General features: G+C 43.1%; 2 protein-coding genes across 2 annotated transcripts in view; one reads left to right on the plus strand and one right to left on the minus strand.

The window, feature by feature from the left end:
• Positions 1-6,989: 6,989 nt before the first annotated feature.
• LOC144765530 (very-long-chain enoyl-CoA reductase-like) lies at positions 6,990-94,850 on the plus strand. Its single transcript, XM_078650329.1, has 11 exons — positions 6,990-7,014; positions 23,324-23,622; positions 36,946-37,107; positions 38,221-38,336; positions 38,417-38,522; positions 46,814-46,886; positions 46,987-47,030; positions 53,596-53,653; positions 56,437-56,525; positions 94,063-94,108; positions 94,194-94,850. The coding sequence occupies exons 1-11, from the start codon at positions 6,990-6,992 to the stop codon at positions 94,319-94,321; spliced, it is 1,146 nt and encodes a 381-aa protein (XP_078506455.1). The 3' UTR covers positions 94,322-94,850.
• Positions 94,851-119,211: 24,361 nt separating this feature from the next.
• ABCA4 (ATP binding cassette subfamily A member 4) overlaps positions 119,212-144,179 on the minus strand; it is a 1,114,059-nt gene continuing 1,089,091 nt past the window's right edge. Inside the window, exons 50-51 of the mRNA XM_078650330.1 lie at positions 124,166-124,415; positions 119,212-120,529 (exon numbers count right to left, since the gene is read on the minus strand). Of these exons, the coding sequence (XP_078506456.1) occupies positions 120,419-120,529; positions 124,166-124,415 (361 nt within the window). The 3' untranslated portion in view covers positions 119,212-120,418. The remainder of the gene's footprint in view (positions 120,530-124,165; positions 124,416-144,179) is intronic.

Raw genomic sequence — 144,179 nt, forward strand, 5'->3', positions numbered from 1 at the left:
AGGATGAAGCCTAGGTTACGTGCGTGGTCTGTAGGTATGGGTGCTGTGCCCAGGGCAGGTGGCCACCATGAGTCGTCCCAGGCAGAGGGGGATGATCCTAGGATGAGGACTTCCGTTGTGTCTGAGTTTAGTTTTAGGCGGCTGTTTTTCATCCATTCGGCTACTTCTTTCATGCCTTTGTGAAGATTGGTTTTGGCGGTGTTAGGGTCTTTGGTGAGGGAAAGGATCAGCTGTGTGTCGTCAGCGTAGGAGATGATGTTGAGGTTGTGTTGTCGCGCGATGGATGCGAGGGGACTCATGTAAACGTTGAAGAGGGTGGGACTGAGTGATGAACCTTGTGGTACTCCGCAGATGACTTCGGTGGCCTCTGATTTAAATGGGGGGAGGCGGACTCTCTGGGTTCTCCCGGCGAGGAACGAGATGATCCAGTTCAGAGCTTTTCCTTGTATGCCGATGTTGCTGAGGCGTTGTATGAGGGTGTTATGACAGACTGTGTCGAAGGCGGCGGAGAGGTCAAGTAGGATGAGGGCAACTGTTTCTCTGTTGTCTAGTAGCTTTCGGATGTCGTCTGTCGCTGCAATGAGGGCTGTTTCGGTGCTGTGTTTGGCTCGGAAGCCGGACTGTGAGGTGTCGAGGGAATTGTTGGATTCAAGGAAGGCGGCGAGCTGGCAATTGACGGCTTTCTCAATGACTTTGGCAGGGAATGGGAGGAGGGAAATGGGGCGGTAGTTCTTAAGTTCAGAAGGGTCTGCTGTGGGTTTCTTCAGGAGGGCGCTGAGTTCGGCGTGTTTCCAGCTTTCTGGGAAGGTAGCGGAGTTGAAGGAGCAGTTGATGACATCACGGAGATGGGGTGCGATGATGGAGTTTCCTTTGTTGAAGATGTGGAGGGGACAAGGGTCAGTTGGCGAACCTGAATGGATGGAGTTCATTAGGCGGATGGTGTCTTCCGTGGTGATTGGGTACCAGGTGTTAAGGTTGTTAGAGATCGGTTTAGGTTCTGAGGTGGGTGGAGTGGACTGTTCTTTGGATATGTTCTCAAAGCTGTTATGTATGTCGGCGATTTTGTTGTAGAAGAAGGAGGATAACGAATCGCAGAAGTCTTGGGAGGGGGTAATGTCGTTTGAGCCTGCGGTGGGGTTGGTAAATTCTTTGACGATGTTGAATAGTTCCTTGCTGTTTTGGGTGTTGTTGTCGAGTCGATCCTTGAATGCTGATTTCTTGGTGGATCGGATCAATTGGTGGTGTTTGCGGAAGGCTGTCTTGAAGGTGGTCAGGTTGTCAGTGGTTGGGTTTTTTCTCCATGTTTTCTCGAGAGTCCGGCATAGCTTCTTGGATTTCTTAAGGTCATCGTTGAACCATGGGGCCTTTTTGCTACCCTGTTTGGTTTGGTGGTTTTTCAAGGGTGCTAATTCGTCAGCGCTGTGAGTGATCCATTGTTTGAGCTTGGTGGCAGCTTGGTTAGGGTCCGATGAGAGGGCGGGAGGGTTTAGGTTGAGCGATGTGAGGAGTTGGTCGGTGGTGATTTTGTTCCAGTTTCTTCGAGGGATAGGTTGTGGGGGGTTGTGGGTCGTGGAAGTTTTGAAGCTGAAGTGAACACAGCTGTGGTCCGTCCAATGGAGAGCTGTGGTGTGAACGAAGGAGATGTGTTTGCTGGAGGTGAAGATTGAGTCGAGTGTATGTCCGGCTACGTGGGTGGGGGTGTCAACAAGTTGTTTGAGTCCGAGATTGGCTAGGTTGTCTAGGAGGGTGGTGGTGTTGCTGTCATTTTTCTTTTCCAGGTGGAAGTTGATGTCTCCCAGTAGGATGTAGTTCTCGGAGTTGAGGGCAAGTGGGCTGATGAAGTCAGTGATGTCTTCGCTGAATTGTATGCAGGTTCCTGGTGGTCTATAGATGAGGGTGCCTCTAAGTGTGGTCCTGGGATCGGTGTGGATCTGGAAGTGGAGGTGTTCGGCGGTTGCAAGGTTGTCATCGGAGCTGGTCGTGATTCTGATGGTGTTCTTATGGACGATGGCGATGCCTCCTCCTGTTTGGTTGGTGCGGTCTTTTCGGGTGATCTTGTAAGCGTCCGGGATGGCTAAGGCGATGTGTGGTGCTGATGATGCGTTCATCCAGGTTTCTGTAAGGATGGCGATGTCCGGTGAAGCAGTGTCGAGTAGGTCCAAGAGTTCAGTGGCGTGTCTGTGGATCGAGCGGGTGTTCAGCAGGATGCACTTCAGGTGGTTAGAGTCGGGCGGTGTTTAGAGGAGGAGGATTTGGTGTGGGCCTTGATGCAGGTGAATTTGCAGGAGTGGCAGGCGAAGGGACCGTGGGTGCGTCCTGGGGCAGATTCGCAGCATTGTGGAGCGCGTCCGGTGTTAAGGGCAAGGAGGGTGGCGGCGTCGTACGTTAAGCGGGAGGAGTGAGTTTTGCGGGGGCCAGGGGGTCTGGCGCTGGGCGCGGTCCGGGCGTGGACGGGCGTAGACGGGCTTACCTTTGGCGCGCCTTCGGCGCGCATGGGGCGCGACCGCTGCGCGTGAACGCTGCACGCATAGGTATCTGTCATATGTGGATAGTGGGAGGGGAGGGGCGAGGTCGGGTCAGCTGGGAGGCGGGAGCGGGCGGAGACCCGGGCAGGGAAGCACACAACAACAACAATAAAAACAAAATGGCAGGCAGCCTAAAACGAGATAGAAGCCAATGTGAAGCAAATGGCAGTGGCACCGTGCAGGCAGATGAATTTGTACTAGCAGCGCACTTTCCCAATCTAGCCACACGATGTCTGAATAGATAAAAAATTACAGAGATTCTATCAAAAAAGTGAATATGTGATATTTTTTGTATACATACTTTTTACCGTTTACACCAGGGTGCTAGGCTCTCTCTTACACATGGAAAGATGGGAGCACAATGTGCTTGTTAAAATACCCCTCACACTCTAAAAAACCAAGTAGAGTCATGCTTCATCATAGGGGTCTTCCCGCCCCTATAACGGGACGGGGCGTGCTACGACCAGACGGAATACGCGGGAGCACTAAGATGTGACAGAGGCTATGTGTAGGTGTATAGGAGTCAGTGAAAGTGTAGGGACCTAACACTAGTGAGTGTGCAAAAAGTGAAAAAATGGAAAAGATTTAAAAATTCCCTGGCTAGTAGAAAAAGACATTTATTAACTTCTCCAGCTGGGAACATTAAGAAGGGGTTGTGTGGTAGAGCATTAGCTACTACCTTGTCGACATGTTTCGTAAGCAGTCCCCTACTGCTTACTCATCAGGACCAAAAGAACAGTCCCTACTGTTATTTACTCAGTTTCTAACAGGTAATGCCTACTGTCCTATAAACAACCAACAAAAATAAGTTGGATGTTTAGGCCTCAGGGCATGAGTTGGCCCACGGGAGGCAGAAAAAATCGACCTATTATGGTCTCTGTAAGAAAAAGGAAGAGAAAAACCAACATAAATTTATGCACGGACATTGTTTTCTAAGTGGGAGAGAAAACAAACAAACAGGTTTTTTCTTGTAGGGGACCACAATTTCAAATGTTTAAAAGCGGTTCTACTTTCATACATGAAAATCAGCATGTATTCATGTGTCTCTTAGTATCACTGCCCTATGTGGGAGACACCAATGGTACCGTTTTGTCGGGACCTTTGTCATAATTTCACACACACACACTACCAATCGTGACTCAATGCACTAACAACACACTAACAAAAGAGGGGAGGGGGACCTCCTTGTAAAATGTTTCAGAGTTCGGAATGGTGACATACTTATCTCAGCAGTTATCATGCCCCATGAGGTTTTGCAGGCGAGGGGTAATCTGCGCAGTTTTACTGAGAAAGACAAAGGTTCATTTCAGGTGTTTGTTTCTAAAAAAGCGCAGCGAGATATTAGTGCGTTTGTCTACCCCCGCGACCTGTTTATTAAAGACTCAAGGTCGGAGTCTATTACTTACGTCTCTGCTAGCAAAAGGAAAGCATTGTTCCTACCCCCGTGCACCTCCGAGGATTGCCGGGCTCAAGTGGCTTGATGTTTTTGAAAGCCGTTATGCTTCCGCGTTATCAAAACAGCAAGTAGATTGGCGAGTGAGCTAAAAGTAGAGATACAGACTATAGAAGTACGTATCAAAAGCTATGAATCTCCAGCTGATATCAAGAAATATTTAGACGAAATGAACAAAACCCTGAATGAGTTTGAAACTACTCTAAAAGACAGTAAATATGACAAATTAAAGAAAGACAACAGCCGATGGTCAAAGGAGAGGATCTATCCCTACATTAGGGATGATTACAAAACAACAAATGATAACGTAACAGATGACGAAGCATCGGACGAAGCATCGGACTCAGGCTCAAACAGCTCAAGCTCGAGTAGAAATAGAAGCCCGAGGGCACGGGGAAATAGGAGGAATTTCCGCAGACCTAACTTCAGGGGTGCAAGAGGATGGAATACCTTCAACCCTCCCATGATGTACTCTCAGCAACAACCATATGGACCACCACCCTTCCAGCATCCGCAAGGACCATACCCCAACTGGGGCTATCAACAACAAGACTACGGATACTTTGATCCATCGGCTCCTTTTTTAGGGGCGCGCCAAGGACGACCGAAAGGAAGGAATCGGAGAGGGTCCACAGTCCATTGGAATACCGAGGAAGAAGAAACTCCTCGAGTCGCAACGAGGAGCATGACGGGTGCCACAACGAGCAAGAAGTGAGCCTGATTGTCAACCTTTCAGACACTGAACTCACCCCTCCGCAAAGAAGGGTTTTGGAAAAAGGCCTGGGATATGTGCCTACAGCCAACATGGACAAATTCCATCTCTGCCAAGAAGTCCAAGAATTCATGCGACGCTTAAAACTGCAAGTCTTCTTTAAAGACAAAGAGGACACCTCAGACCATGGGGATACAAATCTGAAACCCAAATCCAATTTTACACCTTTGGACAGCACCCTTCCAGTCGAACTCCTTGCTTTTGAAAAGGCAGTAATGAAGGATTTAGAGAACATAAATCCGAATGAAAAGCGCGTTTTTCAAAACACCACTAGTGAAGAGAGACAGGCTCTACGCGACTTGAGTAACAACAGAAGACTGATAATAAAACCTGCCGATAAGGGTGGTGCAACGGTGATACAGAACGTGGAAGACTACGACAAGGAGTGTAGACGGCTACTGCAGGATGAAAGAAACTACAGAGTCATCAACAATGATCCTACGGTCAGCATACAAACCAAGATAGGCACAATGGTCGAGGAGGCACTATCGCACGATTGGATCACAAAGAAGGAGGGGGATTTTCTAATTCAAAAGAATCCAAGAACCCCCTACCTGTATACCCTACCAAAGATCCATAAAAACCTCCAAAACCCCCCCGGGAGACCAATTGTCTCGGGTATTGGGTCGGTTCTGGAACCAGTCTCTAGGTTCGCAGACGCATTTCTAAGACCAATGGTCCAAAAAACATCTACGTATCTGAAGGATACAAAAGAAGTGCTAAACCTTCTGGAAGGGATACGTTTTGATCCTGAAACCCAGCTGTTAATCAGCTGTGATGTTGAGAGTCTATACACAAGTCTGCCCCACCAAGCCACCCTAGACATCATTGAGGATGTTCTGTTCGAGGACTTTTGGGAATACCAAACACCGCGTAATGTGGTAATGAACTGTTGTGCATTGGCTTTAAAAGAGAACTTTTTTGAGTATGAGGGCACCCTGTATGTACAAAAGCATGGGACCAGCATGGGAAGTACATTTGCCCCTAGTATAGCTGGTCTATATGTACATCATCTAGAGGTCACGAAAATATTGAACCCCAACAACCCATTCAGACCCAAGATCAGATTATGGAAACGTTACATCAATGATATCCTTATCATCTGGGATGGAGATGAAAAGGATTCGGGACAGTTCCTAACATGGCTAAATCTGCAGGACGAATTCTTAAGGTTCACCAGCACGGTATCCAGGAGCAACTTGGTCTTTCTGGACCTAAATATTTTTCCTAAAAATGGGAAATTGATGACCACGACTCATTTCAAGAGTACTTCCAAGAACTGTCTCCTCATGTACAATAGCTTCCACCCCAAACATCTGCGGGATAATTTACCATATGGACAGTTCTTGCGTTTACGCAGAAACTGCACTGAGATTGAGACTTTTAAAACCCAGTCAAGCGACCTCAAAAAGAAATTAAAAGCACGGATGTATCCTGACCATGTTATAAATCAGGCCTATACACGAGCAAGAAACAACTGCCGGGAAAGCCTGTTGGAAGAGAAAACAGCAAAAGAGGAAGAAAAACGTCCGATCTGCGTGACCACTTATAACACCAGCTCAAACTTAGTGACCAAGATCATAAACAAGAATTGGAAAATCCTGAACAGCGGGGGGTTGGACATATCAAAACCCATGTTCGCACATAAGAAAGCAAAGAGCTTGAGGGATGTCCTGGTCCACACAAGACCAAAATCTGACATCAACATACAAAAAAAACCCAACTTTGTCCAAGGTCACTACCCATGTGGCGGATGCAAGGTATGTGGACTGACCAAGAAAAGTAAGAAAATAACTTTCAGGAATGGCACGGTGTGGGAGCAAAGGGCATTCAGCAACTGCAACAGTGCGAATGTTGTATACCTGATTACCTGCCCATGCCAACTAGAATATGTAGGCATGACAAGTAGGGCAATCAAGGTTAGGATTGGCGAACATAAGAGCACAATCAAATGCAAAAAAACAAGTACAAAACTTACCAACCATTTCCTCGAAATGAACCACAAACCCGAGGAAATTAAATGGACAGTAATAGAACTAGTAAGTAACGAAAGATTCCTGCTGGAAAAAGAACAGCGATGGGTTTTCCGCGTCCAGTCACATAAACATGGGCTGAATGATGACATACCCTGGAGCCAACTGTAGGCTAGCCCCAGCATATCTCCCTTCAGCAGTCATTCCCACCGTGAGAGCGTATCAGCAAAAAGTCTCTACATATATCTTATAAGTACTCTGCGCAAATGTCGTGCACACAGATCCACTGCGGTAAGAAATATCAACCCCCAAGAAATCCCTCCTTTTTCATATCGCTACTACTAACCATCACGAGGCTGTAGTTATAAAATAAGAAACCTTTTAAATCATTCTAATTGACTTGCCCAATTTGAATTTATATTTAATCAGGTCTCGAAAAATTTTATAATATCATTGCTTTACTAGGATCCTATTTAATAGACAAGAAAAAAGACTTCCGCATCTTTTGCGCCTTCGCTGTGCCAAAAATGGGCCGCCATCTTAACGGGTTGACGCTCTAGCACAAAACAGAGGGGGCGGTACCCAGCGCGGACTGAACGCGGAAGTATAACGGCTTTCAAAAACATCAAGCCACTTGAGCCCGGCAATCCTCGGAGGTGCACGGGGGTAGGAACAATGCTTTCCTTTTGCTAGCAGAGACGTAAGTAATAGACTCCGACCTTGAGTCTTTAATAAACAGGTCGCGGGGGTAGACAAACGCACTAATATCTCGCTGCGCTTTTTTAGAAACAAACACCTGAAATGAACCTTTGTCTTTCTCAGTAAAACTGCGCAGATTACCCCTCGCCTGCAAAACCTCATGGGGCATGATAACTGCTGAGATAAGTATGTCACCATTCCGAACTCTGAAACATTTTACAAGGAGGTCCCCCTCCCCTCTTTTGTTAGTGTGTTGTTAGTGCATTGAGTCACGATTGGTAGTGTGTGTGTGTGAAATTATGACAAAGGTCCCGACAAAACGGTACCATTGGTGTCTCCCACATAGGGCAGTGATACTAAGAGACACATGAATACATGCTGATTTTCATGTATGAAAGTAGAACCGCTTTTAAACATTTGAAATTGTGGTCCCCTACAAGAAAAAACCTGTTTGTTTGTTTTCTCTCCCACTTAGAAAACAATGTCCGTGCATAAATTTATGTTGGTTTTCCTCTTCCTTTTTCTTACAGAGACCATAATAGGTCGATCTTTTCTGCCTCCCGTGGGCCAACTCATGCCCTGAGGCCTAAACATCCAACTTATTTTTGTTGGTTGTTTATAGGACAGTAGGCATTACCTGTTAGAAACTGAGTAAATAACAGTAGGGACTGTTCTTTTGGTCCTGATGAGTAAGCAGTAGGGGACTGCTTACGAAACATGTCGACAAGGTAGTAGCTAATGCTCTACCACACAACCCCTTCTTAATGTTCCCAGCTGGAGAAGTTAATAAATGTTTTTTTCTACCAGCCAGGGAATTTTTAAATCTTTTCCATTTTTTCACTTTTTGCACACTCACTAGTGTTAGGTCCCTACACTTTCACTGACTCCTATACACCTACACATAGCCTCTGTCACATCTTAGTGCTCCCGCGTATTCCGTCTGGTCGTAGCACGCCCCGTCCCGTTATAGGGGCGGGAAGACCCCTATGATGAAGCATGACTCTACTTGGTTTTTTAGAGTGTGAGGGGTATTTTAACAAGCACATTGTGCTCCCATCTTTCCATGTGTAAGAGAGAGCCTAGCACCCTGGTGTAAACGGTAAAAAGTATATATACAAAAAATATCACATATTCACTTTTTTGATAGAATCTCTGTGGTTATAAAAGCTTACTTTGGAGGGTGATTCTATCAGTACCTCTACGCTTCTCCCTTTTGGTTTAGATAAAAAATTAAGCAAGCAGTCAAGGCAGTCTAGCGCTACAATGTTACCGTGAATGAAATGAAAGGCAGGCAATTAAGGCACTCTGGCGCTACGATATCCCTATGAGTGAGAGACAAGGCAATTAAAGCGCTACGATATCACTATGTATGAGAAACAAGGTAATTAAGGCAGTCTAGCAATTCTAGTGAGCAGATTGATTCAGTAAGCGCCGCAGCGATGTGCTACGATACCAGGCACCACTTGCAAGCCTGTCTGTGCGCGTAGAAAAGCTCAAGCCAGGTAGAGTCAGAATACAGGATGACATGAGGTCAGGTCAAAGCCATTAGTAAGAACATCATAATACTTGCCAAAGTACAACACAATGCACATTTGTGCACCAATGCTTATAGCATCACATACTTCATATCTCAATGTACAACACAGTGCATATTTGTGCACCACTGCTCATAACACTGCACTTCGAGACCAAAAAGTACATTCCACACCTCCTGCTCATGCTTTCAAATGCACATCCCACACATTCTGTTCTTGGCAAGGCTGTCATACATTTAGGCTAGGATCAAATAACACACCAAAGTCAATTAAAATGATGGTAGTTAAAGGTCATCCCGTGGTGTCAGACCACAAGAGTGCCTCTAGCACTACACCCTGACAATCCTGTCGCCGAGTGAACAATAATAAACAACAATGGAAGAGGCCAAGAGGCAATGGAATGACGTCAAGCGCACAACCAAGCTGAAACTCGCCAACAACCGGAAGGCAGCAATGCAGACTGGAGGTGGAAGTCCTGCGCCACAGGAGGAGCTGGACGACATGGAGGATATGGTGTCCACAGTCATCAGTGGGGAGACGGTGACTGGAGTTGGGGGACCTGACACTGCTCAACATGACCAGGCATAACAGCAACAGGGTGATTACCAACCAGGGACTGGGGGGATGGGTGAAGATGGGCACAGCGGCACACATGCACAAGTGAGCTGAGCATATCTGTGATCTGTGGCTAAACCATGCCCCAAACCCCAACTCCCACCAAGAGACCAATGTACACAAGTATGCAACATCTCAGCACTGTATAAGCACAGAAGTCAAAGGCACACCGCAGAAAAGAGATAAGGGGCAGCAAAACAGAGCAGCAGGGGCCACACCCCCGAAATGCAGCACACACACATGACATGCAGAGCACAGCAACACTGACAACAAAGTGGCACAAACCGCAACACATCCACAACAGAACACAGGACATATCTGGTGCCGACTGGGTGTAGACACTGGCCAATCACAAGTAGCATTGCAGGGAAGTGTGAGATGACTATGTACAAGTACAAGCACACACGTCTGTTGTCAAAATGTCCACTATCCCCCATGAAATAGGCAGCTCCTCACAAACTGCCATGATGTACACAGTCATGCAGTCTGTATGTAAACATGTATAATGCGATAACACACATGAGATCACATTGTTAAACTGCATCTCCCCTTCACATTTCAGTGGGACAATCAACACCTCCTGCAGAGCAGCCCGGCTCTCTCTTCTCCAATGACGAAGAGGACCACCACAGCTTCGACTCAGATGCCCTCCAAGAGTTCATTGACAGCCTCAGCAGCCCCCCTCCATGAGCAGAGCAGGCCCGCTGCAACGAGGACACACCAACCCCTGAACAGACCACACAGCAGGCCTCACCCACCACCACGGCTGCCTTCCAGGACCCCCAGGAAGAACACATGGCCTTCCAACGCCATGTGTTGGGATGCCAGGAGCAGTTGGCTGAACAGGTGCGGGTGGGCTTCGACCGCATGGCACACAAACTAGATGCCATATGTGGGTGTCTAAGTCACATCAGGGACCACTCACAGTCCCTAAGGGACACCCACAGTCCGCTCCATGCTCTCCAACAAACCATGGCTGACATCACCAGAGTCCTGACTCAGAGACAAGAATGATTGACTAGTCAGAGTGGCTCTATCGAGCTCGCCGGGGAGGTGGGAAACATGCAGAGGCTCATGGAGACCATGGAGCGGGCCAATGCGGAAAGAGCGTCTGCCATGGCTGCACACCAGCGAGTGGTAGCTGGGTTCCTCAATGACCTCAAAACCATCCTCATGGCATTGCTGCCACAAAGTGTGGCGCTGATGCATGTTGCTGCTACCACTACATCCACATCTCCACCCCCTGAAGCGTAGGTGCCACACAGTGCAGCTGACATTCCACCTCCGGCCCCTGAGGTGTCACTGCCACACAATGCTGGAGACAGAACACCACCACCCACACCACGGCGTTGAAAGGCCATGTGTTCTTCGTGGAGGCCCTGGAGGCAGCCGTGGTGGTGGGTGCTGCCTGCTGCGTGGTCTGTGCAGGGGATGGGGTCTCTTCATGGCAGCTCAGTTGCCCTGCTCCTGGAGGTGGGATGCGGAGGCTCTCCATGAGCTGTTGGAGGGCGTCTGAGTCAAAGCTGCGGTGGCCCTCTTCGTCATCAGAGAAGAGAGGTTCGGGCTGCTCTCTGTAGGAGGTGTTGATTCTCCCTCTGTAATGTAAAGGTGAGATGCAGTTTAACAATGTGTTCACATGTATGTTGTCGTATTGTACATGTTTTCATACAGACTGCATGACTGTGTACATTGTGGCTGTTTGGGAGGAGCTGCCTATTTGATGGGGGACAGTGAACAGTGCGTGTTTGTACTTGTACATTATCAACTCACATTTCCCTGCATTGCCAAACGTGATTGGCCAGTTTCTACACACAAGCGGGACCAGTTGTGTCCTGTGGTCTGTTGTGAACGTGTTGTGGTTAGTGCCACATTGTTGTCAATGTTGATATGCTCTGCATGTTATGTGTGTGTGTGCTGCATTTCGGGAGAGTCGCCCCTGCAGCTCTGATTTTGGTGCCCCTTATCCCTTTCATGTGGTGTGCCTTTGCCTTCTGTGCTTATGCATTGCTGAGCTGTTGCATACTTGGGTACATTGGTTTCTTGGTGGGAGTTGGGGGCTGGGGCATGGTTTGTCCGCAGATGTGCTCTACTTAATTGTGCATGTGTGCCATTGTGCCCATCTCCCCCGTACCCCCAGTCTCTGGTTGTTACTCACCCTGGTGCTGTTGTGCCCAGACATGTTGAGCAGTGTCAGGTCCCCCAACTCCTGCCACCATCTCCCCACTGATGACTGTGGACAACATGTCCTCCTGTGGCGCAGGAATCCCACCTCCAGCCTGCATTACAGCCTTCCGGTTGTTGGCGAGTTTCAGCTTGGTTTGCGCCTGACATCATTCCAGTGCCTCTTGACTGCCTCCATTGTCCTCTTCAGCACTCCGACTGCATACACGCTACCCACGATGGACTGCCATAGTCCATTTTTTGTTGCCAATGACACAGTGGAGGTGACAAACAGTTGTTAATGGTGTTCTACCACCTCCGTTATCAGGATCCTGTTTTCCTGCGGACTGAACCACTTCTTCCTACACTTCTTCTCCTTGCCCTTCCCTGAACCCTTGGTCCCTGGCTGGTCCTCCGGGGGGCTTGTGGGGTTCTGGTTGTCCTCTGTACTTGCTAAGGCAACATCCATTGTGCTTCTATGTTGTTTGGCATTTGTTTGTCAGTTTTTTCCTTCTTTCATGGGGATTTTTCCCGCCTGGCCTTGCAGGCCTGTTGCTGGTTTTTGCAGATTTTTGTATCACGATTGGCCTCATCACAACTTTTTTGTGTTCGTATTTTTGCAGCATCGCGTTGACTTTATCACAGACATCTAAGTTGTTATCCTGCGCCTATCGCATGGTACTGCCGTGGTCTGAATACTTGGTTAACACAGCGTTATTTTCCCATGATAGACTGCGATATGAAGAGTTGCGTTAAGCTCAATTTGCGGTACTTACCACCCATTCTTAAGAATATCCCCCTAAGTGTCACTGCAGACAAACATTTAGGGCCAGATGTAGGTAGCCCAATACCGGTCGGTAACGGCCCAAATTACCGAATTTTGGCCGTTACCGACCGGTATTAGGCTATTGAGATGTAGGTGGCTACATTTCGGATTCCCGAATCGGTAATTTAAGGAATCGGTAAATTACCAATTCCTTAAAATAAAGAATCGGTAAATTACTGATTCTGAAATGTAGGGAGCACTCAAATGAGTGCATTGCATGGTTAAGGATTCGGTATTTACCACCAAATAAAAATTGGTGGTAAATATTAAAAACCTTTGAAAAAGCAAATTTGTGCTTCTTCAAAAGTGCCATGTGGCAGACATACATGCCCTTAGGGCATGTATGTGTGCCACATGTGCACCCATGCACTATTCAGGGGTGCAACAGAGTGTCGATGTGACACCCTGCCACCCTTGAATGTGTTCCCCCATTACCGAATCGGTATTTACCTATTCGGTAATTCCCATTCATTCCTATGGGCCTCTAGGCCAATAGGAATGAATAGGAATTACCGATTCGGTATTTACCGAATAGGTAATTACCGAATATTACCGATTTGGTAAACTTTACCGAATACTTACCTACATACCATTTACCGATTCTGAAATACCGAATCGGTAAAATTCAGTATTTTAGAATTGGTAAATGGAACTTACTTACATCTGGCCCTAAATGTTACTAACTTTACAAATGAGTGTCCACTACTATTATAAGTCCTACCCCTGGCCAATATCTATCCCTGCAGAGTCCCCTCTGTGATTTCCTCTGCTCTGGGCACCTGTGCTTAGTTACAATCAATCAATCAACCAATCAATACATTTGTAGAGCGCACTACTCACCCGTGAGGGTATCAAGGCGCTGGGGGGGTGGGGTGCTGCTACTGCTTGAAATAGACAGGTCTTGAGAAGCCTCGTGAAGGTTAGTAGGTCCTGGGTCTGCCGTAGGAGGATGGGGAGGGTGTTCCAGGTCTTGGTGGCGAGGTGGGAGAACGGTCTGCCGCCGGTGGTCGCTCTTCGGATGTGGGGGATGGTGGCGAGGGCAAGGTCAGCGGAGCGGAGCTGTCCGTTCGGGGTGTAGAAGGTGGGCCATCTGTTGAGGAATGCCGGTCCGATGTTGTGGAGCGCTTTGTGTGCGTGGGTGAGGAGCTTGAAGGTGATCCTCTTATTGACAGGAAGCTAGTGCAGGTCTCTCAGGTGTGGTGTGATGTGGCTGTGGTGCGGGAAGACGAGGATCAGGCATGCAGAGGCATTCTGTATGAGTTGTAGTTGTTTCAGGAGTTAGGCCGAGGCTCCTGCGTAGAGGGAATTTCTGTAGTCCAGGCTGCTGCTGACGAGGGCCTGGGTGACCGTTCTTCTTGTTTCAGTGGGGATCCACCTGTAGATCTTGCGGAGGATGTTGAAGCAGGAGGATGAGACGGCGTTGACTTGCTTGGTCATGGAGAGTGTTGAGTCGAGGATAAACCCCAGGTTGCGTGCATGGTAGGTGGGTGTCTGCGCTGCTCCCAGTGCGGATGGCCACCAGGAGTTGTCCCAGGCTGAGCGGGTGCGGCCGAGGATGAGGACCTCTGTCTTGTCCGAGTTCAGCTTCAGACGGCTGTTCTTCATCCACTCAGCGACGGCTTTCATTCCTTCGTGGAGGTTGGTTTTGGCGGTTAAGGGGTCCTTGGTGAGGGAGAGGTTCAGCTGACTGTCGTTGGCGTAGAAGATAATATTGAGGTCGTGCAGTCGGGTGAGGTGGGCGAGTGGTGCCATGTAGATGTTGAACAATGTCGGGCTGAGGGATGATCCTTGGGGTACGCCGCAGGTGATCTCGGAGGCTTCAGAACAGACAGGGGGAGGCGGACGCTCTGGGTTCTGCTGGAGAGGAAGGAGGTGGTCCATTCGAGAGCCTTGTCTCGGATCCCTGTGTTGTGGAGGCGTGTGCGTAGGGTGCGGTGGCAGACAGTGTTGAATGCAGCTGCTAGGTCCAGAAGGATGAGGGCTGCGGTTTTGCCGTTGTCCGGCAGGGTCCTGATGTCATCTGTGGCGGCGATGAGGGCAGTCTCGGTATTGTGGTTGCTGCGGACCTGGACTGGGACGGGTCCAGGATGTTGTTCTCCTCGAGGTAGTGGGTCAGCTGTCTGTTGACGGTCTTCTCGATGATCTTCGCCGGGAACAGGAGCAGGGAGATGGGCCAGAAGTTCTTGAGGTCCCTCGGATCTGCCTTGGGTTTCTTCAGTAAGGTGTTGATCTCGGCGTGCTTCCAGCTCTCCTGGAAGGTTGCGGTCTCGAAGGATATATTGATGGTCTTGCTGAGATGGAGTGTAATGGTGGCGCTAGCTTTGTTGAAGTTGTGATGCGGGCATGGGTCTGATGGGGAGCCAGAGTGGATGGTGCTCATGATTTTGATGGTGTCGTCATTTATGTTGGTCAAGGGGTCATAATGGGTCATAATGCTCCTCCTCTCCCTAAACAATGACAATAAATAGATTGTGCTCCACCTGTTTTGCATGTATGATTCACGCATTAGTTAAAACCATAAGCCATCAAGCATTCTGCAGCACACATAGACGGAGGGAAAAGCCTCTTGTGATTGTTTTTGTGCACAAAGGTTTCCTTTCTTGAGCAAAATAATCATCGGACAGAAATCCACCATATCTGATAGATACGGCACATTCCTGCCCTTTTCTTTTGCCATAGGGCAGTGCAGCAGGAAGGCCTGTGGAGCTGCCCTACAACAAAAACTCATAAATGAGGCCATCAACCAATACATAGGTTAAGGTAAAATGTAAACAATGGTATTGACCTACCCCTTTATTTTCCAACCCACAGATGAATGTCCACAAAACTTGTCATGCTGAAGCTAAACCAGAAAACCTCTATTTGGACAGATTCATGCACTTGCAATGATGCAAAATGTGTTTGCAAAACTAAAAAATGACACAGACACCACCACTATCGACTGGAAGTCTCTTCACTGGAGAATGACTGTACTTATTATGGGGTTGTAACACACAACCCACAGAGTGGTATATTTACTAACATTTAGCACAATGATTGCATCACAAAAGTGACGCAAATCGGCACACTATGTTAATTTCAAATTTACTTTCCAGCGCAAGACATGTTTTGCATTGGAATGTCAGCGGTAAGTAACGCAAAGCAGCACGTAGCATTGCTTTTTATTACTTTGCGTGAATGGGGTGTTCAATGGGTGGTACGTGGTGTTCCTATTTGTTTCTGATGCAAAACCCACCCTTTTGACCTGGGCACTATCGAGGATAAATCATTTTTATTTGTCCTTTCTTTCCCAACTTTGCCTGTGCAATACATGGTACAGCACACATACAAAGTAGGAACAGTTTTATAGTTAGTCTAAACATAGTATTTGGTCTGGAAGGGTACTCTTCCAGTACAAAACCTATGCTGGACTCATACAGACACCCTTATACTATGGGGCAAAGGTGTGTGCGTGGCTTTCAGCAGTCTGATTATGCACCAGCGCTGGGAAGAGAGCAGGAAAGTGCAAGCAATGCAGCATTTTTGGTTATTTCCCTGTGCTGTTTGAGATGTTAGTAAATATGCTCCCTCATAGGAAATTACTCCCCATTTATGTTCCTGTTGAAGCTTTTTCATATATTTCACTACTAACTGAAGTGTAACATATTTCTCCTATTAAACGATCCATAGTGAACCAGCCATTTTCCACCAGGTACAAAAGTGACACAAACCTGCGCAAAATGTTTTTGCCGGACTTACCTTACAGCGTAAAACTTGTTTTGCACTGGAAGATTGCCTGAAAGCAATGCAAAGCAGCACTAATTGCTGTTTTGTGTTACTTTGTGTCATGGGTTTTTTTTTGGGAGAGGGAACTCCGTTGCAATGGTGATGTAGTTCCCTCCCTGTCAATACAGTGATTTCCAAGTTTAATTTGAATGGGGCAGACTCTAGGTTTCGCTCCAGTGGTGACCTCTCTGTCACCACTGTAGCCAAACTTCTCTGATGGCCCAATAGAGTAAGGGCCATCAGAGAACTGGCTATATGTCCATCTGCCCAATTACGATGGTCAGACATTATTGCTATTTCCTACTGTCCATCACCGCCAGGCAGGTCCTGGTAGTAGAGGAAAATAAACAACAAAAAATGCCCTCCTCACCATGGGAGATAACTCCCACTGCATTGGGGCATTATCTTTTTTATCTTTAAAAAGAGAATTGAGCTTTGGGATTTTCTTTTTGAACATAAAAAATAAACCAGTTTGCTGCAAGGCACCATTATGTTGTCGAAGCCCGGTACCAAATGGAAAAAAGCACTGACAGAAATCACTGTTCAATCATCGGAATCTAGTAATTTACTCCATTGCCCTGATGCAGAAACTGGCCTTTCATTGAAATTAAAGTCAACTCCAATGTCATTATGGAGATCCCTCAAGTAGTTAACAGTTACATGGCTAGGATTGCCCTTTCCATTCAATGCCACACTCTGATGTTAAGCCATAAGAATATGTGTTTGATATTACTAGCTTTGGAGGTTAGCCAATGTACATGAAATGTCTGCACACCCTAGGGCAGATTTTCAACAACTAACGCATCTCTGCATATGAGCAGAGATGCGTCAGTTAATTTGCATCATGTAAAAAAAACTTCCGCCACGCACAAGGATTGGCAGATGAGTGACACATCGATTGGCGTAAAGGCAATGCATTGCTGGAGTCGTGTCGCAAGCACAACGCAACACCAGCAATGTTTCAGAATGCCTATTTCTATTTTGCTGTGTCACTTCTTATGCCTGCCTCAAGCATGCGTAAGGTTTTGACACAGTGGCGTCGTAAAAGTGACTCAGTGAAATCTTGTAGATTTTACTGTGTCACTTTTACGAGGCTTTCTTGCATTGGAACGCCACCCTACATACATTATACCTGACGCATGTAAACTGTGATGCAGGGCTTTACACGGGACGCATCTCCATAGATGCGCCATGTTGTAAATGTGTCGCAATGTGGCGCATTTTTTACGACGCAGCTGGGTCACAAAAGTGATGCAACAGCGGCGTACAAGTGTTGCAAGGGGCTTGTAAATCTGCCCCCTTGTGTTTAACATTATGGAAAGATAGTAAGGTAGGGAGCCAGATGTGTGTAACAATTTCAGCTTTGCCAATGTCATGGACAACAGGTAGAGGTTGAATAGCTATCCACTTACTAATCATGGTTGCAAACGAGTGGTAATGTAACGTCTCAAAATGGTTAGGAATATGAGGAAAAGGAAGATGACTACTATCAGCTGGATAGTTATATCAGAGGTAAAACAACACCCAACTACATTAAACAGGTAGCAAACTAGTCTCCAACATTTATGGCCCATGTTTATACAGTTCAGTTAGTCAAGGGGCGAGGCTACCAGCTACCACCAAACTCCGGATCTCTCTGAGTTATGTGGTCAACGGCAGGGACCACTTTGAGAAGCAGAACATGTTGACACTATCAAGGGCTTTGTGAATTGATGAGCAAGTGCAACATGGCTAACACAATGGATATCATTAAGCTATACTCTTTCCCCACCCCCAACACTGGATGAAAAGAACATAGCAAGGATATAGCAATGAGTCAGACCCTTGGGTTGAGGAAAGGAACCACAACATATACAGTCATTGTCTATATAACCAGGCCATACTCCTGAGGTATGGTACCAGACTATCGGGAACTAAATAATATCTGATAAAAATATTATGTCTTAAATATAATGTACAAAAATATCACCCTGTTTGAGTTAATAATATAATATCTACACCCAATGGGACAGTATTTTTGTAAATAATGTTCAGAACATGATATTTATGTTAGGCGATATTATGACAAGGATTTTCAGACATCCTACCTGTGCGGATCACAAGTTCCCCTGCTTCCTCCTCCTCAATTTTGTTGACAGGGTGCTGCTGAATTTGGACATCCTCAATGGCGCTTCTTGTGCTGCAGGGCTGAGATCATGACAACATTTTGGAACTGAATAGTCAGCTCTGGATAATCTTGAGAACATAGGGGCATATTATCAAGAAAGGCGTTAAAATAATCGCCGCTTTAGCGGCAGAAAACTGCCGCTAAAGCGGCAATAATGGGTTTGATAATAGGCCCTTGTGAATTCCCATAGAAGCCCAGGTTCTGGAGTATGTTTCTGGATGCTGCTGTCTGAATTGTTAACCTTATTGCTGCTGCCGTCGGCCGCTAAACAATCCGAGCACTACCTGGCTGGTGCTGCGAACGTTCAACGGCCGACGCAGCCCGCCCACTCTTTGGAACGCCCAGCACTGGGCCGAAATAACAGCCGCAGCTAAGGCGTTAAACACAACTCTGTAACTAAAATATGCCATGACTCCTCGCAAAACACTAATCTTTGATGGCTACACAAAAAGAATCACCTACCAAGAGCTAAAGTACATTCAACTAAAATCATCATCTTTTTCAGTCCAATAAATCCGGCAATCTAGAGTGGGTTGTTTGGATTTTTTAGTGGTGGCTCCAGGCCTCTGGAATATATCTCCTTGACTGCTGCTGTGTTTGGATGACTGTCTCAAATTCGTCCAATAGCTGAAGTCTTAGCTCTTTAAAAAATGCGATGATTGCATTAATCTGTCCTGTCAAATGGTGGGTCAGCTGTGGTTTGCATCCAGAGGCCTGTTACGCATACAGAGCATCCTCTTTGTCACAATACAGTGGAGATATTACAGTACTTTTTACTCATATGGGCCACTTTTTTGCCATGGCAAGAGAGGCGGACAGTACCAGTGACCCAAAGAGTAGACTTTGGAGTACGCTTTGAGGACTTTATCGATGGGATATAGAAATGGTCAAATGAAGCAAGTTTGAAAAGCTTGTTTTTTATGTTGGAGGGTACATTTGCTAAGAGATAAACGATCAAATGGTTGCTGAATGGCCTCTTTAATCAGTTACATTTATGGGCCTTAAGGAGTGTGTCCCGTGTTCTTGTAGTTGTGCGAAGTCTAGCTAGGGAGAAGGAGGATGTTACCTGCATCCAAATATCCATGACTGTCTTAACACAAAAATTTTAGGAACGTTATGATAGTATGAACACTTATTTAATGGGAAATTCATTAAGAGAAGACAAATAAGATTCAATAGCTAGAAAATGTGCTGTATGTACTAATGAACTGGAAATGTGAATTGTTAACATTTTTGTTCAATCATGTTCCTCTCTGTAAAAGATCAAAAAGTACTTTGATTTTATTAATGGAACTGCCAATAATTATGCAATGAATGCCCTTTGTCCATTATGCAACGCATGTCCTTTGTCCACTTAGGTAGAACCACATGTGACCATTCACGATATCCGATTGAAGTTCCATAACTATTGTAAGTATACAATTTCTAATGGAATCTGGACTACCCCATATGTGATAATGAGAAGTGTGGATTTCCCAGGGGATAATAGTGGGATGTGGTTCAAGAAGGATTTCTTCAATAATGCCACCTCATTCCATTATCTTCTTGAATTTTCATTTGGAACATTCTTTTTCTTATCGACTAACTCCATGCAAAATCCCATGCTCCTGGTTTTTAGAGCTAGTAGGAATTTACAAATAGGATCTCGCTGTAGGCTGCTTTCGTTTGCGTTTTGCCTCTGACAATTGCACTGGAATTAAGGATTATTTAAGCCAGTCTTCTAAATGCAAAGTAAGTGGTATGGCCTCCAATGAAGGATTCTCTGCCCAAAGATAATGACCTCATCGTTATGGGTAGCATAGAAGATTTAATTCTGCCAATGGATTTTTTTGAATCTTCAAACAGGAAACTGTGTTGAGAATCCTATATCAAGATGATAAATATAATATTCCTAAAATGTTACTGATTTATTTGTTGCATTTGGGCAATTGTTCCCATTATCTTTAAATAAATATGTAGAAACAAAATCAGCCTTGTTCATTTTCCTGGAAATGGGTGGCATGGATTCCTGCAAACATTTCAGGGGGTTCTTTTCTGTGCTTGCATAAGCAAACTTTGCCTGATCATTCTTAAAATGTCTTCAAATGTTTTAAATTACTTTGCTCCATAAGCTGCCAATCTTGGGAATTCAATGGTATGGTTAATGTTGTTAAATTTGGTGGGATTTCTCTCTGAAGCTTTGGTAAATTTATTTTATCTGGTTATTTGTATCTATTATTTACTGACTGTGTATCAATGGTGTAATTGGTAATAGAATAATACCAATTTTGTCATTATTTTCACTTATTTTCACTGATCGCTCTTCTTTAATCTCTTTAGTATGATGTTATGTTTATATATTCTTTCCTAGCCATGATAACAGCATTCCACTTGTATTGTAATTCTTCCATTAGTTAACTGTGTACTTTTACAGTTGTTAGCAGTGATTGTGCTATGCTCTAATTTTGTACCTAGCGTCACATGGTAACCCCTAATTGCTTGGGGGCAGATTTACAAGGACTGGGGCATCCCTGCATATTAGCAGGGATGTGCCAGTACCTATGCGACACGCAATTCTATCCTTGTGCCACCACGGATGCATCGCATTTACAATGCAGTGCATCGTGGTGCAGGGACAGACAGATGCATGTCGCATATGATGGCGTAAAGGCTACGCACTGCAGGAGTAGTGTCGCGAGTGTGCCGCAACTCCAACAATGTTCATGGACCACCATACCTAACGTGATGTGCCACTCCTTACGCCTGCTTCAAGCAGGTGCAAGGTTTCGTCGCAGCGGCCTCTGAAAAGTGACTCCGTGAAATCTTGTAGATTTCACTGCATCACTTTCACAAGGCTTTTTCTGATGGATCGCCTACCCTGCATACATTAAACCTGTGATGTATCTCCCTAGATGCGTCACGTTGTAAATAAGTCGCAATGTGGTGCATGGTTTATGCCCCCGCTACATCGCAAAAGTGATGCAACAGCGGTGTAAATGTGTTGCAAGGGATTTGGAAATCTGCCCCTTAATATTTAATGAAACTATTTCTTGAATTATGCAGCATATTCTAGCAGGAGTCTCCAGCACATCGATCGAAAGCTACCAGTAGCTAGTCTCCAGTCTTGGAGTAGCTCACTGCCTCTACATTGTGTCTGAGAGAATGCAGCTGCATCCCTGCAGTTTCTGTGATTTAAACTCTGTGCACTTGTACTGTGATACAGGGAAAGGTGACAGGAGCAAAAGGCACCCCACCCTCTCCTTAAATAAATAATTCTGCAGCCTCAGAAAGAAGTCAGACCATATATAAATGTCTGAGATCAAAGCACACTGCTTGCAAATGTGAACCCTGCTAAATATTGCCTTTATGAAATTTAATTAAACTCAGTGTAAAATATTTGGAGGGTTATTACACTACATCCAAAACACTCATTTTTTAGAGTTGCACTATGACTATTTTTCTTTTTCTTCATCTCAATTTCTCTCTTCTTTTGTTCTCTCCTTTTTCATTTAACTCTCTTTGTTTCTATCCTTTCTTTATTTCTTTCTGTCTTCTCATCTTTCTTTCTCTTTCTTCTCATCTTTCTCTCCCCTTTTCTCTCTTTCCATCTTTGTTTTTCTCTCTCTTTATTTCCTGTCCTCTCTCTTTCATTCCTTTCATCTTTCTCTTTCTCATCTTACTCTTCATCTTCCTTTCTCTAATTTTACCTTTTTGCTTTCTGGCTGCTGTGTCTTTATTTCTGTCCTTTCTTGCAGTTCCTCCTTTCGTCCTCGCCTTCTTGCTATCCTGTTTCCAATCTGTTTCTTTGTTTCCTTCATTTGTGCCTTTCTTGCTTTCACACTTTCTTTCCCTACTGCCTTCAGTCTTCCCTTTCATTTTCTCCTCTCCCTTTATCTTTAATTATCTGTATCTCAAGCTTGTTCCTTATCTTTCGTTCTTATTCCCTTTCCTATCCTTCTGCTCGGTTCCTCATTTCCTTCCTTCAATTTTTTCATTTTTCATTTCTTATTTCCTTTTCATCTCACCTTTAGACCTTCTTTTTCTATCTCTTCTTTGTTCCTTCTCTACTTCCTTTTCTTTTTCTACTTCCTTCCTTCTTTCTTTTCTTTCTTTCTGGCCTTATGTTGTCTGTGCCTTGATTTTCTCACCTTTATTCCTTCCTTCCTTCCTTTCCTCTTTCCCTTCTTTCCCATCCTTCCCTTCTTCCTTGATCTCCTGCCTTCCTTATTTCTTGTTTGTCCCCTTCCTTCCTCCCTCCCTACCCTTTCTTCTTTCCTCTCCTTTGTTCCCCTCTCCTCTTTTCCTTCTTTTACTTTCCCTTCTCACATTCTCATTTTTTTCAATATCTCATTTCTTTCTTTCGTTCTCTTTTCTTGCATTCTTCCTTCATCTTTGTTCTTTCTTTCTCCCCCTCCTTTGTTCAAATGTGCTTTAATCTCTAAAGCAATCTTTGTTGATAAAATTCTGTTTCATTTTTGCCTCAAATATATACACATGGACATGGGTATAAATACAGAAATATGTTTACTGGTAGATCCCTATGAATCCTACAAGTAAATATTTTTCCTAATGGTCTTAGTTATGGATAAAAGGTATATGATAAAAAATAACTTACTTATTTCAGTTTGTGTGTGTGTCTGTATGTGCCTAGGAGTTGTTGGGAAAATTTTGTCCTGTAGCAGTGAAATCTCAAGGGCCGGCCTTGCCAATTATTTTTCTACCATTGCAACCAGTAAATATGATCTCTGGATTGCAACAAATTAGCTTTAGAACAATAGGCATAGCGCATAATCAGCATACAGTCATTTCATCTATTTCAATTTCATGACAAAATGTGACACTTGCCTCTTGCAGGGCAAGTAAAAGGATTAAACAGCTCCTTGGGGACCCTACAGAATAAGGCAGCTATGCCATTGATAATTTTGCTTCCTGCAACAAGACGGAGTGTTCAAGGGACAGCGTTTAAGTTGCTTGGCCTTTATGTCATCAGATCCCATGGACTCAACATAATCTCATATGAAGAAGACACTCAACTGATCTTCTCGCTCACCGAGGACCCCTCCAATGCTGAAACCAACTTCTGCAATGCCATGGGCAAAGTAACTAAATGGATGAGAGACAACTGCCTCCAACTCAGCTCCAACAAATCTGAAGTACTGAACTTCGGAAAGAACACCTCCACAGGGGACCACAGCTGGTGGCCGGCAGAACTCGGGCCCACACCGACCAATCATGCACGCAATGTCTGCATCATCCTTGACAGTCAACTGACCATGAAACGACAAGTCAAAGCAGTCACCTCCTCCTGCTTCCAAACACTTTGCATGCTCCACAGAATCTTCAGATGGATTCCAATTAACACCAGAAAAAATATCACTGAGACCCACGTCAACAGCTGCCTCAACTACGGCAATGCCCTCTATGCCAGCATCCCTACCCAGCGCCTCAGCAGACTCCAGACCATACAGTACGCCGCAGCCAAGCTCATTCTGGACCTCCCAAAATGAACCCGCATCACCGCCCACCTGAGAGATCTCCACTGGCTCCCCATCAAGAAGAGATGCCAGGCCAAGATCCTCACACACTCCTACAAAGCCCACCATGACCTAGGACCTGCCTACATCAACAATCAACTGAACTTCCACCAAACCTACGCTCCTGCTCACACGCCCTCACATACACACCCCGCATCTGTCGCAGCCACATCGATGGCCACTCCTTCTCCTACATCACTGCCAAGACTTGAAACATCATTCCCCTCCATCTCCATACAGCCCCCTCACTGGCAGACTTCAGACAGAGTCTCAAGACCTGGCTCTTCAATGGAGACACAGTACCCAGATACCCCTGAGGGTGACAGTGTACACGCTACAAATGATGTTTGATTGATTGATTGATATGTACCTTTATATAATCACTAGGGAATGGCTCTGCATAGGTCTATTTAATCAGACGTAGCTCTCACTATTGAAAAGGTTGGAGACCACGTTCTATAGTTTGTATTCTTTACTGTGTAAATTAACTTCATCGAAATAGGGGTTGCAGATGTGACATTGCATATTATTTGGTTCCAGACAATAGTAGAGGAAGATCATATGACTATTGATCGAAATGATTCATTATATGTAGGGGCACAGTTTATGTTAAAAAGACAGTGCAACAAATTCATAAATGGAGATTTCAAAGCACCACAAAGAATCACCTAATACAACGAGTAAAAGCTACATGTAAAATTTATATGATCAGTATCCAGATTGGTTAAATGATATGTGTTTTAAAGTAGTTTTGACAGATTGTTAACAGCAACATAAGGGAAGGACCTATTAATAATACCCCTCTTTCTACATTGCCTTTTCCAGATCCCCAGTGGTATCCCGCAAGGCAGTCAATTCGACTGGAACCCAGTAAGTATCAGACAATTGTAGATGAAGTGGGACTGGGGCTGTCAGTGCTTTAAGTGCGTGGGGAAAGGTGGGATGCTGTAAAAGAGGTTTGGCCTAAGATGCATGTCTAAGAACTTTTGCCTGGTCTAGAGAGCTAATTGTACAGCCTGATGCATATTAAATAAAAGCTTGTGCTTACCTAATTAATACATTGAGTCTAATTGGACAAAGCTGGCCCAAAATCAGATATGTATAATATTTATATATATATTTCCCTGGGTAATAAGCAATAAAACACTTGACAAGGTACATTTAAACGTAAGCGGCACCCTGACTGCTTGCCAAAGCTACTCTTAGAGAGTCAAATGACAAAAGGGATATTCAATTGAAATTAAAATGTTTCCTACTCCCTGGCACATCAAAGGTAAACAGCAGTGTCCAACATGTAGCTTTGCTTTTTTGCCACAGAGGACACATCCAATAACGTTGTAACTTTTGAGTGCGACAGGCAGGCAGTTACAGTTTTATTTTCTTAAGGTGATCAAGAGCAGAAATAGAGGCCCTGATAGGGCCAGTGTTCAATGTTTTTTGGGGGTCTTGGCCAGACAGATCTTGCGTTGTCGCTTTGAGACATGTTGTATATACTTTGTGGGCATGCTGAGTCTCAGAAGGCAGCATCTGATGAAGACACGCTAGGAGAAGCACTCATAGTGCACTACCCTTCCTCCCCTAGCCCCGAAGGAGCAAGAAATGACTCCTTAGTAAGTTGTAGGCACAATCTATATCTATAACAGCGCCGCACCTTGAGCCATTGAACTCATGTGCTAAGTAAGGGTAAGTGAATCTACCTACCTAGTACGTGCAATACAATTAGACAATCGCTCCCACCTCGGTCCTGAAGAAAGCCCACCGACCCATCAGGGCAACAAAGGGCTGAAACATGTTGAGCTCTCACGATCAGACACCCGGTGCAGTGGACCACTAATACAGCCACCCAGCACCGACACTTTATTTTAATGTTACACCTTCCTGACTAATAAACAATAACACATAGGATTGGAGGTAATTTTAACATACACTTTTTTCGTCATCTTTTCATGTATTCATCACGACTATCACGAACCAGATGGTCTCCCTCCAGGTGGAGGACTGTAGGCCAATTGTAGAACTGGAAACGTGGGCAGAAATAAGACGATGCAACTCACCTAATGTTCTAAGCAGAGAATCAAGATATGCTGCCTCTGAAGTTAGAATGAATGTGGGTTTTTGAATACAACCTTAGACCGTGGAGCTCAAAGATGCATGATTCATTCTTCTCTGATTCATATCATTACCACAGGAAGCCAAATTAATCTCTGCTTCTCTCTCCCTCTACATGACAAAAGTATACTTTGTGGGCTTCCACCCACCCTTTGGCTTCCCATTTGCTGGCTCTCATATTTTTTCTCCCCTTTTTAAGTGGCCATTAGCAAGTCAATTAAATTTAGCGTATTTGGCTTCAGCAGACCCATTAAACCATTCTTCACTAGCCTTTGATCAGATATGCGGATGGAGCTCCTTGGAGGAAGATTAATGGGCAAATCCAAACTCTTCGGGTGGGGGGTTAAAAGATATTGACATTGACAAAGCCAATAGCTCTTGCATTGCTGAGACCGATTGGCTTGCCAATGCTTGTTCCCTTTTGCCAAGCCTTAGCCATGGCAGGGTATGGCCAACTTAGAGCAATGGCGGACTGTCAAGCACCATTCACTTACATCAGTGCCCCTTTAGCATATTTTACAAGCACATTACTGTGTGTCATCGCCCAATCTTAGTGCAGTCAGCGCACTACAATTACCACAAGATAGGGAAAAGTCTTGGCTGTGAACTGACGAATGTTTGCAAGTTTAACGATGAAGGGTTGCCCTACTGAATATGTTTTCTGGATCAAATTAATTGTGTCAGTGTCGGTTACTGTGAGGTTCACAGAGTGAACGTGTGTGGATCAGTGAAATGTTTTGTTTCTCACATGTGAACTTAGCCAGTGGGAACAAAGAAAAGTTCAAAGCTACTGCATGGATTACTGTTCACTTCTGGTCTGCTGGTTTACTATGTTTTATGGCAGTCTAAAATTTTAAAATGGTCTACTTGCGTTGGGGATGACTTTCTCCACCTACTGAAGGGAAAACACGCTACACGAAAGGGTTCAAAGAAGTGTATGGGACTGCAGACAGAACAGACCAGAGGGTTATTTCTTCCTGAGTGAAAGGAATAATGGTGGGGAAATGTAGGCCACTGGAGTAAGACAACCCTGAAGCGCAGGGCAGGCATATGATACTGGCCAAAAACGAAAACGAGGAAGAAGAGGGAATTGTCTCCATATGGTTGAAGAAAGAGGGGTTGAATGATGGCACTCAGTGAAGACTGAGAAGAGGGAGCAGAAACAGTGTATGACACGAGGAGAAGGATAAGAAAATGACTGAGCAGAAGTATATGTGACTCTAGGTGACGAATAAGAATGACGTGAGTGGAAGATTTATGACACTTGGGGGCAGATTTACTAATTTCTCACACAGCGCAGCAGTCAAAAATTCTGTGCTGCTTTGAGTGAGAAGGACAGAGCAGAAGAGTGCCATATTTACAGAAATATGGTACTCTCCTCCCCTATCCCTAGTAAAGGTGCTGACATTTGCTGCCGTGCACACACCGCTGCACCATAGTACATGGGCGTCTGCGTGAGTCTAGCACAGGGTTTGCACTGGAAGGATGCTCATCCTGTACAAAATATTACGCTTATTCTAACTTTAAAACTTTTCCCACTGTGTATGTGTGCTCTACGGTGCAGCTCACATGCAAAGTCAGAAAAGAAAGGCGAAATAAAAGCATTTCTACGTGATTGCGCCTTTTTGAAATAGGTGCTGTTTTTTACTGCAAAATGCTGTAACACCCATGCACCACCCAGGGAAAAGCCGTCATGGCACTAAGTAATGCAAAAGCGCTGCTTTATTTCATTTCAGCAGTTACCGACCGGTATTAGGCATTTTGGATGTAGGTGGCTACATTTCAGATTCGGTAATTTACCGAATCGGTATTTAAGAATTCGGTAAACTACTGAATTCTTAAATACCGATTCAGTAAATTACCGAATCTGAAATGTAGGAAGCACTCAAGTGAGTGCTTTTCACCTGTAAGGATTCGTTATTTACCACCAACTACAAGTTGGTGGTAAATTTGGAAAACCCTAAAAAAAGCAATTTTTTGTATTTAATAACAGTGCCATGTGGCAGACATACATGCCCCTAGGGCATGTATGTGTGCCACATGTGCACCCATGCACAATTCAGGGGTGCAACAGGGTGTCAAAGTGACACCCTGCCACTCTTGAATGTTTCCCCCCTTTTACCGAATCGGTAAATACCGATTCGGTAATTCCCATTCATTCCTATGGGCCTACAGGCCCATAGGAATGAATGGGAATTACCGAATCGGTATTTACCGATTCGGTAAATACCGAATCGCACCGATTCGGTAATACTTACCGAGTAATTACCTACATAGCATTTACCGATTCTTAAATACCGAATCGGTAAAATTTGGTATTTTAGAATCGGTAAATGTAGTTTACCTACATCTAGCCCTAAGTTGGCAAACAAAGATGTTGTGTCGAAATGCATAACTTTTGTGACACAAACATGGCGCACAATCTTAGCAAACATACCCCTAAAGTGACAAACATACCACTAGGTGACGGATAGGAAAGAGAAGAAGATGAGCTAAACGGCAATACCTAAAGGATGAAAATGAGAAATAGGATACTGCTATGCAAAGAATAGGAACAAGGAGGTGGGATCTATGCTACAAGAGGAAGGATAGGAATGAGGAGCTCTAGTATGTGAGTCATTAGGTGAAGCAGCTGGAGACATTGCTCATTGGCAGACTGGGCATTGTTTTAGTTCTCAGGTTAAAATTGATATACAGAAAGGCATCTCTAGCTGAAGTTTTAAAAATGTAATCTGTCATGCTTTGCCAAATTATTTTAAGATTTGTTTAGACTAGAGAGGTCAAATTTGAATTCTTCCTGCAACGTCTTGCAAGGATTACAAAATAAATGTTAACAAACGTTTTTACAGTAGAATTTTCGCACATAATCTTTTTATGAGAAAATTCTCCCTCTTAAAAGTGTTTTCTTTTATAGATTGTTTTCTGCAGAACCTACTTTTCCAGGACATTTTCTAGAATTTTGAAATTCGCACTTTTTGCATGGCTTATGAAGCTTTGAAAAAAAAGTCATGATGAGGAATAACTTTTCTTTTTTCATACCCAAGAAGTAGACCCTCTGCAAATTTAGAAATGTGTGGAAACTCAGATTTTAAATGTTACAATTTGTATGAATAGTCACATCACCCTATGTAAAAAAAAAAACACATGCTGCCGTTGTTATTAGCAAAATGCTGATAATAATTGCACAGGAGAAATTGTGCAAAACAGAGAGGTAACAGTTTTAGAGTGTGGTATTACTAATTTTTCCATCACTCATTCCTTTTTAGGTCGAGCGACCTATCTCAATGCGCATGCGCATTGAGCGGGAGCGAGATATATAGGGGCTTATCGACAGTTTACCTAACTGGCGATTCCACTGGCGATTTGATGCTGTGCCCATGCGCTTTTAGGTCAATGCGCAAGCGCATTGACCTAAAATGCGCGTGCACATCATCAAATCGCCAGTCAATCACCAGCAGCACTCCTCCCACACCTTTGAAGTGAAGCTTAGCTTCACTTCAAAGGCCCCTGCTGCTTCACACCCTAATGCCGCTCTCCCCGCTCCGCCCCCTCCCCTGCCCGCCGTGTCGCATTTCTCCTCCCCCCTCCCCACAGCAAGGCCCTCCGCCGGCCGTACTTTCACTTTGACGGCCGCAGGCCGTCTCTCGTGTTTCTCCTTGTTTTAATGGCTGGCCTTTTGTTGTTGTTTGTTTAACTATAATATACAAAGAATGTCTTCCAGCAAGCTCTCCTCATCCATTGGTGTGTTCCTATTTATGCCCAATAGCATATAGCACGGGACAGTGGGAACAGCCAACTTCAGTCAATAGCTCCCCCCGACTGAGTGACTTTATTTTGCCCCTGCACAATCTGTTTATTGGCCATAAATGTAGTTTCTTTCACGTGAGTCTTCAGCACTGTTATGCAATTGCTCATGTCATAGCTCTACCAACCCGACAGCAGAGCCCTTGCAGAAAGACTAACACCACAACACTGTGTACAGGAAAGACAGCGGGTCAGCGCAGAGGCACTTTCGACTGTTGTTTACCATTAAGCACTATAGTGTAGTTTTGCACTTCCTTTCTCCCCCGGTAGCTTTAGGTGTGATGACAGCATTTCTTTATAAGATTACTGCTCTCTTGGGAATATATGAGGGCAGGAAGCCTTCTGAATTTGGCTGATCATTATCAGAGAGTGTTTTGGTGAAAATACGGGACTTTTCTTATGCATGCTGTTACAAAAAGAGCTCCATGTGGTGGTGGATGTGGCGGTGGATGTCATGGTGGATGTGGAGGTGATTGTGGATGTGGTGGTGGATGTGGTGGTGGAGGTGATGGTGGATGTGGTGGTGGATGCGGTGGATGTGGTGGTGGTGGATGCGGTGGATGTGGTGATGGTGGATGCGGTGGTGGTGGTGGATGCGGTGGTGGTGGTGGATGGGGTGGTGGATGTGGTGGTGGATGTGGTGGTGGATGTAGTGGTGGTGGATCTGGGGGATATGCTGGTGGTGGATGTGGTGGTGGATGTGGTGGTGGTGGTGAATGTGGTGGTGGTGGTGGATGTGGTGGATGTGGTGGTGGAAGTGATGGTGGTGGGTGTGGTGGATGTGGTGGTGGATGCGGTGGTGGATGACCGGGACTATGGGGCGCATGCATCAAGCATTTTACCAGTCGCAAACGGGCTGATTCGCAGAATCACCCCGTTTGCAACTAGAAAAATGCCTTTTCCGATGCATCATGTAGGGCGGTGGTTCCCAAAGTGTGTGCAGCGGCACCCCGGTGCGCCGTGATGAGAAGCCAGGGGCGCCGCGGCGCCACCCAGGATGTGGCCCCTTTGTGCTGAACGTGATCCCAGCCCTCACCCTCTGCATTTAAATAGCTCAATTAAGAGCTCGGTGCGGTTACGGAGAGTGCCTTGGACATTGTGTATGGTTTGTTTCAGAGTTTAAGCACTTGTCTTTGTTCCTGAATGAACGTCTTACCCTGTGCATTGTGTTTTTTTGTTGATGGTAAATACAAGTTATACAAATCTCTGGTGCTTTCCATTTTACTTTCCCTTTCGTGGAGTGTGGCGGCGTCTCTATATGGTTTGCTTCGGAGTTCCAGCCGGGTGCGTCTTGTGTTATAAATCGGAATTACATTGTAGGCAGAAATAGCTTTGAACACGTTCTTACGGCTGACAGCACGGCAGAAATAGGGTGGGAGACAGCTGTCAAAACAGCAAAGGTTGTGTTAATAATTAATGTTGCAGAGGCGGATTTCTACAGTGGGGCCAGTACACTTACTTCCGGTTTGGATGTATCGAATAGAGGTGGACAGCCTCGAATAAGTGTGACAGCAAGTGTTCAAAGAAACGGATATTTGAAAATATAGCTTACAAATATTTATTTGTGGCAAATACTTTTTGAGGGAAGGGTACTCAATTGTTTTTATTCGCAAGGAAGCAGCATTACCGTGAGGTGTCAGAGCGCTTTACATAATAACCAGTTGTGATACATAAGGATTTAGGATTACATGCGTTACATAAAAGATACAAGCAGAAAAAAATGCAAATGTACAAGTTATAAAGTCACACAGGGAAGAGATATAAACAGAAATAAATTGCAAATGTACAAGAGGTAAAGTCACACAGGGAAGAGACAAATATAAAAAATTGTAAATGTACAGGTTGTAAAGTCACTCAAGGAAGAGATACAAATGGATAAACTCTAAAAGTCTCATAGGAATGGTAGAGAGTGCAAAGGTCTACTGCGGTGGTTCCCCAAGTGTGCGCCTCGGCACCCCGGTGCGCCGTTAAAAAAATAGTGTGGAGCCACGGCCTGCTGCCAATTAGGTCAAGGGAGCCACGGGTCAAAAAAGTTTGGGAACCACTGATGTAGGGTGACCAACCGTCCGTAAATTTCACGGACAGTCCGTAAATTGGACCTCACGTCCGTTGTCCGTGAGGATCCTTTTAACGGACGCCGTTTGTCCGTAATTTTGGCCATCACAAGGAGCAGCACTGCTCCCTGCGAGAAGCCTCGAGCCCCTTGATGCTGGCGCCTCGCACTCCTCCTCGGAGCACTAGAGCAGCCCTACCCGCCCATTGTCATTCTGTATGGGGCTGATGATTGCCACATACAGAATGACAATGGCGAGTCTGAAGTGTTTTCAAAATTGCAATTGCAATGTTATTTTTCTTCACATATTCCTCTTTTCCGTTTTACAAGTCTTTATTTTTCTCCATTAATAATCCACACTTTCACTTGAATTAATAGTACTCCTCATGCAAGGAACAGGCCATTTCCCAAATTTCCAATGCTCCTGCTGGGCCATCCGAACCTCTCTTCAAGAACACGACTAAAGCCAATTCATCCATAGCAGTTTTATTAAAATCCAATGCATTTCGGGCCTCTAGGGGCCTTCGTCAGAGAAAACTGCAAATAACAAATGCAAATGCTTTAATATTACATCAGCCAATATATGCAAACAAATGTAAAAAATCTCGCGTTTAAAGTTGCCACTCTCTTCTTAGTCTCAATAATTAGTGAAACTTAGAATGCATGCTTTCACTCCCCCTAGTGTTTCTGACATACTCAAGCCCCACTTTATAATGGAACCTAACTTGCTTCCTCTCACTCAGTAACTCATTACCAGACTTTAACCATGACTGCCTGCAGCCTCGATCTGCTCTTTCCTACTTTCCCAATCATATAAACGTGACCCTCCCGAGTCTCTTCTCTCCTTTCTCATTTCATGCTTCCCAACCTTTCACCCCTTCGCCCCAGCCTTCCAATGTAAACATCCTTTCCCTTTCATCTTAAAAAAAAAACATCTCTAATTTTCCTCCTCGTGTTAATTTCATACCTGCTAAGAAGCAATCATCCTCCTCGCTCCATCCCAAATGAAGTTTCCCCTCTCCCTTTCACCCTCCAAACTATAAGCTGCACTTTAGCTCCTCCCTGCAGGCAGCCCTCCCCCTCTTCTCCACGTAATTAGCACCTGTGTCACTGAAACCTCCCGCGCTTCCCTGAAAACACTACTACAGGGAAGCGCGGGAGGTTTCAGTGACACAGATGCTAATTACGTGGAGAAGAGGGGGAGGGCTGCCTGGATTATTAATGGAGAAAAATAAAGACTTGTAAAACGGAAAAGAGGAATATGTGAAGAAAAATAACATTGCAATTGCAATTTTGAAAATAGCTGTGCCAATGGTTAGGGGCAAAAAGGTGTCCCAATATATGTTGTTGTTTAGTTTCACACGTGCTGTTTGGGCTGGGCACGACAACATTGAGCACGCAACAGTAAAAAGTGGAAGATGAAAAATCCTGAGAAACTTGTGGTCAAAACAGGGTGTGCAACTCGTTCTTACATGATGAGTCTGAAGTGTTACGCATGCGGTGGCCTCCTCCTGCCTCGGTCTAGGGCAGCGCATTTTGTTAGATGGAAGGAATGTGCAAACACGCACAAGCTGCTGCAGAATCCAGTTCATTCAAAGAAGCTGGTGAAAAAAGTTGAAAAGAAGGGGCCGGGCTAGAGTTCTTTCAGTCTCATCATTTTAGCAATGGGCAGTTTCAATATTATATTGAACAAAGCCATGATTGCTGCATTTTTATTTTATGCATCTAACAACCACTGACAAAGCCAATACTTCTGGCTTGTTGTAGGTGTAACGTTACTTGTGTTATATATCTGTATACAATGACAGAAGAGGCAAAATACCAGTCCGGTGGCACACTATGCTAAACACAGATTTTTAGCTAAATTGTTTTAAGCCACCCGCCCTTAATTACATCAAACATCCCCTTTTGAGAGACACCCCCCTCCCCCTTTTTTCATCCCGCTTAAAGCCCTGGAAGCAACACCATATCACAGTCGCTTCAAGTCCTAGCACTGCTTCATGCATGACTCATGCCTTCCACTTTTTAAGATTGCCTATGTGCAGGGGCATAGTGAACCCTCCGCCACCCCACTCCTTGCTTTAGGAACTACAGCAAGGGTGACATTTTTGATGGGCCTCTTCTGTCTGGAACTCTGCAGATGAAGGCTCAGCTCATAATTAATATGAAAAGGTTGACTAATGAGTAAGTGAAGGGATGGATGGATGGATGGATTGGTGAATGGATGATTGAAAAGGTGAATAGATGGATAATCGGCCAAAGGATGGATGGATGAGTGAAAGGGTGGATGATCGGTGAGTGAATGGGTGGATGGATGAGTGAAATGATGGATGAGTGATAGGGTCAATGGATGGATTCACGAGTGGATGAGTAGATGGATAAGTGGGTGGATGGATGGAAGGAAGGAAGTGAAAGGGTCGATGGAGAGAGAAAGGGAGGATGATTGATGACTGAAAAGGTGAATGGGTGAATGAATGAGTGACTGGATGGGTGAGTAAGTGAAAGGATAGCTGGATGGGTGAAAGGGTAAATGGCTGGATAGAAGAGTGAATGGATTAGTGTACGGATGGATAGGGTGAAAAGGTGGAAGGATGGATGAGTGGAATGATGGCTGAAAGGATACACAATGGATAGGTTTGCAAATGGATGAACATGTTTGAATATAAATGGGATTACTTATATACCATTGCGCGACCTCCTTTGATGTGTCTGTAAAACCTACCTTTTGTCCTGAAGATTTGTCCTGAATTTTGACCCCCTGTCCTGAATTTTTGTCCTGAATTTTGACCCTTTGTCCTGAATTCTTACACTCACCGTCCTGAATTTGCACCCATTACAGTTGGTCACCCTAGATGCATGGCCCGTTTTGCATTTGCACTATAGGTAATCACATTTTTTTGCGATGACCTAAATTGTGAATGCATTTAGGGAATCGCTATTTGAGATGCATGGAGCATTTCCCAAATGTGACTGTGCATTTAGGAAATGCTAATTACCATTAACCTCAAGTTGATGGTAGTTTGTGCATGCATTGAAAAATGCACAAAAATGGCATGTGCGAGCTACACATGTGCATACTTATCTTTTTAGGGGGGTGCCTCAGGGGGGCATTAGGCCCCCAGGCATCCTTGAATTTGCTTTCGCAAATTGTGATTACCAATTCGGTAATCGCAAATTGCGAATGCATTGTGGGCCTGTAGGCCCATAGGAATTGATGGGAATACATTCCCTAATAGCGATTCACAATTTGCGATTCACTATTAGGAAATGTTAAGGAGTCACAAGATTATTTGTCAATCCTTCATGCATAGGTATTTGTGATTACCAAATAGCGAATCCTTAAAATGTGCTATTTGGTAATCGCAAATGATTACCTTGATGCATGTGCCCTTATGAGTTTAAGGTTTAGAAAGCAGTCAGTGTGTTGCTCAACTTGGTGTTAATTTTGTCATTAATGATTCTTAAATTATTGTTTTGCTTGTGTGCCCTGAAATGCACTGCCTTGCGTTACACTGGATTTACTAAACTTGGAATGTAAAGGGCCACCTTGTGTGACACAAGGACAACTCAAGGCCTTAGTAAATCTGGCCCCCAGTCTTATAAGTAGTTATCGAATGACTGAAGTTCCTCACTGATGAATAAACAGAGGGCTCACTTATGTTTATTTTGCCAAAAAGAAAGTTATATTTTTTAAGGCGATAATTATTGACCTGATGAGTATGAACACTACAGTTTTCGAAATATTTCATTAATGCCTATTTCCAAATGATAAATCTCTTACAATGTCTGCATTCAGAATGTATTCATGTGTAGAAACACGATTTAGGAACACCTTAAATTATATAGTCAAAGAACTACCTAAAGCTAGGGATGGACTAAATATTTCAGCTAAAACCAAAACGAACAATATCCGCTGTTTTGTGTCACTTGCGGTGCAAAATCAATTTTATTCCACAAGTGAAAAAAATTCAGGCAGGCCCACATAGCGCACTTGTACATGGCAGCTTCTGAACTGCTGGTCGAAAAGTTGATTTAAGTAACACTTTTGGGGATGGTTGATGTAATGACCTTAATGCAAATATGAAGGAAATTTAATTGCCCATCCCCTGACAGTGCTGGAACACACATAGGGGCATATTTACTACAAATTGGCGTAGGGCAGCGCCGCAAATCTTCTTGCTGCACTGCTTTACACCCATTCATAAAGACAAGAATGCACAATATTTACAAGATAAGGGGCATTCCTGTCCTTACCGCCAGTGCTGGTGCACATTTTGCTGCCGTGCACCAACGAAGGCACCCTTGCACCATGGTGCAACAGTGTCGGTGTTGTTAGCACAATTGTTTTTGTGCAGGAAGGGACCTTCCAGCACAAAAACAATCAAGAGAGGTGTTTTCCTCTTTCTGTGTGTGCTGCAGAATGCACCACACATGGAAAGAGGGAAAAAATGATGAGTATTGTAAACATTTACCTGATGTTGTAAATCTGGGGCATGGTAAAATTCCGTGGGTGTTGATTTGGAACACCCATGGAACGCCTCTTTTGTTCAGAGTAAGGCAAGTCAGCGACTTGCGCTACTTCGTCTCGCTCCATATCTACAAGCCATGAAAAGCCACTCATGGTGGCTTTGCGGGTCCTTGTAGATATGGGCTTGTTCTGTGCACCACAGGAGCATAAAAAAGTGGTGCAAGGGACTTGTACATATGCCCCATAATTCTTACAGTGAGAACTTCACACACAATTTACAGTTTTCACTACGAGAACAAAGGACTGGATGTACTGGCAAGGCATTTCAATGGCAGTTCGCTTTTTTTAAGCTGTGTTAGGCGGATGCGAATCGTGTAAAAGTGAAGGAACTGCCCCAAGATTAACGTCTTTGTACTGCTGAGTAAATTTTTACAAAAAACGCAAACCCCTAGCTAGAAAAATGTCATTGCATAGCATTGCTTATTTGCTTCTATTTGCTGTGATAAAGTGCATTAGTCCTTTTAGTATGACTAATTATGATTTTTTAAAAGCATTATTTTTCCAAGAAGGTAAATCTTTGAAGGATGAAGACGTGCTACAAAACCTGCCAGTGGGCACAACTGCAACGCTCTATTTTAAGGATCTTGGGCCGCAGGTGGCATGGACAATGGTATGTGTTTTTTAATTCTAAGGCTATTCCATTGTCTTCAATGGGGCTCTCAACATATCATTGTTCTAATAATTCATAACACTATTAGCCGTTATTATGGCAAATTCTGTTTCCTAATCCTTAGGGCCATTTTCTTTGTATCTAAGAGTGCCATTGTTCGATTGTGAATGTTGGCTCTTGCTTAAGCCTGAGCGGTAACCTCCACCCAGTTTGCAGAGTTTACAGAGTTTTTCAAACTCCGTGCGGCTCGCGAAGTTCCAAAAAAATTCCACTCCACTGAGTTTTTCCTTGCTTGCGCTTCCCAGCGTGAACAAGGAAAATCCAACGCTAGACTACTTCCCTGCGAGATTTCTCAACGCGGGCGGTCGCGGATGGTCGCTACCACTCGCGTTGAGAAACCTTTCGTTCGCATTGAGGAAGCTGCTGCTCGAGTAGAACTTCTACTTGAGTGGCAGAAAGAAGCAGTGCCCTCTTGTGCACTGTGTGAGATGCTGTTCATGCTGTAAAACACAGGACAAACACCTGGCACTAAAAATCAGTGCCAACGGCTCGAGGTAACCCACTCCGCTGCTCTTGGAATTCTGCGTAGCTTGACAGAGTTTTTTTGTCACCTCCCAGAGTTCCAGATAGCAAACTCGGCACAGGCTTACTCTTGCTTTCCGATTGTGCAAGGCTGGTAGAGAGTTTGTCCCATGGTTTGTTTTAAAACTGCTTTGTGTAAGTACATTCCATCCCTGGGCATGCTTAAGCCAGACCTCCTCTCATAGGGGGACCCTACTATTCTACTTGAAGCCAATAGAAGCACAAAGGAGATAAGCCTTCTTCATATCTTTTTGATTTTCACTCAACAGGTATGCGCTTGCACTATCTACTAATTTGTACACAATAGCTCATCCCACTCAAAAACCCTTTGCTTTGGGTTATAACCATTCAATGTTGTGTGTTGTGTGTTTTCGGTTTATTTTAAACAAAACGTCCTTACATTATTTGTATATGTATTACTCTCAATTAAGATAAGACAACATTATACGAATATCAATTATAAATCTGGTATAGCCAGGCTGGCGCCTGTCTTGCATACTTGACTTAGTTCACCTTTTTTTTCTTTTACAGGTATTTCTGTCTGAGTATGCTGGACCTCTTTTCATCTATTACTTTTTTTATTTTCGCCTACCTTTTGTCTATGGACAAGAACACGCTTTTACATCAAGTCCACATTCAGTCGTAAAGTAAGTACAGCAATGTCTTGCCAAAATGTCTTGCCTCATTTCACCAGACTTCCCTATTGATTTTATCTTGCTCTTTCTAGCTTGTCTTGTGTTTGTCATTCACTTCATTATGTGAAAAGACTGATTGAAACAGTGTTCATCCATCGGTTTTCACATGGGACGATGCAGCTCAGGCGCATGCTGAAGGTAAACCCGCAAAACGCTTCAGGTTTAAAGCATTCAATGTTTATCTGATACTAAAAAATAATGTTCAGTACAAAAACGTCTGACTTCGTTTTTTACTAGAGAATCTAATTTTTTTTAAATGTTCTGGCTTATGTAATCTAATGATTTTGTTAGGTACTCTGATTTATTTTCCCCTGGCTTCTTAAACCAGCCTGTGTGGCCACGTTCAGCTTGTGCAGGGTTGGCATGGGAGGGCTGAGGACAGTATCATTAAAGACAGTACTACTCTATTCTTGTGTAATGCTTACACCAATGTTAAATACAATGAAAATAAAGTTATTTTAAATTTAAAAAAAGAGAAAGAGATAGAGATAGCGCAACTTTGGATTCCAACTTTCACCTCCGACAACTTTTCTCTTTCCAGAGGACTCCATGGGGCATATGTATAAGAAAGTGGCAGAGCGCGGGTTAGCTCCAAAATTGTTAACGTCGAGCTCCATCACTTTACAAAAATATCGCACACCCCTGCATTTCTCCCTGTGCTGGCACTAAATTCAGCAGCCTAGCGCCAACTCAGGCACCTTTGCACCATAGTGCAAGGGTGACTGAATTGAGGGAATGATTATTTATGTGCAATAAGGTGTCCCCTCTTGCACATAAACAATCCAGGATGGTGATTTGTAACTTTTTTGTGTGCTGCAATGTGCAGCACACATAGATGTTGCAAAGCTTCCTTTTTTAATGGATTGTTTATGTGCAGGAAGGTATAATCATTCATGGCAATTTGCTGTTTCTATGGGTGCTGCACAATGCTGCACAGATAGAAAGAGCAAAAACGAGGAGAACTAAAGCATTTCTCCTCATTTAGCCATGCACCCTTGTAAATATGAGGCAGCGTCAAAATCAATGGGTGTTGCGGCGGAACGCCCACCACAACACCCATTGGACGCCCCTTTCATGCTAAGGGGCATTACATTGTCGTTCGGAAACTCTTCTGAAAAATTCGGTTTCAGAATCGTTTCCAACCAAATCTGGTTCTGCAAGTCCGACCGACTGATTACGATGCTTCCGAACATCGTTCGGTTGGGCTCGCATTGACTTCAATAGGAATCTGTGTTCCGAATGAGAACACAGGCTCCCATTGAAAAAAGGGGTGGTTGGGGAAAACCTTGCACCCCATGGTGCCTGCCACACTGTACATGGTTGCAAAGAGGAGTCTCATGGGTACCCCCAAGGGCCCCATCTGGAGGCCTACAGGAGATGGCGGGCCTGCTACAGGCCCCCAAAGTCAGATTCCGACATCCGTTTTGTGTCGGACAAACCAACTCGGAATGGCTGTCAGATTAGGACATCGTAGTTGCTCGGTCAGAAACAGTGTCCATAGAGCTGTATGATTCGGTTCCGAATAACTCGGTCTGTCCGAATGCCGATCAGAACCGATTCGGACAGACCGAACAGTTTTCTTGCATCATAATTGGTTGACCGGAAACATAGGTTCCAAATTGTATTCGCAGAATCTGAACCCCGTTTGGAACCTTTCTGAATGCCATCATAATCGACCCCTAAGTCTAGCATGAAGGGGGCTTTATTTACAAGGTCACATTAAACCACATTAAGTGACGTTCCTGTGGCGATAGGGAATTGTAAATAAGCCCCCACGTGTTTCCCTCATATATTAAAACACTGTGATGATCTCACCTTCATTAATGCCAGGTGGAGACTAAGGCCCCAATTATGAGCGCACCGGATATTTCCCGTTCTGAGTTCCCCCAAGCAAATTGGGCATTAAATGCCAAATTGTTGGCTTTTCACACCAAAGTCTACATGTACTGGCATTTAGGAGGCTTTTTTCGCCTTATGAATTTTGGCAGGTATGACTTGCTGAAATGTAGAGGGGAAAATTTGGGGGAGTGCAGTAATGACAGCAATACTCGTAATTCAGATAAGCACTGTAAGAGGACTTACCACACATATCAGAATTTTACAGACCACTCATAGTCTGGGCCGGAGGAGTTTTTTGCGTGATTAGCATGTAATGATGCATAGTGGCCCTCCTGTTTTAGGATAGTACTATACATTATCAGCTCCTCTACCGATGTGTAACATAATATCTTGAGTTGAATGGTCTGCTTTGATTATGGACACTTTGGTACAAATTCCTATAAACAGAGCGCCACTGTAGACTTCGTGACCCTGTATTCGAACCTACAATCTGTATTTCTAGTATCATTAAATGTATGGGGTTAGCTACTTGAAACAATATTCCTTGTTACTGATTTTAGAACAATTAAGAAACGGATCACTTTGGGATCAATTTACAAAGATTTTTCCGGGTGTAAATGTGACTTTAGTTAAGGACATTCTGTAATTTACACACACATAAAAAACAGATAATTGAGCAAGCAGGAAATATTTGTACTGCGTGTATAGAAATGGGATCTACATGTGTGCAGTGTAGCAACGTACGCCAACACTATGCCTATGTAGTTGTAGGCTTCACGTTAACTAGCATACGCTCCCAGCAGATAATCTTAGGAATGGTCAGAATACATCAAAGAAGAGGTGAACTCCTACACAGTTGTAACTTTGCAGGTGCCTAGTGAGCATTTTGAAATGCATTTACCAAAGTTTTTTTGCGCCTGATTGGTCCTGCCTGAGAAGGAAAGAGTAGGAAAAACACAAACATGGGTATATTCACAGAGTGTATGTAAGAGGGATGTCTTTATTATAAAAATATATGCATTGAGGAAAAAAGTAAAAGGAGAAATTATAGAAGATTCCCATAAGGTCTCTAACCCTAAGCATGCCTCATGTATCCAGGACATTGAGATCACACATTTATGTGTTTCATAAGTAATATAAGTAAGCTGTGCATGTCAAGATCATAAATGTATTTGCTTCTGCCTCTCAGATACATTGCTCACACACTCAAATGTGCTAGGAGAATGTATGTGAATGCCAGGAGTATCAGTAAACTACAATTATACTACACTTAATGTGGCTTAACTCTGCCTTTCAAATAAGGCCCCCTTTCACACAATGCTTAGCTTGAAAGGAGTGGGCAGTGCGTGTTACAGTGGGCGTTCCACCGCAACACCCATTGATTTTGAAGCTGCCCCCTATTTACAAGGGCAGCATAAATAGGAGGCAGCGCCAAACTTATGACCAGGGAAATCCTGGTCTTAAGTTGACGAAACGAGGAGAAATGCTTTATTTTTGTTTTTGCTTTTTTAATGTGTGCTGTCTTGTGCATTACACATGGAAAAAGCAAAAAGCAAAAAGCCTTGGATTGTTTATGTACAGGAAGGTCACCCTTTCTGTACATAAACAATCTTTTTAAAACATGCCATTTTGTGACTTCCATGTGTGCTGCATTAAGCACACATACAAGTGGCAAAATGGCATTTAAAGATTGTTTATGTACAGGAAGGGGGTCCTTCCTGTACATAAACAATATTTCCTTGCACTATGATGCAAGGGTACCTGCGTGGCGCTACACTGCTTAGTATAGCGCCAGCACAGGGGGAAATGCAAGGCTGCACTGTAGTCTCACAAATATGGTACCACTTTTGTTGGATATACGCCCCTGAATGTCCTAGTTTACATAGTTTTGTTTTACTTTTTTGAATTTACTAGCTACAATAAACAGCATGTGGGAAAAGAAGCAACATGTATTGATAAAGCAGTATTTTTAACTAACTATAAAGGCAGGGGCTATGCAATATGAGTCTATCTTAACTGTGATAGATGTATAGAGTAGATTTTTTTCCAGGTGTAGAATTGTCAGTAAGTGTTTTTCGATTTCATTGGTGGTGTAATATATTGAAATTAATGTTATTTGGGTAATTGCTAGCCGTTTTGCATGAGTACTGAAAGCAGCCATAGGAAGAGGAGGGGGAAATCCTCTTTTCAGAGCGACCATTTGTAGCTGACGGTGAAATACACCTGGATGCCTCAGGCAAAAATGTTGATTCGAATTGCAGAGTTATGCCTTAGTAGTCCTTATAGGAGGCAGAACTGCTGAAATATGATCGATCGCAATGCACAGACCATCAGAAGCCATATATAAACTTGTTGCGGTCCCATGTCTACAGCATTACACTGGTAAAGTAGAGCTATCTTCAATCATACTGTAGTGTAGTTCCTATATTCCCAATAGGCTCTGCGCATTGGAATAATATATCCTATAGATGTGACGTAGGACTTATGTCTACAAGGTCTCTATCGAATATATTAGACTTAATTGTGAGTGCCAGCTAGCTCAGAGGTCACTAGAAACTTTCTCGAATTCACAAGAAGGGATTAGTTTCTGACAACCGCATAAACATGACAACTTTGTTTTCTCAAGATAAAACTCATCTTCAGAGTCGTGGAAACAATAGATAGATATTTTACTCAGTCATTCGTGCATGCTTCGTTTCACCAGAGGTGCAGAGAAAATAGAGAGACAGGCGTTTTTAATAAAAATTATTTATTGAACAGTCTTCTTTCTCATGCAGAAGAAATTAACTGCTACAATCGTAATACTGGCTGTAAAGTATAACGCGTACAGCAAGAAGAGTATTATCAAATAATACTGTAAAAGCATGGTATGGTTTCTGAGCCATAAAATACATACATAAATAAATAAAGACTAAAATTACTCAACTGGTGCTTCTAAAATACGCCTACACCGATGTATCTATCCTAAGTCTAGTACGAGGGAAGACTTAAGTGTGGTGTAGCATAAGTTTTATATTCTTTTGCCAAGAATCTATCCAAGATTTCTCTTAGGATCTAATCCGCTCCGTACCTTGGTTTAAAATGAAGGAGGTCAGTCTCAGGACTCGATTTCGCAGCACCCCGCAGTGGGAGCTTGGAAACACTGGAGCTGGATTTCTCGGCAAGAGAAAAGACAGCGTCTCTCTCAGTGCGTCTGCTGAAGGGTGGGCTTCCTTCGGCACTTGCTGTAGCGAGATGCGTCGGGTAAGTAGATAGTCGAACTGCTCCAATCCACTGTGTGTTTGCTTGGGCAAGTGTGGGCATATTTATACCTTGAAGGTGCCGAGTTTGACGTAAAGGTGGACAAAATAACGTCATCAAAGAGTCTTAGTTCTTTGAAAACTCCATGAGTTCTTGGACAAATCAATATTCAAGCAAGGGGAAGACCCTAACTGCTGAAGCCGAGTTTTCCAAGAAATCGTTGTGGATTTTCAGAACTAGTGGGAGTAGCCATGCCGTATTTGACCTGCATGAGCTATGTCTAAATATGGTTATGATTTCTATGCCTATATAAGGACATGGTGATTTATACCTCTATAAGGGCATGAATCGGGAAAATTACAATAGGGTCCTAAAATGCTATACAACAATACAGATTATGTGAGATTTTAAGGATGTGGTAGGAACCTTGCTTCATCCCCTTGATTAGAAATGACTTGGTCTTGTACATCCTTGGTTGTTTGCTTGGTTAGGTGAGGGTCATTCACACAGAAGAAAATAAATTTTCTCTGCCAGCACATCTCTTCCTAGTGCTCGACCTTCTCCCGACTGTCAGGAGGAGCCTGCTGATGTAGGAATCTTTTAGGTTGGGACTCTCGCCTCTAGATTTTTCCCTAGCCCCACCAGCTATTGGTAGGTGGAGGCCTCCTCTTCCTGTTCATTCCCTTCACGACACTTGATTGGCTCATAACTGAACAGAGAATTGTGTGACTCCTCCCCCTACCAATAGTGGGCCACCACTACTTTTTTGTGGTATTCTGTGGCTGTGGTGATTAGGACATGGCAGCCTGCCATACTCATTGTACTGGATTCTGCAACTGAATCTGTAGGTTATGGCAACTAAACTTCACCAGTTAAGGAAACGTTAGACAACCAACCACCACCCCGATACCAAACCCACCTGCCACCATTGCCCCAAATGCAGGAGCAAGCAGTGTGTAGAGGCTATTTTGGTGTGCCTATGAGACAACCCCTCACCCTACTCCTATAGGGCAGTGTGTCATGACAGTGGTCCAACAACGCTTATGTCTGTCCAGCTAGACCGTTTTATATAACTCTCATATATTTGCCGATAGGGAACCCGTGACATTCCCTAATAAATATGTAGGAATAATTATAATTGGGCTTATGGGATTGCTAAGGACCATGAATTGGATAATGTCTGCCAATATCTTGATTACTCAACATAAAGACTTCTAGACATTCCATACATTCTGGTAGACAGGAGTAAAGTTACGGGAAATCGTAAGCACTTGCGCACTCCCTTACACACTTGCTCACTTTCTTTGAGCCTGACTCTAGAATATGGTTTCTGTCTACAAGCAAAAGAATGGACCATAAACACTTTTTACTACACTTGGAAAGATTAACCATGCAGCACCTACAGGCGCTGTGAGGGTAGACAAGGTGACCTTAAGACATGTTAAACCAGTGCAGGTATCCTAGCCTTATTCTTGTTTAAGATTGCGCCTGGAGACCAGCTCTCATGGCGTGCATTTAGTCGTGACAGTTGATCCCCTTTAAAGGTATCCATGAGGTGCAGCAAGCAGTGTTGTGTATCAAATTGGCTAGAGTATCTGCATGGGTCTGTCTGTGAATTTAAAGTATAAATGTGGGCACAGTTAATGCATTAAGAACATTTCTGAGGTTACTGCCAGAGAAGGCAGCCCCAGCGGCCCGAAATTTCAAATTGACACCACAAGGTGGGTGCAGATTCCAAAGAGGTCCTTCAACAGGATCCAAGCCTGGATCACGACCTGCAGGAAGAGATGCAGGGACAGGAGACTGCCCACTCAATTTATCAGAATTTCCTATTGCTAACGACCTTGACCCTTTATAAATTGCATTATTTGGGGCTCTGACTGTCTCTGCAACTCATGTGCACATGTACATACTAATGTATAGCTCTTGCCTCAAACTTAGTCATATCCCCTCTCAGATCGGTGCCATTCCCTCTCCAACCAGCTCCTCTCCTTGAAGTACCAAAGAAAACTGGGTGTTGTGTGAGGATGTAGCTAAAAGTGGGATTTTAGCTGTAAAACTGAAGCAGGGTGCACTGCCAGAATAACAACTTTTTCACATAGATGTACAAATGAAAATATATATCTTGAAGGTATGCGCATGTTAGCTCAAAAATAGTTCATGTATACACACCTATACAAACTTCCCTTGACAATACAATGGTAGTCGGTATTCTGGAGTCAAATTATTTGTAGGATAATATTTGTGACCTATATTCTGATATAAAAAGCAAAGCAATCCTGTATAACACAGAGAAGGTGGTATGGAAGTGCTTCTTGTAACTAGACACACAGATCAGGCAGTGCTTAATTTGAGCCGGCGGTTTCATGGTGCTCGGCACGGCACTTAAGTGTCAGCACCGGCGCTTGTGACAGTCTGCCACAAGGTGGTGCTGTCTGTTCAATTTAGAGATGACCTCAACAACAGCTAACTATTTACTCAATGTTAATTAAATATTACTATTACCTGATACCTGAGCCATTCTCATACATTTGGGGGCCTGAAATAGTCCGACTTGTCACACTTGTATTAATGTGATGGTTAGTAGTTGCGTATTGGCAGCATGGCAGAGGCAATGTGTGTTGCAAGCTGGAGTGACCGCCTGACAAGGGCACTTACACTTTTTTTTCACAAATCAAGCACTGAATCAGTGAAGGAAACAAAGACCCCAGAAAGTAACAAGCAATTGCAACTCAAAAGATCTTGCATTTGCGAGAGTTTAAGCTATTGTCATTTACAATGGCAATAGCTCAAACTCCTGTAAATGCGAGAGCTATTTCACTACAAAGAAGCGGCCACTATTGTTCAGGTCTGCTTCAAAGTGAAAGCAGGCATAGCGAGAAAAGCACGTTGTGCCTGCAGTAGGAGAAACCCATTAAAGAAAAGAGTGCTTACAGACTAAATAAGCCATACCGTGTAGCATCCGAAGTCAAAGGGCCAGTTGCCATGGGAGGTTACAAATGCAGACAAGGTGGTACCAAAGAGGGACTAACAACCCTAATAACAACTGGCAAGCCAGCGTTTACGAAGGAAAATGACACAAGTTAATGAAAAAAATGGGCAGAGAGTGGGCGGGGCTTCTCTTCTATACACCACTACAACAACAAGTCTTGCAGAGCAGCGCATGTGCGCTGACTCAGGCTCGACCTAAAATGTAGCCACAGGATTCAGATAACTGATGCTATTGAAAATATGCGCTTGATAAAAAGCATCATATCAGAATAAATGGCATTTTATTACACATGCACACTGAGTTCTCGCCAGGCCTGCATTCACTAATATGACTACACCTAACGTAATCTGTCTTCCAGAACTGCCTCTATTACTGGGGATTTGCAGCGTGGCTTGCCTACTACATCAATCACCCACTATATACTCCTGCCTGTAAGTACCGTATTCCTTCTAGCACCAGAGCAGCATGGTCAACACTAGGAACATTATACGCTCTTAAATATTCATTGATTTTTGTTTTACTTCCCTGCAGCATATGGAAGAAACCAAATCACTCTTGCGCTGATCATGTTTGTGGTAGGTTTGTTCTCTTTTCTGCTCATTGATGTGCTGCTTGAAAATTGCTCAAGAAGTGGTGTTATTATTAAAGTACCTGTGATGAAAAGCCTAACATGACTCAGCGATTCACGTTTTGTGCATCTCACACAAAGTGAAATTAATCACTTATGAACTCCTGCCTTCATTTTAGGGTACACATTATCACTCATCCCAAATGGGATGCGATTGAGAGTTATGAACTCTGCTGGAAAGTGTATTTGATTGACCAGTTATAAATAGTTTGTACTGGCTGGAGTGGCTGGTATGTGGGCATTTGGTCAGTTCCCGAACAACTGTGGAAACATTTTCAACACATTCCTTTTGGGTCTTCAGGCTATTTAGGGTTATACAGCTTTTATGGTGCCTTTTAGTTTCTGACTGAATTTTTATTTACCCCTTCGACTTTCTCCTAAATACATGATCTAGTAAAAAACACTTGTAATTGGTAAACTGGACATTTAACCAGGGTAGACTGATGTCCTCCATTAGAAGTGAGCTTCCACGGAGACTACAGGTCATTGTGCATCAACCCTGCTGGCATGGCAGATACAACTTTTTATCTTTAAAATGATACAGTTAACAAGGAGTTTTCATAACTCGAAACTGGCCGCCACATCTGGGGAATCAGCTCTTTCTCCCCACGCAGCAAGGGTTCCAGCTGTCCTGCAGCACATCTGTGTCTTGGTTCTTTCTCTTTTTCCCAGACGCTGCCATTAAGCAGAAATAGAGGTATACAGGAGCCACACCAGCATCAACGTTTCATTATTTTATTTTATTTTGAGATTATACAGAATCAAAACGAGAACATCAGTTAAAATTCAATGGAAAAACTACAGCATAATAAAATATGAAAGTAAGCATTTGAAAATCAGTCTTGTAATAAAGCAATTACTCAGAGAAGCCTAATAATTCATTAACAGTACGTCAATCAAATTGTTAAGGGTTCGCCCATTAATAAATAGTTACATGAAAACGCTAAAAATAGAAAATCTTTTTTTATTTTTTTTATTTAGGTGTTCACAGCAAAATTGCAATTCAAGATTGACAAATTCAGATATAAATAAAAATAAATTACAATACATTGTAACATTTTCATATACCAAGAGAAAAGAAAAACATAAACAGGCCAGTTTCTAATATTACAGCAACATTCCATCAAAATTCATAAACATCTCATCTTGTCTTACATTCTTAATTCTCATAATAGTCTCGAAAAGCTCCCCATATTTTTATACCCAGTCTTTTCTTCCTAACGCCCTTAATAGAAAAAAGTCCCCACTCGAAGTTATACAAACTAAGCATTTTTACATGCCATTGGTGAAACACAGGTGGGTGTTCCTGAAGCCACTCCGTAGCTATGCATAGACGTGCTACAGTCAATGCAAAGAAAATAAAATACCGATGTTGATATAAAGGATCAACTGCTCTGTCCTTTGGTATTTTCCCCAACAACATCATAGCCATAGTGATAACTAACGGCATTCCAATTACAAAAGATAAGAACTTCTCTAAATCAGTAATGAAACATTGAAGTTTGGGACAGCTATAGAAGATATGAACACTTTCAGCGTCATCAGCGCTACATCTAAAGCACTTGCCATCATTCCCTCCACCCCATTTCGCCATTCGGATCGGAGTGTAGTATAAATCAAACAAAGTTTTAAAAATTGTGCTTTTAGATTTGCCGACATTAGTGCCTCCTTGGATAGTAATAATAAATCATTTATATCGAATTCTTGATCTTCTAATGTATCCACCCATTTTTTCGTTACTTTTTCTAAATCGTCACTCCGATCACTAAGTAAGAGTTGATAAAGTATTCCAATTCAAGATCTGTGTTTTTTGCACGTTTAATTTATATCCTGCTACGCGCCCAAACTCCCTGGCCAGCCTCTCAATTTCTTTGATAGCGGTGCCTGGGTTTGTCGTTGTCACCGCAATGTCATCCGCGTAAGCGAACACAGAAAAATAATACTCAGACACTAGATAAGGTGGAATAAGAATATTGCCAATCAATTGTTCTAAAAAAGGGTTAATGTATAAAGCAAACAAAAGGGGGGAGCACGGACATCCCTGGCGTGTGCCACGTGTAATATTCACAGAGTCAGAGAGTAAGGCCATAGCAGAAATCTTAGCCATAGGTGTTTGATATAAAGACTGAATGGCAACAATATATTTTGACCCAAACCCCATTTTCTGCATTAACTTCCACATAAAGCCCCATTGCACCCGGTCGAACGCTTTTTCTGCGTCTAATAAGATAAGCGCTAGATCACTTTTTTTTACCGCAGCATTGTCAAATAGTGTAACAACCTTGTTAACGTGTTCTACTGTCCCTCTTTTTGGAATAAAACCTTGCTGATGTTGTGAAACTAAAGGGGCAATACAATCGGAAAGTCGATTTGCTAATATTTTCGAATAAATTTTGTTGTCTGCATTAAGCAATGATATCGGTCTATAGGATCCTACTAAATCTGGCTGTTTCCCATTCTTACAGAAGACCGCTATAGTAGCTTCTGACCAAGATCTGGGGGGAGCTCCCTGCTGGGCCTTCTGAATAACCAGTAATAGCTCATCTTTAATAATTTTGTAAAATTGTCTATAAACCTCACTGGGTATTCTATCCGGGCCAGCAGCCTTGCCAATGTGTAAGCTTTTTACAGCCCTTTCCAGTTCTGCCTCAGTAATCGGAGACTCCAAGCTCTGAGCCACCATAAAGTCCAGCTTTTTTAAGCCCCCTTCAAACATCTCCAGCCAGTCCATCGCGTCAGATCCGTCCCTGTATACAATTCAGTATAAAACTGCTGAAAGATCCGTAGAATTTCATAAGGGTCAGAGTGGGACACACCCTTATCATCTTTCATTGCAGCAATATTTCTGGCCGACTCCTTCATCCGAAGCTGGACTGCCAACCTTTTACCAATTGTTGGACCCGGCCTCGTGGCGTGGTCCCGCTCCTCCCCGCATGGCGGGCCCTGGACAGCAACGACCCCTGGCCTCCTCGACGAACCTCCCTCTCCATCCCTCAACGAGAGCCGCCTCTCCTGGCGACCCCCGGCTCTCCCCCTCAGGAACACGGCGACCCCTACTCGCCCTACTCTGCTGGTCTGGCCCCTAACCTGGCCGCCATCTCAGGCCTGACTCCATCTTGGGCCTTCCACGTCACGACCACGTGGCCTCGGCCCGACCTCGGCCACGGCCCCAGCGAAGCCCCGACATCGAGGCACCAAGATCCGACCAGGGGGTAAAACGGCCACTCGACGAATCAAGGAGGAGGAGAGTTTCGATGGCCCTCCAGCCGTCCCGGACGCCTGGTTTCGATCACCCCCCCGGACTCCCTGGGCGCTGGCTCCACCCCCCTGCTGGGTGTCTGGACACCTTCATCCCGGCCCCTCTGACCCCCAGGCGCGAGGGTCCGGACATCAAAGGCCTCCAGACCTATATCTGGGGCAGCTCTGGAATGAGTCGGCAGTTGTATCCTGGAGTCGAGAGCCCTGCTGACGCTGTCGCGGTTGACCCCGAGAAGAACTCACTGCTCTGATCCCTGTAACCCTCTTTGGAGTCCTGCTGGCGCTGCCGCGGCCCAACCTCGCTGAAACTATCTTTGGAGTCCTGCTGGCGCTGCCGCGGCCCGACCTCGCTGAAACCATCTTCGGAGCCCTGCTGGCGCTGCCGCGGCTCGTCCTTGTGGAACCCCCCAGCTCGAGGATTGAGAGCTGTGCGTAGGGTATCCCCGTACCAGGCTGGTACTAAGACTGTCCCGCTACCCCTTTCCCCCCAGTACCGAGACTTTAAGGATCCCTCGATCCGCTTGTACATATTGCCAAGAGAACCAATCTTTATTGTTGATAAAGACCCTAAGAAGTTATCCTTTTGTGTGGTGTACCTTTGTAGTGGTGTGATTGCTCTGCTGTTACGATTCTAGGAGAGGAACCTCTCCCAGGAGGCCTCTCGACCAACGCTCGGCCATCTCCCGAAGGAGAGGTGGGTCTAGGGGTGGTCAGTCAGACACCTTCTGCCGCCCCGGGGACCGCCTTTCTAACACCAATTATTTCAGAGTACTCATGTTTTTCCATCTTTGAAGTCAAGTACTTCCTTGCATTTTCTGTGCTCCAATAACCCACCACTTTAGCTCGGCATTTAGCTACTTGATCCTCAAGATTGCCTAAGTCATTCAATCCAGTAACTACACCATTCATTAATACAGTTTCAGCCTGTACTAGGCGCTGGTATAAGATACCTAACTCTTGTTTAGCTTTCTTCTGCTGCCTGAACGTGAAACTCATACATTTGCCACGAAAACAAGCTTTAAAAGTATCCCAGACAATGCCTGGACTAGCGGTCCCCTTATTTTCCTGGAAAAAGAGCTGGATCCACTTCCCCATTTGCGCTTCAAAATCATTATTTAATCCCAACTTCCTATCAAATGTAAACTGTGCACATTTTGATTTCCTATGACCCCACTGTATCTCTAATACAATAGGTGCGTGATCTAACGAGCAGCGAGGTCCAGCAGGAGCGGTTTGCACATACGTCCAGCTCGGACGCCATCTTGCCTCAATCTAAAAATAGAAAATCCAAAGAGAAAAAAAGAGAGGTATGGAGATATAAGAAATTAGAAATACTAAAAAAGAGTGGAACAAATTAAGAGGGATACATTATCAACTACCATCTTGAGAGTCGTACAATTTCTGATGAGAATTCAATAGACTCTCAAGGAACAGGTTTCTCCCAGATTGTGATTTGAGGGCAAGGATAGCAACTGTATATTTGACTTGATATAAAATGGAACCAGACACCCCACATTTTACTCTACGCAACACATCATGTGACTTCCAAAGTTATCACTTCTGTTCTGCAGTCTGTCTTGTGTATGTTAGACTTTATGCTAAAACAAGATGGCACCCTTGCTTCAGAGTCACCCGCCCTTCCAGAAAGCACATAAATTACTGATAAGCCATCTGTTGCTGTGTTCACCTGGTCCATCTCACATGGGAGCATGGACCAAGGTGGTGGCGAAGACTTTAATACAATGGTCAACTATTGCCCAGACTGGAGTATGAGAAGTCATCCTGGCACCGACCACCACTTCATTATGAAATCTGCCTAGCCCAGCCTGGATCCAAATATTTTAAAAAAACATTACATGTCCTTGATTCACACTCCGACCACCCTCTGTGCCATCTGCCTCCTCCCTTCCCAAAACCGTGATCTCTACCCTCACATTGAGAGAGGAGAGCACCACCATGGTGACAGTGGCTCTGTGACAGACACTTGTCAGCGAAGGATGTTTTTTTCTATCAGGGCGGGTCTGCAGACACTCACTGACAGAGGGAAGACGGCTGGCACATGCACAACACCCCCTGCACTCGCCCTTATCTCAAAGGAGAGGTGAAACAAAGCAGGCAAGGCCACCAACCACCATTCTGCCACTGGGGTCAGGCATCCGAAGACCTGGGCACAGCAGCAGAGCAAAGGGTTATCAAGTACATCCAATGGGTAACCACTACTGTGACATCATTGTAGAGAATAACCGAATTTTGATCTAGTTATTCATAATTAAGGCTCCCTGTTATCCGTTTTTACGGATTATTACCGATAAATACTGACATAAAACAATGTGTTTTCTGTCTGCATTTATTTTTAAAAGTGGATAAATACAGAAAGTTGTGCTCCTTTTAAGTGACTCTCCATGCTGTCTTTGATGAACTATAGGCCAGCAGCTGAGCATATGGACAACTTGGGAAACTAGAAAACAGGATGAAATGTATTTGAATTACGGCATATGTCAATATACATTCATGGTATAAAGCTAATATTTACCAGTGGATGTATTGTTATGTACTATTTGAAAGCTTAAATCGCTAAAACGACATTATCAACATATGAGTGTGCATGTATCAGTTAAATAAACATGGAAATGTACAGTTTTTCAACTTAATTTATACGCACAACATAAAATAAATATGGATAAATACAGATAAAATGGCCAAAAAATAAATATGGATAAATACAGATGTAAATGTTAAAATAATAAATACCATAAAACTGGGAGCCCTGTTCATAATGAAGCTTCCCACAGAAAAATAATAGTTTGGAAGCTGTCAATAACTAGGTTGTTTGACTCCAAGGAATTACAAGAGACATTAAATAGAAATGTCTATGAGCAGTCTCTGGTGCCACGCCGAGGTGGAAAATTCAGCATAACCAATGCTGGATGTCTAAATGTACTCACAAATATTTGTTAGGATGCTCTGACCTGCCTCAAGTTAAACACTGAAATGAGAAAGTGCAAAAATGTTGCTTTACACAACAAAATGTAGTCCTTAAATTATTGGGTTCAGGGGAATCGTCCACTTGATATTTGTGTCTTTAATCACATTTTAAATACAAAAGAAGTACAAAACACACAAGTTAGGTTTTGCTTGGCCTAACATAGCCTTCTTTTCTGTTTTCAGAAACATACATCATTTTTATTTTGTGGATTGTTTTGCATAAGTATGTGGAAAGGCTTTATTTGACAGCATGCTTTTTTTTAATGCAGATATGCGAAACTGGAAACTTCTCCATCAATGTTGCACTCAATAGGCTGAGAACAAATGGTAAATATCATGGAACTAAAATGATTTTTGTAAGGCTAATCAGGTGAAACGTGTATTTCCACTTTTATAAAAATATATGAGGAATACATTACGCACAGGTAAGATCAGGAGTTATGATCATTTATTCCAACTCATCTTCAAACCATTCTCCATCTGCCCGTCTCGAGTTCCAGTTCAAGCAAGTTCCAGAGCGCACGCAGAGATAAACTCACGAATAGATATCTGAAAAACAGTAGTAGAAAGGGAGAAAGAAGCAGCCACCACAATAAAGTTCTTGGCAACAAACTTTTGATGGCCCTAAAGTATTCTTGCACCAAAAAGAATTGTTCATACTCCAGCAGGATGGGCCAGATTTACTAATACGTTGTGCAAGGTTTGCGGTACGTTTGTAATGCAAACCTTGTGTAATGTAGTGCGTTGGTTTTTACTTTCCAAAGCAAATGAGAATTTATGTTGAAAAGTTGGATAAAGTAAAGTAGTTGAAAGGACTACTTTGGGCTAGTTCGCATCAAGGAGGCGTTGCATGGAGGTACATAGGTTTTTTCATTCAACCATCGATGGGTTTTGACACAAATCCCAATCTACCAACAATTGTAGACAAGAATTTTCACCAAAACCTTATGCTATCTCGTGTCAGGAGTAACACAGGAGAAATGTTTTAGGCTCTCCATACTTTCCAAAGTTTGCACGAGCAGCAGCAGACAGGGCAGGTAAGTGCGGTGGTGCAGGGCGGGTTGGGAGGGAGGGAAGTCAAAGGACGACAGAATAGGTACAATTAATAAATAAATAAAACCTATTCCATAGTCTGTCTACTCCCCCTGCCCCGCCCCGTCCTCCGCCCCACCTCGTTCACCTGCGCCGGCTGTGACTGTGCATTTATGCTGCATTGTACAGCACACATACAACTTGGCAAAAGTATTAAAACATAGGGGTATATTGTCTAGAAAGGAGTTCAGATTATCGCGGCTTTAGTGTCAGGAAACTGCTGCTAAAGCAGCAATAATGGGCTTAATAATATGCCGTAGAGAATTCCCACAGAGGCCGATGTTCACACCAGAACATGGGCTTCTATGGGAATTCACATGGGCATATTATCAAGCCCTTATCGCCACTTTAGTGGCAGTTCTCTGCCTCTAAACCAGCGACACTGTGTCTTGATAATATGCCCCTAAATTCTTTGTACTGCCAGGCGGCCCTTCCAGTACAAAGCCTACACTTGACAGACCTCACACATCCTATGGTGCATTGGGTCATGGCAGCCTGAAGGGCACCAGCACTGGGGAAGACAAACACTGTGCCATACATTAGTAGAACATTAGGAGGAACTTGGGCGTTGTGCTGTGCTGTGTCCGATTTATTACATTTTCCCCAATGTTTCTGTTGCTGTTGGGAAAGAGAGCTGTGGCCTGAGCGTTATTTAGAGTGTTTGGGGAATGCCAAGTTCCCGATGGTTAAACTGCCGCTGGCTCCAGTTTAGGGAACTGTCAGCATCATTTCTGTCCAGATTCGCCCCATGAACCATGGCAACACTGGACAGAAAAAATCCCTAAATGTTCTCCAATTGCAGGGTGACAGCACCCTGCTTATAAGGGACATTAGTTAGGGAATTTTGAAGATGGACCCAGTCTTTTGTGGTCTATCTGCAGATATAAGTCACGACAGGCTTGCTGGGCTGGCAGTGACATGGCCACCCCCTGCCATGTTTTTTAGTCCCAGAGCAGCTCTCCCATCGATGTAGCAGAAGGCTCTAATTTGGGTGGGATGGCCTTGCCTGGTGTGCTGAGGCTGCGTCTGCCGCACCCTGTACATTGCACGTTAGCTAAATCTACCCATAGCTGGGTACTTGGTCTTTCTCTGATGATGTCCTCTGAGCCCCCTAGCATCTGCACACCTCTGTCCATGATTAACTACTGTGTCAAGGAATTGTACCCATTGCACTCTTTAATTGTACACATAATTAATAGTTTCCTGAAGATATTCATGGTAATGCATGATCTTGCTCTCCTTGGGATCAAAGCCAATCAAAGGACTTACTCTCATGTCATTATTTTTCTTCTAAATTTAGCCATCCAACTCCAGCAGTCAGTCATCTTTTATTTGTTCACGTTTGGGTGGATAGTTCAACCTTTCTAGCCTCACGCACCTAACATGAAGCATTTAACCAATGCAATGCAAGAACATGGTGAAAGAGTGCCGTGACGCATACCTAGTGGGCACAGCGCATAAATAACTTGACCATCCCAAGGAGGGACCTGCTGAGGAGGAAGTAAAGACAAAGAATAGAAGCAGCATAGGGTGGAGGCTTTACACAGAGAGAGTGGAGAGTATTATAACACAAGGATGACGTGTGTGAAAAAAAGACAAGGGGAGTGGGAGTGGGACTTTCACAAGGAGCAGTACTTTGAGGTGGTGAGGGCACAGTGACGGTGTGGGGCACAGTTAAGGTGCACATTGCAGGGCAAGAAAGCGGCAACAAAGGTAGATCAAGTCAGTCCTTGCTGTGCCACCTTACATCATACCTTAAAGGTGACCCAAGGTCTGCACTACATATTCTTTAGATATCTTTTAAAATTAGAAAGGAATATTTGGCTATTAGAAAAAGGAATATATTGCAATTTACTGCTGATGAGTATGGTTTGAAGGGAGCTTTAAAATGCATTACAAATAAAAAGATAAAGTCTGAATGCTATGTGCCAGAATTATGATTGTCCATACGTAAGAGTTACAGATGACTTTGTGCAGCTGCATGCTATTCTGTTTTTATTGCATCCTTTATTTTTCAGAGTCGAAGATTCGTCGGATCCCTCACCCAACAAAGAATCCTTTCACATGGCTATTTTTCTTTGTATCCTGCCCCAACTACACCTATGAGGTATTTGCCAAATATATCAGACAGAGCTTAATATGATACTAGATACAATAGGCATGCAACTGTAAAACGAGTTTAATGTTTCTGATGCCATGACTAGCAGGGAACCCCCAGGTCAAGCATTTAAGAGTGCTGTTAATGAGGCCTCTGCTGACTTAGCTCCTTGAGGAAAGTGCTTGCTGCTTAGATCTGTGCGTAAACAGCAATACAAACGTTTGACTTCAGCAACAGTAGGTGCAGTCTGTTCAGAAAGCAGCCGTCAAGCTGACTCTATGTGAGATTCTCGGCAGGGCCGTATTGGCTACCTGGCAGTTTGGAATGCTGCTGAGCTAGGGGCTGATTTCTTTCATGGAGACCTGCGTGTGCTAAACGAAATTCGTTTCGCTTTAATTATTTCGAAGCACACGCAGGTCTCCATGAATGAAATCAGCCCCCACCACAGTGAAATCAGCCCCCAGCTCGGCAGCATTCAAAACTGCCTGGTAGTCAGTCCGGCCCTGATTCTCGGAAGTCAGAAGCAAATCGCGAGCAGGGTCGGACTGGCCTTTAAGGAATCAGGCAGTGTCTATGGGCTGGTCAGATATTTCATTGTGTGCACCATTGTTTGGCTGCTTGTGAGCTTGTTTTAAGGTCTGCTGGGCTGGTTTTTGCTATGGATTTATCTGATATTTAAACAAACATTGGCTAGAGCAAGCTGAAATCCATTCAGTCTTCCATACTTTGAAAAGCACCTACACAACGTGTCTTTATAAGTTCAAAACTGTCCCGAATTGCTAACATGGGCCACATTTTTAACTTTCTAATTTACCAATGGGGGCCACTTTTATTTTGGTGCCCTTGGCTATTGTCCCTCCCAGTCCGACCCTGATCAGGAGTGCCACAAGAGTGAGAGTGAGACACAGCAAAATCTTTGTGAATTATGTTCTACTAGTGAAGCCATTCTTTACTTCCACCTGTATCTTCTATCTGGCTGGTTTTAGGATTTATACTATCGCCTATTTTTTATTTATTTTTTAAGTTCAAGTTTATTGAAACCAAGCATAAAAAGGAATAAAATAACAGTGCATCAAAGCAGTATAATTGGATATGAAAATGAAAGTACAAAATAAAGATGCGTAACAAAACGGATTCAATAAACAGTTATAACTGAACTAAAGGAAAGGAAAGAAAGGGAAGCAAAGGGAAAATAGTACAATACATTTTGTCAATAAACAAAGTAATAGCATTCTAAATAAAACATTGTATGCTGAGAAATGATTCTATAAATTCGTGCATGAATAAAACTAATAAATGAATATATAAAAATATTAAGAAAAATGAAGAAAAAAGACAACTAGAAATAATCATGGTGGTTTACGAGCCTCATCTGACTTATTTGTGTGAGTAACAATAGAGGAGCTTGGGGAAGAGAGGGTGGATAAGTATGCAGTAAGTGGGAGCCATAATAAGTCCCTTTTAATTGCCAGGAAAAGAGGTGTAATGTAATTAGTGTCAAGCCTATGGTGAAAAAAAATGGCATTCCACTAAGCGGAATATGTAACTTTTGTCGAATCTTTCCAGTTGGAGGTTATCAAATGGAAAGCTACAGCTATTACTAAGTCGAGTAATTTGAAGTGAAAAGGAATTTGGGGCCAAGTTGGGGATAGGGAACCTAGGAAAACAGCTGAAGAGGAGAAGGGGGTTTTCGTCTTAAAAATAACATTCATACGAGACCAAACTGATTGCCAGAAGGCATGAATATTAGGGCAATGAAATAGCATGTGAATCAAATCAGCATTCGGGCATGGGCAAGCCCAACATTTAGGTGAAAGGTCTGGGGAAAAAGAGGCCAATTTTGCTGGAGAAAATAATGAACGCTGATAAATAAAGTAAAGGGTTTGGGTGGTGTTAGCTGCTCTTGATGTCTTATGAATGTTTAACCATATTTTATCCCATAAAGAGACGGGCCAGAATGTTGACAAATCCTGTTCCCAGGCCAATTCAGTTTTTGTTTTAAGACGTTCCAAAGGAATTAAAAGACAAGTGTAAATACGAGAAGCAGAGGGAGAAGTTTCTAAAAGCGGAAAAATTGTGGAACATGGAGCAGGAAGGTTGGGAGATGTAGGGAGTGTTTGAAGATATTGTTGAAGAGCAGGAAGTAGAAGATCATACTGTTTCCTAAAAGAATTTGGAAGAAGGAATTGAGATTGAACATCAGAAAAGGTTAAGGGCACATTATCAAACAGGAGTTGAAAAATCCATAATAAGCCTTTGGATCTCCAAGATTTCCAGAAAAAAGAGCGCTTGTTGATACGAAGAAGTTTATTATGCCAAATAGGTTGTTGGGATAAGGAAGTAAAAGAAGGGTATGAGGAAGGTAAAAGGGGGGTTAAAAGATGTCGTGTATGGGCAATAATAGGAGAGTGTAGAAAAGAAGCATTAGCAGTAAACGTGTTTCAAGGAAGTCAAACGGTGAAGTAAGGGATTTTTCAATAGATAACCAAAAAGGAGGGTGAGTTAAGAATTCAGTAGATAACCATTGAGAAGCTTGTTTGAGAGAAAATGCATAATGATAAGATTTAAAGTCAGGGAACTTCTTTTTTTTAAGATAGGATAAGGCGATCCGAGGGGCTTTGTTTTTCCAGAGGAATTTCAGTAAGATTGAGTCTAATCATTTAAAATAATAATTCGAGATGCGGACAGGTATCATGGAAAGGGAATATAAAATTATAGGTGCAAACATCATTTTTATGGAATCCAGTCTGCCCCACCGTGAAAGAAAGAGAGGATGCCATCTGGTAAATGAATCAGTCCATTTTTTGGTGATATACTCGAAGTTAAATTTCAAAGTATCAGAAATAGAAGAGGAAAACCATAATCCTAAGCATTTTAATTTAGTCGGTTGCCAGGAAAAACCTGTGTGATCAAAGTAATGACGAAGACATAAGACGTTAAGAGGTAGGACTTCACATTTATCTCGATTGAGGCGATAACCTGAGACCTTTGAGAAACTGTCGACTGGACGAAGGAAAGAGGGAAGAGAAGTATCGGGATTAGAGTAACATAAGAGAATATCGTCTGCATAAACAGACAATTTAACTTGGCTGGGGTCAGGATTATAACCGGTAATTTGAATGTCTTGTCTTATTTTTTGTTAAAAAGGGTTCTAATGCCACTATAAACAACAAAGGAGACAAGGGGCAGCCTGGGCGAACACCTCTGGAAAGGGAAAAATAATCTGAGATTTTGCCATTTGCAAAGATAGAAGCTCTAGGGCCAGAATACTATAAGGAAATAAGGGAGATTAATTGAGAGGGAAAGCCAATCCATCTGAGAGCGTGAAACATAAAATCCCAACCAATCCTATTGAACGCCTTTTCTGCATCCAGAGTTATGGCAGCAAGTGGATAGTGTATAGAATAAGCTTTGCTAAGTACATTAAAGAAGACTCTAGAGTTGTCGGAGAATAAACGTCCTTTGACGAAACCGGACTGTTCTGGTCCAATGAGTTCAGGTAAAATGGGATCGATACGCAATGCTAGTAATTTTTCAAAAATCTTATAATCCATGTTCACAAGGGAGATGGGACGGTAATTTTTACAGAAAGAGGAATCCTTATTGTCCTTGGGGATTAAACAAATCATAGCTTCTTGAAAAGTTCCTTGGGAAGAGCAGTTTGTAATATAAGAGTTAAATAGGAGAAGAAGGTGCAGAAGAAGAATCGAAAAATGATCATAAAATTCAATGGTAAAGCCGTCGGGGCCTGGTGCCTTACCTCGTCGTAAGACTGAAACTGCATGAGAAATTTCCTGCAAAGTTATATCTGTTTCGAGAGTGTCAAAGTTAATGTGGGGAGAGGAAGGAGAAGTAAGCGACTGAAAGTAAACGGATAAGTCAGATGGGAGGGGTTGGGTTTCTGAAGTATAAAGATGTTTATAGAATGTGACAAATTCCTGTAAAATATCGTCATCTTTGAAAAGAGATTTACCCGTAGAATCTGTAATGGAAGCAATCCTGGTTCTGTCACGGCGAGTTTTCAAATAATTAGCTAAAAGCTTCCCCATTTTATTTTGACCTCCATAATATCGTGTGCTACATTTCAAAAGATAAGAGGCTGCGGCGTCAGTAGATAATTTATTGAAAGAGACTCTGACAGAAATTAAATCCTTTAAAGAGGAGTCGGTGAGTGATTGGCAATAGGTATACTCTAGTTGCTTAATTTTAGCAAGAAGTTGGGCAGATTGTTTTTCAAAAATCTTTTTTTTCTGAGAAACATAATTAATTATAAAACCTCTAGCAGTCACCTTAAAAGAATCCCAAATCATAGCAGGAGAAGAATCAGAGAGGTTATTAGTAACAAAGAAGTCATTAGCAAAGGAACTGAATTGGCCAGAGAATTTAGGATTCACAAGAAGGGAATTATTAAAACGCCATCTACCGGAGGAAAGGGAGAAGGGAATTAGGTCAAAATCAACAAAAACCGGGGCGTGATCTGAGATTAAAATGGAGCCTATCTCTGAATTAAGAGCCCATTGAGCCAGAGACTTACTAAAAAAGAGATAGTCAATGCGGGATTGAGTTTTATGTGGGGGAGAGAAATAACTATATTCTCGGAGATCTGGATGACAAAGTCTCCAGATATCAATTAAGGATTTACGCCAGATGGCAGAGGCAAATTTGGAAAATTGGCAATTTAACTGGGGAGTGTCTATCTAAAATGGATCATGAATTTGGTTACAATCACCACCAAAAATAATGTAATCGTCATCATAGGAAAGTAATTTGTCAGAAATAAGTACCCAAAATTTGTTATCAACAGAAACTGGAGCATAAACATTAAAAATAACTAATGGTACATTATCAATTAACAATTTGGTAATCACCCAGCGACCTTCAGAATCAATTTCCTGATGAACAATAGAAACATTAAACTTTTTGTGAACTAAGATTGCAACACCATTCTTTTTCCCTAAAGCTGGGGAGGAGATAACGTTACCAACCCAAAGTCGTTTTAATTTAGAGGTTTCAGTATCTGATAAGTGGGTTTCTTGCAACATGGCAATGTCAGTGTGTAATCTAGCCAAGTGGGATAAAACTTGTTGTCTTTTAATGGGATTATTTAAACCTTTAACATTCCATGTAGTTGTGGTATATAAATAAATAATACCGGATCTATTTTTGGATGAATAAATGTATAACAGATAGCTCAATAAAATAAGAGTCAAGACTCGAGGTAGTAGGAGTTTCTGCAGGTTTATTACAGCATAAGGACAGGATCAGGACAACCTGCATAGAACGGGGGTAACAGGGCCCAGCAGGACAACTGGGGCCCAGCAGCTGCCGGGGCTTGATCTGGGATGAGCGCGCTAACTTTTAATAACAATACATCAACTTATATACATAGCGCAAACACATAGCATTACATTGCAGTAGGCGTAACAGTGGGTGGAGCAGAAGGCGTGACGCGTAGCAGTCGCGAAAGATAACAGTAGAAAGAGGTGTAACTGGGAGTATACTTAGGCATGTGGTGCAAACGTAACAGAATATGTCATGAATGGGGCGGAAACATAGGAGGGGGCTACCTAAGGAGCCGGGACCTCTAACCTAATGGTGCGCGAAAACTGGCAATGACGTATTACTAGGAGAAGCTGGGGGCTACGAACTCTGTGTTAGGAGCAGAGACTAAAGTCTGGAGGGTCGGAGCGACATGTACCTAAACCCTATCTGGTATCTGATGTTTAGGGAACATGTTGATATAAACTAGAAGTCATGAGGGGAAAAGCTAACTTGATTCTAAGACTGGACCATGCATTATTCTACATGTAGTGCGTGATGAAGAATATTAAATGACCATTAAATGCAGTATTTCTCTAACATGGAGACGAGAAGGCTAGACAATGACGGAAACTATTGATGCAGTTCAGTAGCTCAGGAATGCAGAGAAGGAGGACTGAACTGATAACTGGAACTATAACATACTTTTGGCAGACTCAGAGGCAGAGCCAAGCTGCACCGGGCACTGCGAGGCAGGAAGTAAGTGAAGGGTCGAGGATACAGGTGGGGGCTGTATCGCTCCTCAGCGAGGCTTTCAGGAGACAGGAGCTGAATCTGATGTCCGGGCCCTTTTGAGGCCTGGAAACGGGGACTTTATAATGGAATAACGTGCACACTGGGAAACGTGGCAATTATAACTTTACATAGGCCTGATATTCGTAGTATTCACGAGGACTGGAAACTAGCATACTAAAGGTGGACACAACTGGAATTGCGTCATTAATCGGACATGGGGAATAACATATGCATATTGGTCATGCACACATAACATATGATGGATGAGGCGTAGGGACACAGAACATGGCAAAATTTACTTTTCCACATTCCCTCCTTGTCACTACGTTTCCATCAGGAAACATCAATTTTCATGATACCATCTATCATTTCATACAGTACCATTTGCTCGTCTCGAATTGTCTTGGAACGGGATTTAGAACGGGGCTTAGGACTAGGAATACAAGAGGTAGCACACATGCTGCAAATCGCAGGGCCACATTGTATACAGAGGCAGCAGCTAAATATGATCGCTACTGCAATACCTAGAAAGGACAGGACTTTCCATCCCCATGCGGAAATTATATTCCAGAACCAACTGGACCATGTCCAGGTGCCTGGATCTTGGTGTAACAGATGGGCAATTTTATGGAGTCTGGTTATAGCTGAATAAACAGACGGCGCGTTATTTGGAATGAAAATGCAGCAACTAGATCCGATGACTCTACAGGCCCCGCCCCTATCGGCCAGTATGACGTCAAGGACGAGACGATTTTGCAAAACGACAAATCTCATAGCAGATTGTTCTTCGGTTAAGTTACCTAGAGCAGAGGCAGTCTCATTTACTATAGCTTCAAGGGTTCTTGTTAACCTACGGATCAGTTTACTATTCTGGACAGGTCCTACAAAGAAGAAGAAGCCTTTATTGAAATCTGTATACTGTTCTAGAGTAGTTTCAGTATAATCGACAATTGGGGACTCCCTTCTATGTCTAATGTGTACTAAATGTGTGTTTCTGTGATAATCAGATGGGGCTAGGAAAACAGGTGGCAGTAGGAAGGCAATGTAACAGGTTCCCTCCCAATCGAGGGGCAGACGGGCATATGCGGTTTGACCACAAATAAAATAAGAATGACGTGAAGCTTTGAAAACAGATTTCCCACCGTCACTATACTGGATAACAGTAGTACATTCACTGTGACCTACATGTACAGAACCATAACTACGGACACATAATTCGCCTTTGACAGGTAGTACTGAAATAGCAGGTAAGTCTGGAGTAGTATCAGACTGAACATTCAGGACCATAAAATTCGACGAATAATTACCTAAATTATATACTTCATTTTCTAGATCTAAACCTGTTCTGTGGGGGAAACCTTGCTTGTCTGAAAAACATGTACTGTTAAGAAAAGACATATCTGTTGAGGATGACGTTATCGTGGACCATGCTCCACACGAACCATTGTGTGAGAATGGATAAGGAAAAAGTGGCAGAACTCCCTTTGATGTCTGAAAAGGGGGGAGTCGACCACACACCCAACAATTAGTGGCATTGCTGGTCTGGTGTGAATAATGTAACATACGGATAAATGTGTTGTTGCGCATAGCGAGGCGGTATGAATATTCGTGAGGAGGCAGATCACTAAACGTGTGCTCTACTGTAGCATTAGCAGACATATTTACATGAGGAACTGGAAAATACAAATAGAACGCATAGCTGGTGCAGGAAATCATTATGCTGATGAATAATACGAAACTCAGAAAAACGATACATTGAATTGAGTTATTACTGACTCTCTCACTATGGGGGTCTATTTTATACATGTCAGAAACAGTCTAACCGTTTCACCTAGGGGAGGACTTATACAATCAAACTGACTGACTTATTTTACTAGACCTGAGCTTTAACTTATACTCCTGCTGCGGAGTTTTCTCTAACAAGGGAGGGGTTGTAATAATGTCTTGTGCGGGACAGTCCTTAAGAGCAATATTCTGGCAGTCTTTCGAATCCTGGGAAATGTTTTTAGAAACGGATTTCAATCCTTTAAAAAGTTTAATATGAGAAAGGTGGATCCATCCTTTTCTGCCTTCCAACTTGACGGCAGTACGGGTGGTCAAGAGGACCTGACGTGGCTCCTTCCAACGTGGTTCCAGCGGACTTGATCTGTCAAAATTTCTGATCATCACCAAGGAGCCTGGAACGATCTCGTGCGGTGCCACCTCGGTATTGTCTGGAAATGCGGCGGCAACCTGTGAACGACATGAGTTGAGGGCAGACATCAAGGAAGCTAGGTAATCTGTCAGCATATTACATGAAACATCGGTAATACTTCGGGGTCTAGGAGTACCCCACATGTTAGGGGGGCGGCCGAATACGACCTCATACGGGGACAGACCTGATCTGGAATGTGCGACCATGCGCATATAAAACAAAGCAACTGGCAGAGCTACTAGCCAGTCCACACCTTTTTCTTTACAGACTTTGGCAATACGGATTTTCAGGGTCTGATTATGTCTCTCGACCAGACCGGCTGCTTCAGGATGGCGTACACAATGGAACTTCCACTGGTACCCTAACAAAAGGGAAACGTGCTTCATCAGTTCAGATGAGAATGGCTGACCGTTATCAGAATATACGACTCTAGGGAGTCCATATCTAGGGAAAAATTCACGAACCAACTGCTTGGCAGTGGTCGCGGCTGTGTAATCTGGGACTGGATATGCTTCTGTCCACCTGGACAAAGCGCATACAACTACAAGGACATACTTGAAACCTCGACATCGCTCCATCTGAATATAATCCATCTGGAGGACCTCAAAAGGGTGGTCAGGGGGCTGGAAACCACCTTGTTCCACCGGGACACTTTTACCTGGATTAAACTGACAACATATCATACAGGTACGGACTTTCTGCTTGGCTGCAGCTCGTAAATGCTTGTTGAACCAAATGTTCTGGATACTGTCTAACATAGCTTTTTCTCCTAAATGTGCTGGACTATGTGCGGTATTGATAATGACTTGAACCATAGAATCGGGGAGAAACCATGTGGCTCTACCCTTCGTTAACCATCCTTGATCTGTCTGGACCCCTCCTTGTTCAGACCATTTCTTGATTTCATCGGGAGTAGCATGTAACTGTATATCTATGACGTCTTGTGTAGGGTCCTTAACTGTCATGCATGTAATCGGATCTGGAGTATGTGTCATGTTAACTGGAATGTCTGGAGTCTGTGCTGTAAGCTTGGCTGTGCGGTCTGCTAGATCATTACCTTGGGAAATAATGTCAGTAACTTTCGTATGTGCTTTGCATTTCATGATAGCAATGGATGTCGGTAAATGTACGGCATCTAACAGGGCTTGAATAAGGAGACCATGCTGAATCTTGGTTCCATGAGAAGTCATGAAACCTCTCTCCTGCCAGAGCACTCCGAAGTCGTGTACAACTCCGAATGCGTAACGTGAATCTGTGTAAACATTAACTTTCAGGTTCTTGGCATGTATACAGGCTTGTGTCAGAGCGACTAGCTCTGCTGCTTGAGCGGACAGGGTATCGATACGGTGTGTTTCAATAACTTCGGTGTCGGTAGTTACTGCATACGCGGCGACTAGTTCTCCTGTACTAGTTCTCATACATGAACCATCCACATAAAGTGTCAGGTCAGGATCTGGTAACGGAATGTCTGTCAGGTCTTGTCTTGGCTTTGTCGTAATGTTAACTACTTCCACACAGTCATGTGTGTCTGGATTTGAATTAACTGATGGTAACAGTGTAGCAGGATTCAGAACGTTGCAGCGTCTAATTTCTATGTGTGGCTGGAACAGTGTCAATTCATAACCTGTTAAACGTGCAATTGTCAAGTGCTGAGTTTGTGTTCGGTTTAAAAGAACTTCTACTGAATGTGGAACTTGTACTGTCAGGGAATGTCCTAAAACTATGGAATCACTTTGTCTGATAGCTAGTGCTGTGGCTGCAACTGACTTGAGGCACGCAGGCAACGCCTGGGCGACTGGATCTAATGTGCTCGAAAAATAAGCACAGGGCTTGTATTGTCCTGCTTGATCTTGTGTGAGAACAGATAATGCTGTACCTTCGCGTTCAGTAACGAAAAGTGTAAAAGGCTTACTGTAGTTCGGTGTAGCTAGAACTGGAGCTTGACATAAAGCTTTCTTTAACTCGTTGAAACTAAGTGTATGTTCAGATGTCCAAGGGAGGACAGTCGATACGGCTGCCTCCTGTGTCGTTAACTGTATCAGTGGCTTGGCTAGAAATGCATACTGGGGAATCCATTGTCTACAATAAGAAGTAAGGCCGATAAAGGCACGTACCTCCTTCTGGGTTCTGGGCTGGGGAAGACTCGCTATTAACTGGATACGGTCGGGTGTCAACTGCCTACCCCTCTTGGACAGTAAGTGTCCTAAGTATACCACTTGCTGGACACAGAATTGAAGCTTCGAAGGTGACACCTTGTGCCCCATCTCGGCTAGAAAATACAAGACTGTAAGGGATGCTCGCTCGCAGTCACGTACAGAACGGGCTGTGATCAGTAGATCATCGACATACTGGAGCAGGGCAGTGTCAGTAGGCATGTGAATATTGTCTAGTTGTCTCTTGAGTGCTTGACTGTAAATACTAGGACTTTCTGTGAAACCTTGAGGAGCGCGTGTAAACATATAGCTCCTTCCATTTAAACAAAATCCGAAAAGAAACTGGCTGTCTGGATGAATGGGAACACTAAAAAATGCATTCTTGAGGTCAATAACAGTGAAGAACATGGCTTCGGAATCAATGGCTGTTAACAGGGAAGAGATGTCTGGGACAACTGGGTACTGAGGAATAATACATTTATTAAGCTCTCGTAAATCAATCACTAATCGATATACTGGGGGTGCATTCGGATCAGTACGTTTCATGACTGGAATGATCGGAGAATTGCATACATTGGAGTCAGTTTCTACAACTACTCCTTGAGCCATGAGCTCGTCAATAATTTTGGATAAGGCTGCTACAGCCTCAGGTGGCAATCTGTACTGTCTGATTCGGGGTAACACTACACCTGGTTTGAGAGTCACACGATGGGGTGTGATTTGCATGTAACCTACATCAGTTGGACCTTGCGCCCATAAATGCTGTGGAACATTAGACAATCTTGAATCAAAATCTCGTAATACATAGTGACCCTTAAAGTCACGTAGGAACAGACGTATTCCCTCTGGGGAACAGCATATGACTGCACCTAACTCTTTCAGTGTTTTAATGCCTAATAGGTTTTCTGGACATGACTTAGTAAGTAACAGATCAGTAGTGCGGGACAATGGACCTACTTCTAGAGTGACTGGCTTAGATATCTCATTAACTATTGGCTTTCCTGAAAATCCAAGGGAAACATTTCTTGAGCCTGAGAGCGGAGCCCCTGGAACTTCGGCGTGACTAATTGTGGTCCTACTTGCCCCTGTATCGATCAAAAACTTTCTGTCTTTCCCTAATACTTGACTGTGAACATAGGGACCTTCTTGATCTACAGGTATCTCGATGAGAGGCAAGCCTACCTCCCTCTCTAGGCTGTTTCATGAATATGGCTGGTACTCTGGATACTCAGACGGTGCATACTGGTACATCTGCGATGTAACGTGCTGTGTTGCAGCAATAGGCTGCGGTGCGGAAACTGTCTGTTGTGCATTCTGTGACTGAGGAATCTGTGAAACTTGTTCTTGTCTCGGCGGACGTGGTCTTTCTTTAGTCTTACCAGTAGCTATATTATGTTTCAGAACTGCACACTCGTTTATAAAATGACCTGGCTGTTTACAATAATTGCAGTTCCCTTTAACGGGAGCTGCAGGATGACTGGCTTGATTGGCTTGATTTGGACCCCTCTTCTGACTGTCTTGAGGAACGGATTGTGCAACTAGTACTTTCATTTTCGTGTCTTTCATACGTTTTCTTTCGTGTTCTTGCTCTTCTCTGATTCTATTCTGGTGATACTGGAGCATCTGGAGCATCTGGGACGGAGTATTTGCTTGCCAGGTGCTTTCGACTTTCAAAACTCGGTTTTTAATTTGTGGGCTTGAATTTTCGACTAATTTGGTAACGAAAAGGTGAGGGTATGACTCACTACTTGTCTTGAGACCACTGTTGATACTGAAACATTTTTCAAATCTAGAATAAAAATCACTAATATCTTCATCTTGTTTCTGTTTACAGGCTGAGATTGCATCCCAGTCTTCTTTTCTCGTTGTCAATAATCTGGGTAAAACTTGAATCAATAATTCTGGTAATTCTTTACATTTATCTCCAAGACCGGTACCTGGTACTCGTGCCTTGTCTTCAGCTTCTAGAGCTGCCCAATCGATCTTTTTCTCTCCCACCTCCCATTCTTTTTCTTTTAACTTTTCATATACCCCTGCGGGCAGCAGGACTTTTAACATTTTAATGATATCTGGGTAAGTGTATTCTCCCATACGGAGCATGTCTTTTAATTCTCTATGGAACCCTGCTGGATCTTTGTCATGACAGGGAATTAATTTCTTCATTTCAAGAAGTTCCATCTTTGAAATCGGAGTGTATACAAACACTCGTTGCATTACGCCACCCGCCCCTTGGACTGGGTGGACTTCTCGTAACGGATTCTGTCTGTCTATGTAGAATGATTTACTTTCTGGGGGTGAGACATGAACAAAATGCGGGTTCAGGAACGTTCTATATTTGTGACGCTGTTCCAGAATGATACTGATTAAATCGGTACCTAGACCTCTCCATCTATACTGGAGTAACTCGTTCAGGACATCGTGCAACGGACCTGGATCAGAATGTTGATCCTCATACAAAGTAATGAGGTGCTGGATCATATACATACCCACCAGTCGCTGCTCGGCTGGGGGCAATTTCAGAAACATTTGTGCCACTATTTCGTCTGGAAAAGTGGTAGAATCAGTAATCCATCGGACTGCTGATCGGACTAGTTCTTGTTCATGCATAGTACTTAATTCACTGTAACCGACTCGTGATTTCAGAATGTGATCGGTAGCTTGAAATACTTGTTCTAGAGAACCTTGTTCTGGTGCTTGATGATGGAAAATAGACTTGCGTTCTAGGCGTAAATGGCGATCTGGAAATCTAGATTTTCCTACATACGCTATTCTGGCGGGATTCTCGTCTTCCTCTTCAGGATCAGAGATACTTTCTTTCTCGCTTACTTGTGCTGCTTTACGCTGTTCGTGTAACCTTATTATTTCTTTACGAATTTTCTTGTACATACTTTCCATGGCACCGACGGTCTTGTGCTTACCCTCGGCTATATTATCACTCCACCTTGTCAGGATTCTCATTTCGGCGGGATCTTTAGACGGGTAATCTTGTTCTCTTATTAGACAATTGATCAGGAACTTTAATATCATGAGCTGGATCTCGGCTTTCCTTTGAGACATAATCTCGCCAATACTTTCTGGATCATCCCCTGTACGGATGAAACGATATATTCTGTCTAGATCTTCTTTCATATTCGGTAAGGTGACTAGATACTCGGTCACTCTCCTTACACGTAAGGAATATAAAACCATATTATACTCGCCTGGGACTGGATCATAGACACATTCGTTAAGGGTTTGCCTGATTTCTGTAACAGACTGATGTTTGGGCGTGCGCTGTAACGCTTGAGCATGTAATTCGAGTAATGTTAAACGCTTGTGTGGCGGCGGGGTTTGAGGAAGACCTCTTCCTGCGGCCCCTAGACTAGAATCGTCTACTGACATTCTTCGTCCTGGCAGGGTCGGTAATTGTAACGTGGGCTGGACTTGTATGGCGGACTGGGCCGGGGGAGCTGTTAAGGGCACCCCGGTGTCTGGAGGAGCAGGAAGTGCCTGATTTACAGGGACTGGCGGAGCGCGAACAGGATTTGCATATTCTGGGACTGTGTCGTCCAAGTAGGACGAAATAAAAATATCAGCTGCGGTCGGTTTGTGACGTAGCTTGGTCGGAACTAATGGTGGCGGGAAATTACTGGATGCCTCTGGGGTCGCTTTTGGCAAACCTTCGGCAAGAAGAGGATACATACCCTTAATGAGGGCATGCCTCTGTCTGTCTGACTGTTCGGCTTTGACTTGTTCACCTATCTCGATTAATTCTCTTTCTTGGGCTCATTCCTGGGATTCTCTACTTAACTCTGACTTTCTGACCTCCTTTTCAGTTCTTCTATGCGCTTCTTTACGCCATAACTCGATGGCATCCTTTTGTGACTGTCTGGCTTTCTTTTTCCATAATGCTTCTTCTACTCGCATGATACATTCGGCATCCCATGTACCCGATACGGGCCATCTATACTTTTCTTCTAACTGTTTGGTATACTCTACCCATAAATCTAGATACAATATGGCGCTTATGCCATGTTTCTGATACATAAAGTGGCCTGGACTGTCCCTAGGCGGAACAGGAACTGCTTCTTCTAATAAACCCTTTCTAGTTTTTAACTGACGTAACTTGGAAAATATAGGCATGACTGAACTGTAATCTGGACACAATACAATACACAATGAAAACACGAAATCACATCACACTCATACCACAACATTAAAATACATAAAGAACATTATAAATAACAGTTCGAACAGAATATTACCTGAAATACTGAGAACAGAAATACAAGAATTTTCTCGAGAACGGAACAGACTAGAGTTACTGGATGCACTGCTGTAACAGTACGGAACATACCGGTCCCATAAAGAGACACGTCAGAACCCGCATCCACCGAAGTGGACACTTCGTTTGTGAGTCTGGGCACCACCAACCCACGGACCAGGAGTCAATTTAGATTGGTCCTGTCTAGATACTACCCCAGCAATGGTACTCACCGGGCAGCACGGAACGGAAGGCCTCGGACGGGACTGGACTGTTACGACGACGAACTTCGGACTTCGGACTTCAGTTACGGGTGGGCCTCCGGATACCTCGGACCTTGGACTCTCGGCTTGGGCTCTGGTCGGGACTTGCCGCGTTCCTCCACCGTCTCGTTCGGATGCTGGACCGCCTCCTCCGTCTCCTCCGTGGGCCTGAGGGATACTTGAAGCAGAAATATCTGCACGTGGCCGGTATGGTTCCGTCACGGCTGCAGAGGGTCAGGGGGTCGGCGTGGCTTCACCGACGCGTGGGGAAAGGGCAAGTCCCTATTCGGGCGGCATTATGTGGTATATAAATAAATAATACCGGATCTATTTTTGGATGAATAAATGTATAACAGATAGCTCAATAAAATAAGAGTCAAGACTCGAGGTAGTAGGAGTTTCTGCAGGTTTATTACAGCATAAGGACAGGATCAGGACAACCTGCATAGAACGGGGGTAACAGGGCCCAGCAGGACAACTGGGGCCCAGCAGCTGCCGGGGCTTGATCTGGGATGAGCGCGCTAACTTTTAATAACAATACATCAACTTATATACATAGCGCAAACACATAGCATTACATTGCAGTAGGCGTAACAGTGGGTGGAGCAGAAGGCGTGACGCGTAGCAGTCGCGAAAGATAACAGTAGAAAGAGGTGTAACTGGGAGTATACTTAGGCATGTGGTGCAAACGTAACAGAATATGTCATGAATGGGGCGGAAACATAGGAGGGGGCTACCTAAGGAGCCGGGACCTCTAACCTAATGGTGCGCGAAAACTGGCAATGACGTATTACTAGGAGAAGCTGGGGGCTACGAACTCTGTGTTAGGAGCAGAGACTAAAGTCTGGAGGGTCGGAGCGACATGTACCTAAACCCTATCTGGTATCTGATGTTTAGGGAACATGTTGATATAAACTAGAAGTCATGAGGGGAAAAGCTAACTTGATTCTAAGACTGGACCATGCATTATTCTACATGTAGTGCGTGATGAAGAATATTAAATGACCATTAAATGCAGTATTTCTCTAACATGGAGACGAGAAGGCTAGACAATGACGGAAACTATTGATGCAGTTCAGTAGCTCAGGAATGCAGAGAAGGAGGACTGAACTGATAACTGGAACTATAACATACTTTTGGCAGACTCAGAGGCAGAGCCAAGCTGCACCGGGCACTGCGAGGCAGGAAGTAAGTGAAGGGTCGAGGATACAGGTGGGGGCTGTATCGCTCCTCAGCGAGGCTTTCAGGAGACAGGAGCTGAATCTGATGTCCGGGCCCTTTTGAGGCCTGGAAACGGGGACTTTATAATGGAATAACGTGCACACTGGGAAACGTGGCAATTATAACTTTACATAGGCCTGATATTCGTAGTATTCACGAGGATTGGAAACTAGCATACTAAAGGTGGACACAACTGGAATTGCGTCATTAATCGGACATGGGGAATAACATATGCATATTGGTCATGCACACATAACATATGATGGATGAGGCGTAGGGACACAGAACATGGCAAAATTTACTTTTCCACATAGTGACTCTGAATGTAACTGAGAAAGAGTAACATCATTTAATAAAGAGCATACAATGCAATAAACAATCTTAAAAACTAAGTTAGGTAATAAGTAAGAGAGATGAAAACTGGAAATAGAAATACGATGAAGAAGTTACTTAAGTGAATGAAAGGTGAGTAAGGAAAAAAAAGAGAGGAAGAAGGAAGAAAGGAGAAAACATCATGGAAAAAAGGAGAATGAGGAGATAAGAGGAAAACCAGTAGAAGAGTTTAAAAGGGAAAAGGAAAGGGTGAAACAGGAAGCTGTAGAGAGAAACCTTGGAAGAAGGCTATAAAAGAAACACCTAAGGAATACATAAAACGAAAACATACCTACCGAAGGAGGATTCAAAGAGACAAGGGGAGGGAAGGAACCATACAGGGCGGACGGTACAACCGGGGTCAAGCAAATGGAGGACCAGGAGGCATCGCTGCAGGAAGAGGAAAGAACTGTGGGAATAAAAACAGTAACAATAAAAACAACAGTGAATATGTGAAATAGGTAGGAATAAAACAAAACTCATTTAATAAAATAGTGAAAAATGAGAGACAACATTAAAAGAAGAAAAAATCATATAATCATCCAGCATTAGAAGAGGAAGAGTCCATGGCATCTGTGGAATGAGAAACTTTGAAGACGCAGCGGATCTTCATAGGTCGTTGTTCTGTTGTTATATGTGACCCTAAAAAGACAAGGGTGAAAAAGACCGTAGTGAGCACCCATTGCACGTAGAGCAGGTCTCGTGTTGAGGAAAGCCTTCCTTCTATTAGCAGTGGCCTTGGCGTAATCCTGCGCAAAAAATAGAGTGGATCCGGACCAGATGATGCGTTGGGAGGATATGGCCACTGATAAAACTTTTAATAAGTCTGTGTATTCCAAGAAATAAAGGATCACACCTCTAGGCTTCTGTGAGGGAGAAGTAGATGAAGAAGGACGACCCAGTCTTTGCGCTCTTTGAATGTTAAGCATGGTACCATCTGGCATGTGGAGGACTTTGGGGATAAAAGATTTGAAGAATGTAAGGGGGCTCAGACCCTTCCAGTCCTTCCGCCAGGCCATAAATACGGAGATTATTGCGCCTATTACGATTTTCAAGCTCCTCGACTTGGCGCTGGAGAGCAGAGACTTGAGATTGGAGAGGAGAAAATTTAGCGCAAGTATCTGTGATAGAAGATACAGAGTGTTCCACAGCAGTAACTCTATTGTAGATTTGTGTCCAGTTGTCAGTGAGGACCTGTAGCTTTACATTAGTTTCCTCCATGAAAGGGCGCAATGCCCTAATCTCCTCGAATAGTATCTCCATTGAGACAGATGAAGCCGTTTTAGGCGGAGATGGAGGGATTTGTTTAAGGCGTTTGGAAAGAGACTTCCCTGAAGACGCTGCAGCAGGATCCATATTCGCCATGGTGTCTGATGGAGAAAGCGTTAAAGAATCCTGGAGGTTGGAGAACACAGTAAAAAAAATTGAGTTTTTGACAAAAATGGATCGTACTGGTACCTTTGTAGGATGAATGCTTTTAATTCTGCCCATAAAAACAGCAAGAAAAGAAAAATAGCGTCAGTTGCTGAATGGCGTAAAGTCAAAAAGCACTGTATATGAGGAGGAGGGAGAGCTTGCAGTAGTCACCGTGGAAAAGTCCTTGTAATAAACCCCTCCGAAGTAATTTTTTGCAACAATACAGGCAGCGCTCTTATTTTATGCAGTGAAAATATCTGAGAGCGAAGAAACTTATGCGAGGAGGCATGGTGTGCTGAGGGCACAGTACACAGTGAAAGAATAAAGTGAGGAGAAACAAACCATAAAATGGCCGCCTCTGCCAAACCAGTCAGGTAAGGTATAGTCTTAGTTCTGGAGACATGCAGAGGCTATATAGCATGTACCAAAAGGAGAGACTACAGAAAACATGCCCCAAATCAGTCCTGGAGTGAAATGTAAGAAGGAGAAAATGCCACAGTCTTTCAATAAAACATCGCGTTTTTGTGAGTCAGCGCGAGTGGTGAAAAACAAAATGGCGGCGACAATGAAGAAAAACTCACGGCAGTCAGAAAGATGCGGTTCCGCTATCAATTAAGACCGCAAATGTTCTGGGGTGAGGAGGAAGTGTTCCGACGTCCCTGCATCCCAAATTCGATGTCGGAGCAACGCGGGAAGTAAGCAACCGCCTGAAGTCCCCGAGGAGCTTCACCCAGGCGCCGCCATTCCGGTCGGGCGCCAAGCCACGCTCCCATCGCCTATTTTTTAAGGCACACATCAGTTCTGTCCAGTCTCTCCTTTTTCTCCAGTCTCGGCCTAAACAATTATAATTAAGCCTCCCTGTTTACCGTTTTTACAGATTTTTACAGATAAATACAGACTGAAAACATTTATTTTCTTGTTTGTATTTATTTTTAAATTTGGATAAAAACGGAAATTGGGTTGCTTTATGAGTAATTCTAAATACTGTCTGCCATGACTGCCAGGCCAATAACCGTGTGGATTGATAGGTAAGGGGGCTAAAAAAGAAATGACTTTTAGTAAAGAGCCTTTAACAGCAGTAGATATGGGCATGGTGGGTACTGAAATTTGGATATTGTCTTATAAATGCATTGATTTATCTTCTGTGGGTGTTTACAGCATTGAAACCTAGTAGGCATTCAATCATGAGCTTAAAAAAATGGGGAAATATACTAATTTCAGCTTTATTTTTCCACAAAACCCAAAATAAATATGGATAAATACAGATGGAAATGTTATGGAATACCATACAATCGTGAGCCCTAATTATAATGCATCAAATAAAATATGATAACCAAAATGGTGAAAATGTTGTGAAATTTAAAGTACATATAACAGGTAATGCAAATATTGTCTGAAAGCAAAACAAAACATCTTTCATTTGTGGACTCTTCTATTTACCTGGCATCGAGGGTGCTGGATATAAGAATGTTTTCCACATGTTGTGGGTATAACAGACAGCTTAGCAGGAGGAGGACTTATTAGACTTATAAATCACAATTTTTTTGAGTTGAGGTAGAATCTACATAGATTTCTCTAATCTTATCATAAATTGAAAATGTATTACTCAAAGTGCTCCAGGGCGCGGCGAATGTGCACGCCTACTTTCTGCGCTGCCGGGCACTTTGGCATTACAGAAGGGGCAGCACCTTCTGTAATACAGATAACATGGTCTGCTACATGTGCAAGGGACCCATGCAAATGAAGGAACACTTTGCCTCTGCGCCTGTGTCAGATTATGAGCGTGGGCTCAGAGATAAAAGTGAAAACTACAGCAAATCAAGGGAGCAATAGTGTATATTCACCATCTGTGCACCACTAAATGTGGAATAACATGCACAAATGACAGGTCGCACTCCATTCCACAGTGTAAAACTCAACATCAAATGTGTACTGCAAACTCAAAGATAAATTCTTCACTCCATTAGCAGCTTGATAACAATCAGGGTTAAACCTCGAAACAGGCATCAGAGAAAGCCTTTTCAAATCGTGAGAGCACCTTGAATTTAATAGCACAAAATCGGGCACAGCTGCCCTTGTTCATACAAACAGGACTGAAATGTTGTAGTTTTCAGAGCTTCTCTCTTTAAGAAAAATACATTCTCTTTTCCCTGCACCGCTCGCAATTACAAGACATAACCATTGTTCCCCTGTCATACTCCATCCCAAAAATACTGCCCACAAATGTCATTCACTAGTAATAAAATAGGCTGGGAACATTAATATTTCTGTATTACCATTGGCTGGAAGGAGGAGTCTCTCTCTGCTGAGACATTGACTCTATTGGCATCAAGTTGTTTAAGTAATACGGATGGTCACACATTGAGTGAAAGTACTGTGGGGCATATTACCAAGCAATAGCAATAATTATCGCTATTGCTTGGTTAGAGACAAAATTTTACCGCTGAGCTGCGGCGATTTTTATCGCAGATAAACCTTGGTATTACCAAGGTTTATCGCAAATGCGATAAAAAACGGCCGCAATGCATGAATATCGCTGAAAAGTCAGCGATATTCATGCATTACCGAGCTAATGCTCTTAGCCATGTTATCCACCTCCCATTGGATAACATGGCTAAGAACTGCTCAGGGCAGGTGTTAGCTTTTGGAGATATTCGCGCTTAGCGCGAATATCTCCAAAAGTTGGTAATAGGAGATAGCGATGTTAGCGACTGTTTCCAGTCGCTAACATCTTGGCACACCCACTTTGCATGTCATTAGTGATAAATATCACTGACATGCAAAGTGGGGCCCAAGATGGTCGCTATCTCCAACTAGCTGTCGCTAACTGGTGTTAGCGACAGCTAGGTAATAGGGAGATAATTTTATCTCCGCTTTCTTGGCGTTGAAAGCCAAAAAAGCGGAGATAAACCCCCTTGATAATATGCCCCTGTATTTTTCTATAATGAAGTTTTAAAGTTGACATAACGAGACCTAAAACCCATTTACATGTGTTGTACTGTGTGCATTTGAAAAGTCCTTCCTTGTTTCTGTCTTTACAGCTTGTGTTAAGAATTATTTTAGTAAATATCATAGTTTATTCAAGCAGTTTTACAATCTTGTTTTAATCTAGCTTTATAATGTATTCTGTTAGTGTTACTAATAATCCTGGAGAAAAGACCTCTGCTCTGCTCTGCTCGACTGCATCATTGCAAGGCCATATGCTCTGGCTAACGTGATTCGGGGAAGGGGTGGGGGGCTGGGGGTGAGGGGACGGTTGAAGAATCTCGAATTTTTCCAACTTAATTTAAAAAGCAGTGGGCCTTATGGCGAATGTGTGAAGTGACGAAGGTTCAGCATGGACTGTTCCCTTGAGGAGCAAGGTCAGTACTGATTTGCATTGGATGGTTCTCTGGTGTGATTTAGAGTTTGAAAGACAGCTACTCTTTTGCAATGGAGCACCCTGTTGTCAAATTCGAGGTCCACCCCCATATTTTGAGATGGGCAGACCACAAGTTTTATTCCGGTGGAGTAAAATTGTCAGGGTTCAACTTCCTTTGATGGCCCAGCGGTGAAGGTGCTATTGGATGTATGCTATCTGACCATGCGTCCTATTTAGATTGGACGTTCAGGTGGCTTTTTTTCTTTTATTGTTCTTCATTGCCAGGTATATCTTGGTGGTGAGTGAGAGTAGAAAAATGAAAAATTCCCCCCACACCATGGAAGAAAACTGGTGTGGTGGCCATTAGTTTTTTTTTATCTTACAAAAACAAGCTTCTGTTTTGGGAGTTTTTTTCTAAAATCAAAAAACTTTGGAAAAGTTTGACAGCCAGCCGCCATGTCTGACGGAGCCATCCATTAAGCTTTTCCTACACTGGAAGGAAGCAGCATGACAGCGGCTCCTTCCAGTGTAATGGATAGAGAGCTAGCAAAAATTTCTACATTTGGGTGACAGATTGAAGGCAGTAATGTTCACCGCCAGCCTGTCTGCCTTTACTCCACCTGCTAAATCATAAAGAAGGCCCTCTGTCTAGACAGACCCCCCAGGATATAGCGGCATAGATTTGCAAATTTAGCGGCACAATAATGAAAATTTAGTGGCACAAAAATTAAAATTTAGCGGCATTATTGCGGCACTTTATTTTACTCTTAATCATTCCTTTTCAGCCTTAAATCTAGGCAAACTGATTTAGCAGAGTATTTAACTATGTAATAGGCATTATAAACTTCGAGTTTTTTTGCTATATTCTCCTTTGTGGTAACATTCCAGCAGTGTAAGCTCAGTCAAGCACAATAGACCCCAGGGACTCCCCTGACCATGAAGACGTCAGAGACACTCCGGACCATGGAGATGTTGGAGACACCCCTGGCCATGGAAACATCATCTCCTCACCCTCTCTTCCGACAACAATGCTGGTACAGGAAAGAGTTTAAAACGCCAGCACTATTAACTGGCCCAATCTGTAAAGTGGTGCCAATGTCTTTGCATGTGACAGAAAACATTCTGGTCACTTTGCAAACACTTTGTCTAGTTGGATGCAGTTATTTTCCATGTATTGTATTTGTATTGTATCTTCAGGGCTTTAAGTGGGCTGGGTCTCAAGGGGTCTGAGCACCGGCAGTTTTTTAAAGAGGGCCTCGAAACGGGTCTCTATCGGGCTCTGTTTTGAGTCCTGGCACAGGCGGTCCGTTTGTCAGTCCGGAAAAAAGTGCCAAGGCGCAAAACTGCCCGATAGAGACCACTTTTCGAGATAGCAGGCACATCGATGTGCGCTGCCCACACTGCTCACTTCTCGCTAGTGGAGATGTTACGGTATGATGACGTCATGCCAGGTGAGCACTGTAGGGGACGGGAAATCCTTTAAAGAGTCATTTTCTTTCTGGATTTCCCTTCTCTTTCTGAAACACAAGAGCAGCAACATTGTGGTAGGGTTACCAGGGCTTTAATTGGCAGCTTTTTCAATAATATATGTAACAAGCCATAGTTGCAGCTTATTTATCTTATGCAACTAATAACCATTGACAAAGCCAATAGTCCTTACTTGTAGGTATGATGTTACTTGTTGTATCACATATCTGGATGCAATGACAGAAACAGCAAAATACAAGTGGGGCAGCACCCTATGCTAAACACAGATTTTCAGCCTAAGTGTTTTAAAGACACGCCCCTAATTACACTGGTCACGCCCCTCAGAGACCCCCCAGTTTTTTAATCCCACTTAAAGCCCTGTGTATCTTTTATTTATTTACCCCTGCTGTCCCGAGTCTGCAGCTCAAACAGAATATGCCAGGGAAAAACCAACAAAATGTTTCTTTCCTTTTTTGGATCCATTTCACAAGGGAACGAATGGAGAGTTAAGGAATGGAGAGTTAAGAGCCGCTTTGCTGAAGTCACGGTTTTCCTTCAGCAAGCTTGGATGTGGGAGGACATAGGGCTCCACGGACCACTGACCAACAATCCTCCCCAATCCCCCCCCCCCCGCCCCTGCCCCTTCCTTCCTGAGGCTGCCGCAGGAAGAGAAGAAAATGCCAGAGAAAGATGAAAGAGCACTTTCTCGAGCTCAAATTCAAACACTTCCTGGCTTTCTCGAAATTCTTGGAGACTCACCTCATCTTCCAAAGCGCATGGACATAAATCCCTTAATGCAGTAAATGCGTGCAACAGGAGTTAACAGGCTATTACGGCTGTACAGTGCCACGGAGTGACGTGTGCGCGTACAGCCAATAAGATGTCACCATCTTTTTTGCTGCCTGCCGGAGTCCATTTTTTGCTGCCAAAATGTTCAATATCACGGACATCGCGCTCTTCTGCTGATTTCGCGATTATTTTGCAAATCGCGAAATCGCGAAATGCTAGAGGGTCTGTCTAGAGCGTCACAGTAGGTGAAAAGCAATGTTTTCAAATGCTACCTCAAGGGATTGTAGGTGGTTAGACTGTTTGCAAGCATTCATCCCATCACCTTTTGGGTCTTTCATTGCCAGTAGTATGCCTTGAAACCTAACGCTGGAGTAGTTTTCCATGCACACTACTGCCAATGTTTGTGAATTATAAAAAAGTGGTACATTTGCATCCATCCAAGAAGTACATCTATGGGTGTTACTGTTTATGTAAACCGGCCACTAAATAGCATATTTACAAAGAAGTGCTGCAATGCATGCAACAAGCAAAGTTGCTGTGCAGCTTTGCATCACCTGAAGAGGGCAGAACTGCAGCATATCTTCAAAGAAATGGCACAGTTCTGCTCTTGCCATGTGCAGGTGTATACTTTGGGCTGCCAAGGCCCAAAGCAGACATCCTTGCACCATAGTGCATGGTGTCTGTTCTTTGGTCAGGATAGTTTTGTGCAGGAAGGAATAACTTCCTGCACAAAAACTGTCCTGGGAGTTTTTTTCCTCGTTGTATGTGTGCTGAAGAATGCGGCACACATGCAAAGAGGAAAGAAGGAGGCTGAATAAAGATATTTCTCCTCATTATGCCAGTCTCAGGCCAGTGCACCATTGTGGTGCAAACTCATGTCTACAACTCTTTCTAAACATAGGATTGCATAGTAATTGCTAAGTAAGTGCATGAAAACACCCATCCACCATCCATAGATTGTATTGTATTGTATTGTATATAGCATTTGTAAAGCGCAGCAAACACGCAACGGGTACCCTGGCGCTATGGTACGTGACGCGGAAAACATTGTTTACAACGCAGGTATTACATCGCGATGCTATTACATCGCGGTTTTCACAATGTAAGTCGTTACAACGACTTGCACTAGATGGCGCTCTAGGACAAGGAATAGTATAATTTACTATCCAACACCTTCCCTACTGTACGTAGACTGGAGTTGGAATAGTAAATTATACTAATCCTAAATCCAGCGCCCTCCAACGCAAGTCGTTGTAACAACTTGCGTTATAAAAACCGCAATGTAATGTACCGCGATGTAAATGTATGTGTTGTAACGTCATACATCCCGTGACGCAAACCATCATAAAACAGAGAAGGTAGAACTCAATTAGACAGCACTCAAAGACAAGAAATCAGTTTCTGGGTAACATCCATGTTTTGATCCCTTTCCTAAACAGAGACAGGGTGTTGCATTGTCTAATTTCAAGTGGTAGTTCAATCCATAGCCTTGCAGCAGCAGTACTAAAAGCCCTCCCACCCAATCTAACCTTATTAAACCTTGAGACCTTTGCCAAACAAACAGAAGAGGAGCGGACGCTCCGAGTGGGAGTGTACCAAACCAGTTTCTTCTGTAGAGGCTTAGGACCAGATCCATGCTGAGCCCTAAACACTATGCATAACGACTTAAAATATGTTCTTTGCAACACTGGAAGCCAGTGTAGCTGTGCTAAGCACATTGATGCAGAAGAGTCCCATGGTCTGGACAGAACTAATTTCGCCGCCGTATTTTGGACGCGTTGCAGGCGCTGAATCAGATACTTTGGAGACTCCAACAGTAGGGAATTGCAATAATCAAGTCTGCTTAAAATAACGCCTCTTACTGTTAAGGCTCTGGACAATTTGGAAACAGTGGGAGGATCTTTCTCAGTGCTCTGATAAGACCAAAACAGCTCCCCACAGTTTTATTCACTCGCATCTCCAAAGACAGGTTAGCGCTGAACGTGACTCCCAAATTTCGCGGCGCCTTAGTCGGAACCAGAGGAGTAGATGTTACAAGGGACCAAAAGTTGAGAAGGAGAGGCAGAGGAACATACCCAACCGCACAGTGTAAAATTTCAGTCTTATCCGAATTGAATTGTAAAAAGTTATTCTGTAGCCACTGCGCAGTATCATGCATACAGGCATGGAAATCCTCCAAGATATTAGACAGGGTTCCATCCAGGAATAAGATAATCTGGGTGTCATCAGCGTAATTAACCAACTTCACATTGTGAGCCCGAATTATGTTAATCAATGGGCTCAAATATATGTTGAACAAAATTGGGCTGATGGCAGACCCTTGAGGAACACCATGCCAGATGTTTGAAAAGGCTGATTGAAACAGGGGAAGAGCCACTGCCTGACACCTGCCAGATAGATAGGATCAGAACCAATTCAGAGCAGTGTCCACTATTCCTACCTCCTCTAGATAGGTCAGCAAAATTCCATGGTTAACAGTGTCGAAAGCGGCAGACAGGTTGACCAAAATAAGTATTGCCGATTGTCCCCTGTCTGCCAATAAACAAAGATCGTCCATTGCAGTCACCAGAGCAGTCTCTGTTCCATGTTCCGGGCGGATACCAAATTGTACATCCGCCAACTTATTATTAAGTTCTAGGAACTGTGACAGAGATCTTCACTTGGTAGGGTAGGAGAGAGATGGGCCGGTAACTTCCCGGACATGTTGGGTCAAGAGTGGCCTTCTTCAGGAGTGGCGTGACGATGGGCTGTTTCCAGCCAGATGGTACAACCCCACTGGATAGCGATTGATTACAAATCTGCTGGAGTCTGGGAAAAAGTTCTGAAGAAAATTCCTTCCACATTTTATGTGGAAGGGGGTCCAGTGGGAAGCCAGACGAGACACCCAAGGTGATCTCGCCAAATTACTCCTGCAATGGAGGCTCAAACACTTGGAGTGACAGTACCTTCACCAGTCGGTTTTCCTACACAAGATACCTTTTCTACACCATTGGTAGAGGCTACTACTCCAGTAATCGTGACTTCTTCCCCTACTGGAACATTTGTTTTGAGACCATTAATGATAGTACTAATTTTTTCTTCGTAGAAGGTAGCTAAACTATCTCAAAGATCTTGAGTTGGCTGAATCTTGTTTTGTGAAAATTTTAGATTGGTGATGTCATCAACTATTTTGAAAATACATTTAGACTTATTTAGCGATTTCATAATGATCTCTGCAAAATATTTGCTTTGGTGGAGAAGATTTATTTTTTATAAATAGATATGGCCATTTTCCATGCGATCTTATCCTCGTCTGCATAAAAGTTTCTCCATTCTCTTTCTGTCTGTTTGCACTTCATTTTCAGGGTCTTCAATTTTTCATTTAACAGCCTGGCAGAGGGTCTACCACTTTTCTTATGTTTTTTCAGAGGGGCAATTTGATTGACTGTTGTAGTGATCTGATTACAGAAATCCGCATAATCCTCCTCGACTGACCTAGATACATCAAAATCCCCTTAGATAGCAAACGTTGGTGAACGTGTTGCCTTATCCAATATCCCCTTCCAGTCCCTACTCAGGAAGCTACTAGCTTCCCTGATAGCTGCGGCTCCTCTACTGGGGATAAACATCAAAAATGTAACCTGATGGTGATCAGTCCACTCCACTGGGAGCACCTTCACATGTGCGGTGACCATTTACTTACTGAAGATTAAGTCAAGCGTGTGCCCCCCTATATGTGTAGGCCCTGTCACCCCCTGTAGTAGGCCTAGGCTTTCGCAGGATTGAAGGAGGCTATTATATCTTGTATCTAAAGTCCCAATTGGCCATAAATTGAAGTCCCCTGCAATAAGCAATCTAGATTGAGTAAGAGCCATATTATTAAGGACGTCAATCAACGCCTGCAGTTGAGGTGGACTGACTGCACCAGGGGGTCTATAAGATACTATGCCATTCAATAAGTGCCCCCTGGGGTCCTTTAAAGAGAACCTCAGGAGCTTAAACCCCTCCACTGCATCAATATCCATAAGGGCAAAATATCACCTTTCTTGGAACAGAATGCCAACCCTACCAACCCTGGATGTATGACATTACAACGCATGGTTTTACCACGCATGCCTTTACATCGCAGTTTTTACAACGCATGCTGTTACAACGCATAGCGTTAAGGAGTGCTGGATAGTGAATAGTTTAATTTACTATTCCAACTCCAGTCCCCGTGGATAATAGGGAAGGTGTTGGATAGTAAATTAAATCTATTCCCTATCCTAGAGCGCCCCCCAGCGCTATGCGTTGTAATAACATGCGTTGTAATAGTTGCGTCGTAAAGGCACTGCGTGGTAAAAATTGCGTTGTAAAGGATGTTCCCCACCAACCCTACTACCTCTACCTGTAACTCTTGCCTTGTGGAATATCTTATAGCCAGGGGGACATGCCAATTCTGGTTCGAGAACAGAGTCAGGAAAGGTCCATATTTCAGTCTCAGATCTCCTACCTGGCACAAAAGTAACGCAAGTCAATGGCATGCGATTTTGCTTCGAGGCTGTGCCAAAAAAGTGAATCAATCCCAGCACAAACTCTTTGTAAATCTGGGCATAAGTATTTTTAAGTTCTTGATCAAAAAATGAACAAGTTAAAACCTCTTAGTAAAATCAGGATGACAACAAAAACCAACTTAGTCATAGCAGACCCGACTTAGGGCCCCCAGACCCAACCACCAAGACAAGAATGTATTTATTTGAGGGAGTGTCACACCACAAACACCTCCTCAGAAGCTACTCTTCTGAACAGAGGCAGCATATATAATTTGAAATGTGGCATAATTTTGAAGATGGTGTTCTTATTTTCCATTTGATGTGGTTTCTGTTGTACTATGTTAAATTTTAACTTTTGTTTCACACCACAATAACAGTGTGGTTTCGCTGCTTGCTTGAAACGGTATATAATACACTGTATTTGGGAGTCAGCGAGGGCATTCCCTCGCTCTCTATGAAGGCATCATCTATGCCCGTCTCCTTCTTGAACAAATACTTTGAATATTGTTCACAATTCTCTCCTGACTTTAAATCTGAGCAGTATCTATGACAGTTTGCTCTTTGACTCATTATTTATCTGGCCATTAACTAAAATAGGGCTCAGCTTCCATTGGCTGTGCTGATTCGCATTTGTTTGCATTTTGAGTATTTTGGATGCATTGACAAACCATTCAAGTTTTTGCCTTTTGTAATGATTACAACATTTTAAATAAACCTTAATGCTTTGTGCTTGATTCCTGTGCTATGTGGACTTCCTATGTGTGTTCTTAGGGCTTTTTTTATAATTTGATGTACAGGGCTCTCGTTCTTTAGGACTTACATATAGCCCCAATCAATTCAATCAGCCCTTTTAATGACAAAAAGCCCCAACAAGAGTCTCAGGGTTTTTACCTGTCACTAAATTGTAGTCCATATTTCTATCTATTGAACTGTCCAAACGTTATGAAATTAGGTAGTTTAATATTAAATGCATCCTATGTTAAGAATGAAAACTTGTGATAACTATCTTACTTGACAGCAGTTACTTTTTCTCTAAAAAAAGTATGCCTATTTTCAGACTGAAAAAAACCTACATACAACTACAAATATTGTAAACTAAAAAGAAAGGATTTGGATTGCACGTTCAACATTTGTTGACAAATGCGAGAATAGATGCAGAAATAATGCATGTTAATCACCATTGCTTAGGGGCGTTTTTAGCAGCGGCTCAGTATTTCTCAATGATTCATTTGTGCTGGTACTTATTTGTAAAAACCGGCACTTATTTATCGCAGTCTGCCACATGGTGGTACTGTCTGTCTATTTACATGTTCAATACACTTTAAAAATTTAGAGGCAGCGGGCCCAGGCCATATTTGCAGCTCTAAGGGACCTGAAATAGTCAAAATATAACCCCTGTATTGGGTGGGGGTTAGAATTTGGCAGTGCTGGCAGGGAAAGGTAGTAGTGCCAACCATGCTGTTCTCTTGAGAACTACCTTGGGCTCTGGCACTCACATTATTGTAAATTAAGCACTGGTGCTCCATAATAGATGCACCAATATGATTGATATTAATACTTCTGTAGTGTGAGAAATTATGCATTTTTCCTGCACCTCTTGAAATGAAGGCGAGCGATAGAAAAATCACAAAGTTTACCCAGTAAACTGTTGAATTGTGTAGTAAAGAGAGCATACACAGTTAGAATTACACTTCAAAAGTGAAAAGAGGACAAAGCTAACATCGTATTTGATTGGCTTGTATGATGCACAGAGGCCCCCACTCAGTGCTTAATTTCCAAAAGAATAAGTGTGAGGGCCTCAAGTTTTGCTCAGAATCCCACAAAATATAGGTGTGCCGAATACCAAAGCTGACTAATCTTGATCCAGCCTCCTCTCTTCTGTATATTATCAGACACTCCTTGCCTTCACGGGTGTCAAGTCACTAAAACGGCTGGGGCAGCAGAAGTGACATCACAGACGTTTTGACTCTGATGACATTACAAGATGTGAGATCATGTCTCTGTCGACCCAAGTGACATCATAGGAAGTGGTGCCACATGACCTTCAGTCCCAATCACGTCACAGGAAGTGCTCTCTCAGCTAAAGTATAAAGTTATCAAAATAACAAATCATTACTAAAACCCTGTAAATAAATAGCATTATTACCTGGAGGACGGCTATGATATGCCAGTGGTGTAACTATGAAATGTCATGGGTACCGCCATGATAAGGAGCCATAATATGCCACAGGTGCAGCCTTCGCAGGCCCAACTTCACTCCTCAAATGCTTAAGTTCACTATTTATTTGCAAGATTCTACCAATATTTGACAATGCTCATCCTTAATTTGCAGAGGCTTGCACCTCATTTGTCCATGGTTCAACCATCATTATTCCAGGCTCAACCATCACGTGCCCAGGCTCATCTTCCTTACGCCAAATGTAAACTGATGTGTAGATGTCTAGCTCTAGTGCACATTTACTAGAACACTGTTGAAGCGCGTTGTTAGGCCAAGAAGACTAATGCTGCACTCCAACAGTTTGCAAATGCAAGGATGATCCGTATTCACAAGAATGTGGTGCACCCCTGCCTTTCCCTTAGCGCTGGCGCTAAATGTAGCTGCCTGGCGCCAACAAAGACACTCTTTCACTATTGTGCCTGCATAGCAGGGAAGGATTGTTTACGTGCAGGAAGGTGTCCCTTCCTGCACATAAACAATCAGTAATGGCGTTTTGATACTTCTATGTGTGCTGCAGAATTCAGCATACAAGGAAGTTGCAACTTGTCATTTTTTTTAAATGATTGTTTATATGCAGGAAGGGACACCTTCCTGCACATAAACAATCATTCATGGCATTTTGTTCTTTCTATGTGGGCTGCAGAATGCAAGAAACAGAAACAGCAAAAACGAGGAAAAATAAAAAGCATTTCTCCTCATTTCTCGATGTTAAGACAAGGTTTTCCCTGGTCCTAATTTATGCCCCATATTTACGCCACCCTTGTAAATATGGGTCAGAGTCAAAATCAGTGGGTGTTGTGGCAGAACGCCCACCGCAACACCCACTTCTCACCCTTTTCACGCCAAGTGTAGCGTGAAAGGGGGCCTTATTTACATGGCGGCATTAAGCTACGCTAAGTGTAGCATGAAAGGGTGCCTTGTTCACAAGGCAAAAGACACACAATTGATGGACAGAATGCAAAACAAATCAAAACATTCACCCCTAGTCAAGAGATCTGGGTTAAATCCATCATTCTTTTGCTCACCATGCCACCCCAGTTCAGACCTGGCCATATGCAAATCATAACTCACGAAAAAGGGGAGAGGGTCAATAACTCTCCACTACACCGAACCCCTAATATAACATGTTAACACAGAGAGGGGTAGAGAGGAAATCACCCAACACAAATACATTAACAGACATGCAGTGGCACAAGTTGTGTGTTTTGAAAACTGCCCTCACTCACACACAAATGTGTGTGACATGCTTCATCATCGGGTCTGCTAACAAAATGCCCTGGCGTAACCACGTACAGGACGGAGCATAGGGAGGGTGAAACACAAAACAACATAAAAGTGACAAAACAGTGATAACAAGGTGAGTGTTACCCTGTGACTGGGTACAGTGATAGAAAAAAGTGCAGCCATAGAAAGTGCTTAAAACTGGCTCGTGGATACCTCTCAGATATATATTCATGGGTCAGGATTAAAATAGTGAAGTATGGGAAGTGTTTATAGAGAATATCAAGTTCCCAAAACACCCCTCCTTAAACTGCCAATGCCAACATATTTCAACCGTTTTACTGTGCCCCCACTGAGCAGGTTATGCTGGTCTTCATCAGGACCTCTACCAGTCCCAGTCCACTCTCCCACCTTACCTCAATCAGGTTAATAGATGGGGTAAAATGATAATTATCAATCAGAAACGTGTGGAGGTAACTCCCGCCATCACGGGATACATATACTGTAGAGAAACACAAAAATATAAACATATGCTATAACTATCGCACATGCTGTTTAGAACATCCAGTCTAATAGGTTATGCTTCTTAGTGAATCTCTTCCTCCTACTATGTATCCAACTGTTAATCAAACAGCCTCTCACTTAGGCTTAATATATAAGAACTGCCCTCATTACCATAATATGGCTCTCCTGTGTATATTAAAATGTATTGCTGCTAACAACCTTAATATCCTCTTTTAGTAAAACCAACTCCTTCGTTAGATAAATTGCACAGGGGAGTATATGCAATGACACCCCAATGTTCCGGCAACTCACCGAGTTTATTTGTGAACCATACTCGAAAAGGTGCCAGGCAGGGAGAACTCCAAAGAACACAACCTGTGTCCGAAAAGGAAAATGTGCATACCCGTTAATGATTTACAAAAGTACGCCTGGATCTCTTGTTACCGAGTCACCCCGGAGCCTCCTCCACACACATACGGTTAGCTCAATATGGTAAAAACAATCGGAAAAACACCACCCCTCCTCCTTACTGTTCCGATGGAAGTCCGCACCGATTGTGCCTGCTCCTGCGGCGCTGCGTAGGGTAATACAATGACGCCGACTATGCCATTAAATGAGCCTCTTCTGCATATGCCCACAGCTCCACCATGACGTGTGCGCATACGCCAATGTGCATGCTGACGTCCGGGGCAGTCGGGAGATGTAGTGACACAATGTTGCTGCACCGACGCACTAGTTGCACTGGTTGTTATGAATGTATGATTTAGGCAATAATATAGTCGACTAAATCTGGTCCGGTTTCCGGTTGACAGACACTCTATATTTTAATATTTTCATCATATTTCAGGACATCAATCCAGGCAGTAGTAACTCACTAGTCCTACCCTCGAGCGTCTCCGTAGGATATCTCATAATGATATGAGACATATCTACAGGCACTTGTGCCTGCTCCATTGTATAGTTAAATATTAAAATGGTAAAGAGCCTTCCCATCCAAAGTAAGTCTAACCATCTGGGGGAAGGAAGTCACCACAGTATTTAAGTGATGGCTTCCCTAGAGCTTTATCCCTTTATTTCATCAAGGATATTCAGGACACCTGTTACCAGCACATCACGTCCGGTTGAAACATCCCACGTAGTGGACACCCGATTATCCACCATGTACATAGAAAATTTACCTGAACCTCATCATCCAACATACAGAGGGGGAACTCTACAGTCTGTAGAAGCCTCATCAATGGCATATGTGGCCTGTACATGTGGTACCTACAATATAGGAATACATATGGGAAGTCACCTGCTCAGGGCATGCCACGGGATGTCATCATTCAGCCCTACAATATGACTCTTCAACCGGTAGACCCATTTCTGTTCTCTCAATAGGAGAGCTCTGTTGTCGTCCACCACATGCACTCCCAGTTGTAGTTTCTCAATGACAGTCCACTTAAAATCCTCTGTGGTGTGCCCCGCCTCTAAGAAGTGTGTAGTCAACTTTGTATTAGACCTGGCACATCTAATAGTGCTACGATGTTCCGTGATTCGGGTCTTAACCTTCCTGCTAGTCATGCCTACATACTGTTTGTGACATGGGCACGTGATCAAGTAAATGTCTCCCTGCGAGTTACAATTGGTATGGGATCTCTGTTCCCATGGGGAAGACAGGCCTATATCAATGCATTTTGTGTTGTGGGTTAAGTGGCACACACTACATGAGCCACAGAAACATGTTGGCATTGGCAGTTTAAGGAGGGGTGTTTTGGGAACCAGATATTCTCTATAAACACTTCCCATCCTTCACTATTTTAATCCTGACCGTGGAACCCTTGAATAAAGGTCCGAGAGGTATCCACGAGCCAGTTTTAAGCACTTTCTATCGCTGCACTTTTTTCTATCATTGTACCCAGTCACAGAGTAACACTCACCTTGTTATCACTGTTTTGTCACTTTTATTTTGTTTTGTGTTTCCCCCTCCCTATGCTCCATCCTGTGCGTGGCTACGCCAGGGTGTTTTGTTAGCAGACCCGATAATGAAGCATGTCACACACATTTGTGTGTGAGTGAGGGCAGTTTTAAAAACAGTACAAGACTAATTTATTGGTGGGAATTGGTCCGTTGTATGTTCATTCAACGCAGCCTGGTTTCTGGAAAACTCTTGAGAGAGCAGTGTGACCCATCTGAGCTCCATATTCAACTTGACATTTTGCGAAGTTTCAAATATTTTTGAAACATTACATCATGATCCCTATGCGATCTCCCGCATGCGCGCACCCATACACACACATCCTCCAATGTAGTAGTCACTTTAAGATGCTCTATGACAAATTAATTCTGATAATACTGGATTTTGGCCAATATGCAATATTTTCTGGTATATGCAAGTACCAAAGCTACAACTTGGTCAGTCAGTCTTAAATGGTCCATGTTTTGTACATCATTACTTCATGAAATATGTTAAGGAAAAAGTAGTTGCTTTGGTGTGTTTGGCTTTAAAATTTTGTGTAGATTAAATGATTTGCCTCTTTATGTTAAAAAAAAACGAAAACAGCATTTTTGGTTCATAATGTTTGAACTGGGTAAAGATTTTGTCATTGTGTAGGGTTCCGTGGCGCAGCTGTGAACACATTCTGCCCCAGGATTTTGTGTTTCATGATTTCATTTAGACAGAGCCTGGTAGCACTATAAGACAGTTTTTTGCTATGAGCTTCTGTGTTAAAGGATTTTGCCGAATGCTTAAAATATTGCCAAGTAAAATGTAACATAGACTACTGTGCACCTGTTTTAGAATAACTGTGCAGGTTGCGCTTCTTTATACTGGTTGACCAAACATTAATTTATACAATATGTCAAGTTTTATATTCTTTAATCTTCAGCGTGATATATTTTAATGTCGTAACTTAGTCTGACGATTTGCAAAAGTTTCACTACACTGCAGTCCTTTGAATATTACAGTGGTCTTTCTTACCCGGCAATTTGATTATTTGTTTGCATTTTTAGATTATAGATGAGACAGGATTAATTCCTTAAATAAGGAGTACTTAAAACACCTCTCAGTTAGTTTTGTAAAATTTTACATTCTTTAATAAATTAACATAATTGAGAGTAATACTCTGTATTACTGCAGTGTGTGTTAGAGAATTTCACATCAAGGCCAAAGTTGTAGAAGGAATGCACCAGCCATGCTTTCTCAACTGGCCGCTTGAACCCTCCGATGGTAGGGATCGCAAGCACTGTACCAGGGGCCACAAAAGGTAAATCAGGGGGTCACAGATGTGACCGCTGTTGTCTCCTAAAGGACGTTTATACTTGACTCCTTATCTCACTTCTGCAGGTGCCTGCTTTCTCCATTTGTCACAGTTTGTTCCTGTCTCTCTCTTGTTCCTTCTGTCTCCTTTGTGTGGTATTCCCCCTCTTGTTCAAGTCATGGTATATTGATGAAAAATATGTGCCAGACCCCAGAAATAAGTGCCAGTTGACCCCACACGCAAACACAGACTCAAATTAAGCACCGTCTTGCCTGCCTTCACTGTGTAACAGCACAGCGGTCCTCCATCATCTCCAATAGCCCTTTGCTTCCAAGTGACACCTCTATTTCCAAACTATTTTAGCAGGGTCAGCTTAAAAATTCTTTCCTTGTGAATACACTTTATCAGCAGCAACAGACATCTTGCATTTTAATCGTTAATATCCCTATTTATTTTACTCATAAGTACACACGTTCAAACACTACAGCTTCCCCAGACAGTCGTAAATGACTGGTTTAGAACCTATTTCTCCTTCATTCTAGCTTCTTCTTCTAACGCTACACTCTACCAATGTACACTAAAGCATAACAGTAAGCATAATAAATGCATGTCTGTAGTGGTTGGACTTTTTGTTTACCTTCTATATATATAACGTATTGGAAGGATCACGTATCGAACGCAATATAATAAGTTCCATGAACTTCGGAAGTCACTTGTCCAACAGTCTCAGTATGGAATTAGAACATTGGGATGTTGAGAGCGGAGTTGAAGACAATAATAGCTGACATAGGCCTTCTGCTCCAATATGCCAATATTTGTCTTTCTCTTTTCCCTGTATAATTTAGAACATTCTACCATCAATGGTGGAATGTTCAAATAGCCTTATAGCTCTTTTGCCTCAGCTTATACCAATTATTAAAGCGCCTCAACATCATTATAACTCAAGCTCAGGGCCTTTAACAACAGGTGTCAGTCTATAGTGGAACTGCTTCGACCTTCCTAGTATCCTGATCATGTACATCTGTGAGTATTTATTCCCATGCAAATAATGTCTATTTATGGGTGCTGAAAAAAAATATTCCGTTTCACAGAAGAAGGGTGTTATATAGATCTTTAAAAAGCATTTAAAAAATAAGCAGGGAATTGATGTGGAGTAGTCTTTGAGGAAGCTAAGATCGCTTTTATTTTTTTTTAAGATTGCTAGAGATCCTGTAATCTGCAACGTGGATATCAAATACATGATATAAATTTTACCTGATTCCTCATCTGGGAAATTCATGGCTCATTGTAAAGTATGAGTTTATTATCTAATGTGTTTGGTATAATACAAAGGCTATTTTTATATATAACCTTGTGTGAAGTTCCTTTTTGTGGTGTACCTAGTGTGTTGCTGCTGTGTGTGTGTTGTGCTAATGCTTTACACATTGCCTCCGGGATAAGCCTGTCTGCTCGTGCCAAGCTACCAAGGGGGTGAGCAGGGTTTATCTTGGCGTGTGACTCCCTTGCCCTGACTAGAGTGGTGGTTTCTGCCTGGCTTTGGCGCAAGCCTCGGCCAACCAGAAATCCCATTTCTAACAAGTACCAATTATTTCCAACATCTTTATTAGTAACATCCCAATTTGAAAAAATTGCTACTTTTTTTCACCGTTGCTTGCTACCATCTAAATTAATCCATTACAATATAAAGATTGTGCAGCTTTGATTGAACACAATCCCGTCTTAAGCTTCAACTGGACAGAGTACACAAGGAATATCTCCTTGTTTAGTAACACCAGAAAGACCAAGCGCAAGATATTTGGCAAACAGGATACAATCATTTATTTGCTTATCAGTATAAAAAATATTTTAGAAACATGTTGTATTGCTGTGATATCTTGGAGACTTCTTTCTTGCATTATCCTTTCACTGTGACCATGCCTGCAAAAATCCTCTCTTCTCTGTAACCTCACCAGCCGGGAATACTTCCGCAGTTGCTTGGTCCTTCTTCAGGTGCTTATGAATTTTTAAGCAACCACATCGACTTTGCGACCTTAAACTTTCTAAATAAGCCTGTCGGGCCTAATAACAGTATTTGTGATATACATACATGTACTTTCACAATTAATTTTAATCACCGATTTTATATGTAGACAAGACTACATTTCTAGCAGACATACATGGCAATGCTCTTTGTTTGAGAGTAAGTGTTTATCGCATAATCCATACATTTCTTAACATCAAGTTCAGTTTAAGTAACTTTTTTATGAATGTGTAGTATGATTATCATAGACAGTTTGTTATGGCACCTCACATTTGGCCTTTTTCTTGCTACTTACAGGTGGGCACATGGATCAGCTACACCGTCATGACCCAGTGTTTCCCAGGTATGTAATCATTTCACTCATCATGGTCAGGACATGTATGGTTTGAAGACGAAGTTACTAACATCCTTTCTATCTTCCTTTTCAGTAGGATTGTTTACAATTATCTGCTTTATTCAGATGACCATTTGGGCCAAGAACAAACACTGCATTTATATGAAACAGTTCAAGGATTATCCAACTTTCCGGATGTCTATCATTCCTTTCTTCCTATAGGAACTGGTGCTTTTGAAAGCTTGCAATGACTTTCTGAAATAGATACATATATGCCTTTACCATGGCACTGTGCAGAAATACATTTCTCCTACTTTTCAATGCTGACAGCCGCTGACATCATTGCATCAAATACTTGAATGTTGTAGGATTGAGCAACTAAATCTCTTTACCAACTGAGAGATCTTCCGCCCTACGTAGCTCATGACCTAGTGGCCTTGTAAAGTATGATCCAAAATAAGCACTAATTTCCCGAGTTCACTGACTGGAAATGAGTGCAGCATCTCTCAAAGGGAAAACATCCAAGTTCAAGTTTTTTCTAGCAGTCTAGACCGATAATGATATCTCTTCTGCTTAACCACAACCTCTACTAAATCTAGCAGGAGGTAGAGTAAGCACACCTAGTCCTACAAATAAATGAGTTCTATAACCTTCACTTAAAACAATGCCGTGTGATATTTTGAATATATTCTTCTCGTTTCTCTGCTGGCAAAATGTTGTGTTGTAAATAAATAATGAAATTTAACAAAAAGAGTTTTGGTTGGAAAATTAATCAATACATATTAAAACGGAAAGCATACCATCTGAATGGATTCTTAAGTAGATTAAGGGTGAGGCTATCAAGGCAGATTAAACAAATCAAAACGCAAGGCAAAACGCAAAGCATACCATCTGAATGGATTCTTAAATAGATTAAGGGTGAGGCTATCAAGGCAGATTAAATAAATCAAAACGCAAGGCAATCCTATTCCTATCATATGAGAGCTGAATGTCTCTCAACAAAAAAGGTGTGGTAGGGTTTCTGGGAAAGCCAAGGACCAAGCTGCTTCATGTACTCTTGATTCAGAAACAAGAGTGTTTTTTATATTCTTTGGTGGCATATATACACATACATTCCAACCCCTCATTTGCAACCAATCCTACATGCAAGGGTGTCCAACATCATAGATTCAGCGGCATGAAAAAGAGCTTAGGGGCCGACACCAACTCGGTTCTGAGACTGACTGACCCCCAGTCGGTGGTCCTGATGGCCTAACTGGGATGCGACCGAACACTTCGGTAGCATTCCTACATTTCCCAATGGGAGCATGCATTATACCCGGAAACCAGCCGTAATGCATGCTTCCACAGGGAAATGGGAGGTGTGGTTCATCCTTGCACCCCGTAGCAGGCAACTCAAGGTGCCTGACTCAAAGTGTAGGGAACGGGGGGAACATAGGTGTCCCCTCGGCCCCCAATCGGAGGCCCCACACCAAAGGGTGCCCTGCTGGGGGCCCCTAAATACGCTTCCCAACATGTTTTCATGTCGGACAGGCTGGCATGGAAACCATGCCGGAAATCGTGCATCGTAATCTCAAGGGCAGCAAGGCCCGCCCTTGAGATTACTGTATGGCTTCCGACTGGCTGACGGGCTCCTGTAGCCAGTCAGAAGACAGCCAGCTTACTTTCTGACCGCCAGCCTCCAAGAAGCCCATTACAATGCAGCTTGGAAGGCTCCAACTGCCGGCCGAAGCCTTCTAAACCGCATCATAATCGGCCCCTAAGTGTGGAGGAAAATCTGCCCTTCCTCGTAGCCAATGAGTGTTTGGACAAAATATCGATTTAAAATCATTTGTAGACAGAAATAGCAGAAATTAAATATCATGACACACAAATATCATGATAAACAAATATCGTTGACAAGAATATCGTTTTTTGAGGTAAGTAGCATAGTTGTAAATATTATTGATGTTTTTAAATATATTTTACTAATATTGATGTTTACTAGTATTAATATGTTAGTTAATATATTAAATTATTTACTATTGTTTATATAAATGTTATTTATTGTTTTTAAAGATATAGCCTGTAATTTTAAGTGATGTAAATAATGTTATTAATTTTTAATAGTAATTTATAGTGTGTAGTGGGTTCTTGGGTTTGTAGGTGGATAAGGTCGGAAGTTAGGTAATAATTAATGAAGAATTAATCAATACTTTTTATTTAATTATATGAGTGATATTTATTATGTAATCTATTTAATACTGATTTATTTTTGTTATTTGCAGACTTTTAGGTTTGTAGGGGTGTATGGTGGGAAGTTAGTTTTCAACTATGTAATACATGGAATAATTGTTTATTTTACTTATATTTTACTTGTCGGCTGATAGGATTGATGGGGTTTAAGGTGGGATATTATTATGTAAAATATGGAATATTGATTTACTTTACTTATATTTTAGTTGCAGGATTGTACGCTTGTAGGTGTATAGGAAGGAAGTTAATAATTAACTATTAGTTATCATTTATGAATGAATTATCTAATTGAATTGTCACTATGCAAATTGTGGAATACTTATTTGATTTAATTTTATTTTAGTTGTAGGAATGCTAAGTTTGGTGGAGTCTAGAGTTGGAAGTAAATGAAGTAGTGCTATTTACCAATTATTTATTTAAAATGTTAAGTTATGGAATACCTATTTTTTTGTTATAATTTAGGTGTGGGCTGCTAGGTTTGTAGGGGTGCAAGGTGGGAAGTTAATTAATGCATAATAGAATAACAATTAATTATTAATTGATGATGATTTTTTTATTGAATAGTAATTATTTAAATTGATTAATTGTTTTTAGTTTCTGTAATACATACGCAGTTGGTGATGCAGCGCGCGCAACGGAATTCATTTTATTGAGTTAATTGTCAATTTACCTGCATTCATCCATATTCTGGTGTTTACTTGCCCCTCCCCCACCCCATATCACCGCCCGGTAGCACTGCCACCAGGGGCCGCTACTGCATGTGAAATGTGTTTGTACCTGCGCTTGCTTAGACTGCATTAGGAATAGTAAAATTAACCTCTTCACAGTTCAACCATTTCCCTACTGTTGCACTATTTGGAGTGGGAATAGTGCATTTCACCCCTCTTAAATCCAACACCTTTCCTACTCCTTCAGAGACTGGAGTGGGAATAGGAAACTATACCCCATCCCCTCAAAGTCCAGCACTATCCCTACTGTTGCACTGACCGCAATGGGAATAGTAAATTTCACCCCTCCGAAATCCAACGGTTTCCCTAATGTTGCACAGACTGGAGTGGGAATTGTAAATGTTACCCCTCCAAGCCCATCGCTTTCCCTACTGCTGCTCTGACTGCAGTGGGAATAGTAAAATTGCCCTGTTTGGAATCAGAATAGTACATTTTTAATCCATTTTAATCCAAATATAAAGTCTAACACTTTCCCTACTGTTGCACTGTTTTGAGTGGGAAGGGTAAAGTTTAGCCCCTGAAATCCAAAGCTTTCTCTGCTGTTGTATGGTTTAGAGAGGGAATAGTAAATGTAACCCCTCCAAAGTCCACCACTTTTCCTACTGTTGTGTAGAGTGGAGTGGTAATAGTACATTTCACCCATCTGATGTTCACGCTTTTCCTACTGCTGCTTGGACTGGAGTGGGTATAGTAAATTTCACTCCTATAAAGTCCAACACTTTCCATACTGTTGCACTTAATGGAGTAGGAATAGAAAATCTAACTCCTCCGAACTCAAATTATTTCCCTATTATTGTGGTGACTAGAGTAGAAATAGTAAATCTAACCCCTCCAAAATCCAACACTTTCCCTATTGTTGCGTAAAATATAGGGGGAATAGTGTATTTTGAATTCTTAGACTCCAGTAGTTTTCATAATATTAGGTAAATAGATTTTATAGCATTAACTGTTACATCATTTATATTTCTTTCTTTTTTTAATTGTTTGCAAATGTGCTTTTTTATTTCTCAATATTTAACATTTTATTTATTGTCTACATTAATTAATATATTTTTTCTTATTCAATTGATTATATTTTTACTGTTTTATTGTGTATGTATAACTATGTACACATATATATATAGTCATTTAAACAGGAGGAACCAGGAGCTATGGGTTAGACCCAGAACACGTGCTCCCTTATTCAATGATTTAGATGCAAGGGATGCAGTTCCTGCGACAAGAGAAAATGTAAGTAATCTATAGGTCGGTGGAATACACTCCAATAGGAGTAAGTGCCCTCACACACCTCAGGGGGTGTCATGCTTTACCATCCGGGCGTGCTCATGGGTCGGTGCTGCAATGCCCAACAGGCACCCGCAGAGGGGTTCTTTGTTGGAGATCTTTTAATTATGCAGTTTGATGAGTGTGTGATGTAGGGTGTGACAAGTAGTGTAGTAAAAAGAGTGATTAAAATAGGTTTAGTGATGTTAGGTTTGAGTAAACTTTATTAGTGGAGCTCACTAACTTAATTAAAACTAGAGTTGCTCATGTGGGATAAAATGGTCCTAAAGAGCAGTCGTTATTAGAGTCAAAGGTGTATGGTCAACATGTTTCTTGCATACTGCAGCCCCTATGAGATCTATTGGCAATTCATCAGGACCGATGAAGAATATCTTACACTACTGCTTGACTGATTCTTTAATGTGTGCAGCTAATTAAACTAGGCAGTCACATCATACATGAGAAGGCAAGATTCTACCTTGTATATCAAACCGACCTGAAAGAAAAGAGGGACAGACAAAACATAGAACAAATACAAGGTTTGTTTAAAAATTCTGGTAAAATGTTGTGAAATGTTTAGTTATAACAAGTAGTTATTTATTTTTGTATATCACTTTATTTATTTCATGCCCCCTAGTACAGTACAAGGTGACAATTACTGGGAACATGGATGTATCACCACCAATGTGCAAATCCTTTTTTGACACTAACGCAATTGTGTGGCGTTGGTGTTAAACGCACACATACCTATCCAATTGTTATTTGTGGAGTCGGATCACTCACCCGTTTAGGATATGTATGTGTGTGTTTAAGCAAGGCTGGTCTTAGAATTTTATATGCCTTATCTGCATACAAATGCATTAAACCAGAGTGAAACGCCTACACTTTTGAACCATTTGGTTAGGCTGTATCGATGTCTAATGCAGTATATTATTTATACATTAACTATTGCCACAGCAAGGGCTCCTCATGCTGGGCAGGTGAAGTTAGCTGTACCTGCATTTAGTCCAGTTACCATTATTGACATTATGGGTAAAAGACCTACCAACCATAATGAAATTCCATTTTGTATAGCGCAAAAACAAATCAGCTTGAAGCTGTGTATCCCTATACGGAATCCCAGTCTAAGTTTAGAATTCTAACTATGTGTCTTCCACTTGGTATGGCTACCCCTGTTGAAGAGTATAATACATGGGGTCCTGTATTTGCTGCCATTAACACCATTACTCATGGTACTTTTTCAATTGCAGTTTTATCCAAAGTCCCTAAACAAATTCAGGCTGAACATGGAGCAGTCCCTGCCCTGGATTTAGGGATGAAACTCATTGGCAACTTTGCCACAGTCTACTCAAATATTTTAAGTAATATCAAAGTAGAAGCAGCTTCTGAGGTGAGAAGCCAACGGCTAGCATTAGTTCCCTCTGTAGATCAGGAATGTGAACTACCTAAAATATTGTCTGAAACCTATACATCTATAGGTCATGATAGTTTGGGAGTAGGCCTAATAGGCCACACTTAACCATTTCCGTGCTAGTGACGGAACCACTCCGTCACGAGCCACGGGCGTGCTGTGCTCATGACGGAGTGGTTCCGTCACGTTGGGGCCGCTCCGCCCACGTGGCATCAATTCCTCACCTGCGTGGGTGAATTAATGAGCGGATGGGGCCGTGACGGAACGCCTCCGTCATGAGCACAGCATGCCCGTGGCTCGTGACGGAGTGGTTCCGTCACAAGCATCGTGGCGCCGCGCGACCCCCCCCTCCCCCCCAGTGCTGCAGCAAAATTACCGCTGCGGCCAAGGAGTTAAAGGCAAATCTGATGGTGATACTACCCAACAGATACCTGAGTATTCTAAAAAGTGCCAGGATAAAAATAAAGACAGCGCAAAATCTAAAACACAGATTGAATCTCCGCAATCAAAGTCTTCTGAAAAATGTTACAATCTATGTAATAGTGATAGAGTTAAACAGCCTGATGGGTATCAGTATTCTGATATGCGTCCTTCTGGTTACTGCAGAACTTAACAGGTAAGCAGCCAGAGAGTGGGAGACGAAGCAACCACTGACAGGAGGAGTATGTGAAACCATAAACGGACTCACATCGCTCCTCTGAAGTCGTCATAAAAAGGGAAAAGAAACTTCCACAACGAAAGAGCTATTTTATAAAGAAGAAAGTGTAAGGAATTTCTGCTACAGAAGCCATAAATACTCAGAAATCTTGCAATATGACTGTGTTTTCAGCGCAAGGATCCCAATGAAGGTTCTGCAGGTTCCTTCAGGAGAATAAGAACAGTCCAGGTCAATGTGCAGCCCGAGTGGTGTCAATTTTACAAGACATTGACTCAGAAGCATTGTCTTACGTTGATGACATTTACATAACTAACTGTGATTTAAACGCACATTTGGCCAGAGTGGCTCATTCACTATGGGATTCGCTGAACATGGCTATCAATTTCATTTTCTAAAATTGTCCAGTGTCCTGTTCTTGGTATATAAATTTCAAATGAAGGCAAAAGTTTGGCACCATATTTCTTAGAGAAATGTGCTTTATCGCAACAGCCGAATACCTTAGAAAAGCTTTAACCATTGTAGAATTTCTAATTTTTTGTAGAACATACACACCAGATAATGCAGAACAGGTAAACCCTTTGAACAATTTATTTTGTCCAGATTTTTCTAATAAACATTGGACTACTGAATATATTACTATTTTCAGAAACTTACAAACAGACAAACTTGAGTCTAAAAACGTACATACTTGTGTTAACACTACTAATTTAGTGATCCACATAATTGGGGCTTCCAGTGGTTACACATATGATTTATTCAGTGAAGGAAAAACAGTGGCAATTTACTATAAATCCCATTTATATTCCAATGTGGAAATGCACTTTGCTTTCAATTAAATTTCTTTGACTGCTGTTCAGACTGCTGTGTTGAAGGAACATCCATTGGCTCAGGGGAAATGCATAATTGTTGTGTCTCATGTTTTTACCTTAGAGGCCCTCACCAAGGCCAGCATTCCTAATAAGAAAGCCTTACATACACAATTGATCCAGTGGGCCAACTCCTTTACAGCTACTGACGTTGATTATATTTTTGACCCTACCTTGAGAACACCGGAAAAGCTCCAGTATGAACAAAAATACCCTGCGTCTAGGGAAATGTTGCCTCTAGATAAATATGCTTTCCTAATCTATACTGATCGTTCAGCCCAGCCTGCAGTTAGTGTTACGCACACAGCTGCGTGTGCTGCAGTTAGGGGTGTGTAGATGATGGTGTGTTTCGTGGAACCGCTCAGCTGGCTGAATTTCAAGCTTTAGTTCTGGTATTGCAGAAAATGGATTCAGAAATTCCTGCACTTATAGTGTGTGATTCCTATTTCTAAGTCCAGTTCTTTAATGATAATTTACCTTATTGGTGCTTGAATGGACTCATAATCTTCTTTGGGGGAAGTTGCTGGCACTAAACGATGCTTTGCCATTGGCTCATGTGATTCACACATTTAGTCATCAGCTTGTTGGTGTTCATATTGCAGGAAATTAGTTTGCTGACGAAGCTGCAAAGGCAGCGCTTAAGACTGTATTAGTTTCTGTGAGGATAGATAAAGACATCATGGCTGCGGTCACTGCCTCAGCTAGTGGTGAGCCCCTACCTAAAGACTATTCAGCAAAAAATGTCTATCAATTGAGTCCTCAAAATGTTCCCTTTGTCCGCATTCCTGAGGTGAGTGATCGAGTGGTATCCAACGAGTTCACAGGTTAGAGTTAATATTAGCTGCTGATGAGGAATTTCGGTCTGCCACGCTGGTGTGGCAGCTACAGTTTCTTTATTACAGAAATGCTAATGGTGGCAGGGTCTTTGTAAACAGACTAAAAAATGTGTCCTTTGCTGTGGCATTTGTCAAAAAATTAAAAGCTCCACAGTTGCATGCCCACCACAGACAGCACTTTTAATTTCAAATAAGCCATTACAGTGTGTCTACTTATATCACTGTGAACCACTCCATGCAGGTGGTGTTTTCAAACATATCTCAGTGGCTGTTGATTCTTGTGCTCAATTTCTATGAGTGTGGCCACAGCGATTGGCTGATGCTCGAACTGTTATTACAGATTTGTGGCAGTGTTCAACTAAGACTCTGCCGTTAACGAAAGAAAGGAGCAAACAGTTTTTTCTAGCTGAATTCCTAAAGTTGGAGATCTAGTCCGAGAGAAGTTTACAGACAAAAAAAGAGCTTGGCCCATTCTACCATGCACAGGTGCCTGTCCTTGCCGTCCAAGGTACTCGAACTGGGATTTTGCCACTGCTTGCTGGTTGTAAATAGAAACAACAGTTTTCCATTGATTTGATCAAGTTACACTATGTGGCCAGTTCTACATAGTAGGCCACAGGAGTTTCTGGGCAGTTCCATGTCACCTGTCTCCACCGTGCAAGTACTCCCTCTGCAAGAAATAAGTATTCCTAATAATGCTACTCCCCTGCTGGTGTCTCCACTTGATAATGGAAACATAGGGCATGTTTCTTACAAAGGTTTGCTGTTTTTCACTGCTGCACCTTTCAATGAAGATGTTTATTTTCATCTGCCTTTAGAGGCGTCTACCATGTCTACTTCACTTGTTGAGGTCCCTGTTTTTTCTCAGACTGCCTCTGGTTACATTGTCAACATAGATGGTTTTTCTTCAGAATCTTTGCATGCCTCCTTGTGTGGTGTGTGTAGACTGTTCTTTTGGCTGAAACAGATTTAAAGCCTGATTAAGAATTTGGCGGTCCATTGACCAACATGTCGATGGTGGAGGTGCGACTGCGTTGAGCTTGACGGTCTGACCGCCATATTATGAGTTGGGTGTTTTGGCTGTGTGAGGACCACTGCCGCCACACTGCTGCTCCGCTGAAACTGCCAGTGGTCTCAGAGCTCAGCGGCGGTGGAGTGATCCATTTAGACTGTGTGAGGCATGGAACGCAAGTGAGACTGACCGGCCAATTACGAGTTGCCTCACAGCTGGCGGTCTAACCACGGCATCTGATGTGGCTGAAAGGGAGGGATGTAAGGCCGAAACACACCTCTTCTCACCTCCACACATCCTATGCCACCATGGAGCCCATCCTACTGTCCTGCCGCTGCTCTACCTTCTTGATCAAATCAAAAACAGACACTGTCGCATACAAAATTGATGGTAAGTCACACAACTATCTAACTATCTATGTCTGTGTGAACCACGAAAATCCGTGTTATATCTTCAACACGGATTGTCGTGGTTCACACTGACATAGATACAGCAAAAAGTACCAGTACACTTAAGACTGTCAGTCCCCCTCACTGGGGTAAGTTTTTTAACTTAATAGATTTAGTGCCTTTTCATCTTGCAGTTCAGGAATGAGGTCTTACTATTCCTTTTATTTCTTACTCTCGGTAGTGCCCGGCTGGGTCCCCTGTGAGTACCTTCCTTATACACTTACTTCCTTGTGGTGCACACTTGTCACACTGACAGTGGATTCTTATTTCAGGTACAACAACCAGTCAGCAATTAGCTTATCCATACAGCTGTTTTTCCCCTAGGCCCTATACTTATATATTGCATTATCATTCTTTCATATGTCCCTGCATTGTTAGGTCCTGAAGAGACCCACTATTGTTGGTGGGGTCGAAACGTCGTCGACAACCCAAAGCGAACCATTTTCCAGCCTCAATCACTGTACTAGAAGGCTGTGTTCACTTATTTGATACTTCTGTTATGATCGTCTTTGTAACTTTGGAAACCATTTTTTATGTCACAAAATGTCACAATTTGTTATGTAGGTTCTATTTTCACTTGGGACACTATGCACTTGATTTCTGAACAAATGTGAAGATGTATTTATATAAACATTTTAACTTACACGTATGTCACAGTATATGGTCTTATCTCCCTCTAACATCCACTTTGCCCTTGTTTATTGCCAATGTGCTTGATATTATTTTTTATTACATGCATTTGTCCACAGGAACCACTGTTTCTGTTTACATACTACTTACCTTGGTTCCATGTGAGTAGGGTGTCCCTTGTTTCCTTTTACATGACAAATTCCATGAGCACTGGACCTGGGAACTGAAGTGTATCAGTGCCAAACAATCGAATAACCAATGGCCAGGCATGTGTAGGCAATGGGTAAGTGCAACTTATGAAGGCAAACAAAGCACCAACAACATTAGGCACACATCTAGAGGAAGTAGCTGAAATATATACACTGCAAAATGGACACATGGCCATACAGAAATACACAAAGGAATGAAAAGTTGACAGCCTCCATGTATGGATACACAAATCTAACTTCAACACACCTTACACATTCCCAAACTACGTTAAAGGGAAAAGGGAAAGCCAAATGTGGTTGCTGTGGTCAACCTAAAATACTTACCTAATGGAAAACCCCAATATGCAATGTCACCCCCGATTTAGTTTTCATCCCACATATCCATTCAATGAACATGTCCCCTCATCCACAGAAACTCCAGAACAGGTGCAAAGGCCAGAAAACACTCACCACTTCTGGTAAATCATAAATCTGGCTCAAAGTTACACAACTGTAGTTGCACGCACTTATAGAATCCATAACAGCCAATAACATGAAATGGAATGGCAGGACTAAGGTGTCATCAATTAGTAAACAGCTTTAATTCAAAAGATAACAATGAAGGCCAAGGGCCAGTCCAAATCTCCAATGTGGCCCAGCACAATGATGTACCACTTTACTTGCCTAACATGGCACTGCCTGGGAAACCTCCCCAGGAAGGGAAATCCAGTGAGCAGGGCAGGCACCTCAAAGATGTGACTAGGGATGGATGGGGTCGATATTGGGATGGGGTGTGTTATCTATGGGAGGGGAGCAGTGATTGTGGCAGAGGGAAATCCAAGAGGAAACTGAGGGTTTTCAATGGGAGCCTCAGGAGGTGGGATGGGGATGACAAGGGATGGACTTTGGGAGATAGAGGGAGTGTCTGTCTGTGTACTAGGTGTGCCTGTTGGTGCTGGTGTTTGTGGGTCTGATTTCTGGTGTGTTTGGGCTGTGTCTGTTGGTGCAGGCTCTTTAGGCATGTATGTGGTAAGGCTGGGAGGGTGGTCAGGGTCTATGCATGTTTGAATTTTTTACTGCATTTGGGGTTGATGTGCTGCATGTGGAGGTCTGCGGGTGCATGCTTATGTTTGCATTTTCTTGGGACAGGTATGGGTAAAAGGATTTGGGATGCGGAATAGTCAGGAGGTGGGATGGAAGATGGGCCTGGGGGAAGGCTGCCATCAGTGAGGAGGCCAGAGCCTGAAATGACCTCTGTAGGATACATATATTTCTGTGAATGCCTTTCAGGAACTCTAGCATCTGTGCCATCAGGCTTGACTGCCATTGGATGGCATTCAGCAGTGCATCCTGCCCAATAGATTTGTCTCAGGAGTCTCCTCACCCAGGTCAGCTGGTGCCGCAGGGGGTGAGGTGCCTTGACCAAAGGAGACGTCCTGTTCCTTATGGGAGCAGAGCAGGATAACTTGGTGGTGAGCAATACGGATGGTGGTGATGAAATGGGAGGTGGCGGACAAGGTTGGTGTGGACACAGGCCCTGTGGGGTCACCACCCCAGGGAGCTGCCATTGGAAGCCGACTCAAAAGATGAAGATGTAGAATCTTGCTACTCCAGGGCACGCTCATCACCCTCCGGGCCACTGTGGCCACATGCATACCCAACATCGTTGGTGCAGTCTCCTCTGCTTGTCTCGCTTGATGCTGAAAAGACAGTGGTAATAGGTGTAAGACATCTACGTTAACTCAATGTAAAAAAAGATCTCAACAAGAAAGGTGCACAGATCACTCCCTTGACAAGGTCACCTATAACGTCCATGGGAGAAGGTAGCCTTAGTTTACTTTCAGCAGCAGTACCGATATCAATGGTACCGGACCCCACCTATGGCTAGGGACATTCCCACTCCACATTGGTCCTGGTGGCAACACCATCCTCAGGATGCATGTCTACAGTTCCATAGAATAGTGAAATGCTTAAGAGGTTCAGCTAAGCTCCAGTGAGTGATAATGAGCTGTCACCTGTGTCCAAATAGGAAGGCACATGACACTACCACAAATGTTTTGTACACACAAAAGACCATGGTGTCACAGTGTTCAAAAACCCACATATGACCAAACCAAATCAGCATGTCACTCCCTGAGGCATGTCATCAGTCAGAGAAAGTACCTTCAACAGTGGACCTGTGTAGTCCACATGACTCCACATTCCCACATTAGAGCTAGCAAGGAATATTTTGTGAGGCACAACTCTAAGTGGACATACCATCATATACATACCCTTAACATTAGGACACAACTAATAAGATAGACCAATCTCTCCACGTATGTGTAACAAATACTCCCATGTCTACACACCCCAGTCTGTTTGTATACCTCATCTGCATTCCCAGCATGAATGAACATTTACCTTTATACTTTGGCCAACACATACAAATGTGGAGGACTCTCACCCTAAACCTATGTACACCTTCACACTATGGGTCATGTCCTTGTGCAGATGATATCACAAAAAATAAACCTTAACATGCCATCATGTAGGCATAAATACAAACGGAACCAGTGTCGTTTATCATCTCACAATGCTGTTCATATCCCACTTAGCAAGGCCAGGTATGGCTCATTTATTGCATCCCATGTGCACTGTAGGCAATATCACATGTAAGAGATCCCCAGGACAAGATACACAGTATTGGGGCAGCATCACTCCTAACATGAAGACAAGTGATCTCAGTGGGACAGCTGACACACACAATATCAAAAAATATCAGCCATGTGTCTGGACAACTCTGAAGAATAACACGTGACTTCACTCAGCTCTGGATCAGGACAACAAGACATAAGTCTTTCCCAAACATCATGCACCAACCTTACTACCTTCACACATGCAACAATACCGATAATCCTTAGGATATGAGTAATCTACAGTGTTGATGGGGCAACTGCTGCTTGTAACAGGAGGAAAACGTTAATGTACAATGTCAGACTCTGCACAATACTCACTCCCTCCTACCTGCTGTTGGGCTCTGATCTGCCCATAAAGCTCTTGGTAGGCTGACGCCAGGATGCAGGCCATTAGGGGAGTCAAGGTCTGGTGCGTGCCCTTACTACCTGGGGAGAACTTCCTCAGCTGGACTTCTGCGATGATCCTGGTCCAGCGTCTCAGGTCCTCCCACCTCTTCCTGCAGTGGAGCTGCACTGGCTATAGACTCCCAAGGACTATACTTTCTGTATGATGGCTTTCTACAATCGCTGGTTTAGGTGGGCGTTGGCCTGTATTGAAGCAAAAGGCGAAGCATGATACTGTAACTAATAGTAAAGGGGTCAATGTGGGGCTCTCACACATTTTTGAGACACCTAGCACAAGCAAGTTACAAATATTTATAAGATACATTTGTACTGCTCACATGCTTAGCACCACATAGTGGTACACACTATTTGCAGTCATCAGTTCACTATCCTCAATCCTGGTAGTATACTACACTGATAAACACTACCACCAACCCCATATAGGGCAGGACCATCTCAAATGTAGTCTGAGTGAGCAACAGAGGCACACACCACACAGTTCAGACCTTCAGAAGAGAAACCAACTTGCGTATCTATGTACACACCCTGCATCCGCCTGGCCCATTAACAACATGCAGACGCTACATACTGCCTGACACCAGGATGCATAGTGACACTAAACACAAAGGTCACAATGAAATAGCTTGCATGTGTCACACTGACATATACCACTCTGGTATGCTCTGGCCATGTGGACTACAGAAAGGGATAACATACAATGTGTCATTGATTTGGAGTGGTGCTACTGCCATCACAGGACATACTGCCTGCCATTTGTGGCAATGACACATGGATGACATTAACAAACTTTAGAATACCGAGTTGTATATGATGCTTTTTAACAAGCTGCTGAACCACAACAATCGATTGTCTCACACATGAGCAACTACCAGGTCAGGCAAACTGTCAGATGAGCATTAGGCCTCTACAATGCAAGCTGTTTGGAGAGTAACAACACACCAGTGGAAATAAATGCCATGACCCAATCAAATCACACACATCCACAGTGTGGGCCAACATAAAGAAGTCTCAGGTCAGGGGCTGAGCTCAGAGAACATACAGAAGGTCTGCATGCACAGTCTATCATGAAATAGTAGTGGGGGAAAGGACTAATTTTGGGAACATCCAAGGATCTCCAGGACCACAGGGAGCTAAACCTTTGACTCACATGGCCAGCACACAGTGACTCTGTCTCTAGGCCTCTGCCATGGCCAATGATGGACACAAATCTTCATCTACCCTTGCCCTCTGCAGGCAGTGTAGACCCAAATCACATCTACAACACTTAAACAGCACTTCAAAGAAGATTGTGCATCTCTGTGTCATCCTAAATGTGATATTACATTTGTGTAACACTCTGAGGGATCCTTTGCGGGATAGATATCTCCAAAAGTATACTGTGACTACAGATCTGGCCTGCGTCAGTACATTCACTATACACATGCCTCACTTCACCAACATCACAGAACACAGACAGTACAGACTGTGAGCCTAAAAATATCCACTACCCTCCACCAGGATTTTGAAACAGTGTTACATGACTCCAATAACAGAACATATGCACTGAAATGTGCATGGTACCTAGGAATGCTCTGTGCCTGAAAAAAGTCACAAAGATGATGTGAAGTACACAGAGTAAAGTGCTTCACTATCCCTTACATAGATGTGTAATGTAGGGACATCAAAACTCCACACATTTTATATTATATGACACACTGGACACCAAAGCCCCATCATAGCCTGGGAAACAGGAAGCATTGCAGACCAACAGAGAGAAGTACCTATGTAAGGAAGTTGCCTGCTCATCTGATGAGTCATAGAGATGGCTATTCATGGGGAGGACCTCTTCCACCAGCTTCTCCAGTTCCTCTGGTTTAAAGCTGAGGCCCTCACCCCTTTTGCATGGGACATGATAGCTCACAGAGATGGCAGACAACAGCTGAAGTTGAGGCGGTGTTGATCGCAACAGTGTCAGTAAGCAAGTGAAGAGTTCCGCAAACTACTACATACATGTACGCATAGGCAGTCTTCGGCATGCGCAGACACAGCGTGGTCAACTTCCACCGGCGCTAGCCGAGTATTGAATGTCCAATAAGCTACGTCAGGCAGCCATTTTAGCTGTAGAAAGTGGATTATACCTCATGTAATCGGCCGATTCACAATCACTACAAGCATGTAACGTCATGTCAGCAGGCGGTGGCGAACAATTCTCTGGAACTGCCAGTTCACAAACTGGATTCTACAGCATTCCGTCTGAAGTCCCCACCATTTCCACTGTAAGAAAAACCATGGTGATAACTGAAAGAACAGGGTGCAAATATACATATATGGGACAGGTGGGTGTAGATGACATAATTGGAGTATGTACAATCAGAAATGCACACACGTGAAGGTTAGAAAGATCATTTAATGGGATACAAATATGTCACTCAGCAAATAAGTGTCACTGCGGACAATGTGATCCTTGTCAAAATATGTGTACATTACACCTATAGAAAGTTGTGGTCAGTAGCTAGAGGCTAGATCTCACCTGTCCCTCCCATTTCCAAAGCATGAAAGAAACCATAGAAGTAAGAGATGTCATTAGGTGCTACACAACGGTAAGTAAGTCCCCATACATGATAGCACTCACTCCACCATGTGGGTGCCTGACAGCCTGAATGCCTGAGCCACAGTCAACATACACATTTCTCTAAATCCCCATGTGCACAGTCGCTGTGGCTTAATTGTTACCCAGGGATCAACATTATCACACCCAACAATCATGCTAAATATGGAATAGTGGAAGTAGGCTCAGCAACCACAATAGAATGTGAATGTGTGAGACAGGAAGAAGTATTAGGTGAAAGGCCAACACACATATGTGGACATATACCCATTACAATCATACCACATGAGGCCTACATATATACATCCATGTGTGATGATGTCATGCAAGTTAGTCATTGCAACACTTATCCAAACTACACCATCAAGAGACCTTAAAGCCAAATGAGGCTTCGCAATGTCCAAGAGTAGTCGAAATACCCTCCCATCTCATTCAAATTCATCCAACATGTCCATCTATGGAACTGTTAGCCATCTCCTGTGGTATACTATCACCGGTGCATTTTACTGGAGAACTATGATCACTGCTAAAGGCACATCATAATACATGTAAGAGCCCAAAATATAGTGACACATCACAAACACAATGTCTATTTCACATTCAGATCAGAAACAGTTGCAAGACTCATGTGTATGAAACATACTGTAAGTTTTTTTATTTGGATCACAGATTTAAATAAAACTCATGAGGCTATTGGCTAGTCCACATTTATGAAGGTGGGGTTAGGTGAGCAATAGGCCTGCCACCTATACTGCCGACAAAACGCTGCCTGGGGAAACTCCCCAGGAAGGGGCAGCTGGTGCGCATGCAAGGCACCTCAAGGATCTCATTTGAGATGGGGGTTGGGCTTGGAAGGGGTTGACTTTGCCCTGGGAGTGGTTTTCTTGGATTTCAGATGGGTCTTGGCTCTTCTCCTCCTTTGGTTGGTAGATTTGGGAGGGGTCTCAATGTCCTTCCCCTCTTGAGAGTGGGGAGCGTCACTGTTTGCCTCTAACCTGGGCAGTTTTAAGCCCTGAAGTGCCCAGGCAGAATGTGAATCAGTGACACCCAATCACAGAGTGTGGTGGTGTGGGCAGTCTCAGACCTTATCCATCATCCACTGTTTCATGACCAAAATATGTGAAGGCAAGGTAAGGAGGAAGATCTTTCACAGTCTTGAAAGCCACGCTGTGGAATACTCTTCCAATAAATCTCATAGTGCTGCCTCTATTACAATCTTTAAGAAATAACTGGAAGCCTTTCTTTTTGATAAAAGCTAAACGCTTTCCTATTCCTCTACAAGGGATGTACTGACTGTCAATTGCCCGCGTAAGCGTCTGGATGCCTCCCTGGAGGCAGCTGTGCACTATACAAATGGTGATTGATTTAATTTATTAGCTAGAGAGGTCGCGATAGAGAATTGGGCACAGGTGAAAACAGAGAGTGATTACCTTACTAGGAGGGGCCCTGAAAGGTGGAGGCGGGGGGGGGATACTGGCCTGTTGCCCATTTGCCTTAAGGATTAAAATGGCTTTTCCTCCCCGGTTTAACATCCTTATCTGCACAACCAGATTTTGAAGCATTCGAAAGCGGGCAGAACGCAACATGTAAGAAAGGTAGGACTGGCCTATAGGGCAATCCGGCAGGGCCCAATGGGCTTGAATAACAGATTAGTGTGTGGGCCGGTTTGTTAGCAGTTTGTGGACCTGTTTATGGCCAATCAATCAATCAATCTGAGAATTTGTAAAGCGCACCACATACCCGCGAGGGTCTCAAGGCACTGGGGGGGGATGGCTGCTGCTAGTGGTCGAAGAGCCAGGTCTTGAGTAGTCTCCTGAAGGTCAGCGGGTCTTCCGTTTGTCATTGGAGGAGGGGGAGGGAGTTCCAGGTTTTGGCGGCGCGGTGGGAGAAGGACCGCCCCCGGAAGTGGTTCTGTGGATGCGTGGGATGGCGGCCAGAGACAGGTTGGCAGAGCGGAGTTTCCTGTTGGGTACGTAGAATGACAGTCAGTCGTTGAGGTAGGCAGGGCCGGTGTTGTGAAGTGCCTTGTGTGCGTGGGTCAGGAGTTTGAAGCTGATTCTCTTGTCTACGGGGAAGATAGTGCAGGATTCTCAGGTGGGGGAGATGTGGTCTTGGCGCGGTACGTCAAGGATCAGGCGTGTAGAGGAGTTCTGGATTCTTTGAAGTCTGTTGATGAGTTTGGACGGGGCTCCGGCGTAGAGGGCGTTGCCGTAGTCGAGTCTGCTGCTGATGAGGGCGTGGGTGATGGTTTTATGTGTGTCTGTCGGGATCCATCTGTAGATCTTGCGGAGCATGCGGAGGATGTGGAAGCAGGTGGAGGATACTGCGTTGACTTGGTTGGGGATGCTGAGCTTCGGGTAGAGGATGACTCCAAGGTTGCGTGCGTGGTTTGTAGGTGTGAAGGGGGGTGCCCAGAGATGCATGCCACCAGGAGTCGTCCCATACTGAGGGGTTGGGCCCGAGGATGAGGATCTCTGTCTTGTCCGTGTTCAGTTTGAGCTGGCTTTCTTGCATCCAGGCGGCGACAGGCCTTAATACCACCGTGGAGGCTGGGTTTGGCTGTGAGGGGATCCTTGGTGAGGGAGAGGATCAGCTGCGTGTCATCGGCGTAGGAGATTATGTTGAGGTCGTGTAGTCTGGCGATGCGTGCGAGTGGTGCCATGTAGACATTGAAAAGCGTCGGGCTGAGGGCGGATCCTTGTGGGACACCGCGGATGGTCTTGGTGATTCCGGAGTGGTACGGGGGAGGCGGATCCTTTGGGTTCTGTCGGAGAGGAAGGAGGTGATCCATTCCAGGGCCTTGTCGCGGATCCCTGCGTCGTGGAGGCGTGTGCGTAGTGTGTGATAGCAGACGGTGTCAAAGGCAGCGGAGAGGTTCAGGAGGATGAGGGCTGCTGTCTCGCCGTTGTTGAGTAAGAATCTGATGTAGTCTGTGGCGGCGATGAGGGCGGTCTCGGTGCTGTGGGTCCTGCGGAAGCCTGACTGGGAGGGGTCGAGGATGCTGTTGTCTTCCAGGTATCAGGTAAGTTGGGTGTTGACGATCTTCTCGATGGCCTTAGCTGGGAACAGAAGCAGGGAGATGGGCCAGAAGTTCTTGAGGTCGCTCGGGTCTGCCTTGGGTTTGTTCAGCAGGGCGTTGATCTCAGCGTGCTTCCAGCTCTCAGGGAAGATTGCCGTCTCGAAGGAGAGGTTGATGATGTTACGCAGGTAGGGTGCGATGGAGCTGGCGGCTTTGTTGACGATGTGGTGGGGGAGAGGGTCGGAAGTGGCGCCTGAGTGGATGGTGCTCATGATCTTGATAGTGTCCTCGGTGTTCACGTTGGTCCACGTAGTGAGGTGGTCGTATTCGGTGGAGTTCGGTGCGTCCGGTGTGGTGAGGTTAGCAGGGATAGTCCGAGGAATGAGGTTGTCTTGAATGTGGATGATATTGTTGTGGAAGAAGGCAGTGAGGGTGTCGCACAGGGCTTGAGATGGCGGGATGTCGTTGGTGCAGGAGCTGGGGTTTGAGAGCTCCTTCACGATGTTGAAGAGCTCCTTGCTGTTGTGTGCGTTGTTGAGGCGGTCTTTGAAGGAGGCCTTCTTGGTAGTCCTGATGAGGTTGTGGTGGTTGCGGATGGCGTCTTTGTGGGCTGTGCGGCTGTCGGGTGTCTTCTCCTTGTGCCAGATGCTTTCCAGTTTCCGACAGGTGCGCTTGGAGGCTAAGAGTTCCAGGGTGAACCAGCTGGCTCTCTGGCTGGTGTCCCTGTTGGTGCGCTGTCTTATAGGGGCCAGGGTGTTGGCGCAGTTTTCCATCCAGAGTCTGAGGGTGCGGGCCCCCTCCTCGGGGTCGGTGGGGTTAGTCGGTGGGTTCAGTTCGAGGTGTGTCTGTAGGAGTTTCTTGGTGACCTTGCCCCAGTGACGTTGGGGGATCTGAAGGGTGCGGTGACGTGTGACGGGTTTCTGGAAGGTGAAATGGACGCAGTGGTGGTCGGTCCAGGTGAGTTCGTAGGCGTGGCTGAAGGCAATGTGGGGGCTGGAGGAGTAGATGGCGTCGAGCGTGTGGCCTGCGATCTGGGTAGGTACTGTGATGATCTGTGTCAGTCCAAGGTTGGTGAGGTTGTCGATCAGGGTGAAGGAGTTGCTGTCTTTGTTGTTTTCCAGGTGGTAGTTCAGCTCGCCGAGGAGGAGGTAGTCGATGGAGGTCAGTGCGTGCATGCTGATGAAGTCGGCGATGGAGTTGCAGAATTGGGAACGGGGTCCGGGTGGTCTGTAGACGAGGGTGCCTCTCAGGGTGGTCTTGGGGTCCGTGTGGATCTGGAAGTGCATGTGTTCGGCGGTGTTGAGGGTGTCGGCAGTGTTTGTGGAGACCCTTATGGTGTTCTTGTGGATGATGGTGATTCCTCCTCCGACTCCGTTGGTGCGGTCTCTGCAGGTGATCTTGTATCCGTCGGGGATGGCCACTGTGATGTCTGGAGGGGAGGCTTTGTTCATCCAGGTCTCGGTCAGGAAGGCGATGTCTGGCGATGTGGTGTTGAGTAGGTCCCAGAGCTCGACTGCATGTTTGCGTGCGGAGCGGGTGTTGAGCAGGATGCATCGGAGCTGGTTGGGTTCCATCGCGGCAGGTATCTCGGCGTCTTTGGTGCAGGCGAAGCTGCAGTTCCGGCAGGTGAAAGGGCTGTGGGTGCGTTTAGGGGCAGCCTTGTGGCAGCTGAGTGGTTGTCCATGGTTGAGTGCGATGAGGGTGTTGGCATCGTACCGGATGCGGGCTTCATGGGTGGTGTGAGGTCCAGAGGTTTTGGCGCTGAACGCGGTCCAGGCGCGGACTGGCGCAGACGGTCTTGCCTTAGGCGCGTATTCGGCACGCCAGCAGCGTGGCTGCGCAGCGGCCAGCAATATATGGCAATGAGGGGAGGGAGGCTCAGCTGGGAGGCGGGAGGTGAGGGACTGGACAGCGAATGGGTGCTGGGGTGCGGGGCCGCAGGGGAGTCAGCGGCGGGAAACTGACAGAGCGCGGGGGAGCCGGGACACTGAAGGAGGAGGGCACAGTCACAGCAAGCGTGCAGCCAGCAGGGGCAAACAACAGGCAAACGGGGTACAGAAGGCAACAGGGGCAGGCAGGCAATCAGGGTAGACAGGAGGAGCTGAAGTGGCAACAGCTGCGGCACCGGCGGAGCAGCTGCGGCGGGGGGAAGCGACCTACCAGGAAGGTCAAGGGTCACTCTCCTCACCGTGCAGGGGCGGCATTATATGGCAATGAGGGGAGGGAGGCTCAGCTGGGAGGCGGGAGGTGAGGGACTGGACGGCGAATGGGCGCTGGGGGGCAGGCCGCAAGGGAGTCAGTGGCGGGAAACTGACAGAGCACGGGGCTCGAGTGCAGGGGGAGCGGGGACACTGAAGGAGGAGGGCACAGTCACAGCAAGCAGGCAGCCAGCAGGGGCAAGCAGAAGGCAACAGGGGCAGGCAGGCAATCAGGGTAGACAGGAGGAGCAGAAGCGGCAACAGCGACGGCACCGGCAGAGCAGCTGCGGCGGGGGGAGCGACCTCCCAGGAAGGTCAAGGGTCCCGTTGTGCGCCTTTTTTACTGTTGATTTCTTTGATATTTCCACAGACATTGCCTGCAGCAAACAAAAATGCATGCAGTGTCCCATTTCCAGAAAAATACCCATGCAGCGAGTCTTTTCAAGTTCAAAACTTGATTTGCAAATGTGGCACACTTTTTTAGCTATCTGACTTGTTAACAGAGTACACTTTATTTTGGTGCCCGCCTGTTTTTGTCTCAGTCTGGATAAATATGAATAAATGATAATACCTTTCAAACAATTTGAAAACATTAGCAATAATGACCCTTTTATGCAACTAAGAGTATTAAAAATCACAGTCTTCAATTTTTAAGCACTTTATCTGTAGTTCGTAAAAATGTAACCGATTGTCAAATGTCTACGATTTCATGGAAAAACACATTTCAGGGAGCACTGCTAAACATGTGTCAAGAAATACTATATATTTTTCATTCACCAAGAATTAAAAAACGATGCATTCAATTTTCATTCCATGACCATTTAATTACCTATTTGCCCTGTAAAAATCTGTACAATTACAATCTGCAATAATTGTGAGCACATTTCAGGAGGTCAGACATAGTAAACGTGGTGGAATGTAAAACGTTGGATGTACATAATTCTTATTATTTTAAAATGCAAAACCACTCATGCAGCCAATAAACATAAAATAGTGTTAGTCCCATTGGAGACATCCAATTTACACAGGATCGTTTTGCTAATTAGCAAGTGGTGCTACTCGTCATTTAAAAGCCCTTTTCTGGTTTGGAATGTCATGTCGTCTTTCGACTGTTTTAATTTACAGCTGATTTATAAGAGTATGTTTAAGACTAAAGATTGATCTTTCTGTGAATCGATGTGCTATGGCTTTATTTGGGATTTCTACGGGTAGCAGTTGAAATGTCCTCTATTCTATATTCAACAAGCTAAAGTTGCCATTAAAAGTGTTTTTTAATAACATGGTTCTTGGTTTCTATCTGTTCCGTTAAGTCTCTCACCTCTGTGGAATGTCTGTGTGCCACCTGGCTTACCTTGTAACATGCACGAGGAACAGGTACATGCTGAGCGGCCATGTTTAACCTGATGGAACTCAGGGCCAGAAATGACAATACTACTGCGAAGGGCGGTGCACTGCTTTCCCAGTGCCTAGTTAAAATGAAGAAGACATGCTTATGTTAATGAATGGTTGTGTTTGAAAAGGCCTGTTGGCTGGGAAATTTCCGCACAATGCACCACTCCCAATAATGATGTGTTCGTTTTCAAGGGGAAACAACCTTTACAACGCAACTTTTACAACGCACTACCATTACAACTCAGTCATTACAACGCAACATCCCTTACAACGCATGTCATTACAACGCAACCATTACCACGCATGACACTACAACGCATACAATTACAACTCATGTCATTACAATGCAGTCTTTACAACGCATTCCATTACAACGCATACCGTTCCAACGCATAGTACCCTTACACTATCCAACACTTACTCTACTGCTGCACCCCCTGGAGTTAGAATAGTACTTTTTACCCCTACACTATCCAACACGTACCCTACTGTTGCACCCCCTGGAGTTAGAATAGTAATTTTTACCCCTACACTATCCAATACTTACCATACATGCAATGTAATGGTATGCATTGTAATGGTATGCGTTGTAAAGGTAGTATGCGTTGCAATGGAATGCGTTTTAAAGATTAGTGTTTAAAAATGTGTTGTAATGGCATGCGTTGTAAAAAATGCATTGTTAAAGTATGTGTTGTAAAAGTATGCGTTGTAACGTCATCCATCTGTTTTCAAGTGTCACTGCAAGCTACCCTGTGTCAGAGAGATAACATAGCCCAAAGAAAGGTTTTTAATGGCTGTGGCTGTTTCAAATCTTTCTTATGTTACCATTAGCCCCATTTCCATTGGGGCACAACTTGCTAAGGGAAGATAATAGCAACTTAAAGGGGCAGGGACATATATTTCTCTATTTAAGATTTCTATATAGTGCAGCCGTTATCTATCATAACAATAGATATTTTAATAGCACAACTCCAACGAGTTTGCACAGTTCACAGTTACCCTTGTGTTCCAGAGGCAAAACAACAGTTCTAGCACCTACTGTCCATGCCAATATCACACAAAAGAAAATACCAATTTGCCCACAGACCAAATCTGGAAAAGAACAAGAGGGCCACACACTGGCCTCCATATACAAATGGCAATAGTTCAACAGAAGAGGCAAATGAATATTCTCAAATACAGCAAACAGAATCGTTTATGGACATTAGGTAAAATTGCTACTTTAAACCGCATATCTACTGGTATGAAAGGTGTATGTGGGAGTGGTTGCTAGTGTAAAATTAGTGCAGTCAAAATATGTACCGCATGTGTTAATTGACACTCACCTTCAATAAGTAGTTGTGTGTCACTTTATCACAACAATGCAACAGCTAGCAAGTAGGTCCGTTTGGTAATAAACAACCTACTTGAGATGGGGTGCCCTGAGGGCATGCAAGGAGTGTTTAATAAATATGCCCAGATTTCATTTTTTTAACATGAGCTTCTAAGACCAGACTTACAAAGCTTCTGCTGTGGGTAGGTCTGACAATCTTGATTCAGTCCTTTCTTACTCAATGATTTAAGGGACTCGTGGAACAAAGTTCTGCAAATCAGAGCCAACAACGCATCTCAATTCCTTCAATTCTCTGACAGCTATGAAAAAGCTTCAAACAGAGGGGCATATTTATAAGAAGGTTGCGCCGCATTTGCACCACGCAATGTGGTACATGCGCAACGCAAACCTCTAAGTCACATTTATGAAGACACGCAAAGCCACTTTGTTTGGCTCTGAGTGGCTTCATGAATCTGGAGTAGTTCAACACAGCGCAAATCGCTGTGTTGCACTACTCTGCCCTGGTTTGGCGTTCCACGGGCCTTGCAGTGGGTGTTCTCATGCAACTCCCATGGATTTTGACGCATTGGAATGCACCAAAATATTACTCTTACCAAGGAGAGGAAGAAGGAGGAGAAATTCCTTTATTTTACTTACTCTTTTTAGAGATTGAGAAATATGCCTCCTGGGATTGCCTTTGCTGCCTACAACACAAGCTCCCTTGCACCATGGTACAAGGGTACCTGCGTTTTGCGCTAGGCTGCCTAAATTGCAACAGTGCATGGAAAAGGGCAAGAATGCGCCGTATTACTTTAAATACGGCGCATACCTGACCTTTCCCTATGGCACAGCAAGAAGACTTGCTGGGCTGTGCTGCACCATAGTTTCATAAATATGCCCCTAACTTTACAATTGGACTGTTTTGCTTTTGCATAGGTTAGCTGGCCAGCATTTCATAACTCATCCACAGATATTGCTAAACTATGTATGCAGAGGCATTGAGTGTAATATGCTTTTTATTACCATTGTTGAATGTTAAAAGGGGCAATGAATCACAAGAGCCAAAACCCAGAGTGGGTAATGGTGCTTCACCCCTCTCTCTACAATGGCAATAAAACGCATGCTTCATGCCATGCTGTTTTTTTCGTGTGCAGAAAATATAATTATAAGTATTTCATTCCACCCAAAGCACAAGACATTACATCTATGCAATGAGACAGAATCTGAATAGCTAGCCCTTTTGGGTAAGGTCCAAGTTGATTTATTTTGTAAATTGATTCTACAATGGAATTTCTACGACAAGAAGCAGTGTTCTCTCAAATTAATTAAGCTGTACAGAGGGAAAATGATGGAATTTGAGTAATACATTTGTAAGTCTGAGTTCATTACTGCACGTCTCAAATAACATGTATTGAAATAGTCTGGAACGAAGAAACATTTTCTTTCTTTGTGTAGGGAGTCCTCCTGCAATTAATTCCTTACATTTAAAGCCAGACAAGACAGATCACAAATCTCTTTTGCTGTCATAGAGTATGAGTCCACAACGGATGTGCTTTCTCCCTAGCCACCAACTTTTTTTTGCAATTTCAAAGTTGAATGGGTTGAGTTTTATGCAACGTGGTGTGATTCACAAAAGTACTATATTCAAGGGCAATACCAGATGCACGATGAGACGAGGTAGAGAGAAGATAGTCCATCGATTCTTTTTCAGGCAGTGTTGATCAAGTGGGCGTTCTTCATAAATGACAGCAATCCAGGGACATCTTAAGGATTTTGGGGGTCCCGGGAGAAACATAATTTGAGGCACCCTGCTCGGAACAACTAACATTTTCAGCTGATCCTTGCCCTCAGCAACTATGGTTGAATCATTGGCAACCCTCTGCGATGGCTCCCAGACTTTTAAGAGACCCCAGTCCTTCAGGGGGCCTCCATTCAGTCAAAGCCTTTGAATATATATGAGAAATTGCAGACCTGGAAAGGGGTTTTTGAGTCATTTTGATCATGTTTGTGTTATGCCACTGTCTGGGACTGTCTTGAAAGCTTAATGATGGGGCCTGTAGAAAAGGGGGCCCTGGGCCAGAGCCCACTTAGACTATGCCTTAAAATATCTCTGCTGCAATTGTTTATTAAAATAGGTGCTATATTGGGCTGGATAGTATGCTATGAACGTTCCTGATTTGTCAATGTCTGGGATTGTCTTTTATTTTAATCTGTTCAGTGCACCAGCATGATCCTGGTTGTGCTCGACAGAGTTTCTCCTCAAGAGTCCAGTAGTCAATACTTGAGTAGTATTCGTGTGGGAACCCATTCAAAGTTTCCTCGTTGGATATATGTTCCCACTTGATTTTAATCAAACAAGGGTTGTAGAGCGTGAGCCATATTGTCTATGTATGGCACGCCCTTCAATGAAGCTTCTGGCACTGGCCGTTCCTGTGCAGGTGCCTGGTGTGGTCTATGAAGCTGGAGATGGAGTAACCTTTACTGCACGGCTGGATCCTGCGGCACGGGGGTGCAAGCCGATATCCTCATCTTCAGTCTGATGTTTAGCAAAGTTCACAAAAACCTGCATAGGTGAAAATCCAAAGGTAAAATAAAATCATCCTCCTGAAGAAAAAAATGATCATACAGCATTGACTTTTAGATAAACCTAAATTATGCATTGAAGCCAAAGTACACCCATGAGCTGGAACATTTTACTTAAATTAAATTACTATGAACTATGCTTTGATCCATGGTCGTGTAGCCCTCAAACGCCAGCGACACAACTTCTTTGGCACAACCTGAGCAATATAGTGGCAGAACTCACGTGGATGTATAAAACTGCATGACCAATGTAGCAAAAGATTTGCGACGAATGTCTCCTTTTCTTCGTCCAAGTTACACAGTATTTGTTGTGTTTCTCTCACAGTCATTAATGTGTTTAATCGCATGCGCGCTAGCGGTTTTCCCGCTGCGCGCTGCGTTTTGAAAAAAGCCGCGTTACATGACGAGCTCAGCTCGTCATCAGCGTGCGAGCGGCGCAACTCATGACGAGCTGAGCTCGTCATGATCGTCGAAGTGGTTAAGTGATGTTGTTCAAAAGGCTCACATCCGGCAATGTCAAATGTAGTAAGATTTTTCAATATGTCAGAATACTGGACCTGCATAGCCCACATTAACTTAGTACATTATAAAAATAAAACCAAAAGACTATAGTGGAGACTAGCAAATGCATACACTTTACGATTCTGCACTCTGTAATGACTCTATTAGAGGTTTGAAGGCTAACCACCTTCTACTTTTTTGCCTAGGAAGACTTGCAAATTTGATGTGGGAATGTTACGCATATTGATATTTCTATTAAGGCCCTGATTATGAAGTGTTCAGGCTGAGGAGGGGGAGTTACCACACCTGATAAATACTGGTATCCGCGGGTGTGGTATTAACCAGAGATGGTAAATATACCTCCTGTTCAAAGTTTTGGCCTTCTCAATTTGGCATATGATACAGGGCTCAGCATTTAGCACACCAAAATCTACATGTTTTGCCTTTCTACCAGGTTGTTTCAATTGATACATTTCCCTAGGTTTTACTTGCCAAGATCTGTATGGGGGATACTAGCTGAGGTTCAATATATTTGATAGAACTCAGAATCCCATCTGTTTCATGAGCGAACTCCTGTTTATGCGAGGATTAAAATTTAACCCACTATGCATAACCAGGGCCTAAGTGTTGTTACCTAGTAAAAAACATAGAAGCGGTTAGGTGGACCCATGATTATGCATATGTATACTGCTGTGCCTCAGTAGTTTATTGACATCAGATGTGCACGTTTATATACCTTTTTACATCTATATGGGAACTAAAGCAAATTAGTCGATTTCTCAACAAATGGGTAAAGGCCCCTCCACAATTCGGTGATAGTTGTCAATCCCTGGATTACGAGGAATATTCCATTAGTCATTTGTGACCAGTTGGAACCATTGCATTTTCTTAATCAGTCTTTATGCTGCTTGGTACAGTCCCTTCAGTTTATACTCAATGGAGATGATTCTGTTAATAGCAATTCTGTATTCAGCAGACCTAAATGTACTCTCACAATACTATGAGTTGATGGTGACCTTTCAAATAACCCCATATTTTCAAAGCTATGGGGCGGATTTAAAGTTTGGTGCAGAGTGTATGCCGTCATAACTGCGACGGGGAACCCTTTCCATCCAAACTCTTGGCCTGCCTGCTCTATTTAGAATTGGCCAGACAGTCGGATTTCTGCTGAAGGAGTAAAATGTACTTAATCAGCATAAACGTTCCTCTGATGACCTGAGGTATTAGGGGCTGTTGGAGGTAAGGCAGCGAAACATATGCCCTGTCTAGAGTAGGCAGCTGGGTGCCTTTTTTATTACTGTCCATCACTGCCAGGTATATTCTGGCAGTGAGGGATTGTAAAAAAAGAAAAATGGCACCAACACCATGGAAGAAATTTCCCACTGTGTGGGGGTCATTGTTTTTTTTCTTATAACAAACTACAGCTTTATGAGTTTGCTTTTGAAAAATTAGAAAGTTTTGAAAACTTTGGGGCAGATTTTCAAGAAACTGACGCATCTGTAGAGATGCGTCGGTTTCCCTGCGCCAGCCTGCGATACCCTTGACCCACCATGGATGCGCAGTATTTACAATACGGTGCACAATGGAGAAAGGATTGACAGATCCATCAGAAATGCTGACGCATCTGTTGGCTCAAAAGTCATGCATTGCTGGAGTCGTGTTGCAAGCATAACGCAACTCCAGCAATGCATTTTGAGGCCTATACTTATCTTGTAGATTTCACTGCATTACTTTTAGGAGGTTTTCCTGAGTGGGAAAGGCCCTCCCTGCATACAATATACCTGACGCAGGTATAATGTGACGCAGAACGTTACAATGTGACGCATCTCCCTAGATGTGTCACATTGTAAATTGGCCGCATTGTTTACGCCGCAGCTGCGTCACAAAGTGACGCAACGTCAGCGCAAAAGTGTCAACTAAGGCATCTACTGTATTGAAAGACTCTGGCCCCTTCTATCCTTTCTGCCTCTGAATAATCATGAACTTCTGCCTTGACTCACAATGCATGCCTTTCTAAGAATCTTCTGGGCACTCTTCAGGTGGTACAAAATGCAGTAGTTTCTTCTATCTTGGACTCAAAAGAAAATGGCTTTTATCATCTGTCCACAGATCTTTACACTGGCTTGCATTACTAGATCCAATAAAATGTTAAACTTTGTGTATTGTGTTCAAATGTTTGAACAAACCCGCTGCCTTCGGACTAACTGCTAAATTGATAGATAAAGGACCAACCTGGAATTTACGCAGCAAAAATCTACCTAAACTAATAGTTACTAAGCATAACCTTAGTAGAAAAGGTGACTATCATTGCCAGGTCTGGCACCTTAGTTATGAAACTTGTCACCACTACACATCCAGCTCCACCCCATGCTTTAACCCTATCCGTGCTGATGACGGACCCGCTCCGTCATCAGCCGCGGTGGCGCTGTGCTGATGACGGAGCGGTTCCGTCATGGCCCCCCCGACGCGCCTGCGCGGCGCTGATTTCGCGCCTGCGTGGCGCGTTCTATTAAGCGGGCAGGGTTAAGCTTCAGGAAAACGCTGAAGGTTGATCTCTTTGGGTAGGAAGTTATTTAGAACTCTGCCAAAAAAATCCTGCTGTCCCTGAAGCAGGCATAACGGGGTAGAATGTTTCTACCCTCGTTTTTCCTCTTTGCAGGTGTGCTGGATTATACAGCACACATACAAAGAGGAAAATGCCTTAACGCATAGTTTTTGTACAGGACGCTACCCCTTCCTTCAGAAAAATGATGCTGACAAAAACGCAGACACCTTTGCACTCTGGCACAAGGCTGCCTGCGTTGGCACACAGCTGCTCTATTTTGCTCTGTCCTAATCAAGCAGCGCAGCACAACAACTTTACTTGCTGCACCACTTTACATCAACTCTTTGTAATTCTGGACCTTAGTATTTATAATCCCAATACACTAGACTAGAGACCATATGGTCAGTGTGAATGAGGCAAACATTAGCAATTACTGTATTGGTGTATAAAGCACATATGATATTTCTATCAAAAGTCACATATTATGGATGCTGATATTCAAGGCCCAGCAGCATGTTGATGATTCTAGCCTTATCCACAAAGCACAGTCTATTTGCGGGCTGTACTCACTTGATCCAAGGTGGTCTGAGAAACAGAATATTCTTCGATGTTCAAGCTTTCCTTGTTGGAGATAAGCAACTGAAATATTCTCGCCAGAGAAGAGGAAGAAATCTGGTACTGCAGCATGTTGTAGTGCTTCTCCCTTTGTACGCAGCCAGGAAAGTGGGCCTGGATAAACTTCTCAGCTGAGGCCGAGTCGGGAGCAGAGCCGGCCTTGGGTGCCTTCACTTTCATCGTGACGACATATCCATCTCCAAATCTAGGGAGGACAAACAGGTTGTTTTGTGATGACTGATTTATATAAAAAAAGTTCCATGTGATAACTTTGTCTTATTGTGTTTGCAAATAATATCACCTGATTTGTAAAAAATATTTTAGTTCAGTTTTTTGGCTGTGTGCTATTTGTTTGTTGTGTTTTTTGCTCCTTTTATGATGGGAAAGACCCACTGTACCTCTCGCCCCCTTACTACCACTCGCCACTCTACCATTCCCTGTGTTTTCACAAATCTTGTGATTTCCAATTTCAGAAGTGTTGTTGTAAATGCTATGATCTGAGATGGTATAAGTGATATAATATGAAAGAGTATAAGCAGTTCATGTAGAAGGCATGAAATATAGTTAATGTAGTGTGGCTAATGAGTTCAATACACTAAGTATGGTGGTGCACGAGTTACAATAATTTGAAGGTGTTGTGCCAATTATAAATTTAAGGTATAAGTATACCTTTCCAATGTCTTATGTTTGTGTCCTTTTAGTCTGGTTTGTATAACAATAATATACAAGGTGATAGTAATTTCAAGGTGGTGCATACATTATAAATTTAAAATAAAACTATAACTTAAGAATTTCTAATGTTTGTTTTCTTAAAATTTGGTTTGTGTAGAAAGTAACTACAACTCCATTTTAACCTTTGGCTTTTTTCATTGAATTTGAATTATTTTTTTTAATAAAAATGGTTCCTAATGTAGAGACTATTGTCGTCGAATGGAGTGCTACTAAGTGGAGTGTCGTACAGCAGAATGGAGAAGATTGTTGTACAGTGTAGTGTCATAGAGTGGGTTGGAGTAGAGTGTAGGGGCATAGTGTACAATGGAGTGGCGTGTTGTACAGTACTGTGGCATGGAGTGCAGCAGAGTGGCAAGGTGTAGCATAGATTTGAGTAAACTGTCATAAATTGGATTGGAGTCTTGTACAGTACAGGGGAGAGGTGGGTTGTAGAGTGTTGGAAAGTGTTGAAGAGTGGAGTACAGCGTTGTACAGTGGAATGTCGGGGCATAGAGTTGATTAGATTGTTGTATGGTGTATTGTAGGGTCATAGAGTGCAGTACAGTGTGGCATAGTGGCAAAGAGTGTGGTAGAGTCTTGTGAAGTGGTTTGCTTAGAGTGCTGCAGAGTTGAGGGTCATACAGTAGCATAGAATGGGGTAAATTGTCGTACAGTGGAGTAGAGTGGTGTGGAGTCTAGAGTAATGTGAGTAGCATAGACAGAAGTAGCATGTTTGGAGTGGAGTGGAGTGGCGTAGCACAGAGTGGAGTAAAATGTTGTAGAGCGGTGTGGTGTGTTGTGCAATGGAATGGACTGGAGTGTAACAGAGTGAATTACAGTGTTGTACAGTGGAGTGGCGTGGAGTAGAGCAGAGTGCAGTATAATATGGTAGATTGGATTGGCATAGACTGTCAGAGTTGAGTGGCTAGGGAAGCAGTTAGAAACTAAGTTTATGCTTGGCAGAGGTATGCACCCTGTCCAAGCTGAAACCATAATCCAAGTTAGGGTAAGTTAGTTTTGCACCTGAAATTAACTTGTGCTCACCCCCTTGTACCATGGCACACATCAGTCAGGCTTAACTTGAGTACCGATGTGTAAATTATTTGTGCAACACTTCAAACAGTAACACAGTGAAAACACCACAAAAAGATTGCACACATAGTTAGAGAAATAGAGCTTAATTTATTGAAGAAAATGACAAAAAACCAATAAGTAGAGCCAAAGTTATTAATGTTTAAAGAATATCAGAAAAAGTATTCCTTCTGAGCCTAAAGTGCCAACCGGGGCTATCTGGTTGCACTAGCAGGTCAAATCCAAAAGTTCAGGCCAACCGCGATAGCGCGCTGGTTGGATACAGGGATCAGCCTTGGACCATTGAAAACAGTACCCTGGTTCACGGTTGCGTCGACGTCGAGGATTGGAAGCATGAAGCAAAGGACATGTGCTTCTGTGTGGATTCTTGGGGTGTAGGAGATGAGTCGGCTCCAAGCCGCACAAAGTCCAAGATGCATGGCGCCATCGAAGGTGCAATGCACTTGATCCACACAGTAGCTGCGATGTGTCGGCATAGATGGAGATGTGTTGGTTCAGAGTGGCGCAATGTCATTGATGAGTGGATTTCTGCTGGAGCAGCACTTTATACCCACTTCCAAAGGCCAAGGACTGGATTGGCACCAATTTAGAAGGGGGGCAAGAATCACTGATGGCAGAGATCCAGGAACTGTAGGAGGATTGTTAGATGTCTTTGATTTCCCTGAGACTTCAGGACAGAGGCAAGCAGACAAGCACTTGGGGCCACTCTGGGTTCAAGTGGTTTAGGTCCAGTCCTTCTCACCCAGCCAAGGAGGACAGCAGGCACTCGGCAGATTAGCACAGCAGAAAAGCAGTTCTTCTGGCGCAGCAGTACAGCAGATTGGCAGTCCTTCAGCAGAACAGCAGTCCTTCTTCCTGGCAGGTTATCCACAGGTCCAGAAGAGTACTGAGATGGTAGGGCCAGAAGTCAAGTTCTTACACCCAGTGGTGCCTTTGAAGTGAGGAAGACTTCAAAGAGAGGCTTTGAAATGCACAGAGATCCTCCCTTCCTGCATTGGCTCCAGACTCAATATGGGGGAGGCTAAGAAGTCCTTTGTGTGGGGACAGGACTCAGAGTATTCAGGTGTAAGTGTGAGGCTGTGCCCAGCTTTTCCCTCCCATCCTGCCCAGGATGGCCCATCAGGATGAGGATGGCCCATCAGGATGAGGATGGCCCATCAGTCACACCTAAGCTCCCTTTGTGTGTGTCTATCTAGCAGGAATGCACAAGGCCCTGCTGTCACCCACCCCAGATGTGTATTGGAGACAGGCAGCAGGCAAACAGGGCTAAGAGCTGAAAAATAAACTTTTTCTCCCGTCTATGATCTGTCAGGAGTATGGTGAGGTATATTCCTGTAAATAAAGTTAGTGACGATATATAGGCACAATTTTACTATTGATGTCCCTGTCCTCTTCTTGGCATACACTAATTTGAGTGCCTTTCTATCACGTCTAAAACTTTACATCAGGATAAATGCCACATTACAGAGTTTATACTAATGGGTTAGTCCATGAATAGCCTTTGATGTACTTTTCATTATCATTCATAGAAATTTGGCTTTATCGCATTTTCGAAGAAGATAACAAGACCCGAAGTTGGTTTCACCGTAATCATAAATCGGTTGGGTCATACCACAAGGTATGCATTTTGATGGTCATTCATCTTACCTCTTAATATATCATTTATCAGTGGAGTAATGATTACTCTTTGGATTTATCCCGGTAGTGATTCAAACGCAGTCTCTAACCGCTACTCCGACTCAAGGTCATCTGTCTTTACCTTGTGAATATAACAGAAGTAAGCTATAGCTATTTTTGTTTGTCTTTTACCCTAGTTAAGATACAAGGACTAAGGTGGTGATGTCTTAGTTTGTTTGCACTCACTTGGGCTTTGCACAAATGTGATCTTTTGACACTGGTGTATTTGTCTTGCCAGTTCACTATTGTCTCCAATGCACACGGTGCTTCCCCATTTGTCATTTAAATTTGTGATAATACAATGCAATGTGAAAATATAACATATTGTATTATATCTGTATAGGGTTTTATCTTGCAAAAAAATCAATTGTCCTGGGGATGGTCTAATGGATTGATGCCACTCAGACCGAAACGTCGACAGTCCCGTCAACTCCAAGAAAATCTTTAGCAATATTTATTTATGTTGAGATAATATTTGCTTCATTATTTTTTCAGGAGCTGATGCAGGTTATGAACTGTGTGTCTAAATTCATTTGTACATCCTTTCATAATGTCTTTTGCTGATATTCACTTTGTTCAAATGTACCCTTCTTAAATTCAATATTCTAAAATCATATACATTTACTTTATACGAATAGGATCTTCCGTGTGCTGTGCTTTTTGAAAATGACATTTATTGTGGTTGTCCTGTTGGACACGTTGGAGTTTGATTTGACATGACTGACTCAAGAATAATTTAAACAAAAGAACAAATTTAGTACAAGTGAAATCCCTTGTAGACATATCCTTTACCTTGAATTATTAATTGCCCAAGCCTACAAGGGTACATTGGGTCCTCCACTTTCTGTAAACATTTTTCTAAAAGTGGCATTTTTAAAATTGTAATGACAAATTCCACTTTACCATTATAGAGGGCTTACAATTACAATTCCTTAGGTACTAAACTCAACAGTTCCACCTCCTTCCGATTGGCAATTATGCTTATTAGATGTAACAAAGAATTTCCAATGTTAAACTATAGAAGGGGTAGGACTCACAGTAGTGAAAAATGAATTTGGGATTTTTTCACTACTAGGATATGTAAAATTTAAATGTACATGTCCTACCTTTTAATTACATAGCAAGCACCCTGCCCCATGGGCTCCTGGGGATTATCTTAGGGGCGACTTCTATGTAATAAAAGGGGAGTTTAAGTCTTAGCATGGAGTTTTAAATGTCAAGTTGACATGGCAGTGTAAACTGCACACACAAGCTCTGCAGTGGCAGGCTTGAGACAGGGTTTAAAGGGCTACTTAACTGGGTGTCACAATCAGTGCTGCAGGCCCATAAGTAGCATTTAATCTAAAGGCCCTGGGCACATATAGTGAACTTTATTAGTTAATTAAATATGCCAATTGCATATGAGTCAATCAAACTATGTTTAGGGAGAAAGTACATGCACTTTAGCACTGGGTAGCAGTGGTAAAGTGCTCAGAGTCCTAAAACCAACACAAACAGATCAGCAACACTTTGATGCAAAAAGTCTTGGGGGAAATCACCCTAAAGCTGACAGGTTTAACAGTAGCATACTGTGAAGAGGTGTACAGTGCAGTAAAGTGAATTGTGGGTAATAGAGTAGAGTATCATAAAGTGGTGTGGAGTGGTGTAGAGGGAATACCATAGAATGCCGTAGAGCGCAGTAGAGTGTTGTACAGTAGCATAGAGTAAGTAGAGTGCTGTAGACTTGCAATGACAGGACTACATTGTTGTACAGCGGAGTGCTATAGAGTGGAGTATACTGTGGTAGAGTGGAGAGGCAAAGACTCCCATTGAGTGGGAGAACAGTGTTGTTGAGTGGATAACAGTGTAGTGGCGTGGAATGGAGTTAGGGAGACAGGAGTGGTGTTCACTGGAGTAGCGTAGAGTGGAGTGGCATAGAGTGGAGTAGTGTAGATTGGACAGAGAGAGTGGAGTGGCGTACAATGGAATAGCATGCAGCGTACTAGCTTACAGTTGTGTGGCATAGAAGGGAGTGGCATAGAGTGGAACAGCATAAAGTGGAGTGGCGTTACATACAGTGCAATAGAGTAGAGTGGCGTAGAGTGGTGTACAGTGGAATGGAGTTGACCAGAGCAATGTAGAGTGAAGCAGCATAAATTGGAATATTGTACAGCATATGTCTTCATACCCCATGAGATACGTGGATGCATTCTCAGGGGGGATTAAATGCCTCTGCATTTACTTGTAAATGAGGATTGGCTGAAAGCACGTTTCCAGACCATTTTTATTTACATGGATTTGAAGTGTTAAAAAAAGTGTGAGACTGCAATACTTAGGGCCATGAGGGGATCGTCAGTGAGTGTGGAGACGAGGTGAAAGAGGTGGATAAACAGAACACAAAATTCTTCATATTGCTGTTTTTACCTTCAGATAACTGCATATGAAGCTACATGAAAAATAAAGGCAAGTTTAACTAAGGGATGGGAAATGTACACATTTAACTTTTTTTGTTTTTTTTTTTTTTAAATCTTTTTATTCACAGAATTTTTATAATTTTTCCCACCCTCTGGAGCACAGAGGCACAGAGGGGGGCAAGGAGCAAATAATAGAGAAAAACAGTTTTTCCTAATCATATCAATTTTACATCATACATTTCGTTTAAAGTAAGCATAAAAAGGGAAAAAATAAAGAAACTTCGTCTTAATACCAAAATAATAGATCAGTCCTTATTTGGATGAGATCACTCTCCTTATACATAGATATTGATATCGATTGTACTTTCTATATGTATTATACATTATTATACCTTATTATACCTCATTTACAATTATATACACATTTTTACAAATTCTTACAAATTATATACATATACTTTTCCTATACAAATCAGCCTTCGTCCTTCCATTTCGTTATTGTTTCCCATATTTCCGAACCTAATTTCCTCAATCTTTTCCCTCTTCTGGAGTAGATCGCTTTTTCTAAATTATATATACTCAGCAGCCTAGCTAACCATTGTTGAAATGATGGCGCCACTTGATCTAACCATGCGGTGGCAACACACAGTCTGTACACTGCCATGGCCACGAAAATAAAATAATTCCCTGTCTCAACATCATTGTTTCCATCTACCCCTAACAGAATAATCGCAGGTGATAGATTAGCAGGTAATTTTAGTGCCCTTTGTAGAAACATTTCTATCTCTTTAAGTACTGTAACTAAACTCGGACACGTTGCAAACATGTGAATGGCATCTGCGTCTGCACTCGTGCACCTGGGGCAGTTTATACCAGTTGTCGCTCCCCATTGTGCCAGTTTAGCCGGGGTATAATATAACCAATACATAGTCTTGTAATGCTGTGCTTGTAATGAGGCAGAGCATAGAATATTCATCCCTAATTCTAATGATATATTAAAACATTCTTGTTCTATGCCCAGCTTCATTGACCAGATTTCCCCCCATTTAGCCATGTCATCCGTTCTTTGTTCATTTAGTTCAAAATAAAATCTTTTAATTGTGCAATCTACTCCAGTTTCTATTATCTCTAATATATTATTTTTTTCCAATCCTCTTATTCCCCCTCTTTTGTTTTGTAAGAAACTCCTTACTTGTAGATATTTGAAGAAATGATTTGTCGGCAAACTGTATTTTTTCTGTATTATTGCAAAATGTTTCACCCCTTGTGTCCCCATTACATCCCCCAGTTTTATTATCCCTTTCCGATACCATTCCGTAAAAACTGCATCAGAGAATATATCTCCCGGAAGTAACATATTCTCGTATAACCTCATATACCTATTAAATTTCCCCAAACCAAACTTTTTCATAAAAGCCTTCCATATATTATGTGCACCCAGTATAGTCTTAAAACGTGTTCTTTTGAAATATGCCGTGTCAAAATTTTTCAAAAAAATATTTTTAGTTTCTTCACCCAGCAATATGCCATATATCGCTAGTGACCCTAAATGATCTTCTTCTTCTGCTTCGGCTCCACCTATTAGTCCTACCATATACTGCAAGGCAGCGGCCCAATAATACAACTTAAAATCTGGTAACGCCCATCCCCCTCTTTCCCGTGGGAGTGCCAAGAATCTCGCCGCTCTCCTAGTTTTGCCTTTGGACCAAATAAATTTATTAATCATGTTTTCAATCCTTTTAAACCACACGTTATCAAACCATAAGGGAATTGTTCGGAAGAGATACAGGAATTTCGGCAGGATTAACATTTTTATAATGTTCACTCTTCCAACCAAAGTAAAATGGAGATTGTTCAGTCTGTCTAGCTCCCCCCCAACTTTCCGTACAATAGGATCGATGTTTAAGTCTACTATCTTATCTAATTCTGAAGTTATAGTTATTCCCAAATAGGTTCCCGTCCGCGCCACCCGTGGATCCTGGCATGAGGCCTTACTATTTTTTATGATTTGTGTTTTTCCGGTATTCAAAGAATACCCGGAAACCTTCCCAAATTCCTTTGCCTCCTGTTCCACATGTCTTATAGCCTCTGTGGGTGATGATGTTATAACCGCCACGTCATCGGCATAGGCCAGGACCTTACACTCCCCCCTAAGTGTGACAATTGGGGAGATGTTCCTATTTGACTCCAGTCTCCTGATTAGTGGGTCTAAATATATCGCAAATAGTAACGGGGAGCATGGGCAGCCCTGCCTTGTGCCCCTGTTAATTTTTACTTTATCCGTTAACCCCCCATTAATTCTGATTGCCGCCACAGGATCTCTATACAATGTCTTTAACGCTGTTAAAAAGCCACTACCAAATCCCAATTTTTCCAGAACACTCCACATATACACCCATGACACACGGTCAAAAGCCTTTTCAGCATCAAGTAATAATACCGCGAACGGGTCCCCGTCAGCCTCTGTTTTATCCATAAGGGTGATTAACTTCCTAACATGGTGTGTAGTCCCCCGTCCCGGTATAAAACCGTGTTGGGTATTGGTAACTAGAGGTGTTATTACACTGGTGAATCTTGTTGCCAGCGCCTTCGAGTAAATCTTTGTGTCCGTGTTCATAAGAGTGATTGGTCTGTATGACCCCGGGTTAGTTGGCGTTTTCCCTTTCTTAAGAATAACCACAATTTCGGCCTCAGACCAAGTGCTTGGTATTGATCTTCCCTTCTGTGCCTGTTTCATAGTATAAAGCATATCTCCACCTAACTCCTCCCAGAACACCTTATAAAACTCTAGCGGGATTTTGTCTGGACCAGCCGCCTTACCTGATGGTAAACTCTTCATAGCTGTTTTTACCTCCTCTAAGTCTAACAAGTTGTCTATCCTCTTCTTCTCTGTTTCCTCCAGCTGCCTCCCCTCATAATAATTCAAATACTCCATTATGTCTTCAGGGTCTTTTATATCGCTTTCAGAATATAAATTCGTATAAAAGTTCCTGAAGACTTCCCTTATTTGTTGTACGTTGGTTAAAATCACCCCTGTACTGTCTTTGATTGCTTTTATCTCCCCAAAGGATACCTTCTGTCTAGTTCTAGCTGCTAACAATTTGCCCACTCTTTCATTCATCTCGTAACAATTCTCTCTATTCACTGTATATTGTTTGGCTGCCCTTTCTGCTATCTGTTCTTCCTCCTCCATTCGCAGTTTCACAAGTTTAAGATATGCGGAGTCCGTTGGAGCTCCACTTCCAGCTTGATCTGTCCTACTATTCAGTTCATCCTCTGCCCGCAGTAGTTCCCTCCTAACCCCCTCACTTCTTTCTTTCTCCTGCTTCCTTTTCCTAACCCCATAGCTGACGGTCTCACCCCTCACTCCGGCCTTAAAACAATCCCACACTATCCCTACGGGTGCTGTATGCCTATTTATGTTAAAAAATTCAGATATCCATCTCCTCATGTGTTGAATATATGCGTCCTCCACTAGAAAAGCCTTTTCAAAAGACCACTCCGAGGCCTTCCTTACCTCTGTCATGCCTTTTAAGCTGACTATAAGAGGATTGTGGTCCGATAATAGTCTTGGTGTTCTTTCGATATCTATCCCATCGATGCCTTGGCTGCTAACTAAAAAATAATCTAATCTGACACTTATCCTATGCGGTGCTGAGTAATATGTAAAACCATCCTAACCAGGGTTAAGGGTATCCCAAACGTCCAGCAAGCCATTGTTTCTAGCTAAATTAACGATTGCTTTAAACACTCTTTTCTTCCGTCCCTTATATTTAACTGGGGGCCCCAGCCCCAGCCCCAATCCCCCCGCTCCATTAATATTAAAATCTCCTCCTATCAATATAAATGGAGCCCAGGTTGCCAACTCAATATCGATTTCTTCAAAAATCTCCGGATCATCACCTGTAGACCCATAAATAGACCCAAGAGTGACCCATGTTTCTCCAATTAGACATTCTATCAGGGCCCATCTGCCCCATACATCCTCGCATTTTTTCCTGGTGGTGACACCTCTTTGCCTTGCCATAACCGCAACCCCCCTATTCCTACTTCCCTGCCTAGAGTGTGCTAAAACAGTAAAACCTAGCTGGTCTAGCAGCCTAATTTCAGACAGTTGTATATGGGTCTCTTGGAGTATTAGAAAGTCTATTCTTAAACTTTTAATCAGGACAGCTACCTTTTGTCTTTTTGTCTTATCGTTAAGACCACACACATTCCATGTCATTATACGTGTGCTCATCCTGGGTTTTTAACAAATACAATCACAATTTTGGTCCTAAAAAAAAACACATTACACATTTTGACCACGACTTTATATGACTCAACCAACACAAACACAAACCTTCCTTCTGTTTCATTATTCCTTTTATTCCATAATGTTTCCTGTGTTATATATTTCCTATTTGCTTTGCGCTCCTTGCCCCCCCCGTGACCCCCACCCTTCCCCCCCACCCCGACTATCCCACCCCCCCTACAGGCAAAAAGGTCCGCCGGACCTTTGTGTGACAGCTGTGTCTGCTTGGGTCCCACGCCCCCCCCCCCCGCTCCTATTATGTTCCTAACCCTTTACATAGGTGGTGCTCAGTTATTGTTACCAATCTGCACAGTTACGTAGCAGTACACTACAGTTCTCTGTTCTTATGCTTCTATAGAACTTTCAAAAGATCCTAACTTCATATCCTGCTACCTTTAGCTGGTAAATCTACCACTAGATCCTGAGATTGTGTACTATTATGCGGGGTCCTTTCCTTGAGCCATGCCAAAAATTCAGCCGCTCTGACCTCAGAGTGAAAGATTTTGAACTGGCCATCTTTAACCACCTTCAATCTGCTAGGGAACATTAGGTATGCCTCACACCCAATTCTCTGAAATGGAGCTATTAGCTCCCGCAGTCTCCACCTACGCTCTACCGTTATATGACAGAAGTCTGGTCTAGCAAAGAACTCTACCTCCTGATGTCTACATTTTGCCTGTGGTCTTGCTTTGGCCATTATCTCTTCTCTCAATAAGAAATTACCCACATAAATTAGGAATGCTCTAGGCTTTTTTGACCCATCCCCCTTCCTCTGTGTAAAAGGAAATCTATGAGCACGCTGAATCTCTGATTCCCAATCCCAGCCTTTTATGTCTGGAAATGCACCCTTGAGAAAATCAATTATGTAAGCTCTAGCGTCCTGTCCCTCCCTTCCTTCCGGAATACCTAAGAGTCTGACATTATTTCTCCGCTGCCTGTTCTCAAAATCTTCGAGCTTCCATGCTACATCACTGTTAGTTTTCTCTTGGTCTTGTCTAAATTCCATCCATCCCTTCATTTCATCTTCCAGGGCCCCCGTTCTTTCTTCCACCTCTGTAACTCTCCCAGCCAGCTCTGTACACGCTTTATTTACTTTTCGAAGGACATTATGTATTTTTTTACTTTCCTGTCTGGCTCTCTGACTCTCTACCCTTGCCTCGGTCTGGATTTGTTTAAGCATTGAAAACATAACTTCAAACCCCAAAGGTGTATTTTGACGTTGGAGTTGCTCCTGACTCTGAATCTGAATTTCAGGTAGGCCTTGCCTGACTCTCTCCTCATTCAACCGTAAAGATCCCATAGTCTCATCTAGACTCCCAACACCCTCTTTATACATCTGAGATGTAGCTGCGTAGTCCCAGTCAAGTCTCTTTGCAACATTAATAGCTGCTGGACTTATAGATCCTTTTGTTCTTCTTCTTTTCTTGGTCAAAACTTTAGATTTGCGTTTTGCAGCTAGGTCCATATCAGAGAGCTCTCCAGAGCCAGAACCGAATGTAGATACGGTCTCTGTTACAAGTCCTGATAATGTCCGGTCGCTTCCCAAGCCGGCGACAGAGGAGTCCTCTGACTCACCTCCCCCAACCGCCCCCACCTCTTCTCCTTCATCCTCGCCCTCACCCTCATTAACAGAGAAAAAACATTCGTCAGAAGGGGAACCAGTTAGAAATATCATAACCTTAGGATCATCATTAACCACTTTACTCACATTATCATTTCTGTTTCCATCACCATTTCCCTCACCAACTCTCCCCCTCTCAGGCTGTTTAGGTGCATTAGTATCCTTACTACCCCCCTCTGAAGTGACAACAAGGTTAGACGCAATAGCATTACTCTGCTCCTCCCTTAATGCCTCTGTCGTTGCCTCCGTCATAAAATTGTTGTCTGACCCCGGATTTGGAGGCGAAATACTTTCTCCAACATGATGCAAGATAGTACCATTCTCTATATTATCGTGGTTAACATTTATATTATTTGAAGCACTATTATCATTTCTGATATTCTCAATATCGGGTACAGCCTTGCCCCCTTTCTCATGACTCTGTTTAGCCTGTCCAGAAGACATCTCCGCATTCTCCCGCACCGGAGCGCCTTGTAGTGGCTCGTTGACTCTGTGCACCTTCTTGCTTAGAGCTCCCAATTTATCAGTCTGAATTGGATAGCTAGCTGCCTGCGAGTTGCCTAACCCCCTCGCAAGGGGTCCATGGTCTGGGTCAGGGTCAGAGTTTCTACACACAGCTTCACCAGAGTCTATTTGCGGTATGGTTAAACCAGACATTACTTGTGAGCTATTTGTAGCTACAGGGAAAAAAGCCTCTAAAACTAGTGGCTGTCTCAGACTCCCCTGTTCTAGGACTTTTCCTTTATTTCCTTTATCCGTCGGCGCCGGCTTAGTCTTATCTTTCTTATCTTTTTTTTTCAGCCTCTCCCCCACGCTGCTTCCAGCCTCCTTACTCCGTGTTGCACTCCTTACTTGCTCAGCAGCGCGAGGGTCTTCGCATATCTCCTGCGTCCGCATCAGTTTCTTTGTGCGGAGGTTAGCCGCCGGGGCATCAAACTCGGTCCAAGCAGCTTTCTCTTCTCTCAGGGCTCTCGGGATCTTCGGCGCCATTGAACGCCAACTCGTGGACAGAGCACCCGCTGAGCTCTGCTGCCAAACGCGCTTCAGCTGCTGCCGCTGCCGATACTGTTTCCTCCAACCACTCGCTTTCACCATCAGCTGACGGGCATTAACCAATGCTCGAGTCAGCACCGCTTCCAGCGCTGGGAGGGCTGCCTCCGCTATTACTTTCGGGGTTAACAGCATAGATCGCTTTTCTCCCCGTTATGACTCTCAATAAACGCCGCTGCACAGAACAGATAGACTCTATCAAAGCACCGCCGTTTTCGTTTCCGTTCCTCTCCTTCGCCTTACACTTAATCCACGTGTGAAAACTCGAGCGGGGGAGCAGGTAGGGAGCGCGTCCTTCCCCTACAGACTGTCAGCGGCCATCTTGCCTCCCGTACACATTTAACTTTTGAAAGCTCAGTTGGTTAAGTGATCACTACAGATGTTTGTGTGTGACCAGAGAGACAAAGATTTAAATCCTGAGTGACACAGTGAGTAACAGTGACTTGTTTATTCATAGTGCCTCTGAGTTAAGCACCTGTGATAGAAAGCACAGTGAATGTCATTATTTTAAAATTGTATTATACAGTATAAAGTAGGTTACCACAAAAGGAAGTGCTTAAGATAAAACAATTGCTATAAAAATATACACTTTTGTAATAAGTAATCACCCTGTATCTAGTGCAAAAAAATGTTGTCTATTAAAAGGACATGCTAGAGAACTTTGCTGATACCACCTTTATGCTACCTCTTAAAAAGAATACATATTTCTCATCATGAAGTTTCATATGACTCCATCAATTAAAGTCTATACTGGCTCCAAAGCAGCTTTTAGATTGGGTGATTAACCACTTGCACATGTTTCTGTTTCATTTAGGTAGCACCCTGGTGAGAAAGTATGGTTCTGTTTTAGCTCTCTATCCATCTGTTTCACCTCACAGGAGCCCCCCAACATGCCTACTAGGAAAAGGGGCACATTACACTTGCTAGCATTAGGAGGAACAAGTCTCAAGCAACAGTATGAGGATGGGAATTTGCTAGATATATTTTCTTTAATAACAGAGTGGCAGAACGCTTGCTTTGGGCATCAGGCCTAGGTGTGCTGGACTCGAGGGTAGTATTTTAGGTATCATTGATGCTGCAGAAATAGGGCTGTTCTTGCATTAGGAGACCTGTGAATTCTTGCTGTGCAACTGTTGCTTTGGAGCAATGGCACAAGGGACTGAAAAACTGGAGCAGAGAAGATACCTTGGTTGGGTATCAGAGATATGGAAGAGAGAGGGATAGTGGAGATGCTGCTTTGCAAAGCAGTGGCTACCATTAGTAAAGCAGGTGCAGTGGTACCAGGTGCCCCTTGGTCTGAGGGGCCCACTGAGGGGCCCACTGAATGTCTTTCTTTAAAAAGGGGGCATGGCGGCTCATTTACCTTGCTAGTATTATGGCAGAAGGAACCTTTGATGCAAAAATGGGGGGCAAAGTGTGGGAGCTCATTTCTTTTCGGAAAATGACAGACCTTTTTTCAAGGTTGAAATGATGGTCCGGCATAGTGTGGAAGGGGTGAAGAAAGAAGAGGAGATTGTCTGCATTTTAAGGCTACAGCTATCATTAGTACAGCAGCTGCACTTACATTGGGGCTTCAGAGTGTAATGGTCTCACATCACCCCAATTTTAGGGTGTAGTATTTTTGGTCAATTCTGTTTCGGTTTGATGCATTTGCTCTTGAATACATCTTACATTTAGTAAGATTTAGGAGCTCCAGAAAAGTGCAGCTAAAATAATCTCATAATCCCTGCCATCTGTGTTCAGCTATGCCCCTCCCACTCCTCCAATTTTTGCCATATAGTTTTGGAGGAGGGCCCCACTTCAAATTGAGGGGCCTTATTACGATGTCAGTCAGAGCCTCCGGCTGACACGGTCTCGGTGTGGAAACCGCCCAACCATAGGTAGGCGGTAATGCAAACTGAATTAGGATGCGACCGTACATTGTGCAGTACCAAACTACCATTTCTCCATGGAAACCCCCGGCCGCACGGCTCCCACTGACAAACAGGAGTTTGCAAAAATCACTGCACCGTGTGGAAGGCGGTAAACAGTCAAAATATCGAGTAAAAAATATCGAATGGACATAATATCGAGTTTAAAATATAGAATGGACAAAATATCGAATGGACAGAATATAGACATCAAAAATATCGTTTTTAAGGTAAGTAATGTAATATCGAATGTTAAAAATATAGAAAATTAAAATATCGAAGTATATAATATAGGTTATTAAAATTATCGAATTTTTAATAATATCGAATTTTTATAGTGTTTATTATGTTATTATATGTGTGAAAAGTGTGAATTTATGTTACAATTTATTTTAAATAATTTATTTTGTTTTTTTAATTTTTGCGTAATTTAATTCTGTAGCGGGTTGTGGGTTTATGGGGGAATAAGGTGGGAAGTAATTTCATTATAAATAATTAAATATGTACATTTATTTATTGGTATTCATTTTTAGTTAATTGTTAATTAATTTATATTTGGTAAATAATTAAATTATAATTGGCAATTAATTTTAATTAATTGATTAATTGCTAATTATGTTAATTTGACTAATTTATTTTCTGTAGCGCGTTGTGGGTTTATAGGGGAATTGGGTGGGAAGTAATTTACTTATCATTAATTAAATATGTAAAATTATTTATTGGTATTTATTTCGAATTAATTGTTAATGAATTTTTTATGGGTAAATAATTATATTTTAATGGTCAATTAATTTTATTTAATTGATTAATTGCTAATTATGTTAATTTTACTAATTTATTTTCTGAAGCGGGTTGTGGGTTTATAGGGGAATAGGGTGGGAAGTAATTTATTTATAATTAATTAAATATTTCAATGTATTTAATTGTATTTAATTTGAATTAATTGTTAATTAATTTTTTAATTCTTAATTAATTAATTGTTAATTTGTAATTAATTTGTATTAATAGGTAACTAATTGTAATAATTACTTTTAATTTGTAATTTTAATTGATTAATTATTATATTATATTAAATTGGTAATTACTTTTAATTAATTTTTTATAGATATTAATTTATATTTTTTTAAATAATATATGAAGTATTTACTTTCCCTACTGTTGTACCCACTGGAGTGGGAATAGTAATTTTTACCCCTACGCTATCCAACGCTTTCCCTACTGTTGCACTCTTTGGAGTGGGAATAGTAATTTTAACCCCTACGCTATCGAATGCTTTCCCTACTGTTGCACTCTTTGGAGTGGGAATAGTAATTTTCACCCCTACGCTATCCAACGCTTTCCCTACTGTTGCACTCACTGAAGTGGGAATAGTAATTTTTACCCCTACGCTATCCAACGCTTTCCCTACTGTTACACCCACTGGTGTGGGAATAGTAATTTTTACCTCTACGCTATCCAACGCTTTCCCTACTGTTGCACTCACTGAAGTGGGAATAGTAATTTTTACCCCTACGCTATCCAACGCTTTCCCTACTGTTGCACTCTTTGGAGTGGGAATAGTAATTTTAACCCCTACGCTATCCAACGCTTTCCCTACTGTTGCACTCTTTGGAATGGGAATAGTAATTTTAACCCCTACGCTATCCAACGCTTTCCCTACTGTTGCACTCTTTGGAGTGGGAATAATAATTTTAACCCCTACGCTATCCAACGCTTTCCCTACTGTTGCACTCTTTGGAGTGGGAATAGTAATTTTTACCCCTACGCTATCCAACGCTTTTCCCTACTGTTGCACTCACTGGAGTGGGAATAGTAATTTTTACCCCTACGCTATCCAACGCTTTCCCTACTGTTGCACCGACTGGAGTGGGAATAGTAATTTTTACCCTGACGCTATCCAACGCCTTCCCTACTGTTGCACTCTTTGGAGTGGGAATAGTAATTTTTACCCCTACGCTATCCAACGCTTTCCCTACTGTTGTACTCACTGGAGTGGGAATAGTAATTTTTACCCCTACGCTATCCAACGCTTTCCCTACTTTTGCACTAACTGGAGTGGGAATAGTAATTTTTACCCCTACGCTATCCAACGCTTTCCCTACTGTTGCACTCTTTGGAGTGGGAATAGTAATTTTTACCCCTACGCTATCCAACGCTTTCCCTACTGTTGAACTCTTTGGAGTCGGAATAGTAATTTTTACCGCTACGCTATCCAACGCTTTCCCTACTGTTGCACTCGTTGGAGTGGGAATAGTAATTTTAACACTCTTGCTATGCTACGGTAATAATATTGTATATTTTTTAATAATATTATGTTAATATATATATATATATATATGTTTTAACAAATAAAATTGTATTTTTGTATAACTTAAATTAATTATTTAATAATTTTAAGGTTATTTAAGTATTTTTAACTATATTTTAGTTATTTATTTTTAATATTTTTTTCATTTTACATTCATTTTAATAAATTCGATATTTTTACAAAGTACATATTTTTGAACGATATTTTTGATTCGATATTTTTGTACTTACCCGTTTGTAGATAGGACTTCGATATTTTTGTAGTCGATATTTTGGAGTCGATATTTTAAATGCCTATATTTTTGTAGTCGATATTATGTCAGTGATCCTTGGCAGGCATCTCATGGTCCACCCCAGGGTCACAACCAGAGGACCAGGGGGAAAGGGAGACCTGCTAGGGGCCCCCCAAAGTCACTTTCCGACAGATGGAAAGGCTGTCGAAAACCAACATCATAATCCCGACTGTGGAAAAGTTGTCCTTCAGGGATTATTAGCCCATTCCGACTGGCCCATCGGAACCAAGTCGATTTCCCTAGCTGGTTTACACCCAGACAGCCGTCATTGTAATACGATGGTCGGAGTGTAAACCAAAGATGTTGGTTTGAAAGCCTCCGACCAGCGGTCAGAGGCTTTCCGACAGACATCATAATAAGGCCCATTGGCTCAATGCAAAAAAGTTTGAAGACCTCTAGAGTACAGTGCAATGGGGTAGAGTGTAGTGGGGTAGAGTTGAGTGGTATACAGTGTAATAGCGTACAGTGGAGTGATTTACAGGGGTGTGACATAGAGTGGAGTGGTATACAGTAGAATAACGCACAGTAGCATGGCATACAGCCTCAAGTGGAGTAGCATGGAGGGAAGTGTCATACAGTGGAGTGGCGTGGACTAGAGTGACGTACAGTAGAGTGGCGTAGAGTGGAATTGCATATAGTGGAGTGGAGCAGAGTAGAATAGCATAGAGTGGAGTGGCGTACAGAGGAGTTGCATACAGTGGAATAGTATAGAGTGGAGTGCCATAGAGTGCAGGGACGTACAGTAGAGTGGAGTACAGAGGAGTGGCGTAGAATGGAATATCTGAGTGGAGTGCTATAGAGTGGAGTGGCATACAATAGAATAACATACATGAGAGTGGGGTAAAGTGGAGTGGCATAGATTGGAGTGGTGTAGAGAGGAGTGGAGTGGTAAAGAGTGAAACAGCGTATAGTAGAGTGGCATAGATTGGAGTGGCATAGACTGGAGTGGCGTAGACTGGAGTGACGTAACGTGGAATAGTGTCCAGTGGAGTGCCATGGAGTAGCATAGTGTGGAGTGGTGTACAGTGTAGTGGCATACATTGAAGTAGCGTACAGTGGAGCAGCACAGAGTGGAGTGGTGTAGAGTGGAGTAGCATAGAGTGGAAGAGTATAGAATGTAGTTGCGTACAGTGAAATAATGTATAGGGGAGTGGCATATAGTGGAGTGATGTACAATAGAGACGCGTAGACTATAGAGGTGTACAATTGAATGGCGTAGAGTGGAATAGCGTGCAGCGGAGTGCTGTAGAGTGGAGTGGAGCAGAGTGGAGTGGCGCACCATGGAAAGCATACAGTTGAGTGGCATAGAGTGGATTTGCATACAGTGGAACAGGCGCAGAGTGGAGTGGATTGAAGTAGTGTAGAGTAGAATAACATAGAGTGCGGTGACGTAGAGTGTAGCTGCATACAGTGGAACAGCATATAGTAGAGTGGCATATAGTGTAGTGGGGTAATGTGGAATGGCAAGGAGAATAACATACAGTGGAGTGGTATAGAGTGGAGTGGTGTAGAGTGGAGTGTGGTAATTTAAATAGAAGTAGCATGAAAGTGTGTGAACAGATATAGATGCAATGTGGCAGGAATATATCTTATGGTGTGTAAATGGTAATTTTTGGTAGTAGGTGTAAATAGTTTAAGTAGTGTTAAAGCTATAAGTGTCAAAGTACTTAGTTATATATTGTGCCATGGTGTACTGTGGTAAGTTTGCGGTATAAAGTGGTACGTGCTGATAAAATAGTATGTGATTGGCTAATGGCTGTCGATACAAAATGTAAAATCCAGTCATGTAGTTTTCAGCATATTTTGGTTGCGCTCTAGTTTAGGGCCTTAGATATAGGTGAGTTGTAGGTTTTATTGTTGTTGCCTACCTATTACCACTTTATTACAGTAGTAAAAAACAAAAAAAATATATTTATATTTTTCGATACCTTTTTAAACCATTTTACGGATAACCTCGCTAGTACCTACAAAGTATTACAGTAGTTACAGGAAAAAAACTAAAATGTATAGTAACATCTTAAAAACTACACTATATTAGTGTCTTTTTTTAATTGTGTGGTAGTTTGTAGATATTACAGCAGTACTCCACAGACTTTTCTCTAAAGAATTACATATGTAGGAAATTATAAATAACCTGAAGCGCACTATATTTGTGCAATATACTGTAGTGCAGTGTCTTTTTTTTATTTGTTTACATATTTAATTTACAAAAAAATAAGCACAGCAGCTGTAATCCAAGTTTTTTAAATATATTTAGAAACTTATAAATTATGCTCCTTATCTACTAGAAACTTTACTAAAGTGGAAATAGGTAGGGAAAAAATATAACACTTTATACTTACCTATATCTGAGGCCTTATCCAGAACACAGCAAAGGTGTACTTAAAACAACATTCCTGCCTTTAACTTTTGTACACTGTAGTTGTGTGAAATTGGATGAAAGTACCACAGTACATGCTGATGACAAGGCATTATGTGATTGGCTGGTGACTGGCTTTGAGATGTCAACAGTGATGTCATAAATGATGTCATAGAACACGTCAGGAGTAATTTAATATGCAAAGTCATAAGCAGTGTATGGTGGAGGTGCAAGTTATAGTTAGCTCTGGTAACTGTTACTG

Source organism: Lissotriton helveticus, chromosome 1_1 (assembly GCF_964261635.1).
Source record: "Lissotriton helveticus chromosome 1_1, aLisHel1.1, whole genome shotgun sequence".
Classification (NCBI taxonomy): Eukaryota; Metazoa; Chordata; class Amphibia; order Caudata; family Salamandridae; genus Lissotriton; species Lissotriton helveticus.

Bases quoted from the DNA above. Each gene is read 5' to 3' on its own strand.
- LOC144765530 (XM_078650329.1), top strand. From the start codon at position 6,990: ATGTCGTGCACACAGATCCACTGCG. The intron at 46,887-46,986 runs GTAAGTACCGTA...ACTTCCCTGCAG, and splicing joins CCCACTATATACTCCTGCCT to CATATGGAAGAAACCAAATC. The intron at 53,654-56,436 runs GTAAATATCATG...TTTATTTTTCAG, and splicing joins CAATAGGCTGAGAACAAATG to AGTCGAAGATTCGTCGGATC.